The sequence below is a fragment of the Geotrypetes seraphini genome, chromosome 3 (assembly GCF_902459505.1).
Source record: "Geotrypetes seraphini chromosome 3, aGeoSer1.1, whole genome shotgun sequence".
In the NCBI taxonomy this organism is placed as follows: domain Eukaryota; kingdom Metazoa; phylum Chordata; class Amphibia; order Gymnophiona; family Dermophiidae; genus Geotrypetes; species Geotrypetes seraphini.
The window spans coordinates 250,620,513-250,764,691 of record NC_047086.1 but is presented as its reverse complement, the minus strand read 5'-3'; the positions used below and the strand labels follow the sequence as shown (position 1 = coordinate 250,764,691).

The 144,179-nt window shown below is 41.9% G+C and overlaps 1 protein-coding gene across 1 annotated transcript; it reads right to left on the bottom strand.

The window, feature by feature from the left end:
- Positions 1–24,915: 24,915 nt before the first annotated feature.
- TBXT (T-box transcription factor T) lies at positions 24,916–113,266 on the bottom strand. Its single transcript, XM_033935859.1, has 8 exons — positions 112,925–113,266; positions 110,970–111,234; positions 97,255–97,389; positions 68,207–68,268; positions 57,975–58,030; positions 49,515–49,688; positions 40,004–40,136; positions 24,916–27,951 (listed from the first exon to the last, which is right to left on the bottom strand). Exons 1-8 carry the CDS (start codon positions 113,137–113,139, stop codon positions 27,687–27,689), a joined length of 1,305 nt encoding a protein of 434 aa, XP_033791750.1. The 5' UTR covers positions 113,140–113,266; the 3' UTR covers positions 24,916–27,686.
- Between the last annotated feature and the right edge of the window lie 30,913 nt (positions 113,267–144,179).

Genomic DNA, 144,179 nt, shown 5'->3' with positions numbered 1-144,179 from the left:
CCACCTCCTTTACGTTTTTTACGATGGTTATATAGAAATGAATAATGTGGGGGGCAGCAATAAGACAAGTAGGCTTCTTCGCCATCTGTTAGCCATGTTTCTATTAAACATATAATGTGAAATCCTTCTGCAGTAATTTTTTCTTTTATTAAATGATATTTTCCTTTGATGGATCTAACATTGATTAGTCCTATTTTTAATTTTGTAGTACTGGGGTAACTGTTGGAGATTTTGGATGAAAGTTGGTTAAATGTAATTGGTGTAATTGAGTTGGGACGAGATTCGTTGGTTTTGTTACTAGGGGGACGTCTACCCCAATGTGTCGGTACCAAGACTCACCAGTCCCCCTGCCGATTTCAGCTTCCACCCCCAGCCCCCCTGCCAATTTCAGCTTCCATCCCCAGCCCCCAAGACTCACCAGCCCCCCTGCCGATTTCAGCTTCCAGCCCCCAAGACTCAGCAGCCCCCCTGCCGATTTCAGTTTCCAGCCCCCAAGACTCACCAGCCCCCTGCTGAATCTCAGCTTCCAGCCCCCCTGCCGATTTCAGCTTCCATCCCCAGTCCCTGACTCACCAGCCCCTCTGCCGATTCTCAGCCCCCCCTGCCAATTCTCAGCCCCCTTGCCTATTCTGAGCACCCCCTGCTGATTCTGAGCCCCCCCCTGCCGATTCTGAGCACCCCCTGCCGATTCAGTTACTTACTCGACTGGATGTTGAATCGCGGGGAAGAGAGGAGAAATGCGAAGACAGCCAAAAAATACCCTTTTTTTTCTGACTGGTCCGCTGCACGAGGTCTGCTCGCTTCCCCTCGACGCTCCCACGTCCTTTCGTTTCTTCTGATCTAACTTCCGGTTTTGCAAAACCGGAAGTTACATTAGATGGGAACGAGTCCGGCGGCCGGCAGTGAAAAAAGAATGAACTTTAATCTGGAGGAATTGGTAAGTCTGTTTTTTTACAAAAACGAACCGATTCGAATCGATTCACCTGATTCGAATTGGTGAACCGATTCAAATCGTGAATTGGGCAGCACTAATGCTCAGAGGCCCTCCAGACACGGCCCCGAGATAAGGCACAGCTGAGGCTTTCCTGCCACATGCAGCCAGTGCCAAACAAGCCTCCAGCAGCTCACAACAGGAGCTCCTACCCCTGTACCACTGGTACCTGCAGCAGGACTGCGATTAACGCAGCTCCCATCCTCTGGTGACATCCCACCCCCACCCCACCCCATACTACCACAAGAGAATCCCTGGGGGGAGGGGGGAGAGTGAGGGGAAGGAGGGAAGATGAGGTTTTTTGTGGGAGCAGGGCGGGGCCATGTGTTCTCTTTTTTTCTTTTTTTTTTACTTAAGAAATATGACCCTAACTATGGCTAGCAGTGAACCACAGGGATTTGGTCATATTGGAAATCTGTGATTTCAGACTGTAATATGTTTAAGCTCCTGGTGCATTTTCTGCATTATATATGTTTCCATTAATGGGATAGAAAATGAACTAAATAAATGTGCAATGTTTGAAAAGATCATTGTATTGGCTTCTGTGGGCACAGTATATTTTTTTCTAACCACTTTCCTCTACAGTTTAACAGAATGGCCAGAAGAGGGAGCAAGATAACCAAAAATGCTCTTAATATGCAAAAAAAAAAAAAAAAAGTGTTGTGTTAATCTATTCAACTTTTGTGGCGTTTTGTATAGTTTTGATGTTTTGTTTCATTTACTGTTCATTTTTCATTTGTCTGTTTTACATGGATATGATAATTGCCATGTTTGTTGTATCCTATGATATAAGTAGTAGTAGTAGAAGTATCCTACCTAGAACCAAGGCTGGGTGGGTTAGAAGTACTTTTAGCTAAATACATATATGCGTAATCGTATTTGTTAACTGTTATTTCAGACTGGAGTGGCCTAGTGGTTAGAACTGCTGCCTCAGCACCCTGAGGTTGTGATTTTGATCTCAGCCCCTCCTTGTGACTCTGCGCAACCCACTTAATCCCTCCATTACCCCATTTACCACAGTTAGATTTTGAGCTTGCTGGTTTAGATAGGGAAAATACTTAAGAGTACCTGATTAATATTCCATGTATTGTGAACCGCTTCGGGTGAATCTCTTCATGAAAAAAGCGGTTAATAGATCCCAATAAATATGCTAAATGACAAAGGGGCCTTTTTACTAAGCAGCACGGAGTGGCGTAGCGAGGGTGAGTGACGCCCCTTCACCACACTCTTCTCCGCCCCCTCCCGCTCCTTCCCAACTCCCCCTGCCACGTGCGTGCCCCCTTCCCTTCCCCTGTACCTTTTAAATTTTCCAATCAATATACACTTAGGACATTATGGGCTCCTTTTACAAATGTGCGTTAGGTAATAGCGCACGCTAAAATGCTGCGCACGCTAGCTGCTACCGCCTCCTTTTAAGCAGGCGGTAATTTTTTGGCTAGCATGCGCTATAGTATGCGATAATCTTGTGCATGCGCTAAAAACGCTAGCGCACCTTATTAAAAGGAGCCCTATATATGAAAAGCTTCCACATTACCAAAGTTGTAACTCTTACCATAAAAGCAGAAGAAGCTAACTCCTATAATTAATTAATTTATCAAGTCTATTTATTAAATCTTTCCCACTGTTACAATAAATATAGTTTTATATTTTATAAATATGCTTATTCCACACTCTTACAAAACATAAACCATTTCATTATACTACATCAAATACACCTTTACTGTTTAGAAAACCTGGACCATCCTCAATGTCCAATCTTTCCAAGTCCAGCCATTAGAAGAATCGCTGTTAATCTCATGCTACATGGACTTAATTCCTGTGATGATCATAAAATCGTGCCACTTTGAATTCATCTTTGATGACAAAATAATATTTAGCCCTCCCAACACAATCTTGCATTTCACCATATAGGCATCCTCAGGAGCTGAAGCCGCTTCAGGTTTTCATACACCATGTATCTGTCATTCTATGTAGTTATCATAAAGCAACTGCAACGCAGGCTCAGAAATCTCACCTCCCGTCGTGTTGGCTATCCCTCTGATGTCACTTCCTTAGGTGTGGGGCCCAGAACTGATATCAGAGAGAGAGGTGACACCAATGTGGGCAGAAAGTTCATAATGCTGCTCACGCAGGGAAAATTAAAGAGGTACGAGGGAAGAGAAGGGAACATAAGAACATAAGATTTGCCGCTGCTGGGTCAGACCAGTGGTCCATCGTGCCCAGCAGTCCGCATATGCGATGGTCCTTAGGTCAAAGACCAGTGCCCTAACTGAGACTAGCTTTACCTGCGTATGTTCTGGTTCAGCAGGAACTTGTCTAACTTTATCTTGAATCCCTGGAGGGTGTTTTCCCCTATAACAGCCTCCGGAAGAGCATTCCAGTTTTCCATCACTCTCTGGGTGAAGAAGAACTTCCTTACGTTTGTTCGGAATCTATCCCCTTTCAACTTCAGAGAGTGCCCTCTCGTTCTCTCTACCTTGGAGCAGGTGAACAACCTGTCTTTATCTATTAAGTCTATTCCCTTCATTATCTTGAATGTTTCAATCATGTCCTCTCTCAAGGGACATGTCCCTTTTCAAGGGAGAAGAGGCCCAGTTTCTCTAATCTCTCACTGTACGGCAACTCCTCCAGCTCCTTAACCATTTTAGTCACTCTTCTCTGGATCCTTTTGAGTAGTACTATTTCCTTCTTCATGTACGGTGACCAGTACTGGATGCAATATTCCAGGTGGGGGCGTACCATGGCCCAGTACAGCGGCATGATAACCTTCTCCGATCTGTTTGTGATCCCCTTATTAATCATTCCTAGCATTCTGTTCACCCTTTTCGCCGCTGCCACGCATTGCTCAGACGGCTTCATTGATTTGTCGACCAGTACTCCCAAGTCTTTTTCCTGGGGGAGTCTCTCCAAGTATAAGATTTTTGTTACCGACATGCACAGCATAGGAGGTCGTGAAGGAGCAGGGCAGGATGGAAAGGAAAACAGGTGCCTGTGCCCCTTACAAAGACTGTGCCCAGGGAGGACTGCCCCTCCCACCCACCCCCGCTCCCTCCTTACTATGCCACTGCCTGCACAATCTCCAGCGCGGGTTTTTCCTGTGTGCTGAAGCCACTTTTAGTGCAGTAGTAAAATGGTCCCATTTTTCAGTTTTCCTATTAATGGTCATATGCTAATTTCCCCATTAGTGCATTTATTTTGTAGGCAGCAAGGGCTCGGGTGCTAACCATATGCTAGTTGGTTAGCATGCGGCAATTAGCACAGAACACACCTACTCTCTGCCCCAGGACACCCGAGTGTTACTGCTTACTACAGCTTAGTAAAAGGATGGGTGGGCCATTGTAGTCTCACCCAAAATCAGGGCTCCATTGGTGTAGCTGACAGGGGTCTGCAAGCCCTGCAAGTAGGATCACCAGATTTCCTCTTTAAAAAACCAAAGAGAACACTTGGCCCCGCCCTGGCCCCACCCCAACACGAATCTCATGTTTCCTTCCCTGAGCTCCAGGCTGCATCTAGAGGGTCTCCACGCTTGCAAGGATGTCAATGTGATATCACATGCATGCATGCATGTGTGTGATGTCATCACATCGACATCCGTACACACGTAGAGGCCCTCCAGACGTGGTCCCAAGCTCAGCGCCATCCAAAACCCGGACAAACTGCCGACAAATATCTTCATTCTTGGGGACATGAGACCAATAACGCTTCATGACATTCATTCCTACCAGAACACCTGGGCTTGGTCACACGTGCAGAACACAGATAAGCCCTAGGCAAATACAGGACTACAAGCTAAAAGTCCTAATATACACAAACAAAACCCTAAGAAGCACAACACCAGAGAAATAGAAAGAAATATGTTTTTTCCTGAACAGTACAAAATATAGACAGCAGATGTAAATTTTGAAAACTAATACATTTCAATCACTAAATTGAAAATAAAATCACCTTTGTTGTCCATTGATTTTATTTTTCTATTCATCGGGTTGCACTTCCTTCTGCCTGCGCTCTTAACTCTGTTTCCAAGGCCTTTTTATCCATTTCCTGTTTATCTCTCCTTCTTCATTTTCTGCCCTATATCCATCTTTGGCCTTAACTTAAAACATTCAACTTTCTTCCATTTTTCTGCTTCCTCCTCAAATCTATCTATTTTTCCATGTCTTCCCTTCCCATCTATCCATGAGTACCATCTTCTCCCTCTTTCTTCTCCCCTATTCCATTTTTCTTACCTTCCTCACTCCTCCCATCCTTATGTACCATCTCCTCCCTTGCTCTCTCCTACTCCTTCCCCACCCCTCCCATCCCTGTGCACCATGTCCTCCCTCTCTCTCCCCTTCCCTTCCATCCCTGTGTACTATCTCCTCCCTTTCTTTCTCTTATGGTCTGATATCTGTCTTCCCCTATTCCCCCTCCTATGGTCTTGGATCTTTCTCCTCTCCTTCCCATAGTCTAGCATCTCTCTCCCCTCCTTCCTTTCCCTTCGCCTCCCTTTGTGGTCTGGCATATCTGTCTTTCCCTTTCCTTCCCCCTGCCTTAGTCAAGAATCCCTTCCTTTCCCTGGTCTGACATCTCTCTCTTCCTCTCCTCTCCTTCCCTAAGGTTACCAGATTTCCTCTTTTAAAAAATAGAACATGTGGCCCTGTCATCCTCCCCCTCCCCCCCCCCCAAACCTCATATCTCCTTCCCTGAGCTCCGGGCCACATCTGGAGAGCCTCCGTGCATGCATGGATGTTGACACGATGACATATACATGCGTGTATGCAGGGCAGGATTAATTCATTGAGGGCCCCTAGGCACACAAGTATACTGGGCCCCCTGTCCCGCCCCACCCCTGCCCAACCCCCATTTATTTACTTACTTCTTTGTTTCCACTTTCTTTTTTTTAATTCAAAACAAACAACAAAGATTACCATACCAGTGCCAGTGTACACTTTTTCTTCTATGCAACCTCCAAACATCTTTGAACAAATCTCCCCTTCCTTCCTAGAGGAAGAGATCTTCAGCTGGAAGGACTTTGGGAAGCCCACCAATTTATATTTTGCATATGGGTAGGAGTCGTGGGGGCATGGCGGCATGGCAGGAAGAAACTTTAGTGCCCGTCTTTTTTTTTTTTTTTTGGGGGGGGGGGGTGGGACTAATACATTTCTCACTTAGCTTTCAGAGGTTAAAACCTCTTTCTTCAAATCAGTAAACTATACTGCTGTTACAGTATCCCTGTCCTGACCTGAGGAAAGGAGTTATTGTCTCTGAATTAGTAAAAAAAAAAGTATTAAAATTAGTCCAATAAACAGGATCAACTTATTTCCATTTTCTACTAATAAACGATTATCAGAACAGCTACAATAATACTTTATCCTAAAGCAAAAAGAAATAAATAAAACAAATAGAATTATTTTTCTACCTTTGTTTTCTGGTTTCTGCTTTCCTCATCTTCTCATCATTCTCTTCCTTCCATCCACTGTCTACCATCTTTCTGCCTCTTTCATATGGCATCTGCTCTCTTTCTATGCCTCTTCCAGAAATTGTCTGCCTCTCCTTTCCATCTCTTCTTCTCCCCCCCCCTCCACCATTGGTGTGGAATCCATCATCTTCCCTTCCCTCCTCCAATGGTCTGGCATCTCTCTCCTCTCCTTCCCTCTCCCACACCCCCATGGTTGGGCATTTTACTCTTTCCTCTCCCTTCCTCCCACTTCATCAGCATCTGCCCCCTTTCTCTCCCTCCAACCCAATTCCATCCAGGATCCTTCCGCCTTATGTCTCTCTCCCCTTTCCCTGCACCCCAATTCCATCCAGGATCCTTCCGCCTTATGTCTCTCTCCTTTCCTTGCACCCCAATTCCATCAGCCCCTTTCTCTCCTTCCACACCACCCTGCCCCCTTTCTCTCCCTCCACCACCCTTCTAGGTCAGAGGGGGCCCGCTGAAGAAACAGAGGACTCAGGTATTTGTTTATTTTTTCCTTTGGCAATGCAGGCCCCCCCGGGAGATTGACAACACCGCCCTCCCCCCGGCATTGTCATCAACTAACCAGAATAAGTGACATCCCCGTTCCTAACTGCAAAAGAAAAAGGCAATCCTAGCCATCTCGGAGCCCTGGACTCTTATGGGCCCCAAGGATCAACCAGAATATGTTACATCGGAGGGGGTGGACTGGCAGATGCAAGGAGTTGCTGCAAGGTCTCGCGATGACTGTGTCTGCCGGCTCTTCTCAAGGAAGAAGTAAGTGACGTCAGAGGAGTGGGACCAGCAGACGCAGTCATCGCGAGATTGCCTTTTTCTTTTGCAGTTAGGAATGGGGATGGCTGTGACCTCTGGTCACTTTGTTTGATATTTGATGATATTTCTGTATTTGTTTGTCAGGTGAAGCTTTGCCTTTTGCCATTGTATAGCTGACTGCATTTTCTAGTTTGCTTTTTTTTCTTATCCTCAATAAAAAAAAACAACAACAACATTTACACCTAAAAACATGACCACGGTGGGCTGAATATCGGGCCAGGGCAGTCATTAGAACATAAAAGCTGCCATTCTAGGACAGACTGAAGGTCCATCAAGCCCAGTATCTTGTATCCAACAGTGGCCAACCCAGGCCACACATTCCTGTTTTCATCGATAAACATCTGATTCCATACTCTTCTGTCAGACTGCTTCGATCCAAAAATCATCACCTGTTAGTGATTCCATCAAACCGTGAATTATTCTACAATACCACTTGAAAGGCCATGTTCTCAGTTACCACACCCTCTCTTTGGAATGCCCTACCCTTACATATCAAATTAGAACCTTCACAGGAAAAAATTTGATCCAAACTCAAAACATTTTGCTTCAAAGATGCCTTCAATATGTGAGCCCTTCCTCCTCCTTCTGACATGGACAAACACTTCAGCAGAGAACTGCAAATGCTTCCCAAGAAGCGACCCCTTCCCTTTTATGTCACAGAGAGACAAAATTTAAGATTTATTAATTTTCCCAAGTCAGTTACCACTTCACCAATAGATTTGTTTAAACGATATCTCATAGATTCTGAAAGTCCCACAAAATTCTTTTCCACCTACTTCTAAAATCTATTATATTTCCTTGGGAAAGAAGAAAACTCTGGAAGAGCATCAGGAACCTGTAATAGATGTATTTGACTTGACGAATTTATTGGAAAAATCAGATTCAGAACAGCTCACATTTGCTACATTATTTGTGCAATTAGCTCTAGATTCAGATAGAGATTGGCTATTGAAGTTGTTTTTCAAATATAAAGATGTTTTGTTTCTGAATCAAAAAATAAGAATGTATCCAGATGTGTCCAGATTAACACAAAAAAAAGAGGAAACAATTTTTGCTAATGAGACCCCAGGTTTTAAAACTGGGAGCTACTTTTGTATTAAGGTTCCCCTGTAAATGTCTGATTAATTTCAAGGGTGCCAGGTATACTTTTTGGGGGGATTCTACGCAGTTGACGAGATTTATTTTGGAAAATGAGGTGAGGTCTGCAAGCACCCCTGTCAAAAGTCAGGAATGAACGCTCGAAGTTTAGATTAGGTTCACTTCAGGCTTCCGTCTGTTTCCTTAATAAGTGAGGGAGTAAAATTTACTGCCTCTTTTACAAAGCCGTGCTAGCGGCTGCTGTGTGGCAACAGCCCCGAAGCTCTTTAAATCTCTATGGGCTTCGGGGCCGTTAGCACAGGGCAGCCCTAGCGTGGCTTTATAAAAGAGGTTCATAGTCTTCGATCTTCATGAAACTCCTCCTTCATTTTATTGTGGACTAACAGACAGTTGAAACATGTCTAATTTACCTTATTATATTATTTCTTTTGAGATTTGTTATAAGTTGGATACTGTTGATTGCATATGATTGTTTTTGTCATTAAAAAAACTGAAATTCAATAAAGAATAAGTAATAAAAAAGAGAAGTCATCCCATCCCTTTATAATTTTTGTCATCCTTCTCTATACCTTTTTCAATTCTGCAATATCTTTTTTGAGATGCGGTGACCAGAATTGCACACAGTATTCCAGGTTTGGCTGCATTTTTAGAGTGAAGGCATTATAACATTTTCATATTTGTTTTCCATTCCTTTCCTGATAATTCCTGACATTCTATTTGCTTTTTTAGCTGCCGCCACCGCACTTGAGCGGATGATTTCAACATATCCTCAACAATGACACCTTGACTTTTAAAATACTAAAAGGATTTGACAAAATAGAGCAAGAAACATCGTTATTCACATTGTCAAATGTGACTCGGACAAGAGGTCATGGACTGAAACTGAGAACCCAGGACAAATATTAGGAAATTCTGTTTCGCACAATGAGTGGTGGACGCTTGGAACGCTCTCCCTGAGGAGGTTGTGATGGAGACCAGCATTCTGGGATTCAAGAGCAAGTTGGATGCACACCTTCTTGCAAATCACATTGGGGGATACGAGTAAGGTTTCTCAGCAGGGAACACCTGGCTTGGCCTCCGCGGGTGTGGGTCGCCGGACTGGATGGACCTAGAGTCTGATCCGGCGAAGCCATTTCTTATGATCTTTTTCCTGGGCAGTGACTCCTAACATAGAACCCAGCGTCACGTAGCTATAGTTCGGGTTCCTCTTTTCCACATGCATCACTTTGCACTTGCTCACATTAAACGTCATCTGCCATTCTGACACCAAGTCTTCCAGTCTCGCAAGGTCCTCTTGCAATTTTCCACAGTCCTCTTGCAGTTCAACAACTTTGAACAATTTTGTGTCATCAGCAAATTTAATATCTCACTAGTTATTCCCATCTCTAGATCATTGATAAATTTGTTAAAAAGCAGCAGTCCCAGCACAGACCCCTGGGGAGCCCCACTATTTACCCTTCTCCATTGAGAATATTGACTATTTAAACCTACTCTGTTTTCTGTTTTTCAATCTGTTCTTAATTCACAATAGGACATTACCAACTATCCCTTGACTCTAGTTTCCTCAGGAGTCTTTCATGAGGTACTTTGTCAAATATCTTTTAAAAATCCAGATACACAATATTGACCAGCTGTTCCTAAACTCTAATATCACACCCCTTCTCATTATAGAAAACTCCAGGAGCAAGTCATCCTCCTTGAGAACTTGTGTTTATCATCTCGGATGCTTATTTTTCCCAGGAACAACTGATATTTGGTACTACTCTTGAGATGGCTAACCTCTATTCAGATGACAGGGTGGTTCATAGGCTAAATCTTCATTTCTACCACTTGAAATACATCTCAGACAGAATAGAAGCAGAGAGTTACTGGAAACAGCAGGATGGGCTACTCCCAAATTGACAGAACTATTGACACAGATAGTTTAGATTTTTCATGTATACGTGTCACCCGCAAAGTAATGAAAGTCCAAGGGAATCTCTTTTGATGGAGCTGTCAACATGACCTACCATCAGCTATTTTTGTCTGCAATGAGTCAGGCATTCAATCAAATCTCCTCTTGCACAGCAATTACAAGTCAAATTCTCATAAATCATTGATTTCTACAGCTCTAACTGATGCCCACTTTAAAATTGTCTTCAGCTAGGTCTGGGCACATGCACAGAACTCTTGGCACAGTGTCAGAAAGCACCAGGACATAGTGGTTCTAAATTACCGGGTGATGTCCAATACTAACAGAATACAAATTATATGCATGTTGTTAGTGTTGAGTATAACATAACCTAAAATGTTATTACTATCATGCAATACCTTGCAGTTCAATGTGGGTAACAAACAATGAAAGAAACTTAATGTGGACAAATGCAAAGTGATGCACATTGGGAAGAATAATCCAAATCATAGTTACCGGATGCTAGGGTCCACCTTGGGTTCAGCGTTCAAGAAAAAGATCTGGGTGTCATCGTGGACAATATGCTGAAACCTTCTGCCCAATGTGTGGCGGCGGCCAAGAAAACAAATAAGATGCTAGGAAGAGCCCATTGCCTTCCAATTGTACTTACCCTTTCTGTAACCTTATCCTGTTATTGTATTTCACCGGCCTTACCACATGTATAGGAATATTTTGTCTTTGGGTTAACTAGATGCACTAAAGTCGGCGATCATTACTAAACTTATTTTCACAGTTTTAGCGACGATTGCTGTTACCGACCCGATGCACAAAACAGCCCACCGTGTGTTTTTCCCCCCAATCGCCCATTTTCTGATCCAGCCATGCAAATTAGCTAAAACCCTTTGCAAAATAGCCAAGAGATTGATGACCCCATGCCAATCATCCCTCCACCAATCATACCCTCCACTCTTCCCCCCCCTGAAAATAAGACAGGAGGAAGGCCCCCCTCAACCCCTCCTCTCATACCTTTTAAGTTGGGAGCAGGAGGGGCACACATTCCCTTCTTATCCGAAGCCACCAAGTCTACAATGCCGGGCCTCCCCCTCCCTGGGGATGCATGGGGCCTTAGGCCCTTCTCCGGGGAAGGCCCAGCATTTAGACTTGGAGGCCTTGGAGAAGAAGGGAATGAGCGTCCCTCCTGCTCCCAACTTAAAAGGTACGAGGGAGGAGTTTGAGGGGAGCCTCCAGTGGCAGGAAGGAGTGGGCATCCCTCCTGCCTTTTTTTATGGGGTGGGGAAGGAGTAGGGGGTGGTTGGGGGAGGATTGGTGCGGGAAGTGGAGGGAGTAGGCATCCCTCCTGCTATTTTGATGCGGGGGAGCGGGGTTAGTTGGGATGGCAGGAGAGAGTGGGAATCCCAGGAGTGGGCAGGAGGGAGTGGGGGGGGGTTCATGGGGAGACGGTGGATCAGGGGTGCCTGGTGCAGGTGGGAGCCATGGTGCAGGGGGGGGTCTTTTTTTTAATTGGATAGATTGTGCGTGTGTAACACACACACAGCATCTGTGCCATTAAAAAAAAAAAGCCCTAACACTAACAGCAGTGACAAGAGGCTGCTTCCCATCATTGCTGTTAGGGCTCAATCGCTGACTCACTGAGCGATTGATCGGTCGCATTTGCATGCAAACTTGATAGCACATCGATCGCTGCTGGAGAAACGGCCAGAGAATCAGCTAACAACGATCGAGTCGGTATCATTAGTGCATCTAGTCCTTTGCTGCGAACTAGTATGCATCATCCCTGATTTTTAAATTTTTATATTTCTTTGTACACCGCTGAGACACTTATTAAATGGTATATAAAATTTTAAATAAACTTGGAAACTTGGTATTAGAAAAGGGATGGTAAACAAAACTAAGAATGTTTTACTTCCATTTGTTCTCACTGGGAAAAAAATGCCCTGATACTCCAGTTCGACTTGAGCAGTGCCTTCGACCTAGTTGACCATGACATTTTGCTCAGATGCCTCGACTCCATTGGCATCACTGGACAGGTATTAAACTGGTTCACATGCTTCTTAAAAAACCAGGTACTTACCAGGTTCACTGTAACAGGTCCTTCTCCCAATCCTGGTGCAATCCCTGTGGAGTTCCACAGGGTTCCCCCCATCCCCCTCTCTATTCAACGTCTACATGGCTTCGTTGGGACACATGTTATCTGACCTAAAACTGAACTCATATATATACCCAGATGACATCACTATTATCATTCCCATAACCTCGCTGACACAAGAGACGGAACAATTCACCTCTTCCGTTCTCACCAAGATAGAACAATGGACCACACTATTCAAATTAAAACTGAACCCAGAAAAAACCAAAATTTTCCTGGCAAGTCCTACCTACAAACTAACAAATACATCTTTGAAATTAAATGGCTTAGACTACCCAATTAACCCTACCATCAAAATCCTTGGAGTCATACTGGACCGTTGCCTTACCTTCGAAGATCATATTAGCGCTCAGGTTAAAAAATGCTTTTGTACCCTCTGAAAACTTTGCATCATTAAACGCTACTTTGACTTCCTCTCCTTTTGACTGCTGGTCCAATCACTAATCTTAAGCATCTTAGACTACTGCAACATTATATACCTGGAATCTTTCAAGAAAACCATCAAATGCCTGAGAATTGTACAGAATGCTGCCGTTCGCCTCATCTACGATCTCAAAAAATCAGATCATGTAAGCCCTTATTACAAGAAACTGCACTGGCTGCCGATGGAGGCAAGGATCATCTTCAAATTTGCTTGCCTCTGCTTCAAAACCTTAACAGGATCTTCCCCAATCTACCTGTCAGAACACTTTGAATTTTCAGGCCCTACTCGCACACGTAATGTCTACCTGTTTTCCTTCCCTTCCTGTATCTGTAAGAGATTCCTTGATAGATCCCTGGCATTCCATGCAGGCAAATGGAATAAATGCTTAACCACCCTCATTTCACATTCACCCTCCTACCAAACTTTCAGGAAATCAATCAAAACCTATCTCTTTGACAAATTTCTCTGACTCCCTCCCCACCTTATATCCTTACCTTGTATCTCTGATATGCCTCCAGTTATACCTAACTACTCCTTTCATGTTAAGTTAATTGGAATGTCTTGTATGTAACTTCACTGTCTATGTACAGTCTCTTCCTCTGTTAACTGCTCTGAACTGTTATGGTACTGCGGTATACAAAAATAAAGTTATTATTATTATTATTACTGCCTCTGTATCACTCAATGGTGCGACCTCACCTTGAATATTGTATTCAGTTCTGGTCTCCTTATCTCAAAAGAGATATAGCAGCACTACAAAAGGTACAAAGAAGAGTGACCAAGATGATAAAGGGGATGCAACTCCTCTCATATGAGGGAAGACTAAAGAGGTTAGGTCTCTTCAGCTTAGAAAAGAGACAGCTGAGGAGAGATATGATTGAAGTCTAAAAAATCCTGAGTGGTGTAGAATGGGTTCAAGTGGATCGATTTTTTTTTTTTTTTAACAGCATCAAGATTTACAAAGACTAGGGGACACTCGGTGAAGTTACAGAGTACTACTTATAAAACCAATTGGAGGAAATATTTTTTCACTTAGAGAATAGTTAAGCTGTGGAATGCTTTGCCAAAGGATGTGGTAAGAGCGGTTAATGTAGCTGGTTTAAAACAACATGTTTGGACAAGTTCCTGGAGGAAAAATCCATAAACTGCTGTTAAGACAGACATGGAGAAAGCCACTTCTTGCCCTGGATCGTTGGCATGGAATGCTGCGACTATTTGGGTTTTTGTCAGGTACTTGTGACTTGGATTGACCTCCGCGAAGATGGAATACTGGACTAGATGGACCATTGGCCTGATCCAGTAAGGCTATTCATATGTTCTTAAGCTGTTCATAAACAGCGAATTACAAGTTTAACTCACACAATTAATAAATCAATGGTAAAAGGGGGAGGAATGTGCCTAGTGCCTGTGCACAACAGCTGAGCACTTGTGCACAGACCCAGAACAGTGTATGACTGTGGTCTTCAGAACTCCAAATCAGGCAGAAGCAGTATACAGGGCAAACCCCCCCCCAAAAAAAAAAAAAAAATTTTTTTAAAAACAACAACAAAAAAACCCCAACTCAAAACTTTATATGGTTGCAGCTGAAATCTCTAGTATGGCAGTAATTCAGAAGTCTTTTTGTTGTTGCATGCCAAATTTGGATGCAGCCGTTATATACAGGACACACACACACACAAAACATGCACATGGCCACATACCTGACACACTTGCAGCCTTAAAATTTCAGGTAGCGAAAATGGACATTTTCGAAACAGCAAAACCTTTTTTCTTTTTTTAAAGATAATTTCTAAATGTGTTCACCCTTAGTGCATCTATGTTTTTTGACCATTTTCAAAAAAATAAAAATGTCCAAAAGAAAAAAGCTACCATGTATGTGGTGCTAATGGCTTATTATTGGCCTTGATTAAGCTTTTCAAATAAGTTAGGCACCTAGATCAGTTAGGTGTGCCGATCTGGAAGCTTAACTTTAGGCATCTTTTATAGAATCTGGGCCTAACTGGGGATATTTAGTTGCCGTAACCGGTTAAGTGCCATTAAATATCTGTGATTAACCCTGGACAAGAGATTTAAATGGCTATGATCTTCTCGTTTGCCTCGTTTTGTTTGTTTGCATTATGATCTTCTGGCCATTAAATCACTTAGAATATTGAGCCCAGAGTTGCGATTGCTGGGTTAGTCCACTTGGATACATTAACGGCCTCTTATACAAAGCCGCGCGGCAACAGCCCCAAAGCCCTTTAAATCTCTATGGGCTTTGGGGCTGTTAGCGTGACTTTGTAAAAGAGGCTTTAAATAAGGTAACATTTTTTTACTTGGCTAAAGTAGCTTATCTTTGACAATCTTTCAAAGAGTTATTTTCTCTTCATCGGGTCTGTAAACAAAAAGCGCAGTTATACTGTTGTAAACAAATGCCTTGCAAGTTAACGGATGAACATTATGATATCGATTGATAAGAACATAAGAAGTTGCCTCCACTGGGTCAGACCAGAGGTCCATCCCGCCCAGTGGTCCGCTCCCGCGGTGGCCCACCAGGTCCTTTGACCTGTGAAGTGATTTGACCATTTTTATATCCTACCTCTGTTTCTATCTGTACCCCTCAATCCCTTTATCCTTTAGGAACCTATCCAAACCTTCCTTGAACCCCTGTACTGATTTTGAGTAAAAGTGCAGGAGAGTGTAGTGGTTAGAGCTAAGGCCTCAGCACCCTGAGGTTGTGGGTTCAAGTCCCACTCTGCTCCATGTGACACCCTCCCCAATGCCCCAGGTACATTGGATAGATTGTGAGCCTGCTGGGACAGACAGGGGAAAATGCTTGAGAACCTGAATAAATTCATGTAAAATGTTCTGAGCTCCTCTGGGAGAATGGTATAGAAAATGAAATAAATAAAATAGAGAAGACACCCCTGATGGTGTCACTTAATCCGCCACTGCCCAAGGTGGGACAGTAAGGGAATTCCAAGTACCTATTCTTTATTTATTCTTATTTTTATTGTATCCTTTAATGTATATTTCTCTGTAAACCGCTTCGAACCTAACGGATTTAGCAGTATATAAGAAATAAATTACATTATATTACATTACATAGATTGTGAGCCCACCGGGACAGATAGAGAAAGTGCTAGAAGCACTTGATTGTAAACTACCTAATATAACTTGTCCATGCACTATATCCACTCCCTTTCCCTAAAGGTTCCGAGATAAGAAATAAGGATGCAAATAATTCCTTTTTTGGTGTATGACTATTTTTGGCAGGTTTCCTTATATTATGGAGTTTAGTGCAGTTTTGCATGAAATCTCTGATGCCTGTTTCTCTCTTTTAAAATTGTATGCTAGGCAGAAAGTTTGAGTTTCTAAGTCCAACTCAATTTGCAATAAGCTGTGCTGAATATTCATATTCGATTCTGCCATGAATAGAGGCCCAAATACATTATTCGTAGTCAGCCAAAAAGTGATTGAAATTCAAATAAGAATAGTTTGAAACTCTACTGTGCTAAATCCTACTGAAATAAACATAGAACTCTTGATTTCACATTGCTTCTTTTATTATTTGTTATGTTAAAGCTCAGTGCCCATTATCCATATTCAGTCGAATAGTAAAATACGCTATTCGGTACAGCTGTAATTTGTAATTTAATAGATTGAACCTGTGAAGTCTCTTGCTACAGAACCAGAAGTACAGCCCAAAGTAACAGACAGACTCCTTACAGATAAAGCATATCAACAAAATTGTCTGGCTTCAGCCTCTGAACTATTGAAGGGCTTACACTATCACTAGAAAATGACACGGAGACCACTTTTTCCCCGTCGAGTTCTTTTCCTGTCCCTGCCCCATTCCTGCAAGCTCCATCCTCATCTGCACAAGCATCAAACACTTTAAAAATCATAAGTGTTCGAGCCTTGTGCGGTTAAGGCAGAGCTTACAGGAATGGGGCAGGGACAGGGACAGCAACAAAACTCACAGGGACGGGACAGGGAAATTGAGTTCCTGCAAGGACGGGGAAAAATTTGTCCCCGTGTCATTCTCTAACTGCCACTTAACTTGCAAAATATGAAGAGTTCATTGGTGTCTGCATTCTGTATTTGTGAGCGTCTCCTTGACCCTCTGCCATGGGGGACAAACATATCTACTCAGTGACGTAGTATGAAGGGAGCGATCTCCATTGATCACTACCCTCTGTCGCCTTCCACTCAACCAGTTCTTGACCCAGCCCATCACTTTGGGTCCCATCCTGAGGGCACTCAGTTTATTTATTAGATGTCTGTGTGGAATACTGTCAATGGCTTTGCTAAAATCTAAATACACCACATCTAGAACTCATCTACTATCCAATTCTCTGGTCACTCAGTCAAAGAAATTGATCAGATTTGTCTGACAAGATCTACCTCTAGTGAATTCTGTTGCCTCTGGTCCTGCAATCCACTGGATTCCAGAACCTTTACCATTCTCTGTTTTAGAAGTGTTTCCATTAATTTGCTTACCACAGAAGTCAGACTTACTGGCCTGTAATTCCCTACATCTTCCTTACTTCCACTTTTGTGTAGAGGGACCACATCTGCCCTTTTCCAGTCCTCCGGAACCACACCCGACTTTAGAGAAACATTGAAAAGGTCAGTCAGCGGAGCTACCAGAACTTCCCTAAGTTCCTTCAGCACCCTTGGATGTACACCATCTGGACCTATCATTTTGTCTACCTTTAATTTAGCTAGCTCCTCACGAACAGAACTCTCTGAAAATTGATCACAGTTTACCATTCCTCCATCCCTATTCCCATTTGTTTTCTCAGTCCTGCTCCCGACACAGCCATGAACACAGAACAGAAATATTTGTTAAGCAATTCAGCCTTTTTCTTTATCAGCTTCTGCATATTCCTCCCCATCACCTTTGAGTCTCACAATGCCACTTTTGCACTTCTTCCTATCACTGAGATATCTAAAAAAAATGTCTTGTCTCCCCATTTTACTATGTCTACTGTTTTTTCTTTCATATGCATCTTTGCTTTCCTGACTTCTTGACTAGCCTCTCTTAACTTTTCCAGACATTTTTGTCTGTTTTCCTCTTTCTGCGATCTTTGCTAGTTTATGAAAGCTAACCTCTTATTCCTTACCTTCTCAGCTACTACTTTTGAGAACCAAAGCGGCCTTCTTTTCCTCTTACTTTTATTTACTTGCTTCACAAAAAGGTTTGTTGCCCTTACAATAACGCCTTTCAGTTTTGCCCACTGCTTTTCCACTCCTTCCAGATGTTCCCATCCAGACAATTCCTTGACATAATCCCCCATCTGAACAAAGTCAGTTTTTTTAAAGTCTAGAACCTTTACTTTTGAATGAGCCCTCTCTATACCCATCTTAATATTAACCTGTACCATACAGTGATCCCAAGATGCCAGATGATCACCCACTGTAACATCAGAAACACTTTCCCCTTTTGTAAACACTATATCCAGTACGAACCCATCCAGCGTGGGTTCCACTGCTGAAACAGTTCTCCTTGTAGAGAATCCAGGATCTCCCTACTTCTAGAAGACCCCCCTCAATAGGGATACCCCAATCAATATCTGGCATGTTAAAATCACCTATTAATAAAAACTTCCCCTTGTTTAGATATATTCTGAATGTCTACTATTAAATCTCTGTCCACTTCTTCTGTTTGTGAAGGAGGCCTGTATATCAAACCAATGTAAATATATTTACCATATATTGTTCCACAGTGCCTCTTTGCCCTGCAGATCCTGCAATGGTGTAACTTTAATATGATCTTTAACATATAATGCTACTTCCCCTCCTTCTTACCCTGTCTTTCCAGAACATATTATAGCCAGGCGTAACTACTGTACATCTCAGTCATCCCATGTTCAGGAAAGACAGGGTAGGAAGGAGGGGGAGTAGCGTTATATGTTAAAGATCATATTAAAGCTACACAATTGGTCTCTGTAAGCGCCACTATATCCAACTCATCTTCTTCCCTATTTGTAACCCTAATTATATTTGTACTTAAAAAAATGAACTCCCAAACTCCATAGTATCATATTTTGCAGGCCTAGGGTGTTACTGCAGTAGAGATGTAGCATTAACCTTATTGCAGCTCTAACTGTGAGAATATTCCCTCCAACTAAGTCAAACAAATGTGTATTTGCAAAGTTAACCAGCTCTGACCTCACAGATTGCTTGGCAAATAGTTACTTCACCAAAGCAAATGTACAAAGTGGCTGTCTTTCTTGACAAATGATCTTGAGTAGCAATGAAGAGAACACATATCTTCTGTGCACAATAGGTCACAATTTGTTTTAACATACTTTCACTTTAAAAGATGTGTGTAATGCATTCTACTACCTCATTAATTTGTAGCCGGTCTATCTTTCCAATGCATGTATGGCTTACTTTAATGTACAGAAAAGTTCATTTAAGAACTTTAGTTTGCATTATGTTTTGCCTGCTTGTGCACTAAAATGCTATAATTTCAGAAGTTGAAAAGAGGATTATTTGGCCTAATGATGCAGAAAGGGGCATTACTTACATGTAAACCTTAATGCACAGTTATATACAAGTTTAGGTAGCTCTGGTCAAACTGTATGTTTCAATTAGTCCCTAAGAGGCTAGAAGGTGACAACTCTTACGTAGTGCAAACTAAATCTATAATTTTTCTGCAATATTTTATATATGATTAACATCTAGAGGTTTCTACTGTGGCCCAGAGCGCTGACGCTGCTCCAAGCTGCGATAGACACCTTTACTGCGGCTTAGTATAAGGGGGTTTAATTTACAGTCTAGTTGATTGTCAGCTGATGATGGCTAGTGTTCTTTTCAATGCTGATTCATTCTGGTTAGATTAGCCCTGGATATTTATTTAATTAAAAAAATTTTATATACTGTAAATCTACCATTCTAAGCGGTTGTTGCTTTGTGTTATCCACTACAGTAGATTCCAATTTAGTGTTTTCCAAAATTGGTTGTTTCAAAATGTTTCAAAATATTGACACTTGGAGCAATTTCAGTTGCTAATCTCTTCATCACTGATGTCAAACAAACATTTAAACTATTTGTTGAATTATTCAAGGACCTTATGACCTCTGTTTGAGTTACAGATACAAGTTCAAAATGAGTCCGAGGCTCATAGTATTACTAACTTGGTCAACAGTAGGAAAATGAATTGAAGCCCATTCTTCAACAATATGGGCTGTCTTTAATTGAAACCCATCAGCAAACTGCTGAGAAATTGGTCATATATCATAAGTTATCATCTTTGATTCTGTCAACTCTTCAACTACAGAAAACAATTCATGAACAATTAATTTACTACTGATTTTATTTATTAAAGTTATCTCTCTTTGCATCTAATGTTGCTTTATAATTTGATTTCAACTCTGTCCGATAAGCTTCCATATTAAAACTATTCAGATATTTTCTCCATTTTAATTCTAAAGCTCGAACTTGGATTTTCTGTTTTTGCAATATTTCAGTAGACCAGGGTACCTTCCATAGTCTCTTCTCTGTAGCTTTCTTTAGTGCAATCAGATGAGTATTATTTAGGGAAGAATTTGATAACTCTACTGCATCATTAGCATCATAACTATCATCCTGATCTAAAAAAGGAAGACAACGAGGCCTGGATTCTGTATAGGACGCCTGGTCTCAGAAGCCGACGGACATCCTATACAGAATTGTGCCTAAACCCACCTACAAAGAACCCGATTTTCTAACCGACGTCCATGTTACAGATGCAGGTTAGAGAATTGGGTTGCCGCTTAACTTAGCCGCGATAAGTTTAGCGGAAACCCATCCCTCCTGCCCGGCACCCCCCCACCATAAATCACCGGCAGGAGAGATAGTCAATCCCTCCTGCCAGAACCCCCCCAAGCCCTCCCCCCACTAGAACCCCTAACACCACCCAGACCCCCCTCTTATGTTTTTGATGGCCAGCTGAATGAGTCCTCTCTCCATCCATCCAGTAGGCCCGCTTTCCTCTGAATAGGATGCACTGGGGAGGGGCCTAAGGCACCTGGGCCAATCAGGTCTTAGGCCCCACCCCAATGCATCCCAAAATGCACTGGGAAAGGGCAGGCCCACCAGAGGGAGGCGGGCCTGCTGGTCGGCCAAAGGATCTGTCCATCCAGCCATCAAGATAGATTAGAGGGGGGTCCAGGGGGTGGGGGTTCTAACAGGAGGGATTGGGCATCTCTCCTGCTGGCAATCTATGGGGGGGGGGGTTCTGGCAGGAAGGAGTTGGCATCCCTTCTGCCGGCGATCTACAGGTGCTGGGCAGGAAGGATTGGGCATCGATCTTGCCAGCGAAGATCACATGGCTTTGGAAGGGGTGCCGGCAGGAAGAACAGGGCATCCCTCCTGCCAGCATAAGAAGAAATTTGCCTCAAAATACAACAAAGAGGCAAATTGAGATGTTGTGAATCAACCCAACAGTTACTTTGTATGAAAGGTCTTCTAATGTGTCCCAGAAGACCTTTCATACAAAGATAGGGCCTCAATTAAGACTTGTGACTTTCATAGAAAGACTTGTCAACCATAAACTTTTATGTCTTTTTATTATTTGCATTAATAAAGTAACTGTTGGGTTGATTCACGACATCTCATTTGCCTTTGCGAAACTGTACTTCCACCATAAACAGAAGCTTTTTATGGGTCAAAAGATTTGATTTCCTGATTTAACAAAAATTACAGTGCACAACCTAGGAAAAATTTCTTCAAATGAGACAAGAAGTTTTTGCTTGATGCCTAATTTTTATGACATTTTCCCTGTAAGTTTTGTAATATATTTCTCAAAAATCCCCCCTCCCTTCACTTTTACAAAGCTGCATGGCAAAAACCCCGAAGCCCTTAAAACATAAGAATTGCCGCTGCTGGGTCAGACCAGTGGTCCCTTGTGTCCAGCAGTCCGCTCACATGGCGGCCCTTAGGTAAAGGACCAGAGTCCTAACTGAGGCCAGCCTTACCTGCGTACGTTCTGGTCTAGCAGGAACTTGTCTAACTTTGTCTTGAATCCCTGGAGGGTGTTTTCTCCTATGACAGCTTCCAGAAGAGAGTTCTAGTTTTCCACCACTCTGGGTGAAAAAGAACTTCCTTACATTTATACGGAATCTATCCCCTTTCAACTTTAGAGAGTGCCCTCTCGTTCTCCCTACCTTGGAGAGGGTGAACAACCTGTCTTTATCTACTAAGTCTATTCCCTTCATTATCTTGAACGTTTCAATCATGTCCCCTCTCAGTCTCTTTTCATGGGAGAAAAGGCTCAGTTCCTCTAATCTCTTGCTGTACAACTCCTCTACCCCTTAACCATTTTAGTCGCTCTCCTCTGGACCCTTTCAAGTAGTTCCATGTCCCAGTGGCGTACCAAGGGGTGGGCGGGGGGGGGGGGGGGGGGGGGGCGGTCCTCTCCAACGGCAGAATTGACGTTGGGGAGAGGAATGCTGGTCGGCCCAATACAGGGAAGACGCAGGGAAGGAGAGCTTGGGACGGCAGTGGTTTTGGGGCATGTTACCCGATGGCGGTGACTTGGGGGGCTGTTCCCCAATGGCAGTGGCAATAGCTTGGGGGAGGGCAGGGAGAAAGAATGAAAGGGGACAGGCAGGGACCAGAAGGAAAGAAGGGAAACAGAGAAAAAAAGAAAGGGAGACAGGGAGAAAGAAAGGGCAGGGAGAGAGGAAGAAAAAATTGGGGGAAGGAATGGGGTCTGGAGGAGAGGAAGCATACAGGCTGAAAGAAGGGAAGAAAGTGCAACCAGAGACTCATGAAATCACCAGACAACAAGGTAGAAAAAATGATTTTATTTTAAATTTAGTGATCAAAATGTGTCTGAATTTATATCTGCTGTCTATATTTTGCACTATGGCCCCCCTTTTATTAAACCACAATAGCGGTTTTTAGCGCAGGGAGCCTATGAGTGTTGAGAGCAGCCCTGGGCATTCAGCGCAGCTCCCTGCACTATAAACTGCTATTGTGCTTTAGTAAAAAGGGAGGGGTATATTTGTCTATTTTTGTATGGCTGTTACTGAGGTGACAGTGCTTTGAGTCATCTGCCTTGACCTCTTTGAAAACCCCCCAGAATAGGAATGATAATTAACATTTTCTCAGCGTACAATGTGCTTTGTGTATTTTAAAAAATTTTATTGTTGAGATCATTTTGACTTGGTCATTTTAAAAGTAGCTCACAAGCCCAAAAAGTGTGGGCATCCCTGAGCTAGAGCGTTAAAGCTGCGTGTTTCTGCTGTAAAGGTCATCTCTGACAAAACCGGAAGTCAATTTCTTCCGACTGCCCTGGGGGACAATAGTAGATGCCGATCTTCATTTCCGTTCCATTTGTTCACGGAACTATAACCCATAGAGATTCTAACTTATTCTTTGTTTCCGGTGTGTTCTCTCCAGCAGACTCTATTCCCTTTTCAGTACTTCCCTGCTGTAGTTCCGGTTGCTCACATTGTTTGTCCCCACATGGATCACCACCGCCGTATCATCCTCTTCCATACTGTCGATACGGCTCACTATGTCTTCTACCTTGGCTCCCGGTAGGCAGGTCACCAGCCGATCCTGTCTTCCTCCCGCTATGTGGCTGTCAACTTCTCTAATGATGAAGTCCCCCACGATGATTGCTGGTCTCTCTCTCTTCTCTTGTCTTTCTAACCACAGGCCCATGTCCCTACACTGGAAGGGGCCCAAGCACCTAAGGCATCTCCCATAGGAGGGGTCTAAGGCACCTGGGCCAGAGCCTTAAGCCCCTCATCAGTGCATCCCAGGATGCACAGGGATGGTGAAGGTGGGACTGCCATTGGGAGGGAGTAGGCATCCCTTCTGCCAGTTTATCATTGAAGGTATGGCATTGATGTCAGGGTTGGGTGCCAGGAGGGTTGCCTGGAGTTCGGGAAGTGCTGCGTTTTGGAGTAGGGTGACGAGGTTCAATAGGGCCGGTGGCAGGAAGGCGTGAGCATCACTCCTGCCAATTATGCTGAGGAAATGTCCAGGGGTATTTGTGAGGGGGAGGCATATAGGGTGGGGAGCTGTGTAGGGGGTTTGTGGGATCAGTGAGTGTGAGAGAGGGATAGAAGAATCAGCTCGCCCTGCTGGTTCAGCTGGTCCTGGCAGAGGAATCTCCCATCAACCGAGTCAGTTAGACACCCCAAAACCAGCTTAGCGATAAGGATTCTCCATTGTGATCAGACAAGGAGTTGGGTACATCTGCAAAACTTGCTTTTGCGCATTTTTGTTGTGGAAGTTTTTATTTTTGAAAATGGGCAAAAAAAAAAAAAAAGAGACATCCTAAGGACCAATACATCGACCTAGGTCATTTTCATAAATAAAAGATAGACATCTGGCTGTTTTGAAAATGGACATTTTCTGTACATTTTTTCCAAAACATCCAAATTTGACTTAAGACATCCTATAGAAGATGCCCCACTATGGTTATTCAAGCTTTACAAATCCTTAAGATGTGATATTTTTCCTTAGTTTGAGATTTGTTTTGGGGGGAGGGTGGGGGGGTGGAGTTAGAAGAAAGCTTATCCCATTTCTTTCTTACAAACTCAAAAGGAATTCACATACAGTACCCCCCCCCCCCCCAAATAGGTAAAAGTTGCAAATGGAACCTCATTGAAAATTTACCCATTCCTGCTTGAGGCTAACTATTGGTGAATTCCACTACTCAAATTGTAACCTATAAGCATTTATTTCTCAAGAGATTTCTAGTAGTTTCAGTGCTACCATGGTATATTTCAACTTGCCAGAAATTTTTTTTTTTTAATAACAATGGAAAATTACCACATAGAGATGAGCTCAGCAGAGAAAAAACATCTTCAATAACTTAGGTACAACACAGAAGCAGAATGACTACAAAAAAATAGGTCAAGGTGACATGCTGTGATCTTTATTTATTTATTTTTTTGAAAAGGGGTAGTTTGAACTTATAGAAACAAAGTTGGAATGTAAAAAAAAAAATAGCTTGACCTTGGCAACTTGTGCTTAGTTTTCAGCAGACTACTCCAGATTTAAGGAAAACATGTTGTCACTGAAATTACATATCTAAGCCAATAAAGCGAATGGATTTTTTAAAATAAATACTCCGTCATTCAATAAACAGAAAATACTGATTAAAACACATACATGAAAGACTAAAAAAAGGCACCACTTAAATTTAATATTTTTATATTAAGGACAGTTATTTCTGCTAAATTCTTGATATTTGAGCGTTGAAACCTCTGCATGACACTGCAATGACACTTTAGCTATAACCTTTAAAATCTGTATAGCACAATAAGCCAATTCTATTTTCTCTAGCAGACCACTGCTGTAAATTCATTTTACCAACCTATTTCCCTTTAAATGATTTCCTTTTCTTTAAGGAAAAGATTAGCATCTACATTACAAAAGATTGGTAATATTACAGCTTAACTCACTTTGTTCATTTTAAACAATAGTGTAGTTATGTATTGCCAGTTTATGTTCCCTATGCACACTACTTGTCAGTTCATCACTGTCAGATTTAGTATTTCAGTAAAACAAGTGTCAAAAGTTGTTGCAGAACTTACTGTATATACTCTGTATATATTCTGAGTTTAGACGAAGCACCCTTTTCCAAAAAGGTGGAAAAACGGTTAATTCAAATATAAGACACAGGGGGGGAGTAATTAATGTGCTCTGCAGGCCTCCACCAAGCCTGCCCTATAACTTAGAAAGCCAGAACAGGAGCGATCCCTCCTGTCTCCTGCCCCAGCCGACTGCCATTTTTATTTTTTTTTTTACCTCCCTCCCGCCTCCCCCCATATATCTTTTTGAATTCCTGGTAGTCCAGCAGTATACCAGGCATGAGTGAGCTTTCTGCAGTCCTTCCCCCGCTGAGCCCCTCCCTGAATGGCTGCCTCGAGTTCTTGCAGGACTCATGAGAACTCGGGGCAGCCATTCAGCGAGTGGCTCTGCACCAGGCGAGAGCACAAAAGCTCGCTCATACCCGGTATACTGGGCCACAAGAACTAGAGGCAGCCATTCAGGGAGGAGCTCAGTGTGGAGCAGGAGTGTAGAAAGCTCGCTCCTGCCCAGTACACCACTGGACCATCAGGGATTCAAAGAGATATGCAAGGGAAGGCGGGAGGGAGGTAAAAAAAAAAAAAAAAAATTTGTCTCTGCCCACCAGACCATACGGCAGACCCGGCAGAGGCCTGCAACAAATCCGGGAGGGGGTTGGGGGGCGATGACCTGAATATAAGAGACCCCCATTTTTGGGTCATTTTTTTTAGCTCATAAATCTCATCTTATATTCAAGTATATATGGTACACTGAATAGTATCTCCCCCTTGGGGTCCTTGTCACAAACTCTTCACAGTGTGCAGAAATCAAATAAAAGAATTTGAGCAGTCCGATATGAATCCTGCTAAAGACATCAGCCTGATGCCAACATGTCCCAAAGGCTACTTTTTTAAGTTACTTACCAGGCTGATCTGGGGTTGAAGCTGTGACCTAGTGGTGCGATGGACGGTTTTATAATACTAACAATTCTGTTGAGTTAAGCAGTATTCTTAATAGTGGCAAACTAACTTTTGGGTTAATCAGCATTTAAAAGGACACCACAGATAGTATCTTAATAGAAAAGTTTTGCAAAACTAGGTAATAAAAATCCTACATTCTTACTGAAAAAAATTTAACAGGGAAAAAAAGGTTTACCGGTATAATAGGTCTAAGACTGTATTCAACATCTGTATGGGTGCACTGCACTTAACTTTACACAGCCCATTTGCTTCTACAGTATTTGGGATTCTGCTAAGTATTTGTGACCTGGCTCATCCACTGTTGGAAAAAGGATACTGGCCAGATGGACCATCAGTCTGAAACCAATATGGCTATTCTTATGGTTTTTATGACTTCTACTTCCTATTAATTTCATTGCAAAGGAAGCATTACAACACATTACCCCGTCTAAAATTTAAAGTACATTGAGAACATGGGCATTACTTCCTTTTAAAAGACATATTCCGTACAGGTGACCCAAGTTCTCCAGATAAAATAGCCATATTTTACTTTTCCTGAATGCTTGTCCATGTCTATTTGGTACGTCATCCTTCTCCTGTTACATTTTAATCCATTATATACAAGTACATATAGAAGAGAGACTTAACAGACCATTGAAATAAATACTAAAAACATTTGCATGGTTCTTTCATGCTCCTTTAGTAGCTGATTGCATCAAACTATTTCTTAACTGAACAGATGTAACAACTGATGAACTGAAGCACCATCAACCAGTAGGCAACAGACATCGCCGTTTCAAATATGGGCAGTAGAGTTGCTAGACTTCAGTTGAAGGGAATAAAAATTGTTAATATTTAAGAAAGCTGCAATTTTAGGACACAATTGGAACACACAATTTCCTATTTTATACATCTTGTATTAAGACAAAGCAGGTCTAGTATGAAAGCAATGCAAGACCTGGATAATGTAAACATTTTACAAATGTTCTTGCTTTACTTTTGCAAATCAAAATGACACCAGTAATGTTGCTTGCTCTTATCACAATTTAGCTTTTATCCATCAGTTTGAAAGGTCACTACATGATCTGATACTTCAGTTCATAGCAAGATCTACTTCTTATGGAGGTTACTATTCCACAAAACTACTGTATGCCACTGCAATAGTCAAACAGTTTCAGAATTCAAATAAATGAATTCTTAGTGGCAGGAAGGAGGGGATAAACCGAGTTAGTCCCCCTACTATGCAAACAGGTCTAAGAGTCATTAAATATTTTTGCTTGAGAAATCTACTCGCTTAAACTATTATAGTTCCTTTTCTGGGTATTCCAGATGTATAAAGTGGGACAACAGAGTTAGGTGTGCACCAGTCCGGGGAAAGTGATCACATGGAAGGTGGTGTGACTGGAGTCCACGCGGATACCAGCTTGTTATGTATCGAGGCATCATATTGGCTGTCTGAAAGATCAGGTGTTCCATTGTCATAAAGTGGAGATCCCGAGGAAGGTGTGGATACAGAGTGTTGAAGAGATGGATAATGTGCTGGAGATCCTCGTAGGAATTGAGAGCCTAGTCCATTTGTCATCCCTCCTGCCTGAGAAACAGGCGTGACCGTGCTGTTGCTTACAGACCATAAACTGGGATACTGGCTGCAACAGAAGGAAAAGAAATACTGTTAGCAAACCCATCAGTTTATTATAGTATTTAACCATGCAAACATTAGAAAAGAACAGCTATGGGAAGACATCCTGTGCATGGATCAGACTAAAACTTCACATGAATTTATGTAGTACAAACCTGGTACTTAAATCAAAACCAAACTACTTCGGCCTTGGACCAGAAAACCTCCCAAAAGTAGTGGCATGAGATGCACCCTACAACATTTGAAAATAAGCCCATCTTATCTCTAGTGATGGTTTCAATCTTGCTAGAGAATGGCACGGGGACCGTTTACCGCGGGTCACCTCAGTAAATCCACAGTAATTGAGACATTTGCAACTGGTTTACCGCAGGAATGGGGACAAGACCTTTCACCGCTGCGCAGGAATGGGGACAAGACCTTTTACCGCCCCATGGGAGCGGTGAAAAGTCTTATTCCTGTGGTAAAAAAAAAAATTGCGCCCATGTCAGACTCAGCATCTTCTCCCCAGTTCCTCTTGCGCCTATTTTACCTTCAGGAGTTAGCCATTCCATGATGAAGACAGAAAGAACCTAAAACCAAAGCCTGAGACCAATGTGATTTGAAGAATAAATTTATTTTATATTTTGTGATTAGAATATTTCAGATTTAAATATGTATCCTTCTAGAGCTGATATTAGACATAACTGGGGACCACAAAGTCCAGGCTGTGCTTCTTTAGCTTCCAGCTGGATTAGGGCTCGCTCTCTCTGACCAGGGGGCAGTTGCCCTAGTTGCACTCCCCTAACATTATTTTTGCCATGTGTGACTACAGTATTCTGTTAGCTTGATTTTTCTATGTAGCATTCTGTAGTAATTTGGTTTGTTCAGTTTTCACAATAGTGAAGGGGATATTTGTGAAAGGGAGGGGAGATGGATTTTGTTGAACCTTGCTCTGTTTTATTTGTGTTTATAAAATTACAATTGTCAGAGAAGCTTCCGCCCACACACACATGACTGCAGGGCGGCACAGGCAGGTTTCGCTGGCATCAGTTTCTTTTCTAAAGCACCGCAAAGATAAGAGGGAGGGAGGGAGGGAGATATATTTGGCCAGAGGTAGGGAGGGAGGGAAGGGGCCGTGTACATGATCGGTAACCGTGCGCCTTCCCTCCATTAAGTTTCTTTACATCGCGAAGGTAAGGAGGAGGGAGGGAGATTCTTTAGCTGCTGAAGGGCGGTGAGGTGGCGAGAGGGAAGGGTGGATGCTGCGGGTACGGAGCGGTGAAGGGGACGGCGGGTTTGGCAACGGGGCGGTGAAGGGGACAGATTTTTTCCCCGTGTCATTCTCTAAATTTTGCTAGTCTCCCACCTAAGCCAGGTTTGTGGAGTTTTCTTAAACTGTTGAACAATCACCTTCCTCAGCCATTTCCTTAACCCAACACTACATTTGGAGATGCAAAACATTTTGCAATAATGGACCTGACAGTTCCCCAAGAGATGAATTCAACACATTGCATTTTTCTACAGAATATGACAAAACTCTTTGGATATGGTAATTTTACAGGAGTAATTGTCAGACTCCAAGACACTCTCTTCCTATGTCAATAACTGAGACAATTTTGGGGTTGCAAGACCAGGCAACTTCCCAGACTAAATACCTTAGATGAACAACTTCATTAGCCCTGGTTAATAGTCAAAGATTTTAAGGACTTGTGTTAATTAGCTCTTGGAACCCAAATTCCTCATATTTATATTGGCACCACTGTAATGGGATATTAATTTCATTTGATATAATTTGATAAAGCTACAATAAATGGTTCTCATGTTAATTCAGACTACAGGTTGAGTTTTTCCCATCATGCTGTGCATTTTCCCTTTCTGGGTGGGATTTGAGATTTTTTGGATCCTTGATTGCAAATAAGAAGTTCCTCCATACATCTGTGGTGAGCATGCCCTCATTCATTAAGTTATCACTACATCTAAGATTCTTGTTGGCTGATAACTGAAGTCCTCCTGCTTATTACATAGTATTTATCGGCTAGTAAGAGAAAATGGTCTTTTCCAATCTCATGCAACCAACTGTATGGAAGATAATTAGTATGAAAGATCTCCAAATTGAAAGATCAGCTAAATTTGATCTCTAGGACCCCAACCTCCTTTTTTTGGCACATAAGGGCAGCTGAGTCTCCCAGTGTTCCCCCTTCATCCACAACTGATACTTGGTCTTTCCCTCCTATCAGAAAAATAATGGAAGCATTGCTGAAGGAAAGCATTGCTGAAGGAAAGGATAGTGAATTTTTGAGAATCTAGTCAGTTACAAGATCAGAGACACGATTTTACTAAAAGATAAATCATGCCAAATGCATCTGATTAAATTCTTTGACTGGCCAACCAGAGAATTGGATCAAGGATATATGGTAGATGTAATTTACTTAGATTTCAGCAAAGCCTTTGACATAGTTCCTGATCTTCGGGCACCACCGGCATGTCCTGTGCATTGGTGCTGGTGCCGGTGTCAGAACAGGGTAAGCGATTGTGTTTGGGTAGGTGGGTGGGTGAGTGGGGGATGCTGGATCGAGGGGGATATGGAGCAGCGCAGGTGGCCTCGGGGATGGGGGGTAAAGTGGAGCAGTGCCGGTGGCCTCGGGAGGGGGGAGTGGAGGTGGAACGAATCAAGCGAGTTTCTCTTACTTCCTATGGGGAAACTCGCTTTGATATACAAGTAAATTGGTTTACGAGCATGCTTCTGGAATGAATTATGCTCATAAACCAAGGTTCCACTGTATATGGAAGGAGGAAAACATGCAGGCCTTTGGGGGGTGGGGGAAGGGTGGTGGTGGCCGGGCCCTGGTGTAGAAGTACATGGAGGGAGGGAAGAAGGGGTCCAAACAGATGTGCATATGCTGGACTGATGGGGGGGGGGTGATAGAGATGGTGGACAATGGGATGGAGGGAGGGAAGGAACAGAAAGGGAGAGAAGTTGGACACAAGGGATGGTGTGGAGGAGGGGAAATAGATACTGGATAGGAGGGTAGTTGGGAAGAGAAAGGGAGAGATGGTGGACCCTGGGGTGGTGGGGAAGGAGGGACAGATGCTGGATGAAAGTAGAGATGGTGGATCTGGGGATGATGGGATCCATCGCTGCAGCTGTGGGGATGGAGACAAAGAAAGGAAAGATGCCAGACCTCCGGGAGAGGGAAGGGAAATGGAAGGGGAGGACTGAGATGGAAAATGGATGGTTAGCACGGAGAAAGAAGAAAACAATAAAAGGGCAGGAGACCCTGGCAAGCGAGTTATCAGAAGACAACCAGAGTCTGATTTGAATAATGACCAGACAATAAAAGGTAGAAAAAAATTTTATTTTCTGTTTTGTGATTACAATATGTCAGATTTGAAATCTGTATCCTGCCAGAGCTGGTGTTAGACAGCAAGCGTGAACTAAAAGAGAGGAAATGTCTTTTATTAAAGTGCGCATTTTAGCGAGTGCTAAATCAGTTAGCGTACCTTAATAAAAGGACCCCTAAGTATCTTAATAAAAAATTCTGTCTGCAACTTAGCCTATGTTTTAGATAACAGCCCCTTATGTGCTTTAGGATATAAATATTGAAGTCTTCAAGTCTCTTCTCATACATCTTTTGACACTATCCCCATATCACTTTCCTATGAACCACCTCAATATCCTTAGTGATATACAGCCTCCAAAATTAACACGGTACTCACCACAGACTTGCACCTCCTTTCTTCTACACAGCCTAGAATTAGCCTCTATGCAGCTTAGGATCCTTCTAGCTATGGCCACCACCTTGTCTTATTGGCCTAGATTCACTAACCTTCCAATCCTTGTGCGATTGGAGGCAAGCCAACCGATTCGCCAACCATGTTCATTCAAATGGGGGTGATCGGAGGCACGCCCCCAACCAACTGTGTAGATCATTGATTGAGTCGGAGAGAGCCCCGATAGTGACAGGAGAAGCAGCCTCCTGGGCTTTTGATAGCTTTTTTAAAAAAAATTTTAATCTCTGATCCTTACCCCCTCCCCCCCCCCAGCAGTCTCAAGCCTCCAGTTTCCTCTAGCATTAACTCCAGTTCCTACCTGCCCCAACAGCAATGGTAACACTATTCCTCCCTCCTATAGTTCCTTGACCACCCAGATTTGTAAAGAGAACAGAGGTTGCATTGGCTTGCATTTAAAATCTGTAAGGAGTTAAGAGCAGAACAGCTGTGGAAGAACATACAGAAAGTCAGTCCCACACTTACAAGACTATAACAGGAGTGTGTGGTGCAGTGGTTAGAACTACCCAAATCCCACACTGCTCCTTGTGACCCTGGGAAGTCACTTAATCCCCCAGTGCCCCAGGTACATTAGACAGAGTGTGAGCCTGCCGGGACAGAAAAGGAAAAATGCTTGCGTACCTGAATAATTTATAATCCACATAGAATTATAGGATGTGCGGAATATAATCAATTAAATAAATAAATAAATAAATAAATCCAGAAAGGGCTAGATTGAAAACAGGTGAATGAAAATATTAACATCTTATGAATAGAAGGAGACCTCAAACCATTTGACAAAATAGTTTTAAATGCAATTATATTTCTGCTATAGCTCTTCAAAAACTCCATAGTGCTTTTATGTGATGGAAGATGAGGCAGATTTTGTAGGCCATACCATTGTGGATTTTTTTTAAATTAAAAAAAAGACTGGCAGTTCTCCAAGTGAATGCCTTATCCTCCAACTCCTGTTACTGTTATGTATCTCTCCATATGTTCCAATTTTGTTTATACCCTATGCTGGATGTCTTGTTTATCCAAGTTTATCCAAGTTTATTATGAAATTTGATTTATCGCCTATTCCAAATTCTAAGCGATGTACAATTAATAAAAGATTACAGAGTTGGGGGAAACAGACATAACTAACAAAAGCTAATTCTACTAAACATATTAAAATTCAGCATATGCATACAAAGTCAAACATAAGGAGAGTTAGGGAAGAAATACAATTTGGTTGTAAAAGAAACAGTTAAGGTAAAAAAAAATCATTGGGGAAGGGAAGAGACAAATAATCAGAAAATTATGGATAAATTAAAAGTCATAAGCAATTCATTTAATCCTTGAATGCATCTTTAAAAAGAAAACCCTTGAGTTTGCTCTTAAATTTTTCCAAATTCCTTTCTTCTCTTAAATTGGAAGGGCATTCCAAGCTTGAGGAGCCTTAACTGAAAAGATAGATTCCCGTCGTGTGTTAATAAATTTTAAAGAGGGAATGACCAATAAATGTTGGTCATTTGACCTTAGTAATCTGGATGAAGTATAAGGAATTAAAACTTTATAAATAAAAGCTGGGGTTTTAAATGTCAAAGACTTAAAAGTGAGCAAGCATAATTTGCACATTATACGATGAGCAACTGGAAGCCAGTGTGCCTTCTCAGGTAAGGGGGTCACATGATCAAATTTTTTAGCTTTCTCAATAAGTTTGATTGAAGCTTTCTGAATAATTTGTAAGCGTCTAATTTATTTTTGAGCTAGTCCTTTAAACAAGGCATTACAATAGTCGGTTTTAGAAATAACCAGAGAGTGAACCAGTATATTCAAGGATTTTGTACATAAGAATTTAGACACTGAACGAATTTGGTGGAGTCTATAAAAAGTAGATTTAACAACATAACTAACATGATTGTGATAGGTTAATTTATCATCAAAGATAATCCCGAGAATCCTAATCTTGTGAATCAACTTCAAAGAAATGCCTTTAGTAGTGATTGGAGAGGAGAGTGTATGACTGTCTTTCCAAGAAAAAAGCATGATATTTGTTTTATTAATATTAAGTGCCAATCTATTGGAATCGAGCCATTGGTGAATCTGTTCGAGTTTTCCATTTATAGCTGATATTTCAAGGGAACTATTGGGGTCAAGAGGGTGTAAAAGCTGAATGTCGTCCGCATAAAAAATACGGAAAAACCAATAGACTGCCACAGGGTCATGAGAGGTGCGAGGAAGATATTAAATAGAAGAGGAGAGAGAATCGATCCCTGCAGAATACCATAAGGTGCTGAGAAACTTTCAGAAGTTGTATTATTAAAGAAAACAGTAGAAGAGCGATCATCAAAATAGGATTTAAACCAAAGCAAAACCTGATCTGTAATACCGATAGATTGAAGTCTATCTAATAAAAGAATGTGGTCGATAGTATCAAAAGCTGATGAAAGGTCAATTGAAATCAAAAGAACAGATGTATGATGGTCTAGGTGATAAAGTATGGAAGTTGTCATGCCTATTAGAGAATGTTCCGGAGAATGATATTGTCTAAAACCCTATTGATTTGGGTATAAGACATTTGTTTTTTCTACATATTCTGAAATTTGATTAAATACAATCTTTTCTGTTAACTTTGCCAAGTAGGGGATGTTTGCAATGGGCCTATAATTTGATTTTTCTTCAGAGCTAATTTTTGGATCTTTCATAATGGGACGAATGATTGCTTTTTTTCCATGCTAAAGGCATAATGCTTTGCTGCAGACTTTATTTAATTAAGGTAAGTATTAAGGGACCAAAAATTGCAAAGTATCTCTTAAGAATAAAGGGAGGAATTACTTCAACTTGCGTTCCTTTGGTGTTGATAGTTTTAATAAGAGATTCGAGCTCTCTAAGATTAGGAAGGTTAAAGTGTGAACATTTTGAAGACAGAAATAGTCCAGACTCCTGATCCAGAGCAGAAATCGAATATTTAATCGTTGTTAAATTTTTCCTTATATTGTTAACCTTCTCTGTAAAATAGGTAGCAAGTTCTTGCGCTGTGAGTACGGAATTTGAAATGTAAGTTTGTTTTTTAAATGTGGGAGTAACCGCTTTTAGAATGGCATAAAGCGTAGAAACATTTTTGGCTTTAAGAATTTGATTTGAATAGTATTTCATTTTTGCTTGGTTTATTTTTCCTTTGTACATGTTAGAGTGATCTTTAAATTTATCAAGATTTGATTGGCTCTTATCTTTTCTCCAACTTCGTTCAAGTGATCGAAGTTGCTTTTTGATTAGACTTAGTTCTGCTGTAAACCAGGGATTGGACCTCTTTTGTGCCGAAATAAATTTGGTTTGAATCGGAACCAATTTGTCTAATAGACGCTTAGTGGAGGCGTTCCATTGAGATAGAAGATCTTCTAAAGAATGAATCTTTGAGTCCAAAAAGTTTAAATTGAAATTTGCTGCAATTGAATCTGATGATAAATTATTGAAGTCTCTATACTTACTTTGTTGGTGAGTTGCAGCTATTTTAGAAAAAGAAGCTGAATAAATTATTGATATCAAAAAATGATCTGACCAAGGGACTGGAAGGCAAGAGTCTCATTGATAGTTAACCTCAGTAAGAAGAGAAGTTATGATCATATCAATTGTATGGCCTGCTTGATGATCTGGAACGGTTAAAAGTGGACACAAATCTAGGTGATCAAACTGGGAAAGAATATCTTTGGTGTAATGATTATTAAGATCTTCAAAATGAATATTAAAAACTCCTAAGATCAGGAGATTAATGGAGGAGGATCCAAAATCATAAAGAAGTGATTGCAGATGGAAGAGATTTGCACAGTTAACAGGTAGTGGAAGGTAAATAAGAAGTGCATCTAATTTGGGTTTGGTCCGTAAAGTAAATTGTAGGAATTCAATTGGGGAGTTTATTGAGGAGTATTCTATGCCTGCTGTATTGTGTTTGTTTGACACCGGATACAAGCTCCCTCAATTGATCCCCTCGACCCTGAAGAAAGTTTCTTTTGAAATATACATGGCGGGAGAGGTGGTATAGATGAAATTTGAGAACCCACTGTTGAGCTAAGTGGTTTATCTCCAAATATCATGACAATTCTCATATAATCCGCCTTATGTATCTATATTATCATGACAATTCATATGTAATCCATGGTATGTATTCTGTATTATGACAATTCGTATGTAATCCACCTTGAACCACAAGGTAATGGCGGAATAGAAATCACTAATGTAATGTAAGTAATGTAATGTATACTCAATTTTATGGAAAAAGTTGCACACATAACACCCAGCTGCACTCTGAAGGTCCATTCAACAATTTTTTACACATGTAGCCACTATACACTAAACGGAGTCTGTGAAGCTCTATAAAAAGAATGATAAGATTTCAGTATTTAAATTAGTACAGTTTATTTGAAGGTGTAGGGTTGTGTATTGTGTTAACATTGCAAGTAGCATGCTACGTATTGTTTTTTGAATATTTTCTCCATTGGCTGAATTTTTTTACAAAAAACAACCCCCCCCCCAGTGAATATGTCCTAATAAATGCAAACAAGTGCCAGGTAGGTATTTATCAACTTAATAGCATATAAGACTTTCAGATGGCTGTTTAAATATCAATTTAATAGAAATAGGAACTTCTTCCTTATTCCACTTAGCAATCTGATACTATGAGTTGTTATTAGGCCCTCAGCGTCACCACTCAGAACTCAAATATATCACCGTTCTGAGCTTTACGTGACCAATCCTCACTGGGTCTAAGTTTTACTTATTTCACGTTTTCAAGAGCTTTATATATTTAATTACTTATAAATTTTTTAAATTTTTACTTCATTTTACTTCGTTTTAATTAGCTTATTTTACTTAGCTTTAGTGTAGTTGTCTCTGGTAGAGATATTTTTAAATCAAGCAGGGTGCCATAGCCGACATGTTTCACGGGAAACCGCTTTATCAAGGCTCCACCCCTTTAACACTATCGACTTCCTCAAATGCATTTGAGGAAGTCGATAGTGTTAAAGGGGTGGAGCCTTGATAAAGCGGTTTCCCGCGAAACATGTCGGCTATGGCACCCTGCTTGATTTAAAAATATCTCTACCAGAGACAACTACACTAAAGCTAAGTAAAATAAGCTAATTAAAACGAAGTAAAATGAAGTAAAAATTTAAAAAATTTATAAGTAATTAAATATATAAAGCTCTTGAAAACGTGAAATAAGTAAAACTTAGACCCAGTGAGGATTGGTCACGTAAAGCTCAGAACGGTGATATATTTGAGTTCTGAGTGGTGACGCTGAGGGCCTAATAACAACTCATAGTATCAGATTGCTAAGTGGAATAAGGAAGAAGTTCCTATTTCTATTAAATTGATAGGTAGGTATTTATAACATTTCCACCAAAATTCTTGATTTGTAAGAAATCACTAAAAAAAAAAAAAAAAAAAAAAAAAAAAAAAAAGAGCTGTATGCTGATTGAGCACCCTCTAAATTTCAGATCCACGGAAAACTGGAAACGACACTAAAATCTGCAGAAAGATTTATAACCAATAGTGACCACCTCTAAACAATACAACTTAGCTACCCTTAAACCAAACCCATTTGTAGGTCGGGAAATGGCGTTTAGAACCCTTAGCAGGTACATTAAAGATATCTGCAGAACTTTTAGGCAGCTACTACTGAATATATTTGTGACCCATAAAGATTCTACATTTTAGTGCCATGCATCCAGAATTCTGCTTTCCTGTAATGCTTTGTGGAACTGACCTAAAGTTTCAGATTTCCATTCAATTTAATAAGTTACACCAGAAGTTACTATAAATCTAACCATGTATTTTGTTTAGTTAAGATATGATCAGTTAAGTCTTCCCACCACCCAGGTGCTTAAGTTCTAGCAAGATAATTCCCTTATACTTCTAGAAGCTGAATTCACTAGCAACAGATGGGCAGAAAAGTGGCAGATGAAGTTTAACATAGAAAAATGCAAAGTGATGCACCTGGGTAAGAAAAACAAGGAACATGAATATAAAATGTTAGGTGTGACACTGGGCAAGACCGAACAAGAAAGGGACCTGGGGGTACTGATAGACAGGACCCTGAAGCCGTCGGCTCAATGCGCAGCGGCAGCAAAGAAAGCAAATAGGATGTTGGGCATGATAAAGAAGGGAATCACAAGTAGATCGGCGGACATCATAATGCCGCTTTACAGAGCAATGGTCAGACCACACTTGGAGTACTGTGTTCAACACTGGTCTCCCTACCTAAAGAAGGATATAACCCTACTGGAGAGGGTGCAAAGGCGAGCCACGAAGCTAGTTAAAGGTATCGAGAATTTGAGCTACAAAGAATGCCTCGGAAAACTGGGATTGTTCACCCTCGAGAAGAGAAGACTGCGAGGAGACATGATAGAGACTTTTAAAATACTAAAAGGATTTGACAAAATAGAGCAAGAAACATTGTTATTCACATTGTCAAATGTGACTCGGATAAGAGGTCATGGACTGAAACTGAGGGGCAACAGGCCCAGGGCAAATATCAGGAAATTCTGTTTCACACAACGAGTGGTGGACGCTTGGAATGCTCTCCCGGAGGAGGTTGCGACGGAAACCACCATTCTGGGATTCAAGGGCAAGTTGGATGCACACCTTCTTGCAAATCACATTGGGGGATACGAGTAAACAAGGTTTCTCAGCAAGGAACACCTGGCTTGGCCTCCGCGGGTGCGGGTCGCCGGACTGGATGGACCTAGAGTCTGATCCGGCGAAGCCATTTCTTATGTTCTTATGTACTACTTCTCCACAATGTGCATTGTTTTCAGATTTTACTTGCCAATAGTTGGATGGCTAGAAACCTAGAAAGTCAACTTCTCAAACATACAGTGGAACCTCGGTTTGCGAGTAACGCAATTGCAAGTGTTTTGCAAGACGAGCAAAACACTCAGCAAACTTTTGTCTCGCAAACTGAGCACTGCCCTGATAAAAGAGCACTTACACTGCAGGAAGCACCGCTTCAGAGGGATTCCTTTTCCATCCGCCAGCCAGCCTTCCACACCAGGTGCCTTCTGCATGTTGGAGAGCCTCTATCTAAGCCTACGCAGCTGAGTGCCGTCCCACTTGACCCTTACGTATGATCACGCACAACGTCAATCATCGATGTTGTGCATGATCATACACAACATGCTGGTGGGTCGGCACTCGGCTGCGTAGGCTCAGATAGAGGCTCTCCAACATGCGGAAGGCACCCGGCATGGAAAGCTGGCCGGCAGACGGCAGAGGAATCCCCCCGAAGCGGCACTGCGGGGTTCTCCAGCGGCTGGCAGACGGAGGAGGTAGACGGATGAGACGGCGCTGCAGCACCCAGCAATTGACAGGTAGACACCCCTGGGCCACCCCTTGCCACTTCCTTGGCAAATTTTGGGTTCTGGAACTAATTGTCAGCGTTGCCATTATGGCCTATGGGAAAAGTTGCTTTGATATACCAGTACTTTGGATTACAAGCATGCTTCGGGAACTAATTATGTGAAACACCTAGATTTTTCTGTTGCTTAATCACATATTTGCTTTCTTCCACTACTTGTCATATAAGCTTATTTACAGGACATGTTGTGGCTCAAAGCATATCCTCAACCAGGACACTTGTTGTAAACTGCTATCAAGTTCAGGAATTTATAACAGTTAAATACTAGGTTGTAATGTTTCCCAATTCTAGCCCTAGCCCTGAAGTGCTTATCCGTAAGTCAAAAAATATCATGATGCTGGCCAGAAATACTAGCTGCCATCTTCCTGCAGAAACTGGCTAAAATTTAAAAGCTATGTGGAAAATTTCACTGTATGGCCTCTATCCAAGAGAGCAGTCATGGCAGGTGACCCTACCCTAGAGGTAGGTGTACTTTTGCTCTTTCTCGCAGCCTGCCACACAGAAAGTCATGGCACCATCTAGGAAAAAAAAAAAAAAAATCAGTGTCCCCTGACTCCAGCCCCTAAACCTAACTCTGAACAGCTGAAAGATTAAGTTATCTGTACAAGAAGCAGAAAAATAAAGACAAAAAGGGGCATATGTGCCAACCATTCACTGCGTCAAGTTAAGGACCTGTCAGGAATCAGGTCAAATCATGCAGGATTTAAAAAAAAAAAAAAAAAAAACCCCAACAAAAACCAACAACAAACATTTTGTTGTGTGCAGTCACCCACCTTAATGTTTGTCCTCATCTGCTGATCAGAAAGTCAATAGTCAAATAAGACATTTTAAAAGCCTTTTACCCCATTTGTTAAAAACAAACAAACCCAAAACCCACTGTTCTAGGAACGTGTATGTTCTTTATACTAATACATACCTGGAGTTGACAGGTGTACCAGAGTTGTGACTCATGGGTAGCATGCTACTATGGGAGGGCACCTGGAGACCGGACCAATTGTCATGAGACTGAAGCATGGACAGGCAGGCAGAGGAATTATCTGCATAGCTTGCTGTAAAATATGCACATTGAGGAGTGCAGTAAAAAGACAATCAACTCAGCAGTAAACTGGGAAAACGTTAACACTGATAAAGAATTATAATCTGTAACTGTAGCAATCTAAGGTACATTTTAAAATGTATCAAGTTTAAAATTGCTAAGTGTATGTGGCTCAGTGTTCAAAATTTTAAATAATCCCTTAAAACTGAAGTTAAAGGAGAGATAATATTTTTTTTATTCTGACTAGATTATAGATTATGGCAACATAACATACCAAATTTATAATCTAGTCAGAATAAAAAAAAAAAGATTAATATCTTTCCTTTAACTTCAATTAAGGGATTATTTAAATTTTTGAAGACAGAGTCACATGCACATACCACACTATTGTAAAAGAAAAAAAAAAGTAATGCCCACATTTTCAAGGAGGTAGCACATTTAGCCACAAATATTAAAAAGGTATAGTAGCTTCAGTTACTTTTTCCAGAAGAAAAGCCAAAATATGGAGGCATTCATCTTATCAAAAATCTTAAAAAAAAAAAGACATACTGTAAGAAATGAAGACCAAACCTGAAAATAATTTAAAGATTTCAATTTAGTATAATTGCTTTAACTGCAATCTATTTTACCAGATCTACTCAGGAACTGAAGCAGAGGGAAAGTTTCTGGGCCCACCAGAGGTAGCGTGTTGAGTTCATTAATGCTGCTGGTGGCCTGATGCTTACAAATGACAGAGAAAGGTACAAGAAATGTTCCACCCGATTGGAGAAAGGAAGGAAGGAAGGGAGGGATAAAGGAGAAAGCTGCCAAATTGGAAGGAAGGAAGGAAGGAAGAAAGAAAAGACCATTAAGGGAAGGGAGAGGAAAAAGATGCCAGACCATGGGGAAGGGAGGGAAGGGAAGCAGAGAAGAGGAGAGAGATGGAAGGAAAGAGACAGAGATGCAAGGGGGAGATGGTGGCTGGAGCTGGACCTAGTCTAGGGGCCTTTTCTATTTTGAAATTTCTAGAGTATAATTGGAATTTGTAATTCTCTTATATTTTACATAGTACAGAGTAAATGCATTTTGTTTACTATTTTCCCAGTGATCTGCTGCATAGACAGTTTGTCATCCTGGGGTTCAGGTCTTGTTTGCATATTTGTATTTTTAATTTTTAGTTACATATTCTGAATTTGTTGATAGTTACATATAGTATTCTGTATTTGTTGAGAATCTGTTTAGGTAGCAGTGAAGCTTATGCTGTTTTACCCATAGGTGATGGTGTCACTGGTATTCTAAATCTCAGTGTGATAATTATTGAAGTGCTACTCAAAAGGGTCCAGAAAAGAGTGACAAAAATGGTTAAGGGACTGGAGGAGTTGCCACACAATGAGAGGCTAGAGAAACTGGGCCTCTTCGCCCTTGAAAAGAGGAGACTGAGAGGGGACATGATCGAAACATTCAAGATATTGAAGGGAATAGACTTAGTAGAGAAAGAGAGATTGTTCACCCTCTCCAAGGTGGAGAGAACAAGAGGGCATTCTAAAATTAAAAGGGGATAGATTCCGTACAAACGTAAGGAAGTTCTTCACCAAGAGTGGTAGAAATCTGGAACGCTCTTCCAGAGGCTGTTATAGGGGAAAGCACCCTCCAGGGATTCAAGAAAATGTTAGATAAATTCCTGCTGAACCACAACGTACGCAGGTAAGGCTAGATTCAAATAGGGCACTTGCCTTTGACCTAAGGGCCGCCGCGTGAGCAGACTGCAGGGCACAATGGACCACTGGTCTGACCCAGCAGCGGCAATTCTTATGTTCTTCTGTCTATTCATAGACAGGGTTGCTGTTTGAGCTCTTTCAGTTCTGTAATAGCATGGCAAGCTTGATTTATACTGTAGGTTTTACATGTGTTTTTGTAAGGTACTGTGGCTGTTGGCATTAAGAGTTTGCTGCTTCTCAATGCACTGGATTTTTGTGCTGGTTGAGGTTCAACAAAATGTAAGTATTTCTGTTTTGGTGGTGGCTGGGGAGAGGGATACTGGGCACCCCCAATAATTTTGAAAAGTTGGCTCCTATGGAAAAAATACCTAGAAGACTGGAAAAACTCAATATGGAAACAGTTTTTGAAACATCTATTCGTTACAGAAAAAAACAACTTGTTCTAAAAATCAATTGTTCCCGAATAGTGTGTTGAGACTCCAAATGGGGTCATGAAGAGGCTCCTCCCCTTCCCTCAACTGTGTGATCTGTGCCCTCGAATGAGTCCTATGAATCAAGAAACATTCATAGGTTCTTCATTCTCCTGTGTGGGATTTCTGTTTAGTAATGATATCTGACCACACAGTGAACTATGTACTGACTGCTGCTATTCCCCAGGTTCTTAACCCACTGCGCTAACTACCTGTATGTAACATAAAATGACAGCAGATAAATATCTTATGATACATATGCCCAATCGGGTGGCTAGAGTTGTACCTGCCACTTCTCTATACTCTGTTTAAAGCGTGAACGTCTAGGTTTTGATTCCATCTTCCTGTAGAGATCCTCCATTTAAACTATGTTTTCTGATCGCTGATTTTTGTCCCTACCACCTCCACTGGAAAAAGTAACTAAAGGTATCTACCACCCTTAGAGAATGAATCGGGGAAATCCCCATCCACAGAAGCTCCATCCCCTGCCCCAGCCCATTCCCCTGAAACCATCTGATCCCATCTGCATAAGCCTCGGCCCGAATAGTTATTTTATATTGAACTTATTTTATTAAAGCATTAAAAACATTCTGTACAATTGTCATTTTATAAGTCACATATAATACAGAACAAGGATCAAAAACCCATCGCCCCTCCCTCTAACAAATATTCCCCCCAATATCAAGGAAACTGAGCAAGCCAAATTACTAAAGAATGTTACATAGAAAAATCATGCTAACAGAATACCGCAGTCACACATGGCAGGAATAGTGTTAGGGTAATGGAACTAGGGCAACTGCCCCTGGAAGCTGAAGGCACAGCCTATTAGTGGGCTTTGTGGTCCCCAGCTATATCTAATACCAGCTCTGATATATATTCTATTCACAAATTTTTTTTTAAAAAAAATTTCTACCTTTTGTCATATTGCCACTTTATTTTTCAAATCATGTTGATCTCAGGTTCTGGTTTCTGTCTCCTGTCTTTTCTTAACACACTCGCCAGGGTCTCCCTTTTTTCATATACAGTCAAACCTCGGTTTGCGAGTAACGCGGTTTACAAGTGTTTTGCAAGACGAGCAAAACATTTTTGCACATCGTGACTCGCAAACCGAGCATTGACTCGATTTGTAAATCCCCCTGCTGGCGAACCGGCATCGCCCCCCTTTGAAAATGCCTGCCCCCACACCCCCATGCAAACCAGCATCCTCTGCCCACCCAAACTGAAGGCTTACCCCCAATCTGGCACTGGCATGCAGCACCAACCTTCTAGCTCCCGCCTCTCTCCGAGATTCTCGGAGAGAACGAGAGCCAGAAGGCCTTGAGCATGCGCAGATGCTCAAGGCCCAGTCCAGGAAGTGGCAGGATCTTCGGGCACTGGCACCTCCAGCGGGTTGGTGCTGTGTGCCGGTGCCAGATTGGGGGTAAAGCCTTCAGTTTGGGAGGGCGGGGGGGGGGGAGAGGGGGCAATGCCGGTTCACAGGGGGAATGTGGAAGCGCACCAGTGGCCTTGGGGGTGGGGGGGGGGGGTCTTTTGGGGATGTGGTGGGTTGGAGCAGCGCCGGTGGCTGGGGGGGTAGGGAAGGTAGAACCAATTAAGCAAGTTTCCCTTACTTCCTATGGGGAAACTCGCTTTGATATGAGTAATTTGGTTTACGAGCATGCTTCTAGAATGAATTATGCTCGTAAACCAAGGTTCCACTGTATTTCCCTGTGTCCAGCTTCTCCCCTCTCTTGCTCCCTTATACCAATATGTCTTTCGTTTTCTTTCTTTCCTCCCTCCCTTTCCAGTGTTCAGTATTTCACTTCCTTCATTCCCTTGGTTTGGCATCTTTCCCTTCTCTCTCCTCCTCCCTGCAGGCCCAATATCTCTCTCCTTTTCCTCCAGCTGGAGTCACCCCCCCCCTTAACATGGGTCCAGCACCTCTCTCCCATCCCTCCAGCTCCCCCCCAATATGGGTCAAATACTCAGTCCTTCTGTTCTTTCCAGCCCCACCCACATGGGTCCAGTACCTCTTTCCATTCCTTTTAGCTCCAGCCCCCATCTCACTTCCACTCAGCCCCCCCAAACCAGGTCCAGCTACAGCCCCCTCATTACCCTTCCACTCAAGCTCCTAGACCAGGTTCCGCTACATTTCCCATCCCCCCTTCCACTTAGCCCCCTCCATACAAGTCGGCATCTAAATGTTCCTCCTCAAATCCCCTCTCGGCCCGTGCCTATTTTACCATTAGTCTCAGCTACCGTGAAGAACAATCTCAAAGGCCTGCACCAAAGTCTTCCCCTTACCGAGTCCCTAACTGATATAACTTCTGGTTTTGCAAAACAAAATTACATCAGCGAGAGACTCGGCAGAGGGAAGGCCTTGGTGCCGGCCTTTGAGATTGTTCTCCATGGTAGCTGAGGCTAATGGTAAAACAGGCGTGGACCACGAGGTTCATTTAGGTATGCCAGCTCATATTGGGGGGGATGGGGGGCTGCTGGACTTACGGAGATGCCGACCTAGATGCAATTTTTTTTTTTTTTACCCAGTGGAGCAAGACCTTTTACCGCTCTCACAGGGCAGTAAAAGGCCTTATTCCCATTCCGGCAGCAGACTGCCCAATTTTTTTTCCATCCCCGCGGTTAAACCATGATCCACTGTGGTGTTCAGTTACTGTGTTGATCTCTAACCACCCCCTCTTCATGAAAAAGAATTTCCTGATGTTACTCCTAAGTATCATCCTGCAACCTTGTTTTCATGTCCTTTGGTTCTACTGCATCTTTGAAAAGCTTTATTAATACCATTCACATATTTAAAATGTATCATTTCCCCCTTCCCTTGTTTCTTCTAGGGCAGTGTTTCTGAACTCGATCCTGCAGTACCCCCTAGCCGGTTAGGTTTTCAGGATATCCACATTGAATTTGCATAAACTTGATTTGCATACACTGCCTCCGTTATATGCAAATGTCTTTCATGCATATTCATTGTGGATATCTTGAAAACCTGACCAGCAAGGAAGGTACTCCAGGACCGAGTTGAGAAACACTGCAGCCACCAGCTAGTCAAATTTTCAGTTTATCCCTAATATGTACGAGAGATTTGTATATAATGGAGTTGACAGGCATGCAAATCATATTTAGGGATATCCTGAAAACCTGACTGGATGGTTGTACACCAAGACAGGTTTGACTACTGCTCTAGAGTATATATATTCAGGTCTTCAAGTCTGTTCTCGCAGATCTTTTGATGCAAACCGAATGCCATTTTGCCATCTTCCTCTGAACCACTTCAAGTCTGAGATACAGCCTAAAATTGAAAAATACTCCAAATTGGCTCTGCTAATAACCTTTACAAGGGCAATACATCTTTTTCTGCTGGTTATGCCTTTCTATACAAGCTAATATCATTCTGGCTTTGGCCACTGAGATTCTCAGACACTGTCACCAAAGGCCCTTCTCTTGGTCCATACATAGCAACCTTCCCCCCTCCCCCCTCCTATTCACATGCAGGGATTAGATTTCTACACACCAAGTACATATATATATATGCATCAAATTAAACTGCCAAATATTAGACCATTCAAGTTTTTTGTAGGTCACTTGTCTACTCCTTCCAGGATGTATAGATTGTTCCGGATCTCGTCATCCACAAAAGGTCAAACTTTTCCTTCTAATCCTTGAGCAATGTCATTCAAATATATTGAAAAGAAATGGCCCTAATACCAATTCCCAGAGGCATTCCACTACTTAACTTTCTTCCTAGTAAATTCCATTTACTACCACTCTCTGCCATCTGTCAACTAGTGTCTAATCCACTTCACCACTTTGGCTCTTGACTCCAGTCTGCTGAGTTTATTCATGAGCATCTTACAAGGAGCTTTGTTGAAATCCAATAGACTAATCTAGTGAGTGTCCTCAATCCAGTTCTCTGATCACCCAGACCAGTCCCTTGAATCTAGAGGAAAAGCAAGGAATGTTGTGTTCCAGATGGCCATCTGGGAGCTGATCCAACAGAGAGCACATGAATTGGGACTGTTAATCTTAGTAACAAGATCCTGCCTTCCCCCAGAAAGCTATCAGTACCCTCAAGACTAGCCTTCCCCCAGCAAACACAGACCCCGGAAGAGGAAGTTCTAACATGAGAAAGTAGAGCAGTGTCTCACAAACTTTACAAGCCACAGCACACTAAACTGGCAGCCGCAGCTCGAGGGCACCCAGAAGTGCACAGATGTCACCGCAATGACATCATGCATGGAGGCTCTCCAGATGGGCCCTGAGCTGCCAGTGTGGGGGGTGCAGAAAAAGAGGAGGCGCAGAGAGGAGAGACACTGGCAGTGGCTGACTGCCTACAGGATGTGCCTCTCACCGCGAAAGGCATGTCCTGTAGGCAGTCAGCCAGCGCTGGCACCTCTCCTCCCCGGCATCTGGTGGCATACCTGAAATCTCGTGTGGCACACTAGTAAGTCACGGCACACAGTTTGCGATACACTGAAGTAGAGGGTTAAGAAGCATCAGGATCAGCTGTCCAGTCAAGGGCTTCACCTCTCCCTAGGTCTGAGGCTTACCAACCACTGCACATGAAGCTCTGTACTCACTGTGCAGCTGTGTATTGCTGCAATGGAAGCTGAAACAGCTAACAGGGAGGTCCTCTGCAAGCATGAACACTGGACTTCTGGTCTTCTGACTGAACACAAGCCTGATAACAATGGCAGGAGACCTCTGCCATCACTGAACACCTGCATGGACGCAACTTGTCGGAGGGATGCAGTTGGCTCTGATCCCGGGCACACCATACAGTCTACACTCAGACCCACTAGCGCAGGGGTGTCCAATGTCAGTCCTCGAGGGCCGCAGTCCAGTCGGATTTTCAGGATTTCCCCAATGAATATACATGAGGTCTATTTGCATGCACTGCTTTCATTGTATGCTAATAGATCTCATGCATATTCATTGGGGAAATCCTGAAAACCTGACTGGATTGCGGCCCTCGAGGACCGACATTGGACACCCCTGCACTAGCGGATGAACCTGGGGGTGAGCCAGATCCCAAGGGAATGATCCCTGAGCCCAGAACTGACGGGCAGGCTGTCCAGAGGGTGCACTGACTGGCAGCCAACACCGTGGAACAAACTTTACGCTAGGTCTGCAATCTCCAGCAGACAAAGCTGTCCCCACAGAGAACCTCTCAGCACAAAGGTGGAATTTGCAAAGAAAACTACTGAAGTTAAAGAAAAATAAACATGAGCAGAAAAGACAAGCTCCTCCTGGCTTGTAGGAAGAAACTGGATTCCTAGAGGGCAGTCCTAAGGTAAGAGGGGAGGGGCTCAAAACTGTATAATGAGCTCCCTACAAGCTGTCTGGCGACCATAGGAAAATAACCCACTAGTCTAGAAATAGAGAGGGATTGTACAAAGAAATCCTGCTTGTCCTCCGAGAAAGACTTACAACAGCTCTTCTCTGGAGGAGGGGTCTACAGTTCAGCTGTAAAGTGTCCTATGTATTGCACAAACTGGTTATGGGTATCTCTGCTTGTGCCTGGGAAACTAGATTTTCCATCTATATATACTTCAAAATTTCCTAAACTATTTCATTAACAGAATGCCTTTTTAAGAAGCACGGGGAATACTTGGAGATTTAAAATCTTATGGAACACCATTAATTTTATAGCAATTTCCTAGTTAATCTTGTTCCATTAAGGTTGATTTTTATATTGACAGAAGTATCACAAGTAATCATCACAATGTGGTGATATGAAATCTTGCCACTAATTCCAACAAAAGTAGCATGGAATCATTCCAAACATGGATATACTGACAATTCTAGTGCCAATACACTTAACTATACAAATCAGCTCAGCTTTACTTAGAATGTATAAATAGGTGGTAAAGTGTATCTTATGCATTAATGTACCCCGAGCTTACTGAATGTGTGACCAATTTTTAACACACTGATCAGTAAATCAGAAGTTTGGCTATTAAATACTCCCTCACTATAATTTTAGTATTTTTATAGCCCACACTTTCAGCCCAAATTATGACAAACAAATCACCCACCCCAATCAAAAAGCCAAGAAGCCCATAATATTCCACAATAAGTTTTTCATTGTCTATGAAAAATCATAAACAGACTATATATGAAGTTTATAGGAATTTTCCTTTATTTCCTTAATATATAGCATCTGAAACAGTATGTGACCACCAAAAGGCCTTGGATAACAGAGGTTGCAAATCAATGCAGCAAAAGCACAGAAAAAAAAATTCCACCGCAAATCAAACAGCAAGCAAAAACAGCAGAGGAGACGAAGCAAAGTACAACCTTTGATGATCTAATAGGTGATTTTATTGATACAAGACTCAACATGAAACATGTTTCGGACGTGAGGCCTCCTTCAGGAGTCTAAGTGTATCAAATTGAACTGTTTACATAGGATTGTAAATAAACTATAAGGAAAAAAACTGAAATTTGTATACCAGTCTGATGGCACAAATTTGCAGCTTGTCAATAAGAGATACAGGTTCACTAATTTCTGGAGGGGGGGGGGGCCGGTACAGAGTTCATTTATAATTCTATACAAATGGTTCCAGACTCCTAAGGCAGGCCCCACAGCTGAAATACGTTTCATGTTGTGTAGTCCTTCTGTATCAATAAAATCAGGTTGGACTTTGCTTAGTCTCCTTAGAGGTTGCAAATCAAACATCTTGGATGAGAAAAAGACCATCATCTTAACCCATGCCCTACTTGCTATACCATCTGGGTCTCTAATGTCAAAGAAAGACAGAAGATTAACCCCCCCCATGTACCTCCATCACAACTTTCATAGAAGTATTCAAATAATAATGCCTAAATTTGTGGAGCAGCATATACTACATTATTAAGTCTAAGGATTAATGCATTTTTTATAGTGTCAAGTGTACTTTCAACACTACTACATAAATATAGTAAACTATAGTCCCCATTCCCTATAGTCTTTATACAGGCACACAGACCATTACATTTTGTTGGAGCAAAGGATATTCTAATAATTAGAACAGCAGGCTGAAAAATGGGGAAGCTATGGTTCAATCTGACACCTTGACAATTCACCTTCCATTGTCTCAGGTACAGCTTTATTTGTGAATCTTTTTAATAATGGTAAACGCTTACTACTGCTCAAGGCAAATTGCATTTTTTTCTTTATCACTGAAAAAAAATTTGTGGACTAAATCTAAAACCCAAAGATAACAGCAGAAATCATTTATGAATACTTACTAGGAGAATGTCTGTTAGAATATGGGTTAGGGTAAGGGGCAGAGCGGTGGTTTCTCAGTGATGAATATCGGTCATAGTTGTGGGGAGAAGAAAGTGAAAGGCTGCCTCCAAACTGAGAGTGGGAAGTGGCAGGAGGGCAGAGCGATCCAGTTCCAGGAATAAGCCAGCTACCTACTGAGAGAACAAAGTTTAATAAGGATATTTATTTATTTAAAAGATTTCTTAACCGCCTATAACTAGGCAGTTTTACAAAAGACAATCATATCAAATAAAAAACATTGAACACATATTATACAAATAACAGGTCCTTCATATCAGCCACATTTTACAGCACATCAATATAGAAACATTCATAATCCTGGAAAAAGCATTTATTGAAATGCTTCTACAAATAATGTAGTTTTCAGAAGTTTCTTAAACTTCTGAAAATCTACAGGAGCTCTTAGTGGTCCACTCAACTTATTCCACAGTGTTACTCTAATAAAAGAGATAGCGGAGGACCTGTATTCTCAGAGATATACAAAGCTATTGAGTTTTTCTGGTATCTGAAAGTCCATTCTGTATAGCACTCCTACCTTTTAATCTAAAATGTCAAACCAGTAATGACAAATTATCAAAACTGACTTCCTCTGATTTCCAGTGGATTTATGAACCTTGCCTAGGAGCTAGCATGCCCTATTTTACATTTCAGCTACAGTGAAAACTTGAGATATTAAGGTCCTATAATCAAGCTCCATAATAAGAATAAAACACCAAAGAGGCATTATGCATGTTTTATAGAATAAATACTTTAACTTAAAGGATCTTGTAGACTAAAGTTCATACCATCTTTGGACTGTTTGTACAATAAAGTGAACTCCCAACAGGTATTCTCTGGAGACTTGACATTTGTTCTAGAGCTCTGAGAAGATCTAAAAGGCCTTTACTGTGCATGCAAAGAAGTTTCACCATTGCCATGACCACTATTTTTCAGTTCTAATACAGCTTTAACTAGGTAAGAACTCCTAAAGGGAGAATTGAACTGCTGTCAACACCTAATAGCTGAATAGGCTAATGTAAAGACTTCATTAAATTAATACTTACAAGGGGCCATTAAGAAAGTTCTCAGCCAATCCATAAAGCCATGAATCTTACAAGTTATTCCACACTTTTCTTGACACTTTCCATTTCATTTCATTTTAATGATAAAAGCGTCAAGAAAAGTGTGGAATAACTTGTATGATTCATGGCTCCACATCATTCTTTTTGCAAATGGGGTGAAAAAAAGAGAAATTAAGTTTTACTTCCCAGGCCTGCTCCGGTATTTTTAGAGCAGCCCCAATGTTTTTTTCCATGTGGCCCTGGTGTCCAGAATATGTTGGAACTTGTCCTGAGGTCTGTCCTAGCTCTGGGGTCTAGGGGGGCAGTCACATTAGGTGCAACCTGCTGCATCAGTGTCAGGTCGTGAAATGAAGGCTGGCCGGCTCTGGAATAGGTAGGAAAGGCTGGGGATGTGGTTTGGCCACATGCTCAGTTCGCGCCTGGAAGTCTGGTAGGCCCAAATTGAATGCTGGGCCTCTATTTTTGGCCTTGCCGGGCTAGATTTCCATGGCGATAGCAATTTTTAATTTTTGCCCCGAGACCACGAAGAATGGTGTGAGTGGCCAGGTAGGGAGGTTAGGTAAGAAGATCTATGGGCCTGGGTTTTTATTATTTTAAATGGTGTTTTATTACTGTTTTGTCTCAAACTCGGTGGGCTGTTTTTAAAATTTTTAATTCAATTGTCAGGGTCTTTGGGGGGATCCCTAGGACCTGAACTAAAGTGGTTTAGGTCTATAAAAAGTTTTAATTGAGGAGTTATATGTCTTTTTGTGTTTTGGGGTAAAATAGACCTTTCAGGTTATTTTTCTGAACTTTAGTAAACGTTAGATTAGCGAGGATTTTATTTTGTTCTTTAAGCCTGTTTTGGGTTTTTGAATAATTTTTTAAATATTTTTTACAGAAGTTACGCTATGTCCTTTAATTTTGTTTTAATTTTTCTTGAAAACCTGGATTGGATAAACTGGAATGGGTTCTGGATTGTGACTCATTTTATTTAGTTCAAGTGTGCTTTGTATATTTTATTTCACTACAGTGCTCCCCCACGAATTCACAGTCCCGGTCATTCGCGGTATTTTCCGACCACGAAGGGGAGGCAGGAGAGGGCAGCCGGAGCACCGGCGAGGGAAGGAAATCACTCTCAGTATGCTCCGACCGCCTCTTCCTGTACTAAAGTCGGGCCTCACCAATCAGGAGCTCACAATTTTTATTACATTTTAATCATATTTTAACCAATCTTTTAAACTATAAAAAAACATTTTAAATAAAACAAATTATCTATTAATTTTAATTTTTCTAAATCTTATCTGATATAATCAGTATATTATTTATTAAAAACATTAACATCAGGAGTGTTGGTTGATTTGAACAGTTATCTTTTACAGGTTTGCTGTTTAGGTCAATCTTCTCCTTTTCTTTTGTACGTGGTCTCCAATACTTAAGCTTTAGGGGAAACCTTTCATTATACAACATCAACGGACAGGATACAAAAATGGCTTAGTCTAGGGGTGACCACACTTACATTTTCTTGGTTGGGCTAAGAACTTTTCAGCAGCCCTTCATATACTTCAATATTTTTCCACATTTCACTTAGAATCAAATTACCAATGACAACGAACAAGTAAAATCTACCTAAATAAGTTGACTTCCATTTTACATTTTCTGAATTAGGGATAAAAGTTAAGCTCAACACCTAAATGAGCTAAAAGTGCTCGTCTGGTCTAAGGGCTCCTTTTATCAAGGTGCGGTAGGCGGTTAACCGCCTGCCGTGCTAGTCGCTAACGCCTCCATTGACGAGGCGTTAGTTTTTTAGGCTTGCCGAGGGGTTAGCGTGTGATGAAATGTCCGACGCGCTAACCCCCATAGCGTGCCTTGATAAAAGGAGCCCTAAATGTACCAAGTGCAAAGGCAGAGATATCCAGCACTTGGGACCGAAAGTCCAAACCATCTGCCCCCTCTACCTCACCCCCACTCCTTTAAAAAAAAAAAAAAAAAGGGCAAGTTTCATTCTTAAATTGACTTATAGATGGTGATCAAGTGAAGGGTACCAACTTCAACTAAACTGATTCCATTTTAAAAATCATAGCCTATATATCTAATATAATAAAACCCTAAGCCGCGCATGCGCATTCCCACCTGCGTGCTCCCGTTTTCCGTGCGCTGTAGGGCACTGCAGGTAGGAATACGCATGCGCGCAAATCTCTATCTCTTTCTCTCTTCCCCTGAGGCGGATGTCGGCCGCGGCGGCTGTCGGAGGCTGCAGGCTGCGGCAGCTGTAGGCCGTGGTGGCAGTCGGCGGCTGCCGGCCGTGGTGGCTGTCGGCTGCCGGCGACTGCAGGCCGCGGCGGGTGAGCACGGAGCACGGAGCCACCAGCAGTGGGTGGCGGTCAGCCCGAGAAACCCCTGACCTACAGGCCGGGCCGAAGTTTCTGTTTTAACTTAAAAGACGCTGCAATGGCTCCTCTCACGAGTCGCTCCTGCGTCGGAGAAGGCGGCGATCGTGAGAGGAGCCGCCGGAAAGTTACACTGGTCGGGCTCGGGCTGTTGGGTCCGTTCAGACTCCTCTCGCGGTAAATGGAGGGAGAGGGAATGCTGCAGCTGCTGCACAGGGAAGTAGGGAAGGAGATAGGAAGAAAGACACAGGGACAGGGGCAGGGAGAGAGACAGAAAGGCAGACAGACAAAGGGGGCCAGGGAGGGAGAGAGACAGAAAGAGGAAGAGAGACAGAAAGAAAAAGACAGGGGTAGGGAGAGAAACAGAAAGAAAGACAGACATATATTCTACCACCAGCGGGAGGAAGGGAGACAAAAAGAAAAGAAGAAAGGGACAGGGAGAGACACAGAAAGATAGACAGACAAAGGGGGCCAGGGAGAGAGACAGACAGAAAGAAAGACAGCGGGACAGAGAGAGAGAGAGACAGAAATAAAGACAGACAAATATTCTAGCACCCGTTAATGTAACGGGCTAAAATACTAGTTTTATTTATATATCATTTATAGCATAAGTGGTTTACAATTGGGTACTCAAGCATTTTCCCCTATCTGTCCCAGTGGGCTCACACTATCTAATGTACCTGGGTGATTAAGTGACTTGACTAGGGTCACAAGGAACATCATGGGATTTGGACCCACAATCTCAGGGTACTGAGACTGTAGCTCTAACCACTGCGACACACACTCTCCACTAGCCATAGAAACCAATTCAGTTGAACCACTGCAATTTTTCATACAGTGGCCACATGATTTGGAAATGATAATAGCTTTTAAGGTACAAATGAAACATCAATTGAGAGGACACCGATTGAAGGGGTAGGTAGTGGATGGAGGGCATGTGCAAGAGGTTCTGGAGAAGGATTCTCAAGATGTGGAGTTTTAGATCAAAGATCATGGGCCTATGGCTCCCTAAATTGGGCAATCCATTAACATCCTCAACCTGAGGATATGTCTAGTGGTTTTGCTTATTTTAAATATAAACCTTGGACTCCAAATGACAAGACTTTGGGAATAAAATACTGCATTAACAGCTTTAATAGTTAGCTGTACATGTCATACAGCTTATTAACACAATTAGTATGTCTTACTACCTCATCTTTCAGCAGTTGTTCTACCATGTACCCTAGTTCTCTTCGTTCCTTAGATTCCCATCACTTAGTATTGCCTATACCCAAAGGCCCCGCTAAAATTCAACAAGAAGTTCAGCAGCTTTCTTTCTGGCTGCAAACCTATGGAACTCACTGCCATCCTATATGTGGTCAGTCATCCTTTTTAAAATTTAAGACTCACCTAAAAACTTACTATGAGCTTTGGTCCTTCTATATCATTAATGCTACCTGGCACTGGTCATCTAGGGCAGGGTTTCTCAACCTGGGGTACGCAGACCGCCTGTTGGGGATACGTGGGCTGACCACCGCCTCTTGCTGCCACAACTTCATGAAGGGAAGGGCCAGGGGCGTGCAACAATTGCACACTGCCAGCCCACAAGCCTTCCTGCAATAGCAATTCTGAAGTCGGAGAGAAGGTCCGGGCCAGCCAAAAACTGCTTGGCAAGCTCGGACCTTCTCTCCAACATCAGAATTGACGTCGGGAGAAGGCTTGTGGGCCAGCAACATGCAATCGCTGCACGCGCCTTGTCCTTCCCTTCCTGGAGTTGTGGTGAGCGGTAGCGGTGGACTGGGAAGGGGAGAAGGAATCAGCGGCAGATAGGCAGGCTTCAGCACAGCAAGGAGGAAGGACAAAGGCTGGAAGGCAGTGGGGGAGAGGGGGCACGAACACGGGACATAGGAAGGAGGGAGGTAAGGAATAGAAAGGGACAATTGGGCCTGAGTGTGTGAGTGAGAGGGAAAGGTGGTGCACATGGGGAAAAAGGAAGAGGGAAATTGGGCATAGAGAGGAGTGAGGTAGAGATGCATGGGAATAGAAGGATGAGAGGGAGAGATGTGGCATGGTGTTGGAGAGGGGTGATAGAAGGAGAAAGGGGCATGGGGCTGGTGGGCCGTGGTGAAAAATGATCTGGAGGATGAGAGAGGAAGAAAAGTTGGACTCAAGGAGGGACCGAGAGATGTTGGTTGGGGAATGGAATGAGGTCTGGAGGAGAGGAAGCATGCAGGAGGCAGAAAGAGAAAGATTGGATGCACAGTCAGAAGGAAGTGCAACCAGAGACTCATGAAATCACCTGGAAAAATGATTTTATTTTCAATTTAGTGATAAAAATGTGTCAGTTTTGAGATTTTATATCTGTGTCTATATTTTGCATTATATTTGTTTATTTTTCTATAGTTGTTACTGAGTTGACATTGCATATTTTAAAGTCATCTGCCTTGACATCTTTGAAAACCCCCAAATATAAATGATAATTAACATTTTTTCTGCATATAGTATGCTTTGTGTTTTTTAAATTTTGTGGTTACCATTATGTATCAATAAGATTATATTGTGTGTATATGAAAAATGGATGGAAGAAATTAGTATTATTATTATGGGGGTGGAGTCAGGGGCGGAGTTTGGATGGGGATACTCTGTTGGTATTTGTTAGGCTTAGGGGGTACTTTGCTGTCACCCTAGACTAGGGGTAGGCAATTCCAGTCCTCGAGAGCCGGAGACAGATCAGTTTTCAGGATATCCATATTGAATATATATGAGATGGATTTGCATGCACTGCCTCCTTGAGATGCAAATCTATCTCATGCATATTTATTGTGGATATCCTGAAAACATGACCTGACTCTGGCTCTCGAGGACCGGAATTGCCTACCCCTGCCCTAGACCAGTGTTTCTCAACCTTTTCAAGCCGTCTCTAGCCCCTACATTTGCTTCCCCATCTCCTCCTATCCCTTTCTCTACACCAGGGGTCTCAAAGGCCCTCCTTGAGGGCCGTAATCCAGTCGGGTTTTCAGGATTTCCCCAATGAATATGCATGAGATCTATGTGCATGCATTGCTTTCAATGCATATTCATTGGGGAAATCCTGAAAACCCAACTGGATTGTGGCTCTCAAGGAGGGACTTTGAGATCCCTGCTCTACACAGAGATAAAGACCTACGTGGTCAATTCAGTCTTCCCAACAGTCACATTATCAAGGCAATGTTGAACAATCCAGTATATTAACATTTTACTTGCTAATTTTTGTTATGTCTCCTCTTTTCCCTCCCTCCCCCCAAAAAAGCAAGCCCTGCACTCAAGAGGATACTTGCTCTGATCCAAGTCTGCCCTGCAATGGTCCTATTATTCCAGTTACTGAGGTGCTGTCAAAAACTACTCCAGAATCTCATAATTTGTCTTCCTACATATCATAGAGCATATGTTCTCAAAACACGGTACTGGGTACACAAACTATTGTCAGGAGGTACACGGCGCCAGTGCTATATGATGCCTTCTTCTGCCATCACATATCTTATCTTCTCTCTCCAGCCCCCTCCCATGAACTAGCAGCAGCAGCCCACTGTGTGCTTTTAACTTCTTCACACAACTGCTGCTAGTGTTAGTTTAGCTCGCGATCCCATCATGCAACCTTGGGGCCTTTGTTAGGCCAACCCACCTCTGATGAAAGAGGACGTTGCTTCATTGGAGGCAGGCTGGCCTACCAAAGGCCCTGAAGTTACCTGATGGAATCGCCAGTTAAACTAATGCTAGTGGCAGCTGTGTGAAATTAAAAGCACACAGAGAATTGCTGCTAGGGGGAAGAGAGGTACTGCTAAACATGGGGAAATGAGAGGGAGAAGTATTGCTAGACAGAGGAGATGGGAAAGGGAAAGGAGAAGAAGTATTGCTGGATATGGGGAAGGGCAGTCCCTGGCAGTGTTCTTGGCCCAGTTAAAAGCCCACCTCTTTGAGTGTGTTTTTGACTCAACTACTCTCACCTTGGGTTCTGCATCCCCAACCCTATATATAATGTTTGTCTGTCCAAGTTAGATTATAAGCTCTTCCAAGCAGGGACAGTCTATAAATGTTAAAATGTAGTGTTGCGTATGCCTTTCAGCACTCTATAAGTGATAAGTAGTAGTAGGAGAGGTACTGCTGGATATGAGGAAGGGAGAGGGATAGGTGCTGTATGTTGGAGGGAGGGGGCGAGGTGTTGGAGCACCAGGAGGGAAGGAAGGAAGAAGAGAGATGTCGGACCACCGGGAGGGAAGGAAGGAAGGGAGGAAGGAGAAAGATGGACCACCGGGAAGGAAGGAAAGAGATGTTGAACCACTGGGAGGGAGGGAAAGAAGAAGAAAGGAGAAATGCTAGACCATGGGAGATAGGAAGGGAAGGGAAGGGAAGACATGGAAAAGTTTGAGAAAAAAAAAGCAGAAAAATGGAAAAAAAAGTTAAATGTTAAAAGTTAATGACAAAGATGGATGCAGGGCAGAAAGTGAAGGAGAGAAAATCAGTCAATGACTAGGAAGGCCCTAGAAACACAGTTAAGAACACAGTCAGAAGGAAGTGCAACAAGAGCCTGGGAAAAGATGTTACATAAGCACGCTAGCCTTTGGCAAATCATGCAGTGTCAGTGATGGGCATCTCTTGTTTGTACTTGGGGCAGAACTTAAGTCATTGATCTGCTTCGGACATGGTGAGAATTTAACAAAGCAAAAAAATTCCAAGTTACAGAAGTTTGGGGGGGAGGGGGGAAACCTTCGACATGTCCTCAAACCTTGTATTAGGGGATTAAAGTGCCAAAAAATGAAGCAATACAAAGAAGCATGGTTATTAAGTTCAAATATCAGATCTCTAACAAATGAACACAAAGCCCTTATATACATATATTGTAAAGACCTTTATCTCCTTAAAACTCTGGAACAGATGTCAGTTGTTGCACTGTACATTCACATGGCCCCGATAATGAACTCCCCTTTATCTTCAGAAAAATGGTCAACTCCAATATAGAATAGGAAACACTTACGCTGTGAATAAGCAGATTGTTGATCTACTTCATCCATCATATCTTTGTGATCACTTCTGCCAAAATAAACCATGTTTATAAATAGCAAACACTTCCACCAAGCAGCATTCTATCAAAGCCTTTGGAAATTTCACAAGGCGCAGAAAGCAAGTTATGTAGATTCCTGCTGCTTTGTGAGAAATAGCTTATTCCATAAAAACCCGGTATGTGAATGGTGTCAAATCTTTACAGAACAAAGCTTTTAACTATAACAGGTACCGACTTGAGTACTATGGAAGTAGTCATGTTCTACGCAAAGGCAGGATCTATACTGCACCATGTTCATGCAGAGTTCCCTCAGTTCAATTTGCAGCTATCATTTTGGAAATCACCCCTCCTCGTTTTGTAAAGATAGATAATATAGTCAAACACATGTTACAGGTAAGCAACTTTGCTTTAAGGACAAGCAGGATATGCAACTCTCAGACAGGAATCTCTAGCTATATGTTACCTAAGCAATAAAGGAGTACCTACAACCTAATAAAGGGAACACACACATTAACAACTCATCTGTATTTTTCCTTTAAGGTACATTGTTGAACCAAAAATGGGTTCAAAGATAGATGTTAAGTGGATTCTAAACAGACCTTGCAAAACAGATTGATCAAACCTACTGCTGGGTCCATTTTGCTAGCGGTGCCTAAAGACGTCGAAGCCTGGAAGTGGGTATGTTTAGGGGTGGCGCCAGACTTTGGCGTCACTAGGAGGCATTGGCCACAATTCTACAAGGACTCTAGGCACCGGAAGCATAGGCCTGTAAAACCTTGGCCTACATTTCTGATGCCTAGGGTCCTTGCTAGCCACAATTCTGTAAGCAGCCCCTGTCCTTGACTGACATGTGGCAGTTGCCCATTTACTAGGTGTGTCAAGATGGAGTTTGACCACTAGCCAATTTTTATGCTTGAGAAAAATTTGTTTTTCGACAGAGGAATATAGAAAGCAAGCTAAGATATTAAAAATAAGTTCCTTCAGCTTGGTTATCAAACAGGGAGTGTTCAAGCAGCATACCTGTGATCAAAATACGCTCAAAGGAAATTACTACTGAAACATGAAACAAGAAAAACCGATCCTGGATTAACATTCATACAGAGATATTCTCCACTCACCCCAAATTAATAAATTTATGAAATATTGGCATGTGACAAGATTATCCAGTAATAGATGACCTGAAAAACCTGTGTTTTCCCATCAAAGATATAGGAACATCAGAGCAATAATTAATACACGTGTTTCATTTGTACAAAGGGACCGCACATTTGGTTATCATACAAGTTGCGGTCACTGTCAATGGTGTCTCTTAACAATGGGAGGAGACAATTGGGTACGCAAACTGGTAAAATATATGACTCAATCATAGAACAGATTGTAACACACCGAATGTGGTTTATTTAATACAATGTCCTCGTGATAAATTATATATTGGTTGGACAATATGTCCGATTAAAATGAGATTAACTGAACATAAATCTCAAGTACACACAGCTCCATTGGTGCACCATTGGCAGTTTATGAAACACTCTATATAAGACATCAGATGGAGAATTATGGATAGAGTTGTAGCTGGGTAGGTGGCTGGAAATATAGAGCAAAGGTTAAATAGAAAAGAATAACATTGGATATTTGATTTAAACACGCTGACCCCGGAGGGATTGAATGAAGAACTTGAACAGATGACAGTGTGAACTGATTGGCTAATAAGCCATATTCTGATTGGATGAGGATTGAAGCAGGAAACAGCTGAGCAAGCTTAAAATAAATGGAAGAAATGGCTGCAATACATTTCCACAATGGCTGTCTCATGCTGGGAACAGTGAATCTCTAGTAAGAAGGAGTTTTGGGGCTAGATTCACTAAGCTCACCGATCGTGTTTGCAATCATGTACTGACCCGATTTTCCTCTGACCCGATTCACTAACCTCGTGGCTTATCAACCTCCGATCTGATCCGCACATGCAAATGAGGGGGGAACAGCATGCAAAGTAGGAAGGCAGAGATTCACTAAACAAAATCAGGAACACCGACTGGGCTGGCTGATCAAAAAAGAAGCAACTGCTGGGGACCAGTCTCTCACGTCCTCTCCTACTCTCTGCTGCCCTGCCTCTCTGCTCTCATGATGTATGTAGCCATCTTACTCGCGAGCTCATGGTTTTAACCCGCTGCAGTGCAGCCCCGCTTTAAACCCACAGGATAAAACCACAGGCTTGTGAGTAAAAGTCAAAAGTAAAGCCTCCAAAAAATTACTTGCAAAAACAGATGTGAATTAAAAAAAAAAAAAAGAGAGAAGACCTATGCAACCAGCATTGGTGCCGATCTTATAACTCCCGCTGCATTATTTAACATAAGAGCGGTTTCCAGCCACTATACAGCAACTGCTCGTGCCAATTCAACACAGCCGCACTTTTGCTCTCTGCTGGGGCTTACACTAGAAGGCTCACACTACAGTTCTTGTTCAGGGCCAGCGCATGCTCAGACCAGCTACAGGCAAAGAAGATGGTCTGCACATGCGCCGGGATCGCTCTGCAGTGATCCGTGTGGTCGGTGTGCGGCATGCCTCCGATCACCCCCATTTGCATGAGGACACGTTGTGGATCAGTTGGCCTGCCACGGATTGGTGAGGTGAGGTAGGTAGGTGAATCTAGCCCTTATCAGGTGTTGGAGTTTCCTCACTGCAAGTGCAGGGTGATTCACAGCATGAAGCTAATTATGGGAGAGTGAATGTTTGCTTCTTTTGTGTTTGTAGAGAAAATCACCTCGACCCTGAAGGAGAATTGAAACGTGGATTCATGTCAGGATGGGGTGAAGCACTGCTTTAAAGATAAATTGCTTCAATAAGTAAACTAATCAATGTTTAAAAAGAAAGTAAATGTTAGAGAAGAAAATAAGATAAATGGATCAATGAGGATAAAGGCTGGATGCTCTAAGATGTGTGTCTGAACTGATCTGATTTTTGGCCTTTTCAGAAAGCTATTTATTTGCGCTAAAAAGTTTGCATGCAAAAGATTCACGCGGATGTTTACTGTAATCCCTGACTCTCTGATCTGATGGATCGCTGAGAGCGCGACTCTCACATGCACAGAGCCAGCAGGTAGGGGAAGCCTGAACAGAAGACATGACTCAGGGGTGATATGATAGAGGCCTATAAAATACTGAGTGGAGTGAATCGCTTATTTATTATTTCCAAAAATACTAGGACTAGGGGAAATGTGATGATGCTACTAAGTAGTATAACTCTGGCAAATTGTAACCTGTTAACTGTATATTAATTGTATATTATGTATGTTAACCTGTAACCTGTTCTGAGCTCTTTGGGAAGGGCAGGATAGAAAACAAAAATTTAAAAACTGGAGAAAATATTTATTCACACAACATGTAATTAAACTCTGGAATTCATTGCTGGAGAATGTGGTGAAATCAGTTAGCTTAGCAGGGTTAAAAAAAAGATTTGGATAATTTCCTAAAAGAGAAGTCCGTAGGCCATTAATGAGATGGCTTGGGGAAATACACTGCTTATTCCTAGGATAAACAGCACAAAATCTGTTTTACTATTTGGGATTTAGCTAGGTACTTAGGACCTGGGTTGGCCACTGTTGGAAATAGGATACTAGGCTTGATGGACCTTTGGTCTGTTCAGGATAGCAATTCTTATGTTCTTAACCAGTATTTACAATTTCTTTGTATGTACAATCAAACAAGACAACCATATCTTAATACCTGAATCCTTCTGAAGTCAGAAAATAACGTGAAACAAAAAGGATCTTGAAGACTGGAAGGAAATAAGAATTAACAGATAACTAAATTTAATTCCTGCTCCCTTCTCCCTGGCTGGTCTAGACCAGGGGTGCCCAACACGTCGATCGCGATCGACCGGTAGCTCAGGAAGGCAACGTGAGTCGATCGCAGAGCCCATCCCGGGCTCCGTGATAGACTCGTGTTGCCGTCCCGATCTACCGGGCCTATCAGCCTTCCTCTCCCCGACGTCAAAGATGCCGAAGCGGGCATTAGGCTGTTTTTGTCATTTCGGGAGGGGGGTGGCAGCGGCAGCAGCAGCAGCCTGAAAAAGGAATCGCCCTGGCCGGGGTCGGCGTCATGCTCCGGAGCTTCTACAGCCTTCCTATCTCCCTCTCCCTTCTACCTGCTTCCGGCCACACCCCCTGCTCCGCGGCTCTCTTCGGCAACTCAGCAGCAGCGATCGACACAAGCTTCTGATGTCGGGGCCTACCCTTTGCGAGTCCCGCTTGCTTCAACTTCCTTTTTCCACAAAGGCGGGACTCGTAGAGGGAAGGCCTCGATGTCGGCAGCTTGTCTTGATCACCGCTGCTGACGAGTTGCTGAAGAGAGCCGCGGAGCAGGGGGGTGTTGCCAGGTGCAGGTAGAAGGGAGAGGGCCAGATGCAGGACTCGTGGGTGAGGTAGGAGAAGAGAGAGAGAAAGAGAGAGGGGAGGGAAACAAAAGGAAATATTTCATACTGGGCTGGGCCGGAGTGGAGGGAGGGTGGAAAGATTCTGGCTACCGGGTGCAGTAACAAAGGAAAAGGGGGGAAAGCTGAAAATGGAGATAGTGACACAAAGAAGAGAAAGGGTAAGCAGGACCTACTGAATAAGGATAGAGATACAGAGGAGACATGAAGAGGAGGTGAAAGAGACATAGAAGTAATGCTGAAAAAGTGTGAGGGGGGGAGATAGACATTGAAAGGGCAAATGGTGAACATGGGGTAAGGACAGAGACAAATGAAGATTCTGAAAAAGTGGTGAGATAGGGATATAGGTGAGATGGACACAAAGAAGGGTGATGCTGGAAAATAGGTGGAATGGTAATTCTGACAAACACAGAAGGGAAATGCTGGATCAAGGAGAGATGGGGCTCAGGCTGGATGGAATGAGGAGAAATGCCTTGTTGGCCCGGAACTTCCTCTCCTATGTCAGAATTGACGTCAGGGAGCGGAATGCTGGTCAGCGCGACGCTTCTGCAGGGAAAGCTTGGGACGGCGGTGGCTTGGGGGCTATTCCCCGATGGCGGTGGCAGCAAACCGAGTGGCTTGGGGGAGGGCACAGAGAAAGAAAGATAGGGGGCAGACAGGGAGACAAAAAGAAGGGGGAACAGGGAGACAGAAAGAAAAAGTTGGGGGAGAGAATGAGGTTTGGAGGAGAGGAAACATACAGGAGGCTGAAAGAAAAGAAGAAAGATTGGATGCACAGTCAGAAGAAGAAAGTGCAACCAGAGACTCATGAAATCACCAAACAGCAAAGGTAGGAAAAATGATTTAATTTTCAATTTAGTGATCAAAATGTGTCTGTTTTGAGAATTTATATCTGCTGTCTATATTTTGCACTATGGCTCCCTTTTACTAAACCGCAATATCGTTTTTTAGCGCAGGGAGCCTATGAGCATTGAGAGCAGCGCGAGGCATTCAGCGTAACTCCCTGTGCTAAAACCTACTATTGTGGTTTAGTAAAAAGGGAGGGGGTGTATTTGTCTATTTTTGTATTTTGTTACCGAGGTGACATTGCATAGAGTCATCTGCCGTGACCTCTTTGAAAAAACCCGGAATATGAATAATTAACATTTTCTCTGCCTTTCATTGTGCTTTGTGTTTTTTAAAAATTTTATTGTTGGTAGATCATTTTGACTTAGTCATTATAAAAGTAGCTCGCAAGCCCATAAAGTGTGGGCACCCCAGGTCTAGACACTTGGGACATATCAAAGCAGGTGGGACAATACAAGTTTTTTGCCAAAACCCTGGCTCCAAAGGCTGCATCATCTTGAGCTAGGATATCCAACTACCTGCCTTGCAAATATCTACAGGAGGAATTAAGGAGTGTTTTGACCAAGAAGAAGTTTGACTTTTAGTCAAATAAGCTTTCAAAACATCCAGAACTGTATATCCATTGAGGATATATGCTAATCCAGCAAGCTATTAAGGTTTTAGAGACTGCTTCACTTCTATGTTCTACTAAGAAGCACCTATCTGACCTTCTGAAGTCTGTCCTTAAGGTACTCCCTTCAAAGTGTATCCTCATAACACTCGCTTGTCTTGTCTAAACTTGCCTACTGTAATTCTATTCTTCTTAATCTTTCGAAATAAAAATACACCAGTTTCAATTAGTTCAGAACACAGCAGTTAGATTACTCCACCACTGTTCTAAGTTTACCAACATTACGCCACTTAAGATCAGAATGTATACTTCTAGTGTCTTATCACATCCCTTTTAAATACAATATTCTCACCCATTATATACTGTTAACCTTTTTTATTTAGTTTCCTGGTTCCATATTCACTACAAGTAACTTTACGCTCATCTCAGCAACAGCTATTAGTTGTCCCTTCATTTCGACAATTTTTCATGATTTTCACGGGAATTCCTCTTTTTCTGTCATGGCTCCCACCCTCTGGAATTCCTTACCTTATTATCTCTGCTCTGAAAAATCTTTCGTTACATTCAAGGCACAATTAAAATCATACTACTTTCTTTGGCTTTCTGCTCCTAACTTCCTGAGTCACAAGTGTAAATCATCTTTTTTTCTCTCTATCCTTTATTTATCTTTATCAGTTAGGGCTGAAATTTATATTTGTTTCCCTTACCATATATTGTTTCATTCCTCTCCATTCCCTACCATTTGTTATTATTGTAAGCTATCCAATCTTGCTCTTCCCTCATGCATTCTTTTTTGTCTTATGGCTTGAGTTTTTTGCTACCTTCCTCATGTCATGTTTAAATTACATTTTTATTGTAAACCGCTTAGATTAACTTTGGTTTTATTACACAGGTCAACACATCATTTTCAGGAGTTAATGTTGGGTGGGTTTTGTAGCATTTTTCATGCTGATTTCAAATCTGTGTTTACTTTTTCATTAGCACATCACATTTTTGTAATGAGGCTTATTACATTTAATTATAAATGTTAGTTGGGCGATATATCATGCACTTATAGGATAAACATATAAGGAGGGTTAACAATACTTGTAAGTTTTTTTTATGCTACAGATGGTGATTAATATCAGTCTTTGTCATGCCAAGACACTGTACTAATCATTCAGATAGTTTCTGTTACGTCTGTGGTTCATTCATGATGAAAGCATGTCGCCCAATTACCGAAGATCTGAAGACAGTATACAAATTGTACTTTGGCTGTCGACTGGGTGACCAGGATAAGGCTTGGGCTCCACATATCATCTGTACCAGTTGTTCCAACGGACTTCGTAACTGGCTCAATCGACGACAGGTAGCAATGTCATTTACAATCCCAATGATATGGAGGGAACCGTGAGACCATATTAAAGATTGCTACTTTTGCATTGTGAACACAAATGGATTCTCAGCTAAAACTAAGCACAAAATTATATATCCTATTCTGGGTTCTGCCATTAGGCCTGTTCCTCAGGATGACTCACTGCCTGTCCCTATATCTCCACAAGATGGACTTGCTTCTATGGAACATGATGAGGAATGTGATGATGCAGCAGCTGGTCACAATCCAGAATTATCTGATCCTGGTTATGTGAATGATGAAGATTAAGAACCAGAGACCTTTACAGAAGCTAAGCTCAATGATCTTATTCATGATATAAATCTTTCAAAAGAAAAAGCAGAACTTCTTGTTTCAAGGCTTAAGCAAAAGCACTTGCTTGCAAAAGATGCCAATATAACTAATTATAGAAAAAGGAATCATAACTTAAAAATATTCTTCACTGTAAATGGCTCATTGTGCTTTTGTCATGACATCAACAGGCTCTTCAACAGTTTGTCACAAGTGCATTGTCCAGATGAATGGTGGCTCTTCATTGATTCTTCACAGAGAAGCTTGAAGGCAGTGTTACTGCACAATGGAAATTCCAAACCAAGTATACCAATTGCCCACTAGAAGCAATCAATTATAAAACACACCAGTGGAATATCTGTGGTGATCTGAAGGTCACTGGCATGCTAATGGGAATGCAAGGAGGATTCACTAAATACTGCTAGTTCCCGTGGTTGTGGGATAGCAGATCTACAGCTGAACATTATGTCAAGCATGTCTGGTAGCTGAGGGATACCTATTACACAGGGACAAGCAGTGTGGGGACAAGCTGGGGTTGATGAAGAACCTGGGGTAAAGCAAACTCACCAGGTTTTGAATATCTTAAGATATTTCCAAAAATCAGCACTGCAAAACTGAAGGAAGAGATATTTATAGGCCCACAGATCAAGTCCGTTATGCAGGATGAAGATTTTAAGCAATCACTCTCAGCAGCTGAGTTTGAAGCATGGGAGGCATTCAAGTGGTTAGTGGAAAACATTCTGGGCAACCATAAGTCTCCTTTATACAAGAAAGGTGTTCAGAATCTCCTTGACTCATATCAGAAACTTGGCTGTCACATGTCATTAAAAATACACTTTTTGCACTCACATCTTGACTTTTTTCCAGAAAATCTTGGTATGGTGAATTACGAGCAAGGAGAACGTTTTCACCAAGACATTCAGTTAATGGAGTGTCACTACCAAGGTTTCTGTAATGAGAGTATGATGGCCAATTACTACTGGATGTTGTGCAGTGACAATCCAGACAACTTACAAAAAGATATACTCTAAGCTATGCTGTGTGCTTATTTACCTTTGGACCGAAGATACTGCAACATTTCTTTAAGTTGATGCTGCAATTCTTAAAACCCTATATACTAAAATGATTCTGGAAAAAATGTTTTTGTTCCCTTGTGTTATTAGTGATATATCAAATAAATTGAAACATGAATCTTGTGAGGAAAGAAATGTCTGTTTTGGGGGTTGTTCTGGATTCAGGCCTGACCATGAAGCTGCAAATAGTTAAGACTATTAAGGCATATTTTAACCAACTTCATATGCACTTGAAATCATTTTTGCCTTTTGATTTTTGGACAGCTGTGCAGGGGATGGTTCTGTCTAGATTAGACTACTGTAATGCTCTCTATCTTGAAATTTCTAAATAAAGAGGAAGAGCATTACAAGTGGTACAAAACACTGCAGCTAGGTTAACAATGGGAGTTGAGAGGATGGCACATATTACGCCCAATTCTGAAGCAATTACACTGGTTACCAGTTGTATTTCAGCTACAACATAAAGTTGCTTCTGTGGTCTATCAGACTATTTACCATCAAGCACCATGGTACTTTCGACAAGTTGTGGCACACTATAAGCCTAATAGATCTTTATGATCTATTATTGGTGTTAAAAAGTGGAATGCTTTGGTGGGCCAACTGACAATATGTATCGGACTATATCAAAAATAGTCCACAAGTCCTTGGAAACTCACATCCAAGTTGGGACCCTTTCTGGACACATTTGGACATGTGTCCAAGGATCTGTGGACTATTTTTGATATAGTCCGATACATATTGTCAATGACTTTTGGTTGATATGTTAGTTCAATAGATGTAACTGTTGGTTTGTTTTACACATCTCACTTGCATCTCATTTGAACTTCCATTTCCTGAGTCAAGATTTCTTCTTTTTTCCCCTGGCTATTGCTATGGCATTTTTAAAGCTCTTGGTCTCTCTTGGCAGATGCTGATAAACATGGTACAGGCAAAAAATTACCAATTTGAAAACCAAAATGTGTTTTTGCTGAACCGTCTAGGTACATGGGATGGCGATAGACATGGGAAAACATCGAGCTTAATGGGCAAAAAGACCAACGTAAGCCATATGTGACTTCTACAGACATACTTGGAGTAATAATTAGAGGGAAACATGGGTTCTGTACAAAATATGAACTGAAATGACTAACAAAACATAGATGAAATGATATGCATGTATGTTACAGCTAAAAGTACCAAGTTTGTGAAAGCCTTCTCTTGATGGTTTTAAATTGATAGATGGAGTATTCCTATAGATATAGAAATCAGAAGATTTTATGACATGATCTTATTGTTGATCTTTGATCAATTTGTAGAGTGTTGTTTTTATGTATGTATCCTTTGTTACCCGCTTAGGATTTAAGTGGAACAGAAATTAAAAAAATAAATAAATAAGCCAAGATATTTTCCTCTGTCTGGCACCAGATTTCCCCAAACTAAGAGCTTACATCCAGCTTGTCCTCAAAACTGTAGTAAGACTGAAAAATGTTTAATATACAAAGCACTGGTATATATATATATATATATATATATAAAAAAACCCAACCCACACAGATTAGAGAATACTTTTCAGCATACTCAATGATACATCCATTTCATATCTTACCTTTCTTTTGCATCAAGGAAAGCCTTTGCAAATGGGTTGAATTTAATTTTAAGAGCTGTGATCTGAAAAAGAAGTTGTAAAGTTTTATACACATGCCATCTCTAAACCATGAGTTTAAACTAACACACTAGTTTGTACTAAAATACATGTTTAATGCCATCTACAATTTGTTATACTACATAGATCAAATAAATGGCTATTAGAAACAATCTAACCAGTCTGCCCATTAACTCTGAACAGCTCTCCCCACCTATCCCCTTAGAAACAGGTCTTTACTTTTTTCATATCCCCTTCCATTCTAAATCTCCGGGTAATTTCCTCTAGGTATATGCCATTACTAAAAATAACCTATTTCATGTTTTGAAAACAGTATCCTCAATAGTTACTCTGAACATGATCGTCAATGCCTACTTGGGGGGGGGGGGGGGCGATACACGTTAATATCTATATCAAGTATAGGTATATCCAGTGGTGCAGGGAGGGTAATAGGCACCCTTCCCCACATCCCCCCCCAACACATGTGCCCCCCTTCCCAAACTCCGTGTACCACTGAGAACCCTATGCAAATACATTGCTAGGAGCTCATTAGTATTTAACTGAGCTCTCCTAGCAATGCACAAAAAGGGAACTCCCCTCGTTTCCAGTTGCTAATTACTGGCAGCTCTGGAGCTGCCGGAAACTGTTGTGAGTATTGTGCATACAGCACAGATATAACAGCATTTTAAAAAAAAATGTAGTCCTGCTGGCAGGGGGGGGGGGTGTGTGCAAAATTGTGACCTCCTAACATCCCCCCCCCCCCAGAACTCTTGGAGCTCTCCCAGCATTCCAAAACAAAATAATGGTGGTCTAGTGGGCTGGAAGAGGATGGTCAGATGCCCCAAACTCAAGGATCCTCCACCCCCACACTGCCCCCCTATATCTTTTGTCAGAAATCAGGCAGAAGAGCCACCTCTTCAAAATGGCAGCCCTTCCCGCTCCCAGTGAACTGGAGGAAGCTGGCAGCCCTTCCCTCCCAATGCGCTGGGAGGGGCTTAATGCTCCGATTCTTAAAACTAAGCCATCTTGATTAATGCAACATCGCCCATCTGGCAATCTCCCAGAAGAACATGCAGAGACTGCAACTGGTGCAGAATGCAATGGTCAGGTTGATCCTTGGGTTGAAGAAGTCAGATTACATAACCCCTTCCTACCGACTCCTTCACTGGCTGCCGATGGAGGCACGTGCGAAGTTCAAGCTGGGATGCTTTTGCTTTAAGGTGCTATCTGGTTTAGCCCCTAAATATATAATTGACCTCTTCCACTTCTCAATTAATAGACACAAGAGAGGTACACACCCGAAGTTCATCTCCCCACCGGTTAGAGGATGTAAATTTAAAAGACACTACCAACATCTTCTCTCTTACCAGGCGGCATTATGGGGCAAAGACTTGGAAAAACTAATTATAAACACAAATAACTATGGCGAATTTAGGAAACACCTAAAGACATATCTGTTCTTGAAATACGGAGGTAGTGAATCTGCACAATCTCTCCCATCACAATCTCCCACCTCAGTCCCCCCCATCACAACCGTTCCCTTAAACTGCTGGCCACTATTCATCAACTATGTAAGTTCTACTCTATTTGTAGCATCTTTCTAATCACTGTAAACCGCATAGAACTTCACGGTACTGCGGTATATAAACTGTTATTATTATTATTAGGTTCCTCCCCTGGGACAGGGCCTTATATGTCTGAACCAATCAGGGCCTTAGGCCCCTCCAGTGCATGCCAGTGATGCACTGGGAGGGGTCTATGGTCCTGATTGGCTCAGGTGCCTAAGGCCCCTCCTACGCTACAGCCATGCAGTTTCAATAACAACCCACCAACCTAGATGGCAGTTGACCATTCCCCTGTATCCATGGCATGTCTTGTATGTTTAGATTGTAAGCTCATTCAAGCAGGGACTGTCTTTTTCAGGACTCTGTACAGTGCTGCGTACATCTGGTAGCCCTACAGAAATAATCAGTAGTAATAGTAGTAGTATTACCCATTGTGACCAGTCAGGCTTGGAGTCTGCTCTGGTCCCTGTTAAATCTGGCAGGAAGGGTGGTTCACAGAATCCCCAAACCACAAGATCAGATAGATTAGCTTGATGAAATTACTGACTCTGAATGGGAGGACAGGGAAAACCTATCTAATCACTACACTTTTCATAGCAGTGCTAGAAATAACAGTTTTAAATCTAATCCTGGTTGGAGCAAGGCAGGTAGTTTTCCTGGTGTACACCAGGGGAGCCCAAGAGTGCCATAAGCCAGAACAAGCTCAAGCAGGTTAGGGTGTGGCTCTCCCCCTGAAAAGCCTGTAGATCCCTCTAGGCATTTAGAGAGGTTAGGGAGGAGGAACAAGCCTCTCTCCTCGAAGAGGTTTCCAGCTCTAAGCAGTCCCTATGGAGGTAGATGAGACTGTCTCCTTTATGGACTTGGCAGCAACTTCCCCAGAGGAACAAATGGAAGTGGAGGAGGAACTGATTTCTGCAAGTCTGTGCCAAGAGCCAGAAAGTATGGACATGAATGTGATTACTAGACAATGCTGAATATTGGGACACTTGTTAAAGTAATTGTGTTTTTGCTGAACTTGTTTTTCTTTTGGGGACATTTTTCTTTTCTCACTGTGCTGGAGTTTGGTGAGGACAGAATCCAGTTCCCTGTTTCAAAACCCCAATTTTTTGGGACTTTGTATGGGGTGGGGCACCAATCTGTGTCCTGAAGAAAAGGATTGTGTGGGGTTTTTCCTTATGATTTGTGCACTGCTGTTTGCTGGTTGCAAGGATTGCTGTTTTACCTTGCAGTAAGGATTGGTTAAGAAGCTGAGTCTTGCCTTAATGAGAGAGGTTTGCCACTATCTGGGTAGACATTTTGGAGCTGTTTATTGAACTACATGGTAAAGCAAACCTAATGCAATTCTTCCGGCCCCAGCACTGATTTTTTTCTTTAGCTGGAGGCTTCTGTGTTTAAGTTGATGTTGGGTACTTGTACTACTAAAACGTATAAAGACTTACCTGGACTCTGCATTAGGAAGGCTGGGTGGAAAGAACTTTGAAAAAAAAAAAACCTGTTTGTTAAAAAAAAGCACAGGTTTTCTGTCTGCTGGGGAAATCCTGAAAGCTACCCAGGATTTTGCCTGATGTTTGTTTTGCGGCACTGGAGTGCATGAAGGTGCTCTGGCACATTTTGAATATTAAAATTGGCAAATTGCTGGAAGTGAACATTTTGCTGGGTTTTGTCTTTTATTTTTCCTTAAACCCTGTAGAGCTATCTCTTTACTGGGAAGTGTGCCTAGGTCAGTTTTTGCTGTGGCCACCAGGGGTGCTGTTGACCTGTTCCTTGGAACCTCGGTGGCTACACAATGCAGTTTTATTAACAAAAGGAACCAAAAACCAGTTGCAGCATAATATTGATTTTTGGTTGGTTTGGCCCATTCAACCTCTCTAGCCTTGGCCTCCAAGCTTTATTGCCAATGCTATACTGAAAAATACTGGTAGGGCAATAATCCATCCCATCTCATTCTGTTACCTATGAAATAAAAGCTACATCTACAGTTGGGCACGAGCAATATTCACTGCACCATCATAGAACCATGCCTCAAAAAACTCGATATGCTCAGACACCACAAGCGTCAGAGACTCACATATTGATGGGTACAGCTTTGGAGCATGGCTAACTTCACTACGCTCCAAAGCTTTCCCTCTAACAGGAGAGAAGCAGTTTCAAATGGAGTGTTATCAAACATTCCATTGTTTTTGGAAGAATAAAATGAAACCAAGTGTGCTAATATTTTTAGCCATTAGCTGTTACTGTGTTTGAATGATTTTAATAACAATGTTAACCATTCCTTTTTAAATAATTCTTTGCATACAGTTTGCTTTCTTGGCCACCACTGAACATTGGGTGGAAGGTTTCATCGTATTGTCTACAATGACACCCAGATCCTTTTCTTGGGCGTTAACTCCCAAGGTGGACCCTAGCATCCGGTAACTGATTTGTTTTGGGTCATTCTTCCCAATGTGCATCACTTTGTGTTTGTCCACATTAAATTTAATCTGCCACTTGGATGCCCAGTCTTCCAATTTCCTAAGGTCTGCCTGCAATTTTTCACAATCCGCATGCATTTTAACAACTTTGAACAGTTTAGTGTCATCTGCAAATTTAATCACCTCACTCATCATTCCGATTTCCAGATCATTTATAATTAAGTTAAATAGAACCGGTCCTAGAACAGCCCCCTGCGGTATTCCACCGTTTACTCTCCTCCATTGAGAAAAATGACCATTTAACCCTACCCTTTGTTTTCTATCCGACAGCCAAATCCTAATCCATAACTGAACTGTGTCACTTATTCCATGACTCAGATTTTCTCAGAAGCCTCTCATGAGGAATTTATGAAAAGTTTTCTGAAAATCTAGATACACATCAATCTAGATACACATCCATATGTTTATTCACACCTTCAAAGAAGTCAAGCAAATTGGTGAGGCAAGATCTCCCTCGGCTGAACCCATGCTGACTGTCTCAAATCATGATTGTCTATGTGTTGCACAATTTTTTTTTTTTATAATTGTTTACACCATTTTGTCCAGCACCGAAGTCAGGCTTACCTGTCTATAATTTCCCGGATCTCCCCTGGAACACTTTAAAAATCAGTATAACATTAGTACCTGAAGATTGGAGGGTGGCTACAGACGATTTTAGCGACAGGTTACAGATAATCAACAGCAGGTCAACGATTTCATGTTCGAGTTTTTAGTACCCTGGGATGTATATCATCTGTTCCAGTCCAGGCAATTTATCACTTTTTAACTTGTTGATTTGGCTTAGTACATCTTCCAGATTCACCGATATTTGTCATCACGTCTTTTTTGTGCAAAATTCACAAAATTTGATAGCGGCATGAGTGGTCTTCTTGTCATGATACAGGAACCATGACAACTTCCTCCAAAGTTCAGGCTGCTTCCTCCTGATTACTGTCATGGAGTCATTTCAACACTTTCAGATATCAATTTTGGTTGACAGTTTGTCCTTGTTCACAAATTCATAGTGAACGATGCGGCCATAAAAAAAAAACCTAATATCTTTGATGATAAACTGAACTTGCTGAGTTGGGGGGGGGTGTTGTCTTGGCAGTTCTCCATTGAAACGATTGAGATTTGGTTTCCATGTCAACCGTAGACCCATGTCTCATCACCGGTTATCACTATTAAAAAATAATAATAATAATAATAATAACTTTATTCTTGTATACCGCATTACCATGGAAGTTCTATGCGGTTAACAGATGAAGAGACTACATTTACAGCGAAGTTACAATTTCAGTAGTGTTACATTTACATTTTAGATGATAAATTTACGGTGAAGAAATGTTTCGTCTTCATTTGCCTGCTCTAAAAGATTCTGACAGGTTATGATGCGATTGTTCTTCTGGTTGTCAGTCATCAACCGTGGAACAAACTTTGCCACAATGTGAGACATCCCCAACTTCTCTGTTAGGACATTGTGGCATGAACCAATGGACATGTTGTATTCCTCTGCCAATTCTCTAACAGTTAATCACCATGAACTCACACAAGAACCCTCACTTGATCAACATGATCATCATATCTCCCCTCAGCCGCCTTATCCAAACTAAAAAGCCCTAACCTCTTTAGTGTTTCCTCATACAAGAGGCGTTCCCATCCCCTTTATCATCCTGGTTGCTCTTTGAACCTTTTCTAATTCTCCTATATCTCTTGAGAGACAGTAACCAGAACTGAACACAATACTCAAGGTGAGGTTGCACCATGGAGTGATACAGATGGATTATAATATTCTTATTTACCATCCCTTTTCTAATCCCTAGCATCTTGTTTGCTTTTTGGCCGCCACCATACATTGGGTGGAAGGTTTCAGCGCATTGTCTACAATGACACCTAGATCTTTTTCTTGGGTGCTGACCCCTAAGATGGACCCTAGCATCTGATTTGGAAACCACTATCTGAAAATGTAGGCCGCCTCTATGGTCACTTTATATACTTATTGAAGAAATCACACACCTTACCATCAAATAATACTGAACCATTATCTGAACCTGTACCAACTATATATTCCCTTTCTAATGCTTCCACCCTTCCTCTTTCATTCAGTTTACTCTCACAGTCTGAGCCACAAATAAATCTAAGTTATGACCAATTATATATTTTACCATGCATATAAACAAGCTTGTCTTTGGAGCACCTCCAGCTCAACCACCATTTTGTCACAAAGATTTTGACCACATTGCTTTGAAGTCTTCCCTCTATTATTAGCAATGAAACAGATTAGAAGAGTTGGTTTATTACAGCTTAAGTCATTTCATCCTCCCTTCCCTACCAAAACCAGGGTTCCTCCCAATTCAATTATCCCCCCTTCACCTTAGGATTTTGTACCATTTAATAGCTACAGCCTTATTGTATAAGCATTCAGCTTCTCAACTCTTCTACAGTTCTAGTCATGGTACCTCAAAAAAGATAACAGAATTAGAAAAAGTTCAAAGAGCAACAAAACAATAAAGGGAATGAACTCTCATATGAGGAAGGGCTAAAGAGTTTAGGATTCCAACATGGAAAAGAGACAGCTGAGGGAGAATATGATTGATGTCAACAAAATCCTAATTGGCACAGAATGGGTAAAGGTGAATTTTTTTCACCCTCTCAAAAAAAGTGCAAAGAAAAGGGGGCACAATGAAATTACATGGAAATACATTTAAAATAGGAGGGATTATTTCACTCATAAGAAGTGCCTCTGCTGGGTCAGACCAGAGGTCCATCATGCCCAGCAGTCCGCTCGCGCGGCAGTCCAACAGGTCCAGGACCTGTGTAGTAGTCCTCTATCTATACCCCTCTATCCCCTTTTCCTTCATAAAATTATCCAATTCCTTCTTAAACTCTAATACCGTATTCTGTCCTATCACGCCCTCTGGAAGCTCATTCCAGGTGTCCACCACCCACTGGGTGAAGAAAAACTTCCTAGCATTGGTTTTGAATCTATCCCCTTTCAGCTTTTCCGAATGCCCTCTCTTTCTTGTAGTTTTCAAAAGTTTGAAGAATCTGTTCCTCTCTGGAACTCATTACCAGAAATGTGATAAAGAAGAAAACCAGATTCATCTGGTGTGATATAACATTAGCTGAGCTGATGTCACCGGCTGGTAATATTTATTGAATGATGGGGGGAGGGGGGACAGAGGGTAAGGGGAATATATGAGGTGTTATCAAGGGTCTGTAGAATAAGGATTGACAATTTTATAAGATGAAATAAGAAAGGGTTAATAGACAGAGCTTGTAAGAAAGAAAAATGATTAGGGAGGTTTCTAAAGTGATGGGGTAGAGCAGTCACGTGATTGGTTGGATGTTGTGGCAGGCTGGAGTGAACTCTGTGAGGAAAGGGGAACAGTAGAGTAGTCTCTTCAGGAAAAGATTATTCTCTTCAGAGTATATTAATTCTTACTAAAAATATTCTTCTTCATTGTGATTTTAATGTTAGGAAGTTTGGTTTATTTTGAGTAAGGGAATTTTTATCTTGTTAACTTTCTCTGTGTCTGTGTTTTAGTCAGGGCAGGCTATTATGTCTGCCAGGTGCTGGATTTGTTGCCTGATTAAGCAGAGACTGCAATGGAGAGGGGCAGTTTGGGCTCTTCTGTTGAGGTTTAACAGCCTGGCAGTACAACAGTCCCCTGTGTGGAGCAGCAGTTAGCGTTGGGCTGCTATTTGGTGAGTTGTCTGCACGACCGTGGGCAGAGTGGGTTGGCTGTGAGGGAGATGGGATGTATAAGGTGTTTGCTCGCTAATGTACAGTGTGTGAGAGAGGGACTTACCTGTTGGGGTTATTTCGTGTGACACAGAGAGGTCTTTCTGTTGAGGTGTAATTTTGCCAGGTTGTTTCTTAGTAGGCTAATTTGGGGGCGCTGGCAGGTGGTTGGTCTTTAGTTCACGAGGGTAGTGACTGGCTGGTCTGTGTGCCACATGGTAGGGCACTTCTAGATAGGTTTGAGGCTTTGACTCTATATTCTGGTGTTAGAGGTAAGGAGGGAGTTGGGAGGTGCTGATGCTGCATTCAGGTGTTTGTTTTTTACAGCTAGGCAGAGCTATGGATTTGCGGCCTTTCTAGATTTGGTGTTCCCGTGTCTGGGAGCTGAGGAGCACTGGCAGCTGCCATTGCAATAGTTATGTGCTCAGCGGCTGCATGACTGTACGGCATCACTATTTTCGCAGCATTGTGATTTAAAATTTTGTTTGGAGTGTCAATAGGGGCCATTTTCCTAATTTTCCTTTTGTGCTGTGGCCTTTCTGGATCTCTTGTATCTTCCTGTGACTGGCATTCTTTCTATGGTGATTCAGCTTGGTGTCAGCTGTCCTGATTTGTTAGCTTAGCTGGAGATGACCTGTTCTTGGTGTTTCAGGTACATTCATATTATGTACTTGTGGGTTGTTGTTTTTTTCTGGGTTTGTTAGGGGGAAATAGATTTCTTGGTGTCTGTCTCTGTGGAAAGGGGGGCATTGTAATAAAAATGAGGGTTTGGTTTATTTGTGCTGGAGAAATTAAAGGGAAAAGTTTTTATGGTGTTAGTGGGGAATCATCTAGGTAAGTAGTGAGCAAACTTGAACAAAGTTATTGTGTATGTCATGTATAGGAACTACTGAGTGGAGTGCAGAGAAAAGGGTGGATGTGAATTGCTTGTTCACTCTTTCCAAAAATATTAGGACTAGGGGGTGTGCAATGAAGCTATTAAGTACTAGATTTACAACAAACCAGAGAAATATGTATTCACACAACATGTGATTAATCTATGGAATTCATTGCTGGAGAATGAGATGAAATCAGTTAGCTTAGCGGGGTTTAAAAAAGGTTTGGATACTTTCCTAAAAGAGAAGTACATAGGGCCTTATTGAGATGGCTTGGGGAAATCCTCTACTTATTCCTATGATAGGCAGCATAATTTCTGTTTTATTACTAGGGCATGGAATTTGGATTATAGGATCTCACTAGGTTCTTGGGTCCTGGGTTAGCTACTGTTGGAAACAGGATACTGTTCTTGCTGGACTTTTTGGTCTGTCCCAGTATCACAATTCTTATGTTCTTATGAGGTGCAAGGCATCAGAGGCACTATTGGATAGAGTTAAGGGGGGGTTAGTCGAGTAGTCTGGAAACTGAAGTTGGAGATGGAAGGATAAATAGCTGCCACGGTAATGATGGGGTACAAGACATTTTTAGATTTATTAGGGATAGGAAGACATGCAAAAGTGATATTGTGGAACCCAAGGGGGCAATAAGTAGCAGCTGATAAAAAGATAGCTGACTTCTTCACTAATATTTTCTGTTCTGGGTTCACAGCTGAAGTGTTTGGGGAGGAGGGTGTACAAACACCTCATGTGACTGGGGCAGGAGGTGTAATAAACCCTGATTGATTTTCAGTGGTTTGGGTTTGTGAGGGTTCGTTAGAACTATGGGTGGATACTGCAAGGTACATCCAAGGGTAATGCAGGAATTTGGGGGTAGTTCTGGTGACTCTGCTGACTACCTTCTCACTGCTTCTTTAGAGTCGGGAGTGGGTAATGCAGGAATAGAGCAGGGAGGATGTGGTTTCTCTCCACAACAAATGGAAAAAAGGCAGCACTAGGGATATACAGGCAGGTAAGTAACTCAATAGAAACACTTTTACAACAGAGCTTGGGGATTCACTAGAGATGGGTTTGGATAAGGGGAGTGTGGTGAATATGGTGTATTTTGATTTTAGTAATTTTACCATTTTCATAGGCATATCGTACTCAGTGTTCTCGGTATGGGGGCTCCACTGATGGTCTGGGGCAGGAACTAGTTGATCAGTAAGGTGTCAGTGGGTTGTAGTCCCAGGAGATGGCTATGCCAAGGGGGGGATTTTATCAGTAGTGTGTTTGAAGATTTATTGGGCTTGTTCTTTTCACAATTTTGTAAGTGGGATTGTTGTAGGGTTGTAAGTAAGATTTGCCTTTTTGTGGAGGAGGCCAGACAGTCCTGATGGTGTGCCTAACAAGGATGGGCTTAAGTTTGTAGAATGGCTTCCTATTGTGCAGCTCAGATTTCATGCTCGCATGGTGTGATTATGGGGTGAAGACCTTGGTGTACGAATGAGAAGTGGGGTAAACTTTCAAGATCCTGAAAGGCATAGATAGGGTAGACAGGGACAGATTCTTCAGACTGTGGGGAACAACAAGTACAAGGGGGCACTCGGAGAAACTGAAAGGGGATAGGTTTAGAACCAATGCCAGGAAGTTCTTCTTCACCCAGAGAGTGGTGGACACATGGAACGCACTCCCGGAGGTAGTGGTGGGGCAGAAGACACTACAGGGATTCAAAGAAGGTTTGGATAAATTCTTGAAGGAAAAGGGGATTGAGGGATACAGATAGAAGTAAGGATAGGTTTTTTTAGGGCAGGGAACACTTGACAGGTCATGGACCTGATGGGCCGCCGCGGGTGCGGACCGCTGGGTGCGATGGACCTCTGGTCTGATCCCGGTGGAGGCAACTTCTTATGTTCTTATGGTTTAGTGTGATTATATGTGATGAGCTTCAGGAGGCAACCAGGTTATAATAGTGCTAGCAAAAGCTAGACAGATGTTTGGGTGCATGGGGATCAGTATGGCCAGCAGGACAATGGAAGTTTGCTGCCCCTCTAAAAATTTTGGTAAGACCTCCTTGTGAATTTTGTGTACATTTAAGTTCAGTTCAAAGGAAAGCTACTACAAGGGTTGATGGTCTATGTCCTATAGGCATATGGGAACTGAGTTCATGATCTCCATCTGTATATTTTGAGGAAGGGCATGAGACGGGAGATAATAGTGATATTTAAATACCTATGTGGCCCAACTATACATGAGATGACTCCCCTTTTATTAGACAGCAAATCCAGAGTAAGAGGGCAAGGGATGCAGTGCAGCAGTGCTGGGCTCTGCAGTACTGTATGGCACGATGTTGTTACAGAAGGTGAGGTAGATGCATGAAATAGTTTCTGAATTGGGGAAGGCATTGGATAGGCACATGGACTCTCTGGGAGAGAGGAGAAGTTAATTGTTGCTGTGGAGGGGTATACTGGCTGGACATTTTGGTCTTTATCTGTCCTTATGTTTTTTCTAGGTGGCTTTGCTTATGTCCTCAGACTGGGTTACGAGGAACTGCAAGGCGCTAGCTAGGTGCTGGGAGCCAAACTGCTTTGTTTGACTCATTTTCTGCAATTTTTGGGTGCCAGAGGTGCGTTGCTCTTTTCTCATATGGAGCAGCCGAATGTTCTATTAGTTCTGTATGGTTTGTTTGTAGGATGATTTTGGAAGATGGTTCACTGGACATTTGCTGGTGTGGGAATTTTATGGAAGTTATGTAATTGGTACTGAAATTGGTTGTGGGTGTGTGTGATCCAGTGTCCATGTGCAGGGTTTACTTGTTTGTTTGTTTTTTGTATGAGGGTTTGGTGACATTTGTTTGCAGTATTGCCTGATGTGTGCACTTCATGATTTGTAGTGGTGCTCTGGCGATTAGCCTTTTTGTGGCACTTATCAGCTTTTCGAGTGGATGAGCTGGCACCTTCTCAACTTGCTATTGTGTTCAAGGGGTAGCTGTTTGAAGATGTTGGGTTGACTGCAGGTTAAATGCAATTGCCTATTCCCTGGTCACCTGCTTAGAAGGATCAGGAATTTGGATTCTTTTGTATGTGTGTGTGGAGTAACGGGAATGTGCAGTATCTTGTGTACCATTCTAGTGGGCTGGGGAGGATTGTCTTAGCTGTTTCTGAGTCCAGTGGGGCATGGACTATAGATTTTATGGTTAGGTGTATGGAGCATTTGTTGGGAATGACTCTTGCTAATCCTTTTCCAGCAAATACAATTTCCTAATCTTCTATTCTGTTTCCCTTCTGATTCTTTTGATGGTTTGTGACATTTGTTCAGCAAAAGGAGAGGATTTCATACTGCCCCTGAGGCGGGATCTGTTGTCTCCTGTCTGTTTTCCCTAATGCCCCCACCCCTTTTGTTTTGTTTGGTCCTCTATTGAGTGTGTAAGGAGGACTGAGACATGGTTGCTATTGAGTGGTTGCATAAATGGGTTTAATACTAAGCTTTTGGAGTTACGGATAGCTTTTGGGGGTTTAGAGTGGTTTCTCATGAGTTTGTTGCAGCTGTTTTCCCTAAACATTATTGTCCTGATGCTGTCTACTTTTCAGGCATAGGTTTGGCCAATTTTATTGGGGTACTCTTTAGGATTTGTTGGAGACTTGTTTTAAAGATGTTGGCCGCAGCTTATGAGGTGGGGGAGCGGTGACAAGCTCGAGGCTGTCACCGTTTGTGGCGGAAAATGGGGTTTGGCCCAGTTGGAACTGGGAGATGAGCAGTTAATAAATAAATAAATGTAACATTCGTATGCGATACCGCTGCGAGGGGAAGCATGGCCTTGCGTCACCGTGGATCATGTTTGGGGGGAGGGGAAGCATGACCTTGCGTCACCGTGGGTCATGTTTGGGGGGAGGGGAAGCATGACCTTGCGTCACCATGGGTCATGTTTGGGGGGAGGGGAGGGGAAGCATGGCCTTGCGTCACCGTGGGCAATATTTGGGGGAATGTTATAAATTTAAAGACTTAACGGGAGCTAGTTTTGACACCGAATAGCTCCCTGGGGATGTGTGAAATATGCATTGGGGGTTTGTTGGTTTTTGGACACAGATTGTATTGTAAGTGAAGATAATATTCAGATAGATAATAAAGCTGCGGCCAAATATTTATTCCAATAAAACTGAGTTGTGTGATTGATTGATGGTGATTAGCTTTCAGTTGCAGGTGACGGGAATGCGAATGCTAATGTTATGGTAATTAGCATAGCTGGGTTTTTAAAAGTTTGGATAATGCCTGGAAGAAAAGTCCACTGTCAGCTATTGAGACATGGGGGAAGCCCTGCTTGCCCTGGGATCAGTAGCATGGGTTGCTGCTTCTACATAGGTTTCTGCCAAGTACTTATGACCCATATTGGCCACTGTGGAAATATACTGGACTAGAAGGATCATGGTGTGACATAGTGTGGCTATTCTTACATTAGTTGCAATGTGTTCAGAACCATACTACAGGCAGGAGAAGCCAATGTTTGTACACAATCCTTCAATATGATCTTTGTGGTTAGATGTGAAATTCGCTCCTTGTAGCTATAATATTATGGGAAAATTATGCCAATGCCAAATGTGAGTAGATTTTCTTGTACCCAATATTGGACAAACATTTTTCTTCACCATTCCTGTTTTTCCTCATGAGCAGTCATGTTTCTTTACCTCTAACCCCCTAATAATCTACCTTATCTAACACATGGGGTAAAGTGAATTCTCAGTCCTATAATTTGACAACTTCTCTGCCCCAGGTACATTAGACAGATTGTGAGCCCACCTGGACAGATAAGGAACATGCTTGAAGTACCCATATGTAAACTGCTTTGAGCGATTGTAAAACTAGAAAAAGGCAGTATACAAGTCTCAATCCCTTCTCTTCCAGAACTGTATTTGGCTGCATGACCATAAAGCATGAAGGAAATTACCACCATGTCTGTTATATTTCAAGATAGCATCCCTACCCCTGCTTTGCAGGTAGGACTACTTCTACAGCCCCTACCTGGAAAAGACACGCCAAGGCCTCTTTCATTGTTTCTTTTCAGGAGGAGCTGCAGGGAGACACCATAAGGCATCTGAAATGTGTCAAACTCCAATACATAGCTTTCCACTGGTTGGAGGCAATGATGGTCCACCCTGCAGAAGAACTGAGCCAACCTCCTACCTGGAACCAGTCCAGGAGGTACCCCTTGAACTTCACTGTAGTCTTTCCTGGACTTCAGGTAGTTTTTCCACTGTCTGGCCTCATTTTGCACCACAAGGTTAACTCTTCTAGCCTTTAGCATTTGAACCCCGTAAAAAATAATAATAATAACAGTTTATATACCACAGGACCGTGAAATTCTATGCGGTTTACAATGATTAATAGGTATTATAGATTGAATGGAATAAACATAGTTCAGAGTTAGTGATTAACAGTTCTAAAGATCATTTGTTGAGGACTAAGATTGTACAGGTCAGTTACCTAAGTACTTCAGGAACAGATGTGATTTTAGGCGTTTCCTGAATTCCTTATAAGTAGTAGGCACGAGCAGTTGTTCCAGGTCTTTACTCCATAATGCTACTTGATGTGAGAAAAAATGTTGGTGATGACTTTTAAATTTACAACCTTTAACCGGCGGAGAGACAAAGTTAGGGTGTGAGCTTCTCCTATGTCGGTTGGTTGCAAAAGAGAAAAGGTCTGTTATATATTTAGGGGCTAAGCCATAAAGTACCTTGAAGCAAAAACAACCAAACTTGAATTTCACACGTGCCTCCATCGGCAGCCAGTGTAGAAGTCGATAGGAAGGTGTTACATGATCAAACTTCTGCAGTCCACAATAGTCTTCCTTGAGCAGTTAACAGCCTGCCTCCAAACCTTCTCCTCCCCACCAAGGACCTAGCGTCTCCCCGGGACTGATCCTCAAGCAGTTGCAGTAGCCGAGGATACCTCATATTCTTCACAAGTTTCTCTAGCTCTTCAAACAAATAGGGAAGGGGATGGGACTTGGTAAACTGCCTTTCTGTGGTTACAATCAAGGCAGTTTATATATCATATACAGGTACTCATTTTGTATCTGGGGCAATTGAGGGTTAAGTGACTTGCCAAGGTCACAAAATCAGTTCTCTAGGTTCTCAGGTCACTGCACTAACCACTAGGCTACTCCTCCACATGGACACTATCTGCTACCTAATGCTGCAGCCAAGCCATCTACGAGTGCCCACTGCTGAGTCCACTAATCAAGTACACACAAACCCAATCAAAACCCATAAGATTGTTAGCGCCCAGTTCCAAACCAACCATTTCTGGAGAGACTGGAAGGTAATGTAACAAATGAAGTAATCCTCAGATAGCCAGTAGGTCCTCCAGGGCTAACTGAAGAGCTACTTTAAGAGCATCTCAACCTTCTAATCATGGGAATCCTTGACCAGAATCATGATCTTGGGTCACTGCAACCAAAACATCCATCTTAGGGAATGGGGGGGAAGTTTATCCACATCCTCTTTGAGAAAGAGACTTCCCATCAGCTTTGGCCAGCACAATATCATCTGGCATTACTATAGTTGCTCTTATCAGGTTCATCTTGGTCTACATTCCAGGTACAAACTCTCGGGAATGCAAATTATATCATGCTTGCTTAATCCTTTCCCTTTTGCAGGGTAAAAAAATCCCAGAGCTGCAAATTCTACCTATTGCAAGACACTGTCCCTAATCAACAATAGTCTTACCTCTGGTAAAGTCCCATCCCTCTTGAAAATAAGACAAAGTACACCCTATTCTAAAAAGTCCTTCTGTGGATCCCCATATCACCCAGTGTCAAAATATTTCATCTCAAAGATACTAGAGAAAATAATCTTACAATTCTCATCCACCATTGGAAAAAAAAAAAACTTGACTCCCCCAAACAATCTGGTTTTAGAACCTTCTTTACGACAGAAACAGTCCTCCTTTACTCCCATTTTGATAAGCATAATAGTGTTCTTGCCGTCTCTTAATCTCTCAGCAGCATTTGATCTAGCAAACCATTCTTTCATACTATCTCACTTGGGCTGAGATACTGCTTTTGCTTCGTTCTTTTTCCTTATCTGTCATTCCAGGTCAAACTTTTCTACAGCCCCCTTTTGTCCTCTTATCCCAGCCCTTCTCCCCTTTTTAATTTAACAGTCCATGTGCTACAGTAGTGCTTTTGCATGTCCTTTCACTTTTATACATTCTCTTTTTCCTACAGATTCACACTCGACATCTAGTTCAACATCAAGTTCAATTTATTTAATATACTGCAAATATAAAGGACCCCTTTATCAAGCCGCGCTAGCGGGGTTAGCGCGTCGGACATTTCATCATGCGCTAACCCCCACGGTCGGCTAAAAAACTAACGCCTGCTCAATGCAGGCGTTAGCGGCTAGCACGGCAGGCGGTTTAACATGCAGTATCATGCACGTTAAACCCCTACCGCAGCTTGATAAAAGGACCCCCAAGTTAAAAACAAACCATAGAAACCTGAGGAGAGGAAGGAATAAAAGCAAAAGGTTGGGGAGAGGGAGAGAATAGGGAGGGAATGAACGATGTGGTGGGGGATGGAAAAATTAAGTTCTTTCTGCCCACACTAAACAAAATGAGAGAAAGTCAGGAATGCCAGAATCAGTGGCGTACCTAGGGTATGTGGCATCCGGGGCCCAACATTTTTTGACACCCCCTCCCCAATCTATATGAAAAATATGACTTTTTGTAACAATCCACATATCGCACAACAAGAGTGTACCTAGGAAATGGCAGCATCTTAAACACTGAGTGAGCACTAGAACACCAGCACATACATTGAAAAACTAAACAAGCCAGATCCCGCACAGTCAATTGATCCTGTAGTCAATGCCAACTGAAAACTATGTTCTTTTCATACACACAGACCAGAGATACACCCTCGCCCAATATGGAATAATCAAACTACAAAATAGAAATATGTAGACAAAAGTTAAACTGAACTGCCAAGAAACCAGACCCTGGATACAATGCAACACCACAAAAACAGTAACACATGTCCTCTAATACAGTGCAAAATATAAAGACAGTAGATGTAAATTTGAAAAAACTGATACATAACAATCACCACTTTACAAATTAACAAATAAAAATAAAACAAATAATGAGAAATAAAAAATACCATTTTATTGGAATAATCCCCATAAGCTCGGTCCCCATCTCCGCAAAATACCTGATTCCATCCACACAAGCCTTGAATTGTTTATATTAAAGTATAAAAAGAAACAATATTCTGTACAATTGTCAATTTATAAATCAGCGTCTTCTCCCCACTCTCTTTTCCCCATTTCCCTTCAGCGTCCTCAGCCCACTCTGTCTCCACTTTCCTTCAGCGCACGCACATAAAAACAAGCAAGTAATTTATATCATTTTCATTCTATTCATTCATAGAAATTAAAGTCTAAATAATGCCAGTCACATAACAAAACATGATTTTACAAAAATAATTCCCTGCACAGTCAAGCCTGCAAGGATTACTAGATGTCTTTCAGCAGCTCCCCCTCCCTCCCTCCTCCTTACCTTTGTGGCCAAGTTAAAATGATCTACCAACAATAAAATTTTAAAAACACAAAGAACGCTGTACGCAGAGATAATGTTAATTATCATTTATATTGTGCGGTTTTTCAAAGAGGTCAAGGCAGTTGACTTTATGCAATGTCACCTCAGTAACAACTATTCAAAAATAGACAAATATTCCCCCTCCCTTTTTACTAAAATGCAATAGCGGTTTTTAGCGCAGGGAGCTGCGCTGAATGCCCCACACTGCTCTCAACGCTCATAGGCTCCCTGCGCTAAAAAACGCTATTGCGGTTTAGTAAAAGGGGACCATAGTGCAAAATATAGACAGCATATATAAATTCTCAAAGCAGACATTTTGATCACTAAATTGAAAATAAAATCATTTTTCCTACCTTTGGTAATTTCATCAGTCTCTGGTTGCACTTTATTCTTCTGACTGTGCATCCAATATTTCTTCCCTTCTTTCAGCCTCCTGTATGCTTCCTCTCCTCCAGACCTCATTCCCTCCCCAAACTTTTTCTTTGTTTCACCCTGCCCCTTCTTTCTTTTTCTCTCTCTCCATACCCCCTTTCTTTCTGTATGTCTGTTTTTCTCTCTCTCTCCGTGCCCCATTTCTTTCTTTGTTTCACCCTGCCCCCTTCTTTCTTTCTCTCTCCATACCCTTTTTCGTTCTGTATGTCTGTCTTTCTCTCTCTCTCCATGCCCCATTTTTCTTTGTTTCACCCTGCCCCCTTTCTTTCTTTCTGGCTCCCTGTCCCCCCTTTCTTACTTTCTCCCTGCCCTCCCCTATGCCACCACCATTGGGAAAATGCTTCCACCACCACTGGGGAATAGGCTGCCACTGCCGCCATCAGGAACAGGCCGGCACCGAGTTCGTCCTGCTTCTCTTCCCCGCGGGGCCGACCGACTCTCGCCACCCGACGTCAATTCTAACATCGGAGAGGACGTTCTAAGCCAGCCAGGCAGCGATTGGCTGGCCCAGAACGTCCTCTCCGACGTCAGAATTAACGCAGGTGGCGAGAGTTGGTCGGCCCCACAGGGAAAAGCAGGGAGAACTCGGCGCAGGCCTGTTCCCGATGGCGGCGGTGGCACTCAAGTGGCTAAAGAGCCGCAGTTTGCCGGCCTAGGGAGAACACTGGAGGGTGGCCAGCTGTGCACCCCCTTGGGATGTAAACCCGGGGCAGACCGCCCCCCCCCCACACCTTGGTATGCCACTATCTGTACCTCACTCCCTCCCTATGACCAAAAATTCTCCTTTCTTCTATTCCCTGTGTACACAACCATCTCTTTCCCTCCCTTCCTCTCTCCCAAGTCCATGCCTTCTGTGCCCAAAAACCCATTCCCTTCCCCACCTCAGCATCTCTTTCCCTCCCTTCCTCTCTCCCAAGTCCATGCCTTCTGTGTCCAAAAACCCATTCCCTTCCCCACCTCAGCATCTCTTTCGCTCCCTTCCTCTCTCCCAAGTCCATGCCTTCTGTGTCCAAAAACCCATTCCCTCCCCACCTCAGCATCTCTTTCCCTCCCTTCCTCTCTCCCAAGTCCATGCCTTCTGTGTCCAAAAATCCATTCCCTCCCCCACCTCAGCATCTCTTTCCCTCCCTTCCTCTCTCCCAAGTCCATGCCTTCTGTGTCCAAAAACCCATTCCCTCCCCCACCTCAGCATCTCTTTCCCTCCCTTCCTCTCTCCCAAGTCCATGCCTTCTGTGTCCAAAAACCCATTCCCTTCCCCACCTCAGCATCTCTTTCCCTCCCTTCCTCTCTCCCAAGTCCATGCCTTCTGTGTCCAAAAACCCATTCCCTCCCCCACCTCAGCATCTCTTTCCCTCCCTCCCAAGTCCATGTCTTCTGTGTCCAAAAACCCATTCCCTCCCCCACCTCAGCATCTCTTTCCCTCCCTTCCTCTCTCCCAAGTCCATGCCTTCTGTGTCCAAAAACCCATTCCCTCCCCCACCTCAGCATCTCTTTCCCTCCCTTCCTCTCTCCCAAGTCCATGCCTTCTGTGTCCAAAAACCCATTCCCTCCCCCACCTCAGCATCTCTTTCCCTCCCTTCCTCTCTCCCAAGTCCATGCCTTCTGTGTCCAAAAACCCATTCCCTCCCCCACCTCAGCATCTCTTTCCCTCCCTTCCTCTCTCCCAAGTCCATGCCTTCTGTGTCCAAAAACCCATTCCCTCCCCCACCTCAGCATCTCTTTCCCTCCCTTCTTCTCTCCCCAAGTCTATGCCTTCTGTGTCCAAAAACCCATTCCCTCCCCCACCTCAGCATCTCTTTCCCTCCCTTCTTCTCTCCCAAGTCCATGCCTTGTGTCCAAAACGCACTCCTTCCCACCTTTTGTGTTCCACGTTTGCCTCCCAGCCCATCTTTGCAACTTTCTCAGCAAAAAGGAGCTCGTGCCGCGAGGCTTGTCTTCAGTTTCCTGCCTGCCCTGCCGCGCACAAATAGTATTCTTCGACGTCAGCGCTGACGTCGGAGGGCAGGCTTTGCTTAAGCCCTCCCTCCGACGTCAGCGCTGACATCGGGGAAGACTTCCCATCTGCTATATGTAAGCGGCAGGGCAGGAAGGAACAGAAGACGAGCCTCGCGGCTCGAGATGTATTTAACTCCGCGGGTCCCCCGTCCAGCTCTCTCCTGTGCACTCCCTTGGGGCGTGCACCTGGGGCGGACCGCCCCCCCGCCCCCCCTAGGTACGCCACTTGCCAGAATAGAAAAGGTTGCCTGCTGCATTTTGCAGAGAAAGATTAAAAACAGAAAACCCAGAAGAAATATGCCTTTAATTGAATCTTAAAAGGCACAATTGATTTTTCTAAACGGAAATAAAGAGGCAGAGAGTTCCAGAGCCATGACAGAGAATGAGGAATTCCTATGAAAATCGAGGAAGAACTGTCGAAATCAGGGAACGACTAATAACTGTTGTTGTGAAGAACGTAGGGTTCTTTGTGGAGAGTATGGTACCAAGAGACTATATAGAAAGGAGGGAAGACCACTTGAAACAATCAGATGAGAGAGAATATTGTATTTAAAAGGAATGTGATATGATACTGGGAGGATACGTTCTGATTTTAGAAGCGGTGTGACATGACCACACTTGAAAGGTGGTGAAGTAATCTTACAATAGTATTTTGTTTGTTTTTTTAATTTATTTATCATTATATATATATATATATATATATATATATATATATATATATATATATACACACACACATACATATACACACACACACATAAACAAACATAACATATATAAGAAATAAGAGAACTTGCACAATTCTACAGGAAATAATAATACCTGGATCAAATGTTCATTACGTAATTTAAAAATTCACTCTAAATAAGTCCACATTCTAGAGGAGAAAATTCACATATTAGAGATTGATTATAAGGAGTAAAAGCAAAAATCATAGTAATTGTAGTGTTACATCTTCTTACTTTTTACTTTTAGTGGTGTCTTAAATTCCTTCAGAGGTATTGGAAATTGTTATTCCCTTCCCCTCAAGGAAGAATTGTAATTGAGAGGGCTCAAAAAAAAAAAAAAATTCTGATCCAAAAGGATCTTACATTTACAAGGATATCTCAATTGGTATTTGGCCCCCCAATTGTATTACGAACTGTTTCAATTCAAGAAACCTTTTCCGTCTGGTTTGAGTTGCTTTTGAGACATCAGGGAACATTGTTGATCTTACTGTCCAGACTGGTCACATCTTTCAGCCTAAAAATACAGCCTAACAAGTGCCTCTTTGTCTTGTTGAAAGACACAAACGTCACCACAAGAGTAGAACGACAGATTACGTCTTCCACTGAAGTTTCAAGAACTTCTGTTAAGTTCAGGGGATTAGGAAATTCAGAAGAAACAACTGGAGCTGAAGCTTTCTGTTTTGGTACTGGCAAGTAATATATCCTATGCAAAAAAGGTAGTCCAGTCTCAGCATATTTAAATATTTCTTTTAGAAACTTACAGAATGGATCTTTAGGAGATATTGTTAGCACTTTAGGAAAATTAAGAATTCTAAGATTCAGCATTTTCATATAATTTTCAAAGTTTTCTGATTTCCTGGCAAACAATAATCTGTCCTATAATATAACAGACTGAGAGGCTTGTAAACTTTGAGTTCTCTGATCCAAATTATCATCTTTTTCTTCCTGATCCTTCAATTCTTCCTGAAGTTTATCCAATCTCTGTTCTTGAGTATTCACCAGTGGTAAGGTTCCTGCACATAGTTTATACAAAGAGTAACGCTGTCCAAATAGACTCTAAAGTGATTTCAGCAAGTCTTACCAGGGGAAGGACTGAAGAAATACGTCCTTCACTTGCTGAAATCTCAGTCACCTCCTCTGAGGAAGTTGTTCCCGCTGAAGAAACCTGAGGATTAGACAAGCCCTCCAGCTCCATTGGTAACGCTGTCCGTCCCTGTGCAGCCGCCGCTATTCCCCAGTCTCGCGGCTGCAGAGGGGGTGGAGGTCCCACGGGGCTAAGCGAAACTTCACTCCCGAGAGCCGAAATTTCTCTCCGATTTGGCTCAGCCGGTAAGCTCTGAGGGGAAGATGTCAGGAAACGGGTTATTTCCTCCTGTCTCATTGAGGCTGATCCTGGCTGCCGGGCTGAAGCATCCGCTCTGCCTTGTCTTTTTGAAATGTCGCGAGCAGAATCTAACCCGAAATAGGGCAGGAAACTTAAACGCAGCAGGAGAACATAACTCAGCGTCCTCACTACAGCGCGGCCATCTTGTTTCTCCCCCCCAAAAAAAAAACAGTGTTCTGAACTAACTGTAATCAATGTAATTGATATTTTGAGAGTCCAATGAGAATGGAATTGCAATAGTGAAGTTTGGTCAAGACGAGAGAACGTATAGGATTGCCGATTGAGCTTTGTTGAAGAAATGAATGAATGACGACTCTACAAATTTGGCTTTTGAAGCAGACTTGTTCTCAAAGGACTCCCAACCCCAAATATCCCACTGACTCTTTGGCAATCAGATCACCAGTTGATACCTTCCATTATTTAGGAATTATCCTGGATTCACAACTTACTATATCTAAACCAGTGGTTCTTAACATTTCTTCCATTGTTACACATCTAACAAAGCAAGAGAGGGTCATATTTGTGACTATCTAAAGCAGGGGTGTCCAACCTTTTGGCTTCCCTGGACCGCATTGGCCGAAAAAAAATGTTTCTGGGGCCACGCAAACGCTACAGCAAGACAGAGGAGGGAGCCGGCAAGACAGTAAACACCCGGGGGCAGCAGAGGAAAACACTGCATCACCCTTGACCGGGGCCGCACAAAATACTTCACTGAGCCGCATGCGGCCCTCGTGCCGCAGGTTGGACACCCCTGATCTAAAGTAATCACAAGAGAAAAACTTTGTAAAGAACCTTTTGCAAGAGTCTTCCTTTCAGACATCAGAATAAGCATTTGTGTTCAGTTATCTGTCAAAGCACAGTGAATGATTTTAAAAAAGGTTCAAAATGAGAGGAAAGGAGGCATTTAAGGGGTGAACAAAAGGAAAGTGAAGAAAAAAAAAAAGAGAGAAAATGAGTGCATGGACAAGTCTGCTCTTCGTTTGGAGTGTTATTTCCTTGCCTTTGAATACTTTGTCAAGAGCCTTCGTTGAAAAGTGAACAGTCATTGTATATGGGCTTGTTGTGCCACTGGGGCTTGCACACATTTGAGAAGCTGAAAGCTGTGCCATTGGTAGTTTCACTACCAGCAAGGCCTCTCAAGGTGAACAGGTTTCAGTGGAGATGTCATACTAATGATCCACCCATCTGGGCAGCGTTGGAGATGGAGGATTGCATTTGATGCAATGGTGACAACATCAAATTTATACTCCGCAGAAGAAAGGCCCAGTGATCTACTTCTGTATTCTGCCAAGAAAACTTGATGACGAATTGAATATTCAGCATGCTCTCTCAAATGTAGTATCTCTCATTCAATGCAGGAAAAGGATGCTGTGTTGGGAGGAGGTCCAAATGCTAAAGATGAGAATCAACTTACACAGGCACCACATCAGATACCACACAGCAAACCAAGGAGATACCTGTAATATTTAGTTTTTGTCATTTTGTAACGTTGGTAGGTTCCCCTTTAAGGGTCTAGTAGCCTATATTTCTAAGAGCTAATTACTTGCTAAAAGAGACCCTAACAAAAGATTAGGTTTTTTTTACCTCTGCTAATCTTTTTTGTAAATCAAGGTTTCAAGGTTCAAGGTTTATTAACATTTGATTTATCGCTAAATCTGTTTACAAAGCGATGTACAAAAATAAAACATAAAATATTAAGAGTAAAATTAAAACTCAATAACATAAGTTTGAGACAGGACAAACTTGAGGTGGAGGGAGAGAGAGGGAAAAGATTACATCTGTCTTAGTTAAGAAAACATATAGGGGGAAAAACATAAGGAAAGGGTTAGATTAAAATTTAAAATGCTAAGAAAAGATTAAATAATATTAAAATTAAAAGCATCTTTAAAAAGGTATGTTTTCAAAATTTTTTTAAAAGAATGTAAATCTCTTTCGGTGGTAATGTATTGAGGGAGAGAATTCCACCATTGTGGGCCCATGACAGAGAACATGTCTGATCTTCTTGTTCCTATTGTTTTCAGAGAGGGTATGACTAACAAATTTTGGGAGGATGATCTTAAAGAGCGAGTGGGATTGTAAGGGATTAACATTCTTGATACAAACTGGGGCTCATGGTTGGTTAAATCTCCTCTGGAGGCTGAATGGTAGGGTAATATAACTCCTCTAGCTTTGAGCTGCAGGTAACTTCAAATCAAGTTCTAACCTCTCCCTATGGACATATTCTGTTACATACCCTGGAACTTCAGTCTGTACACAAGCCAGGTAGACCTAATAAAACAGGAAACATAAGAAGAGAGAGAGGTGTGGGGACTCCCCACTACATATCAATTCTGCTCATGAGAAAAATTCAAAACAAGCAATGCAAGGCGACCAAATTTTGCAGAACAAGAAATTTGAACAGGAACAAATCAAAAACAGCATAACCTTTGATAAAGGAGACACAGCCTTAAGGTCACCCCGGAAACTCGGAGATCCAGTCCCAAAGGACAACCTCCTCGGGATCCCGGCACAGTAAAGTATAACACGCCCAGCAACAAAGGAGGTGGCTGCGATATATCTCAGTCCCGCCGCCACAGAACTGAAAAGGCACTTGAGGATGAAATCCAATTGCCTGTCCTGAACATCCTTCAGGACAACCTCTCCATCCGAGGGAAAGGAAGTGCACTTAGTGACCTGCGTCACAGCAGAAACTACTGTTGGCGGAGCCAGGGAGGTGAATTCTGGGCCCATGGAAAAACATACGCCATGTCCCTAGCACCTGTAAGAGGACCCAGACCTCTGAGAAAATCCTAGCCAAATCCGGATTGTCCAGAAAGGAAATGGATAGCAAACAGGTCAGGAACCGTAGGACTCAGAAATAAGGTCAGGCAAATGGCCAGTCTGAAATAGCCTGCACACAGCCGGGGCAGCCCCCAAGGACTGGGTACCCACTAGCAGGGGGATGCCGAAGATCTGCTAGAATAGCCATAGCCGCGGATGCTGATGAGGAACCTGCAACAGCAAAGGTACAGAGACTGAAGCAGAAGCGATGGCGGGAACCGCCCCCCTGCTTCCCAATGTCCAAGCAAGCAAACATAGAGACATGCTGGAAGCCAGAAGTGGGGCAGACCCCTTCTGCTGCTTACTAGATTCTGAGTAAAAGAAAAACGGGCATAGCCATTTTACCCAGAAAATCCAGATACATCATTTTTACCAAAAATCAGGGGGGGAAATATACACCCTTGGTAAGTGGGGCAATATGCACCCTTAGTAAGTGCCATCCTGCGTGCCTCAGATTCAAAAGGCACTTAGCAGAATTCTGACTTTTCTCCCGGTGCTATGCTAGCAATTCGCCAAAACACTCTTTGCACCCTTTTTAGTCATGCCAGACGTATCTCCGATCAAACTGGAGGGAAGCGGGGCCTCTCCTGAGGGGGATAGTGTGGGATTTGTGCACGTTACGTCCCCCTCATGGCCTGCGATGCATAAGAAATACAGATGCAAAACCGCTAGCCATCCGCCACAAACAAGGCATGAATTCATGCCAATATGTCCTGAGAAGTTTGGACCAAAATTAAGCTCCTAAAGGGCAAAAAATATACTTTAAAAAAGTTTAAATAAAATCCAAGATGGCCGCCGCGGGTGCTGATTTTGCTTTAAAATATACTGGGAAAAACGGCGATTTTGCATTTTTAGAGGTGTGTTGGGGCATGCAGGGAGAACACCCAAAAACCACTTTTGGAGACCCCCCCCAAAAAAATAAAATAAAATAAAATAGTCAATACACATGCATTCAGTGGCTGTGCTGGAAATAACAGAACTGGCAGGCTAGCTAACAAGCAAGCATGGAGATTTATTACCTCAGGAAGCTGGGAAAACTGGATTTTTCACTTCTGATTGCCTCACCTGTCCGTTCACCTCACTCAGTGACTATTCGGATTTCCAGAACAATTAGGGAAGGTAAGCAGTCTGGTCCTGATACCGGTCATGCCTCCACAGAACCACGCAGCCTGCACTCTACCTCATAGCGGACGAACCCGGGGAAAATTAACGATCTGTTCTGCAAGCTGTCTGAGGGGCTTACTGCAGTTTTACTAACAGGGCACCTCCCAGAAGCAGACAATTTAAATATAAAAGTCTGCAATCTCCCGCCAAAGGATGTCCCCGCAGGGTGAATCCACAGCACAAGGGAAAGACCTGCGCCAAAAACAAAATAAAGTAACTAGAAATTTTAAAAATGAATCATGAGCAGAAGAGATAAGAACCAGCAGTCAAAGCTGCAGGAAACAGACTGAAGTTCTAGGGTATGTAACAGAATATGTCCATAGGGAGGGGCTAGAACTTGATTTGAAGTTGCCTGCAGCTCAAAGCTTGAGGAGTTACATTACCCTATCGTTAAGCCTCCAGAGGAATTGTACAAGAATTACTTTTGTAGCCTTCTAGTTGGTTGTACTCTATACTGATACTATAGAAATTTTTAAATAACCCCTTTAAATACTAGCCTACGAACAGTATCTGTGCTAAGAAAAAACTATCCCTTAAACTCCCTTGCCAAGTGAGTAGATTACTTAATATTGTCCCTGAACTTACCTGTAACTTTTTAACTCTACATTTCCCCAAGTTTGCAAGCAATTTCCCAGCAAACTCTTACCAGTAAAGATCTGTCTCTGTAAGTCCTCTTACAGCACCTCTGCCCTGCTTATGTGCTCGTGGTTCCTCGATTCACCCTACAGATAGTGTCAGGAGGACACTGCTGTTTTGGGAACAGAGGGAGACAGGAGGTTGTCAGGACCGGCTCTACTGCTTTGGGAACGTAGGGAGGGAGGAAGAGAAAGTGGGAGAGAAGAGGGGGAGAGAAAGTGAGAAAACGAAGGGAAGAACAGATGGTGGACCTACAAGTGGGGGTGGGGGGATGATAGAGTGAGGTGGGAAGAGAGACCAAACTTACTTTTTCAGTAACTCTCAAGCAACCAGAAACTACAATTATTCAGCATCCACCAATCCCCATGGGTGCCGGATAACAGATTCTACTGTATATTCATATGTTTGGGTGTATAGGCCCTTATTTTAGAATCCTTGTCCATAATTTACACTACAAATACCAACATTTACATGTGTATATCGAATAAATGTTGAAAGCTCTCTTTTCAATGCACAAAAGGTTTCTCCTGAGAAAATGAAAGAGTCATGAGATAAGAGGCAATGTAATTGTGGATTAAGAATTGGTTATTAGACAGAAAACAAAGAGTAGGGTTAAATGGCCATTTTTCTCAATGGAGGAGGGTAAATAGTGGTGTGCCGCAAGTATCTATACTGGGACCGGTGCTATTTAACTTATTTAAGTTTAAACATTTTATTAAAAAGTAACAATGATCAACACATCATAGGAAAAGTAAAATTTAAAATATGAACCAAAATTATCCTCCCCCTCCAGAACCCACTATACAAAGGGACACCTACAGTCCAAAAGCAGATATACAGAGAAGACAAATCCGTAAAGTAGTGTCAATACACCAATGTACGTCCCAATCAACCAGCCCACCCACCCGTATCAAATCCCGAGTCTGGAAATGCAATCAAAGCTACAAAAAATATAAAATAGAAAACCTAAGGGGATTAACCCAGCATCACAGCACCAATTTGGAGGATTACAACCTCCAAAAAATGATCAAAAAACTACAGACCATTCAGAACACGGCTCTCAGACTAATCTATTCCCTCGGAAAATATGACCACATAACTAACGCCTACCTAGACTCACATTGGCTACCGATTAGAGCCAGAATCCAATTCAAACTATACTGTCTAATCTTCAAAGTACTCAACGGTACAGCACCTGCCTATCTAATCGATCGCCTACACCGTAACCTTCCATCCAGAATAAGAAGAACACTGACACCATTCTCATACCCACCACTCAACGGCACTCATCGTAAAAAGCTTTACGATAACCTCATAGCAACGCATGCAGCAAAACTCGAACCCTCCATAACCAGATTGTTAACCTCAACATCTGACTTCAAAGCATTCCGCAAAGAAATCAAAACGCTACTTTTCAAAAAGCATATTCAAAACACCTAATCTCCTCTTCCACATACACCGACCAGGTTACCCACTCCCTGACACCATATCCTCAACCGACCAAAAAAAACAAAACAAAAAAAAACCTAATTCATCCTACCGATTCATATTACCTACCAACGCCTGGAAAAAGATTTGATATGTAATGTAATATAACTGCTTTCATCCAATGTTACCAAGTCTATACTCATTCTGTTACTATGTCTTACCCTAAATGTCACATACCCTCCTGGAAATGTCCAGCTTCTTCTTATGTAATCCGCTTTGAACCGCAAGGTACAAGCGGAATAGAAATCACTAATGTAATGTAATGTAATGTAATGGAGGAACAAGAGATCCAAAGATAAAAAAAAGTCCAAGACATCCCTAAAGGGACGCGTTCCCTAAGTTATTCCAGATTTGGCTACAGGCTCTATGAGGCAAGGACTGTAAATATAGGTTCCATATAATCCCTGTTTTTATATTTTTTTATTTTATGCAGCCCTTTAGATTAGGCATGTACTTGGATAAGCTGATTAAAGTTCTTCTCTTCAGTGCTTGAAAAGCTTCTGTTATTAAAAAAGTGGTACAGTTTGAGAGAATTCTGCCTTTTTTTGGGGGGGGTTCTCTTAGGGTTCCTTTTATTAAGCCGCGCTAGCGGGGTTAGCGCGTCGGACATTTAATCACACGCTAACCCCCGCAGCAAGCAAAAAACCTAACACCTCATCAATGGAGGCGTTAGGGACTAGTGCGGCAGGCGGTTTTAACGCGCGGTATTCCGCGCGTTAAACCCCTACCGCACCTTGATAAAAGGACCCCTTAGTTTTTGCTGTTTTAACTATTTTGCTTTTTTTTCATTATGTTTAATTATTTTGTTTTAAATTAAGCAGTTTTAATGATGCTGTTCATTAGTATTTTCAATCATGGTTTTATTTATGTTGTTGGTTTTCTAAGTATGTTGATTTTAAGTATAAATTCAATTATGTTTTTAATTATGCTTGTTTTATAGGTGGATGTATATATGTTGTTACCTACATGTGTATCAGACTCAAGATTTAATTTGCAGGCGCTAGGGTGCTGAAACATGTTACCACTTTTTCTTGCGATTATTTAAAGACTGTTTTTGAACCTATATTTTCTACTTTTTTTGTTTTATTATGCTGTTTTCTGCAGTTTCTTCATTGCCTCTATTTATTTGCTATTCAAAATCTACTCAAGACAGGTTACATACCTCTTCATTCTGATAAGCAGTAACAGCAATAAACTGTGTCTCTGGGAAGGAATGGCTCGTGATCATACGCTGAGGTCCTCCAACCCTCACTATATGGATTCTAGGCTCATATTTATGCAGGGAGTTCAACATTATCTGCAACAGAAATACCACAAGATTTTTATTTGCACATTTAATATATCTGTGGCCAGATTTATTAAACTTTCTATCATGAACATGAAATAAGCAACTTAACATTACTAGAAATTTTAAAATCTCATTTAGAATATTTGAATTTTCAGCACCTTATAAGTATCTTCATTTCCTTTGTCACAATAAAGAGTTTCATTTTCAAAAATAGTCATAAGGTTCAAACCTCTTTTTATAAATCCGCACAGCAAGTGCTCCAACACCCATTCAATCCTATGGGCATCGAAGCATTTACTGCATTGGCCAGCGCTAGTGGGCTTTGTAAAAGAGGGGAGAAGTCTACCAGTGTCCAAATGTAATTTAACCAACACAGTAAGGCTGTATGTTGATTAGAATTTTAATCAAAATGCAGCCCTCAAAATTAAATAAAAAGTAATAAAAAGATAATACAAGATCCAAATTAAAAAAATTAACCATTTAAGAATCTACACCAGCATGTAGAAAAGCCTTGCAGTTTTCAAAGTCTACTTCAGAAATGCAGCCCTAATTTGAATAATCGTGAATGAAGAACCAAGTCCTCATGTGAAATGAATTTGAAACAAGTCTAAAAATGGTCAACATGGAACTGCCAACGGAACTCTTAAGAAAAAAGATACAGACTACTACTAATTTCTATCGTGCTGCTAGACGTGCTGCTGTAAATTAAACATGTAAGAGACAATCCCTGCTCAGTAGAGCTTACAATCTAAAACAAACAGGACAAATAGAGGAATTTCTCTGAGAGAACGATAAAACCAACATGGGTACTTTACAGCTGAGTGGGGCTAGGAGTTAAAAACAACCTTGAAAAGACTGAGAAAGTTAGAAGAATTGTAGTATTTGAACCACTACTCGAGGTGCTTTCAAGTCTATCCTTGCAACATGAAACAGTTTGGCACCCCAGTCACTGCTATGAGGCAGCCATCCTCAAGTCAGGAATAGATGGTTAAGAATTAGATATCTCTGGCCAAACACTGGGGGAAATAGCAACCCATCAAGTTTGAAATAATTAAAAAAAATGACTTGTATGAGGGACCCCTTTAAGTCACTGTTTGGGTGAGAAATTTACAAACTAGTGTCCCAAAATGGTGAAACATTCATCAAAAACAACAAATGGGAGCACTATAAACTTAAAACCACTTTATAAACTGCCTGAAGGAGCTCAGAACTATGAGATGGTGTAATGAACACTACCAGGGTAAAACCCTGATTCTTGTTTCAAATGTCTATCATTGCTCCCTTTTGGAATTGTTTATAAAGTTGTTTCATATTGTGTAAAAAAATTTTTAATAGAAGCAGTGGCGTACCTAGGGTATGTGGCACCCGGGGCCCATCATTTTTTGACACCCCCCCCCCCCCTCATGTAAAATTTTTTTTTTTTTTTTTTTTGCAATAACCATGAAATGGAATAAATGGTCAGAATAGAAACAGGCAGTGAAAATTTTCTTTTTTTTTTTTTTTTTTTTCCCAAAGTATTTTTATTGAGAATGGCAAAAGGTCCAGACAAGCAACCATGGTCTGTACAGAAACTTATACATTATCAAAAAGAACACAGAATGAGAGTAACAGCAACAACAAGCATGAACAAGCCTCTCCCAAGAGAAAATTGCCAATGAGAGGCATAGCAATACACAACAAAAGGCCAAAACTTGGGGCAAGCAAACAAATCCCACCCCAGAACCCACAAGAATAATAAGCCGGACTAGACCCTCAGCCATATTTTATAATGAAAAAAACCCCCACAAGCAACAACACCCAGACCGCTCACCAGACACACCAATCCGCACAACAAGCACCCAAGAAACACCCAGCCACCACCCAGACAAAACTACCAGACACACCTACCCCACCAAGCCCAGACCCAACCCCCCCTCCCCAGAGAGTGCAAGCGCAAAGTGGACCGTGAAAAGGGCAGCTGCAGAAGTGGAAAGCCCCAGATAAGTAGGTTAGCTAAAGAAAGCCCACAGATAGAAGAAATCAGGATAACAGAAGTTCCAACAAATGCTCCCACAGAAAATTTTCTTTTATTGAACCTCATTTATGTAACCATTATTCCAAACATAACATAACATAAATTATGTCTGAATTGTCATGACATCAGAAGTACATATGGAGTAGTTGCAGGTGATGCTTGGGACAGTTCTGATTATGTTAGTTTGGTTTTATGTGTTTTTTTAATAGAAGGGTTTTTATTTCTTTTTTTAAGGTTTTGTAGTTTGTGGTCGAGGTCAATAGGTTGTAGAGTTGGGGGTCAAGTGTTGCAGCTCGAATGGCTAGGAGGTTGTCGAACAGTTTTTTTCTTTTGACGTTTTTGGTTGGAGGGTGTGTGAATGGTGCGTGAGTTCTCCTATGTCTGTTTGAAGTGGATTGAATTATTTAGCTGAAGAAATTAGTTACCCCCCCCCATTCCACACACATTAATTCTCTTCCATTTTTGTTCCCATTATAAAAAAAACACTGATAAGTTCCCAGGAAAAAAATACATTAAAATAAGAAGTGAAAACAAAGGCCCCTACAGATGAGAACATAACATAAGAATAGCCTAACTGGGTCACACCAATGGTCCATCATGCCCAGTAGCCCATTCTCATGGTAGCCAATAGTGCTGCCTGATTCAGAGAAAAATATTTCATTCGATCCGATTCACCCTGTTGAATCGATTTTTCGATTAGATTCACTGTTAATGACACCGCTTTTTAAGTTTAAACAAAGTATAACAATAAATTTCACAACAACAATAAATTTCACAAAGTACTTAAAAAAAAAAAAATCAAATTTTTCCATTAAAGCAGTTCTGGAGACATTTGCTTGAACAGTCTTTTTTCCCAGTCCATAAGCAAGCAATATGAAAAAGATTTCCTTAATTATCTACTCAAACATTTTTGCTATTTACTTTCATTGTACCTATACTATTATTCAGTAGAAAAAATGGACTTAACTGTGCAGGAAATGAATCTCCTCATACACCCACCATATAGTGCAAAAATGTGCAAAGGTCTGTTTTTTTCTTTCGATCACTACATAGCCTAATGCCACACAAGCAGCGCTGTTACAAACATATTCTGAAGGTCAATGCTAAGGTTGACAAAGTTTCCTTCCTTGGACCAGAAGGAGATACTGACAAACCACTGGAAGAGATTCTAAAACAACTACCCAGAAATAACACCCAAAGACCCACTCAGTGTGTGAACCAGTTGAGTGGAGTGGACTAACTGGGGGTGGAAATGGGCCCAGAGTTTGCTCAGCAGAATTTCCCAGACTACCTCTTCCTCTCAACACACTGACATGCTACCACCACCACCAACACTAGGAACACCTCACCGAGTATGCCAGCAATGCTTATAAACTTTATAAAACACATTATTATATTTTCTTATAAAGCATATATTTTAACTGAACTCAGCCTTGCCATTCACAAAAATAGAAAAGTTCCCATTTCAAGCTGTCTCATGTACACTTTTCAAATCTAACATATTGTAATCACAAAACAGAAAATAAAATTATTTTTTCTACCTTTTGTTCTCTGATCAATATTCAAATCTTGTTGGTCCCAGGCTCTTGTTGTCTTGCTTGCCAGGGTCTCCTTTCTCCGTGCTAACCATCCGTCTGCCATCTCTGTTCTCCCCTTCCGTTTCCCTTCCCTCTCCCGGAGATCTGGCATCTTTCCTTTTTTTTGTCTCCATCCACAGATTCACCTTTTCTCAACTCCCCACCACCCCAGGATCCACCATCTCTCCCTTTCTGTTCCCAACTATCCTCCTATCCAGTATCTCTATCCCCCCTCCACACCATCCCCTGTTTCCAAGTTCTCTCCCTTTCTGTTCCTTCCCTCCCTAAATCCCATTATGCACCATCTCTCTCCCACTCCTCTGTTTTTAGACCCATTATTTCTAACCCCCAAAGTCTGGCATATGCATGTATCTTTGAACCCCCCCTTCCCTCTCTCCCTCTGTGTACTTTTACACCAGGACCCCCCTCCCCCGAAGGTCTGTCCCCCCTCCGAAGGGCTACACCCCACCCCTGAAGACCTGCACCCCCCGAAGGACTTTACCTCCCACCCGAAGGTCTGTCCCCCTCTGAAGGCCTAAACCCCACCCCTGAAGGACTGCACCCCCCCCCCGAAGGCCTGCACTCCCTTGAAGGTCTGCACCCCCCCGAAGGCCTGTCCCCCCCTTGAAGGCCTGTCCCACCCCCTTGTAGGCCTGTCCCCCCTTTAAGGCCTGCCTGCCTGCCTTTCCCCCCCTTGAAGGCCTGTCTCCCCCTTGAAGGCCTGCACCCCCCTTGAAGGCCTGCACCCCCCCTTGAAGGCCTGCACCCCCCCTTGAAGGCCTGTCCCCCCCCTTGTAGGCCTGTCCCCCCCCTTGTAGGCCTGTCCCCCCCCTTGTAGGCCTGTCCCCCCCTTGAAGGCCTGCCTGCCTTTCCCCCCTTGAAGGCCTGCACCCCCTTGAAGGTCTGCACCCCCCCAAAGGCCTACACCCCCCCCCCGAAGGTCTGCACCCCCCTGAAGGCCTGCCTGCCCCCCTTGAAGGCCTGCACCCCTTGAATGTCTGCACCCCCCCCCCCGAAGGCCTGTCCCCCCTTGAAGGCCTGCCTGCCTGCCTGTCACCCCCTCCCCCTTGAAAGCCTGCTTGCCTGCCCGCCCGCCCCACCCTGAAGGCCTGATGCCCCGACCCACCCCGAAGGACCGCTCGCCCCCCTGGCCTCCCCGCACCACCTATGAACAGCCGCAGCAGGATCGCGAAGTCAGCGTCGGGTACCAGCCCTAAGGGGGTGTTCCCGGCCTTGCCGTTCAGTCCCCCGCCCCCCCCGAAGGACCGCTCGCCCCCCTGGCCTCCCCGCACCACCTATGAACAGCCGCAGCAGGATCGCGAAGTCAGCGTCAGCGATCCCTGCTGCTTCCTGCGCCACGGTCCCGCCCCTCCTCTGACGTCAGAGGAGGGGCGGGATCGCGTCGTAGGAAGCAGCGCAGGGATGCTGACGCTGACTTCGCGATCCTGCTGCGGCTGTTCATAGGTGGTGCGGGGAGGCCAGGGGGGCGAGCGGTCCTTCGGGGGTGGCGGGGGACTGAACGGCAAGGCCGGGAACACCCCCTTAGGGCTGGTACCCGGGGCGGCCCGCCCCCCCCGCCCCCCCCTAGGTACGCCACTGAATAGAAGTGCAAAAGTGTTTCTCTAATTCACAACAGCTTTCTAATATTTTTAACTTTGAACTTAGTCTTTTTGAAAAAAAACTCAAGGTAAGTAAAAGTTATCTTTCTGAAGCAGAATCTTATCTTGCTAAAGCCGGGTCTGATGTGTTTGTATGAGGGACAGCAATGAAGACACTGCTGAAGAAGCCATATGCATCAGTGTTCAAAGAACACACTTAAGAGGGCACTGCATGCACATAGAAAATTTTACAGAGACTGAAGTAATCTGTCTCAATCCTAAATTATTTGTGGCATTAAACAGTAGGTCCCCTAATTTCCCTAGCATTCAGCATTGTGTGGTGGCAACATTGGTGTAGGGATGCTTTATATTAACAGGAATAAAATAGCTTGTAAAGTCATATAAAGATGGATTATGCAAATGCAAGCAAATCCAAGAGATAGCATGGCTGCCACAGACCTGGACAGAGGAGAAAATCCACCTTTCAGCAGCCAATTTTAAGCTGAAGCAAAAAACAACAACAACAACAACAAAAAAAACCACTAGAAGCACAGTCAAAGCCCAGAGCTGAACTCAACAGAAGCTCTGTGGCAAAATTTGAAACACACTTAATTTATTCCTCAGGAGTACAAAATTTTTTAAATATAATCCTCAATCCTATATCACTAAATTCTTCACCACAAAAAATTAAACATTGCACACTCTTATATACCATACAAAAACTCCATAGGTCTTAATATAAGGTGCTCAGTGAAAGCTTAAAATGTGAGCAACAGATTCCAATAGCTTAGGCTGAAAACATCAGTGCATCCTCCCTACTACCAACAACAGTGGAGAACAGTTTTATTGAACACAGACAACTGGGAAGCACTGTGAGCACTTGGAATATTTGGGGGAACGGATTGAGAGGATTTTGAGCTTTTGAAGATAAGTAACCCTTTTCCTCATTTTTACTTAGAAGTCACCTTTTTTTTGATAAAACACCAAGCTGGTGGTAGGTAGGAAGGATGCAATGATGTTTTCAGCCTAAGCTATTAGAATCTGTTGCTCACATTTTAAGCTATTGGACTTTCACTGAGCACCTTACATTAAGGCCTATGGAGTTTTTGTATGGTATATAAGAGTGTGCAATGTTTAATTAATCCTCTGTGGTGAAAAACTGGAAAGACTACAAAACCCAACTACTGCAGGTCAATGAACTATTTTGTAAAAACTTTCATCCTGTCACGTAAGTTGATAGATACTTAGGGCTCCTTTTACAAAGGTGCGCTCGCGCTAGCCGAAAAACTACCGCCTGCTCAAGAGGAGGCAGTAGCGGCTAGCGCGCGGGGCATTTTAGCGCGCGCTATTCCGCGCGTTTAAGGCCTTAACACGCCTTCGTAAAAAGGAGCCCTTAGTCTGAACAGTTCATGGCTTTTATTACTAGAAGAGGGGAGCAAAATATGCAGCTTGTCTGCTTCATGTCCCAAAATGGGATCATGTAATATCAGTATTGGCCTCATTACAATTGTTAACAGTTGTTTTGAGTCCAGTTTAAAACTTGTTTTAAAAAAACGTTTTAATTCAAAGTACCAGGATTATTTAGGGCTCCTTTTACGAAGCCACGTTAGCGGTTTAACGCACGGGCTAGCTGCTACTCCCTCCTCTTGAACAGGCGGTAGTTTTATGGCTAGCGCAGGGGTTAGCGCGGGATAAAATGTCGCGTGCAATAAAGCCGCTAACGCGGCTTCGTAAAAGGAGCCCTTAATGAATCATTTGGCAAAACATACCAGCCCGTAATGTTTTTACATACCCCCTTCAAGGGATATCAGTAACAAAACTGGGAATTCCATATACAACGCCTAGCAATGCCTAAGTTAGGCGAGGATCATAAACTTACCCCCTTCTTTTACAAAACCGTAGCACGATTTTTGGCACCGGTCACGGCAGTAACAGCTCCAACACTCATAGAATTCTTATGAGCATCGGAGCTGTTGCCACCGCTAAAAGCCATGCTACGGTTTTGTAAAGAGGGGGGTTATTTTTTTAATTAGCATAATCAGTGTAGTAATTGACCGCTGGTTTTCAGCCAATCAAAACATAAAAAACACATTAAACAATTTAAGAGTTTGGCACTGAATTCTTAAGACACCTAGGAAGTTTTTCTTTACCCAGCGTGTGGTGGACACCTGGAATGCGCTTCCAGAGGGCGTAATAGGACAGAGTACGGTACTGGAGTTCAAGAAAGGATTGGACAATTTCCTGCTGGAAAAAGGGATAGAGGGGTATAGATAGAGGGCTACTGCACAGGTCCTGGACCTGTTGGGCCGCCGCGTGAGCGGACTGCTGGGCACGATGGACCTCAAGTCTGACCCAGTGGAGGCATTGCTTATGTTCTTATGTTCTTAATAAGCATGGTTGACTGGGGTACTACCAAATTAGGTGAGTGAAAAGCTGGCCTAATGGAATGGCGCCTATGTCTAGGATGCCTAGTGATGTCATTCTGTTTAGGCACCACGGTGTGGGGTGTGATTCTAAAAATCACGTGATGACGTCATGACGCCCGGCTCCTTCGTCTTTTTGAATGAGCCGGGCGCGTCTCGCAGTCCTTCGTCCATTTTGTGAGGAGCCAGCTGTAATTTTGTCTTGCTAAGAAGCGTGGAGTATTCCGAATTATGTGGATCCCATGAAGTAGCCGTTTTCGGGCGAAACAGGAAGTCTTTTCTGTCGAGACTAGGAAGTTTCACATTTCCAGATGAGTGATATTTGATATTTCGGTTTTTCAAAAGTCACGCAGCTTCACGAAGTTTACATGCTTATAGCTGAGCTGATTGCCACATTGTAGGTGTTTGGGAATGAATTCTCCTTTGTGTTTTGGACAGATCTAATAAATGATATTTTGAACTATATCAAAAATACTGAAGAAAAAGATAAAAGATTGAAAAAAATTTTGAAAAAAATCTAATACTTTGATGTATGAAAGTTATCTATAATTGTACGGAGTTTTTTTTATAAACCTGTGATGATGAGAGCGGCTTAGGGCACTTGTGTAGTCCTGGCTGCTCTCAATTGAGGTTTATTTTTCTCCGTTGCGTTTTATGATTTTGTCTACAGTCTTTTTCTGTCCGTTTTGGTATGAATGAATCCCTTCTACCTAACATCATTTACAATACGTGTTGAATTGAAGTTTTTTGTGATTAAATACGATTGTACCTTTTGATATATTTAATTCTATAAAAGGTGCCATATTTCTGATTGGCAATTGTGCCAAGCGACACCTACAATGTTGGCGCTGATCGGTGCTGTTTATAGAATCTGGCCTAAATTGCCTTTTGTCGGTCCAAATTTGTGGAATTCATTTTCAAAAAGGTACATTTCATGTAATTAATGTTACCTTTTTTGACCTGAATTTGTCAAATGTTTACAATGTCAAAACGATTGAAAATCAGAGAAACAAACACATGGCCCCTTTTATCAAGCTATGCTAGAGGTTTTTAACACGGGCTGGCACGGTAAATGCTCCGATGTTCATAGAATTCCTATGAACGGCAGAGCACTTAGCTTGCCGGCCCGTGCTACAAACTTCTAGTGCAGCTTGATAAAAGGGGAGGATAGTAATTCAAATCGGCCTAATGACTACATTGTGTTCCTATGTTGAATACCAAGGGATATAAAGACTTTACACAAGCCTGATTTATTTTTACTTTATTTTCCAAGGTGAAAGAATTTAAAGTACTCAATCTGTAGTTCAGTAAAACCAATGCGTTTTCAATTATTCCACAGAAAAATTCTTCAAGAGTGTGAAGACTTCCACAGGGCCCAATTTGAAGCTTATTCTATTTTGCATTGTTTTGCTTTAAAAAGAGTTTATTATAAATCAAGCTATAAAATGTGATGCATGAATGTTGTGCTCTTTATCACTGTTATTTTTCTGTATTGTAATTTACCTTGCTTATTCTTGGATCAGATGTGGAACATACTGAATTAATCACATTCCATTTATCTTCATTTTCATAAGTGAACAGCTTTGTTTATCCCAAAAATATAAGTTTTGTTCTATTGCTTTTTATACAAGGATAACTTAAGCAAGTTTTAAGTTTATGCACAAAAATAGAACATGGTATGTTATTTATATTTCTGAATAAAGAAAAATCTATAGTGTTTTACGAAGAGCATTAATGCCAACAAATTCTTGCCTTAATTTTGTACTCAAATGCAATATGCTAACCCAGGGGTTGCAAGCTCCAGTCCTCGAGGACTGGAATCCAGTCGTGTTCTCAGGATTTCTCCAATGAATATGCATTGAAAGCAGTGCATGCAAATAGATCTCATGGATATTCATTGGGGAAATCCTGAAAACCCGACTGGATTCCGACCCTCGAGGACCGGAGTTACCCACCCCTGTGCTAACCCACGGACTAACACAGATCTTTAGTTATAGAGGGGAGGTGGGTTTAGTATCCCTCTTTGTATAGTATGATGCTACTCAACATGGGCCAATAACCCCTTCCAGAGGTGTCAAAGTTGGTCCTCAAGGGCCTTAATCCAGTCAGGTTTTCAAGATTTTCCCAATGAATAAGCATGAGATCTATTTGCATGCACTGCTTTCAATGCATATTCATTGAGGAAATCCTGAAAATCCGACTGGATTGCGGCCCTCAAGGACCGACTTTGACACCTGTGTAGTTAGTCACATCAGATAGCAGTCTAAGCCCAGACCTCATTCCCTTTTGGCCAACCTTCAAACCCTTTGGATCAAGTAATGGGAGCCCGAGACCCCTGTGTCGATGGGCGGAATGTAACACGGGGATGGTAGAGCTCGTGTCGCCCATCGGCTGGGAGGTGGGCTAATTATAAGCAGGGAAGGATTGGGCGAGGGACCTGTTGGATAAGAAAATTTTAAAACGATTGGTGGAGGGGTGCAGGGGCGAGGTCTTAAAGTCAGGACCTTGAAAGACTCAGCTCCTTCTGAGGTCCTCCAGGGCGGCTTTTCCCACCCGCCCGTTGTCTGGGGGCAGAGGTTGGTAGCTCGAGGCAGGGGGCAGCTGGTCTCCCGAGCTACTGGATCATGGGGCTCATCGGGTGATGAGCGTTGGGACGGCGGGGAGCTGTGCCCGGTGGGTCAGGTGACCCGAAAAATGGGGCATGAGGGACATGCCACCCCTCTGACCCTTGCTGTGGTGGCTGGGTCGAGGGAATAAATCTAATTCATTTGGTAGCTCGGGAAGAGATCTTCATACGATGTTAAGAATGTTAATGAAGTTGATATGTTTATGTTTAATAAACTTAGCTGCGGCTAATTTTACCAACCAGAAGACTGTAGCGTGGTTTTTTTGGTAAAGCTAAGGGGGTGGGTTATGATGAAAAAGACTGGGGGTTAAATATTTAGGCGGACAGCAGGACCTATCCATATCCCGCTGTTACTACTCCCTGCAAGGCCCAGATTTCCCTCATTTCACTAGAGAAGTATACTGCCTTGTACCTTTATTTGGCAACAGCGCTCAGCTTAAAACACCTCTGGTGGGGTAAATTTCATGATGTCTCTCTGTACTAGCAGGTCAGTGCTCCTGTTCCTGACCCCACTCAGCAAAATATGAAAAGGTATTGGGCCACTTTTAAGGTGGCAGAGCAGCACTGACTCTAGTATCTTGCATCTCTGGCAGTAACTTGCACGTCAACTACAATTCTAAGTATCACAAGTCAGGTGTTATCACCGCACTAAGAACATGTTTTCCGCACTGAGCAGCCACAGTATAGTGCAGTGGTCTCAAACTCAAACCCTTTGCAGGGCCACATTTTGGATTTGTAGGTACTTGGAGGGCCTCAGAAAAAAATAGTTAATGTGTTATTACAGAATTGACAATTTTGCAAGAGGTAAAACTCTTTATAGTTTATAAATCTTTCCTTTTGGCTAAGTCTTAATAATAATATTGTACTTTATAGCTAAAGAGACATATGATCAAGAAACTGTTTTATTTTACTTTTGTGATTATAATAAACATACCGAGGGCCTCAAAATAGTACCTGGCGGGCCGCGTGTTTGAGACCACTGGTATAGTGCATCTTTTGTCACACCGTCATTATCATTTGTATACAGTAAAACCTTGGATTGCGAGTAATTTGGCGTGTGAGTGTCTTTTTGCAAGATGAGCAAAACATTAAAAAAAAAAAAATTAACTTTATCAACGAGCGTTGTCTTGCAATACGAGCACGTCAATGCGCGCCACACAGGTATGCACAACATACGCACATGGCATCGCTGAGCAGAGCACAACCATCACAACTGAGCACAATAAGCGTGACACAAGCACACACAACAGTACAGTATTTTGTATTATAGTTTTTGGGTTGTGGAACAATCGTCTGTGTTTCCATTATTTCCTATGGGGAAATTTGCTTTGATGTACGAGTGCTTTGGATTAAAAGCATGCTTCTGGAACAAGGTTTTATTGTACATATTAGTGATACAATGATTGCTTTTTAAAAAAGATCTTAAGGTGTTTAGCCCTTAATGCTAAAAGGAAGAGTATATTGAAAATGCAACATATTTGTGCAGTAATAGGCAAAAAGATTAAAACTGACAATATTTCATCCCCATATCATTTTTGTTTTGATTCAATACGGTATAAATTAGACAGTAACATAGTAAATGACAGCAGATAAAGACCTGAATGGTCCAGTCTTCATGCTCCATAAAAATCAATCATTTAATTAAAATTTTCTTAGATATTTCTGGGCTTAGGTTCTATCTACTGGAGTCTCCATCAAATCTCATCCCCAGCCCATCTTAACCATTTCAGCCATCAAAGCCCTCCCTCCCCAGCCCGTCCTCAACTGAATGTCCACATATGGGACACATAACATGCTAGACTGCCGATTAAAGATTAATGGAAACACTCTGTAATGGAGTTGTTCTGAAAGACTGAGATTGCTTCCTCTTTTCTTAAGAGTCAAGGTACCTAATTTATTAATTTAGGGAGCTCAGAATGGTTTACATTAATTTATTCAGGTACTCAAGTATTTTTCCTTGTCTGTCCTGGTGGGTTCACAATCTTATCTAATGTACTTGGGGCAATGGGGGGATTAAGTGACTTGCCCAGAGTCACAAGGAGCAGTGTGGGTTTGAACCCACAACCTCAGGGTGCTGATTCTGTAGCTTTAACCACTGCACCACACTCTCCCCTAGTAATATAATAACTTTCTTTAAAAGAAAGGCTTTTCACTTTGATTATGGACTGGGTAAACTGTGCGGGTATGTTTTTAGACTTCATAGATTATTAGTACAGATGATACATATATGAAGTTATCCTATGTCAATTTTTATGGAGAATAGATTTAATGCGAATTTTGAAGTTTACAGTTTGTTTTAGCTTCCATACCCAATGTAGGCTTGTCGTGGTCATTCAGTTTACTTTAAGTAGTCTGCAATATTGTTATATCCCTTACGTATTAAGCAGTGTAATATCTATTGCTCTGTAAACTAACACCAGACATTAAAATTACAGCTAACATAGGATTCTAAATGAAATTAGTAGGGCCTTTTGATTTTAAGCTTAAAATATACTCATAATAGCAATACAAGTTTTATATAATAGCTTGTACAGGAGTGATACAGCACTGTGTTATGTCTAGTAGCACTACAGAAATACATTATGGTACATATAAGAAATTGCACTGACATAAGATCATGCTTCTCTGAATATTCAAATATGTAGTTTAAAGCAGCAATATTAAAGATATATTCAGACAAATCCTTCTTGGAGCATACATAAAAACTACAGCTAGTTTAGGTTTTTTCTGCTTCTGTGCCAATGCGGCTACAAAATCATGTTTTTTTCTAGTTACACAAGGATTTCATGTTTTATTTACTAGATTTTCTGTTTGTAGGGTGGTTGATTGTAAGCATACCAGTATTAAACCACCGGTAAACTGCATAGTCATGTTGCATAGATTATGCTGGCTCATTCCTTTAAATAACAGAAAGCTTTATTATTTTGCTAAGACAGAGTGCTCTAATTGCCCCTATATATGTTGTCTTTGCATGTTATCTTTGGAGGGGAAAGAAAGGAAAGGGCTCAAGTCAAGACCCAAAATGCCATTTTCATTTTTTTCAATATTAATCTGAAAAACAGTAAAAGTGAAAAAGGTACAAATCTATGTGGAAGGAAATTGTTTGGGGATGTTTTTTCTAATTTATGATGGGGTGCCGTTATATATATGGCAAGTTGTATATATCAACTCATTGACAGCACAAACCTTTTCCTCCCTGGAAGAGAGAGATTTCACTGTTATTGGACTTACCATTGTTTGTTTTGTGGTGGGGTGTGTGTGGGTTTTTTTTTTCCTCAATAGAAATGTTTAGGAGAATGAAGGCAAAAACAAAACGAAAATAGGTCCTTTGTATTACATGCCTTATCTCACCTGACCTCCTCCATTCAGTTTGTTGGTGAGTTTGACTTTGCTGAAGGACACAGGTGCTTTCATCCAGTGGGCTCCGAAATTAGGAGAATCCGGGTGGATGTAGACACAACTGGGAGCCTGTGGCTCGGGTTTGCCCCCTGGTACCCATTCCCCATTCACATACTTCCAACGGTGGTTATCAGCAGTCACAAAATCCAGTAAGAACGAGTACATGGCGCTGGGGTCCAGACCAGCAACATTTACTTTCAGGACTGGGAACATCCGTCTAAAAAGAAAAGTGTAGTTTTTAGCAGTTAGCAAATCCTACCACACTGCCTGCTCCTTCAGTTGTTCAGTATGTTTACGACCCACGTTTTGCTATAAAATTATTACCCATACCTCTAGTAAATCTGTCTACTTAGGGGAAAAATTCCAGGGATATTTTTTTTTTGGGGGGGGGTTGCTAAAAATTAGGGGAGCAATAAAAATCAGCTACAACTTCCCTGATTAAACGTACTTGATAAAGCTGAAGCGAACAGTTGCACATTTAACACCACCACAAAAACCCACTAGAAAACTCCTCACCCTAAACCAGGGGTAGGGAACTCCAGTCCTCGAGAGCCGTATTCCAGTCGGGTTTTCAAGATTCCCCCAATGAATATGCATGAGATCTATTTGCATGCACTGCTTTCAATGCATATTTATTGGGGAAATCCTGAAAACCCGACCGGAGTTCCCTACCCCTGCCCTAAACAGCAACTTTTCAAAACGATTGCCCATACTAAACACAATATAAGTTACCCCTGCCTGGAAAAAAATGAAAAATTGTGTTATGAAAGGGGGGCAGCTCCTTAAGGTAATCAGGGCTAGAACCCTTTTCCACCAAAGGCTGAAGTCTCTTACCTTGCTAAAACACTGACAGTAATTAAAAAGAAAAAAAAATCCCTCCCGCCTCCCACACCTGCGGCTTTTCCTTTTGGGATGGTATCTTTAAAAGCTGCTTTCTGCAGCACGCTTCCCGGCTCCGCACTCGGCTCTTATATTGGCATCATACTCTGACGCCCCGCCACACCAACTTTTGGCACCCAAAACGAACGCGGATAGCACTACAGCACAGGTGTCGAAGTCGGTCCTCGAGGGCCGCAATCCAGTCGGGTTTTCAGAATTTCCCCAATGAATATGCATTGAAAGCAGTGCATGCACATAGATCTCATGCATATTCATTGGGGAAATCTTGAAAACCCGACTGGATTGCGGCCCTCGAGGACCGACTTCGACACCCCTGCACTACAGGTCCGCACACACATTTGCACTATTAAGAAACTTGCAACTAGGGATCTCAAAGTCCCTCCTTGAGGACCGCAATCCAGTCGGGTTTTCAGGATTTCCCCAATGAATATGCATTGAAAGCAGTGCATGCACATAGATCTCATGCATATTCATTGGGGAAATCTTGAAAACCCGACTGGATTGCGGCCCTCGAGGACCGACTTCGACACCCCTGCACTACAGGTCCGCACACACATTTGCACTATTTAGAAACTTGCAACTAGGGATCTCAAAGTCCCTCCTTGAGGACCGCAATCCAGTCGGGTTTTCAGGATTTCCCCAATGAATATGCATTGAAAGCAGTGCATGCACATAGATCTCATGCATATTCATTGGGGAAATCTTGAAAACCCGACTGGATTGCGGCCCTCGAGGACCGACTTCGACACCCCTGCACTACAGGTCCGCACACACATTTGCACTATTTAGAAACTTGCAACTAGGGATCTCAAAGTCCCTCCTTGAGGACCGCAATCCAGTCGGGTTTTCAGGATTTCCCCAATGAATATGCATTGAAAGCAGTGCATGCACATAGATCTCATGCATATTCATTGGGGAAATCCTGAAAAGCCAATTGGATTACGGCCCTCAAGGAGGGACTTTGAGACTCATGCACGCTAGCAAGAGGGGGCCACCGAGCAGCGTACCTGCCGTTCTTGGTAACGATCATCTCATTGGTGAGCTCCTTGAACCGTAGCCAGAGCTCAGCCTCCTGCAGGGTGACGCTCAGCTGCCTCTCCGTAGGGTCTCCCTTTTCGCTGCCCGCCTGCAGCTCGCTCTCGACGGCGCTAAGCAGGTGATCGACCCGGCACTGAGGCAGACTCTTGCCGCCGCCGCCGCTCTCCACGGGTCCGGCGCTCATCCTCAAGCCCCGCCCCCGCGAGACCACCCACAACCGCGCGCACGCGCGAGCTCAATCTCACCCTCCCGCTGACTACCAGGCAGCCGACATCACTCAGACCTTGGAAGGCTAGTCAAGCTCGCGAGCCCTTTATAGCTCACTAAACCTTAACGCCTTCTTCCGCAGTCCCTTAAGTAGCCTTGGAAGCTCCCTTTCGATGACGTAACTGAGCCTGCGGGTGCGCCCTGATTGGCGGGGCTCTTCTTTGATGTGGCCCACGCGGCGCTGTGATTGGCGGCACGCGGGCATATCTGAAAGACGAAGGAGGAAGGGAACCGTGTGAAGCTAATTGCTTCGTAGGGATTAAGGCTGTTTCATGCAGATCTGCTAATGTTTAGACCTATTTGTTGCTACTGGTGGTGCGTCAGTCTGCAACGAGCAAACGATGTGGATGTGCCTCTTGCCCCTCCTCCAGTAACCAGTTTACTACTTAGGGACATTCATTAGGGACTAATAAGATTTCAGCAACATTATAATTTCAAATCTTGTTTCTAGGAAGAGCTGTAGAACGATGTTGTGTATATGGATCTCACACACACCTGAAGGTTTTCCTTAGAAAGCAGTGTGCAATCCTAGCCTTTGCGGCTACAGTACCAAATAACGCGCAGAATTTAGGAAGCTGATTGGTCGGGCTGAGAACTTTTTCAGCACCCCCTCAGAGAGTTAAGCAATCAACCAGGAAAATATATTTTATATTCACAAAACAGGCAAGCCAAATTAAAAAAATTCATTAATCGGCTCTCCCTAAATGGACTCTAAAATAAGAAATGTCTATTCAAAATAAAGAAAATATATTTTCCTATAGTCTTGAAACCATCCTTGTTGTGTAGACTTCAGTGTTCTTCCGTATTTCCATTCATACATCTATCATTTTAGATTAAATGCATTACATATATAGTAATTACATTTAAAACAGCATTACAGTATCGACTGTTAAAAAAAATATTTTGTGATTATGGGACAATAAATGATCCATGACTCTCTATAACCAAATTAATATTATTTGTTTTGAAGAATGCATACTGTAGTTTATTTTGTTTTCAATAGTTGAGAAACAGCAAACAGTTGAAACGGCCAATTTATTTAGCTCCTTAAAATCCGGGAATGGTGCTTGCTTCAGCAACACACATACTAAAAACTGGGAATAAATGGAATTTTTGCGATTTACAGGTTTTTTTTTTCTTTCTTCTTTCTAAACCTGACAGCGATTTTAATTCTAAGGATCTCTTGTCTGTGGCGCAGGGAGACTTTATTACTCTTCTGTGAGAGTCTCTAGAAAACAGAGGTGACAATGAGCAGGAAATCGTTCGGAGATTTGTTAGCAATAACCATCTCATTAAACAGACATAAATAAAGGAAGAAAGACCAAAAAAAATTATTGCTGTTTAAATATCAAACCCATCCGAATTGTGCAAAATATGAATTACTATTTCGATCGAAATTTCGTAGAAATTATTTTATATTCAGCAAATGTTTTCTTTTATATTTATCCATCAGTGCATGTCTGATTGGTATTAACAATAGTTTTTTCAGAATAGTATTATATTTTTGTAAGTTTGCTCACATCAAAGACTTAAGTCGAATTCCACTTTCTAAATCTGCTTTGAATTGACATCTAGAATCATTGACTAAATCTTGGTAGAAATTCTTTTGAAATTCAAACTGATGTGTATTGAAGGGAAAGGGAGGATGGTCCATGTTCGTATTAGAGATTCTCACCCGATCTAGTCAAAGAGCAAAGCCAAACCAAGAAACGTTCAAATATAACTTTTGCTAACTTTTCAAAATAGCGGTAGGTTTATAGTGCATTATTGGGTTTTTTAAAAAAAAATTTGTATGAGAAGTATGTATGTAATAGTTGTTTGCTATATTTTAATGTACGTAAACTGTCTAGTGAGGACTAGGGAAAGGCAGTCAATCAAGACCAAACAGTCGAAGAGAGGACAAATAATGAGAAAACACATAGGGCTCCTTTTACGAAACCACGTTAGCGGCATTAGCGCACGTGACTTTTTATCACGCGCTAACCCCTGCGCGAACTGAAAAACTACTGCCCGCTGCTCAAGAGGATGCGGTAGCGGCTAACGTGACCGGCAGTTTAGCGTGTGCTGTTACGCACTTTAAACCGCTAACGCGCCTTTGTAAAAGGAGCCCATAAGGTGCTGAGAAAGAAGATTGAACTCCAGCTGGGCATTACAAGCAACATGAATTAAAAGTTTTTTTTGTGACTATTAGAAGAAAAAAAAACAACAACCATACAAACATATATGTAAAGCCTCTTCTTTTATTGTAGCATAGAAATTCTGATCAAATAAAGACACCACTAATGATAAACGTTATGTTGATGACTGCAAAATTCGCTTCATCAGCAGTAGAACTAGAATGTGTTAAAGTATGAACTTTGAGTGATTTTTTTTTTTTTTTTTTACATCGCATTTTATTTAAGTATTGGGTGAGGAAAGATCTATATACTTTTGAACAGATGGTACCTACAAAAGGCACTATGGGTTTCTCTGACTTGTGAATCTACCCAGGAACTGGCAAGATTGTCTGTTCTCCGATAATCCATTCCTATTTTGGAAATTTAAAAAAGGTGACTTGTACACAGAAATGTCTTTGGTTTGGCCAGAGATAAGAATATAAATAGACCGAGAAACATGAACACAGAAGTGGATTCGTCATAAGGTAGGATGGGACACTACGCGGTGCGAGAGTCCAGCTTTAAGTATGATCAACTAGATAGGGCCTTGTATTTTTGCCATTATTTTCTTCCTTTTCTCCTTTTTCCACCTTAATTGCTCTTTGGTTCTCAGGCCCGAGAGCTCCTTGCATTCACAGTCCTTTCACTGGAAGCTGCAGTGCATGACAGTTTACAGCCAAAAGCTTCCTCCACCGTAACAGCTATAAAGACTGTCGATTTTATAGCAATACTTTGCTCCATGCCTCGCTTTAGTAGCCTCCAGCTGTTTCTCTCCCATGGGGTTGGTATGACCTGCTTTATTTATTTATTATTTCAATTTTCTATACCGTTCTCCCAGGAGAGCTCAGAACGGTTTACCTGAATTTATTCAGGTACTCAAGCATGTTTCCCTGTCTGTCCCGGCGGGCTCACAATCTATCTATTGTACCTGGGGCAACGGGGGGATTAAGTGACTTGCCCAGGGTCACAAGGAGCAGCGTGGGTTTCAACCCACAAACCCAGGGTGCTGAGGCTGTAGTTTTAACCACTGCACCGCACTCTGTCTTACCTATCTCCTTTTATCTGTGAACTTATACAAATTGCATCGCCAAATAAGAGTTATTAAAACACAAGATGATACAGGCAGAAAGGAGGAAGCCATGCCATATTATTTTTTTATGACAAACATGCCCTGTGATAAGGTTTCCAATTTTTAATCTCTCATATTATCCGATGAAAGATATCGCCAACTCTTAATACAGATGATAGTCTCATTATCGAGGAAACCTTAAACTAGTCCCCTTCAGGGAAACTTTAAATTAGGGATTAAATTTATAATATGCACCAGTCATACTAACAATTTTTAGACTCGCATTTTAGAACGTTCATTTTGTACTATTGTTGTTTAATTCAAACGCTAGATTAATTGTACAACAGGAAAGTAGGAGATATTTGTTTCCTAACTGGCTGGTCCATGTAAGTCCTTTTAGGTAAGTTGAAGCCCAAAATTGCAATAATAATAAAATAAACAAGAGAAACATGACAAATAAGCATTAAAGAAAGTGCCAATGAGCACACCAGGCAAACAAATCACACCTTTTCTAGGTTAAAAAATGTAAATAGTTTTTTTTGTGGTTTTTTTTTTTTTGTGACTTTAAGAACAGACTGGGATAAAGGCCGTCTTTTCCTTATAATGACTGGGATAGCCATCCAGATGATCACCCGCAACTGGAAAAACTTTTTCGTTCTGGTGGGCAAGTCTGTGCTCCAGTTATAGACTTGAAAGGATGAATACTGATAATTTGGGACATGGAAATGTATTTAATTTGATATGGGGCCCATTGACATCTTATGTTACATCTTTGTAATTGATTATTGATGGGAATTAGTTTTTGTTTATTTAGGTACATATCCAGAGTATGGTTGGAAGGGGGGATTATTTCTGTCTTAGGTTGGTTCTAGGGTACTTACATTTGGGGATGGGTGACTGGATGGTAATCTATGTTATTGTGTTTTATTGAATAATCATTGGGTGGGTGGAAGGGTGGGGGGAAATGGTTGATTAAAAACATGTGTAAGTTGAAAGTGCTTTTATTGTATTTTTACATGTTACATTTGTTGTATTGCACTATTGAAGTTTTAAAAATTAATAAAGAATTAAAAAAAAAAAACAAAAAAAAAACAGACTGGGAAACAAATTTCAAATATCCCTAAAAAGTGATTTTCTCCTGTCCAGGGTGTTAAAGGAGTTTCAGTTCTTTTGACATACCTGAGAAAACAGAACACCAGCAAGTCATTTATAATCTCCTAGACAACAAGTGTGATAAAATATGAAAAAAATAAAAAGTTCCTATATCATGGACATGATATTGTAATTATGCAAACACTAAACAGGACATTTCTACTGAAGGAAAAAAAAAAAAAGAAAGCTCAAGGCTGGTAGAATGATTTTATAATAAAAAAAATAATGTTATGCCCAAAATGGATTACAGTGCTACATAAAAAGGCAGTGCCTAAAAGTCACCTACTTATTGTGAACAAAAGCTTTGTCATTTAAAGTTTTTAAACTATACTTTTGTATAAGAAGAACATATTTGCAACAATTTAGTTTTCAGCGTCTGAACACCTCTGATCTGTACCTAATATTTTCTGTAAAACCAAACAAAAATAAATATGCAAAGGTAGGATGCTTTATTTCATCTTCCCTACTTGGGGAAAACAGAGGGCACAACAATTTAGACATTTTCGCTTGATTTAGTTTTTACTTTGTAAATATATAGCACAAAAGTTTATTTCATCAATTGCTACATTTCAAAACCTAACATAAACTATCATAAGTTTTATATATATATATATATACAGTTTATGTTCAATCAAGGAATCGCAGGTCTCGACTTTTTCGTTGCACAACTTAAAGTAGAGGTGACGACTATTTTCTGCTTAATAGAAAATTGTTGTTTTTTAATTTTTTCTCAGTCGCTTCTTTTGGAATATAAAAAACTTACAAGATCAAACAAAATGAAAAATACAGGGAGTGACAATGAACGTGCCATTTATCAGAGCAAACTAGACAAATGATATACTGAACTGTGACATGAATTGCCAGTGCGCTAGAGAAAAGCATTAGGATGACAAAAATTGAAAACTGGAACTTCATCAACGACAATTCAAGACAGAAGGAGGTGAAAATCAATGCCTTTGGGCATTTGCGGTTTTTGTATTGGCGTCAGCGTTGAATTCAAAGCTCTGCGCTCGTGGCTTTTTCTGTCCAAATGTTGGGTGTCCATGAATCTCTACAGATAATGGATAATGGTCTTAGATTCAGCGAACATATAAAACTTATATTTCTTATGAGAGGGATATATAGGGCTCCTTTTATCAAGGTGCGCTAGCGGGGTTAGCGCGTCGGACATTTAATCACACGCTAACCCCTGCGGCAAGCCAAAAAACTAATGCCTCGTCAATGGAGGCATTAGCGACTAGCGCAGCAGGCGGTTTAACACGCGGTATTCCACGCGTTAAACCCCTACCGTGCCTTGACAAAAGGACCCCATAGTTTACTGTTTTGTTTAGGATAAAATGAGATCTTTCCAGTTGACAATTCAGATTAGACAGTTTGGGGGAAGAGAACTGGTTTCTTTTCTCTAATATTATATTAGCTACCAAAATATACCTTCTATTTTGACCCCCATGCATTTATGCTTAGTTCTGAGGGACCTATTCTACTTCTATCCTTCTCTAATATTTCGCCTATACCCCGAAGTTCAAGAGGATTACCTAACATTTATCAAGGAAGAACAGTAAGTCGAATACTTGGGAAAAGTTAAACTAGTAGAGTTATGTATTAACTTTATAAGACCTAGGGCTCCTTTTGCTAAGCTGCGGTAGCGTTTTTAGCGCGTACAGAAAACTAGCACGCGCTAACCCCGTGCTACGTGGCTAGAACTAATGCCAGCTCTTTGGTGGCGTTAGCGTCTAGTGTGCACGGCAATTCTTCACGCGCTAAGCGCATACTAAAACCACTACCGCAGCTTAGTAAAAGGAGCACCTAGTGGTGATAAATCCCTTGAACTAATTCATTACATTCTCAGACAATCCAATATGCCCCCAAATCTGTAATAATCATAATCAACCAGATCGAAAGCGCTTGAAACGTCAAATTGCATAATAAGAGCTTGCTTCCCAGAATTCATTAACGGTTGAAAATCAGCTATTAATGCTCCCTCCCCATTACTGTCTCGGTGCTAAAATTAGCATGGAAACCAGACTGTGAGTAAAATATTAAATTATTACAGATATTTCACAAGTTGTGCTGTCACCAAACCTATAAACTTAGGAAAAAAAAAAAAAAGGAATGGATGCAATTAGTCTAATTCAAATATCTTGTCAAGAGCCATTTGGATTTTTTAAAAAACTTTATTTAGTTTTTAATGCCAACAAAAAGTGCAATACAATGTACATTCAAATAATAATAATCAAATAAGCACTTATAAACAATCAGAATTTATACAAAAGATAAAAATTCCCATTCCCCATCCATCATTACCATCAGGAATAATACCAAAACAAAAGATATACCCCCACCCCTGGATGTGTGGGTGCAATACAGTGGATAATAAAGTTTCACCCAGGAAATAGGAGAAATTTCCCTAATAAGGACCAACTTAACCCAAGTTAAAATAACTGCTTTAATACTATTTGACGCATCATTCATCAAGTGTAACGGGCAGGTATTCAAAATACAATGGTATCCTGAAATTATTTCCAAAATACCTATTCATTTCTACCCAAGAAACATTATGGAAAGAGGACCAAATCCCATCTGCTGATATAGAATCATTATCTAGAATTAAAATGTTACCATCTATTTTATCATTCATCTTTGGTAATATAGCACAGATGTTTTCTATTTTAGTTCTAAAATAGGAAGTGAATTGAGATGATGCTTCCCTTTATTATATACATAGGGCTCCTTTTACAAAGGTGCGCTAGCATTTTTAGCGTGAGCTACATTGCTGCGCGCGCTAACCCCGCAATAAGTGCCAAAACCTAATGCCAGCTCAATGGTGGCGTTAGCATCTAGCACGCGTGGCAATGCAGCACATGCTAAAACCGCTAGCACAGTTTAGTAAAAGGAGCTCATAATTTCTTGATATCTAAATGGCTACCTCTAGGTCCTTCTTTATCCAAGTAATTACACTTCCCCCTCCGTATTCGCGAATTCCGTATCTATTTTTGACCAGAAATTTTTTTTTTCATTTTTCAGGCTATTGTTAGCCCTGTAAGCCCCCCCCCCCCCCTTAAACCTTACCTGGTGGGTGATCTTCCCACGCTCCTACCCTGTACAGATTTCTCACAGGAAATGGCTCGAGAGACTACGGGAGCTCAAGGCAGCCATTTCCTGTGAGCGATCTGCACGGGGCAGGAGCGTGGGAAGATCGCTCCTGCCTGAAAACCTGCTAGACTACCAGGCTTAAGGGGGGGGGGGGGCTTACAGGGCTAAAAATAGCTGGGGGAAGTGGGGAATAAGGGCAGAACTTGCCCAAATATTATTTACGGTTTTTCCATATTCACAGGCCTGCTCTGCCCCTAACCCCCACGAATACGGAGGGGGAAGTGTACTATTAGTGTGAATATATAAGAAGTAATGTTATTCATGTAGTTTATACTAAGCATATGTTCTGCTTCCTTCTCCCCTTCTACTTTTGTTATTGCATTTCTCTAGAATTATGTTTTGTTTCCTAATGGGACATTAATCACTGATTAGTTTTCCTCGTCTTATTAATATTTGCTTCTTTTATATTAATGCATGTTACTCTCAAAAATATACTGGATTTATCTTGTAAATATGCCTAAATAAATGAATAAAATCTCCTTTCCAATTTTATCTGGCCTTAAATGCCATGTATTCTAAAATGCTTAAAATAAGTGTGAGCAATGTGATATCCATGAAACACTCTACAAAATGATTTTACATAAATAAAACAGCATAAAACCTTTAGTGAGCCTTCAGTTAAATTGAAAAGCTAGAGACATTATGATGAAAAAGAAAGCAGAAAACCTATCAGTCTGATTCGCTGACATTCTTTTGCAAAGCACAGAATGAAGAAAAGTTGAACAAGGTCTGTTCAAAAAAGTTCCAGGACCGTTTGAATTGTGCACCAATGGGAAGTTCTTTTGAGACATGCTAGGTGGTGTCGAGTAGCTTAAAACCTCATGAGTAACCTCTTTTTTCCCGTTTGTTGATATCCATTTTCGTCTCCAAGCTACAGCAGTTTTTCTGAAAGTGTGTTTTTGTTATTGGCTATTTTTCATCATGTGCAATCTCAATTAGCAGTGCTACAGCGTGAAGTCCTGTTTTAAATTGGGTAAGACCACTACAGAAACTTATGAAATGTTGAAAGTGGCATATGGGAAACATGTCATGAGTTGTGGAAGGTGTTTTGAGTGGTATTCACGCTTCAAAAGTGGTTGTGAATCAGTGGAAGACTATTCACAAAGCGGGTTTTTGCGTGCGCTAATCTGTGATTAACTGTTAGAGAATTAGCAGAGGAATGCAACATCGTCATTGGTTCATGCCACAACATTCTAACAGTGAAGTTAGGGATGTCTCGCATTGCAGCAAAGTTTGTTCCACGGTTGATGACTAATGACCAGAAGAACAACCATGAATTTTGCACAAAAAAACATGACAGTTCTTCCCTAGCCACCTTACTCTCCTGACTTGGCCCCTGCTGACTTCTTCTTGTTTCCTAAACTTAAATCCAAACTGAAAGGAAAGCAATTTGACACCGTTGAAGACATAAAACAAAATTCGATGCAGCAACATTTGGCAATTCCTGAAGATGTTGTTCTAATGTTATGCACTTACTTAGCTGGTTAGCAAACTGCTCCACCCAAACTCTGCCCCTAGACCGCTTTTGACCTAACCATTAGGGAATGGCCAGTAGGCAGATATAATCAGAGGCACTGCCCAGTTAAATGCCTCTCCTGCCTGTTTAAACTCCATTTGACTATAGGGCCCTATGAGTTTTGTTTGATATATTAATTTAATAGGAGCAACATGGAGAGGCATTTTCAATATGAGGTCTAAATCTAAGTTTGGCTGTTTTACGAAACACACGCAAAAATCCATTCATGAACATGACCATTTTAAAAACAAGAAAACATCCATTTCTTTTTTTTTTTTTTTTTAATGCCCATTTCTCAGATGTGTTTCTCCTCAGTGCAACTATCTTTCTGAATCATTTTTTTAAAAAAATTGTCCACAAGAAAATTGCACAAAACAAACAAGCCATTGGGATGTATGAGGAGCCAGCATTTTTAGCAGACTGAACACACAGACATCCCAGCAAAGCAATGGGGTACCTTAAAGGGCACTGCAGTGAAGACATAAAAAAATCCTGTAACCAGTGGTGTAGTAAGGGGGGCGGGGCAGGAGGAGCGGATCGACCCAGGTACCATGTCAGTGGGGGCACCGGAACCTCTCCACCCTGTCCTGCCCCGCCACACTCACCCCATATCTCACCCCACCACCTCTGTAGATCTTCACTAGTGGGAGCAACTTCTGCCTGTTGCTCACACCAGCCTGGCTTCTCTCTGAATCTCTTCTGACTCAAGGGGCCAGGAAGTGACATCAGAGGGAAATTCAAAGCTGGAGCAAATAACATGGTGGAGAAAAGCCACTCGCACTGATGAATTTAGAGGGACAGGGGGAGAAGGGCGATTTAGAGGGGGGGAAGGGAGAGCGTGAGTGTGGAGTGGGGAGCAGGGAGGAGCGGGGAAAAGTGGGGGCATAGAAAGGAAGGCGTGGGGGGGGGGGGTGAAGCATGACCACCCTGAGCGCCTCCTATCCTTACTACACTACATGTAACCATAAATCCCTTAGATTGTATGGTGAGTCCTCCAAAACCCATCCAAATCCTACTGGACCTAACTGTACACCACACCAATAGCCCTTAAGCCTGCAGGTGTCACCTATATTGTATGTAGGTACAGTGCGATTAGGATGGGGTTTGGAAGTCTCACATATTCCGCCATAAGTGTAGTAGTTAAGAGTGGGATATGGGCCTGGGTCCCCCATCTCTATGTTCACTTCACCACCCACTAGGCTACTCCAGGAACCTGCTTGCTGCTCTAATAGGATTGGCCGTAACATCTGAAACTGTCATACAGGCAGGTATATACTGTTTCAATCACATCTTTAGGGAGTGGGAAAGCGTCAGTGGCCACTGGGGAAGTTACGCTTACATCCCACCAGTGGTCACCTGGTCAATTTGGGCAATTCATTGTTAAAACAGGTCTAGCCCCAAATGTTCAAATTGTGCCTTGGACTTATTCTAAATCGGTGTGTGCTGCGGCACAGTTGTGTGTTGCAGTAAGATCCCAGGTGTGCTGCCAGGGAATGACGTGCAGTGAGTGTCACTGCCAGTGCTTCTCCTCCTTTCTGCCCCCCACCCCCCCCACCAACGTACCTCCGTAAATGTTCTGCCAGCATAAGTGCTCAGGGCCACCCCTGCACGGGCCTCCGAGCATGCGCAGATGTCGACATGATGACATCACACACATGCACACATGCATACAATGCCATTGCATTGAAGTCCACGCACGCTTGGAGGCCTGTGCGGGCATGGGACTGGGGTGGGGCAGGGCGGGGCCACCTGTCTTCTTTGTGTGCCTCAAAAAAAAACATTTGCTCTGTTAGCGTTCCGGAACTTAACAAAATGTTTGCATGACACTGTTCTAAAATGTTTGATTACTGCAGAAGAATGTCTAATCATAAGCCCACCCTAGTCCTTGCCAGACTGCACCTTTTAACACGCCCCCCTTGAGAGTTAGATGCACTGCAGATGAACTGCAGAGAAATCCATCTAGGTCAGGACATGGCTTTGAAAAATGGTGAATTGGAAGGGTTTGGCAAGAAAAACATCCGTCTGCCCCTTTATGCCACTTTTTTGGACAATTTTCTATTTTTGAAAAGGAGCCCCATAGCTTCCTATCTGCTTTTTAGAAATTAGGTTTTCAGAACTTGCCCACCTTCTGTGGCATGAGAAAATCTGAGCAGAATTAGGGCAAGTTCTGAAAACCTAATTTCTAAAAAGCAGATAGGAAGCTATGGGGCCAAACCCTTCCAATTCACCATTTTTCAAATCCATGTCCTGACCTAGATGGATTTCTCTGCAGTTCATCTGCAGTGCATCTAACAGAAGGTGTAAACATATATGTGTGTTGGGTGCCAAAATAATTCATCCTGCACCTAACCTTTTGGTGCCAGAATTATGCCAGCTGAAACCTGATGCACACGGTTAGACAGTATTCTTTAATTCCGGGTACAGCTTTTCAGAATGCCCCCGACACACCCATGGCCACATCCCCTTTTGAGACACACACCATGGGAATTAGAGTCCATGCCTTATAGAATAGTGATCATCCAGACGCACATGTAAATTTTAATGAGTGCCAATTAATATCAATAATTGGTTTTTATCACCCAATTATTGAAGGTTCAGAGCTTATTATCCAATTTATCTGTGCCTGGGTCTCAGAAGTACGCCCAAAGTTGAGTGTGCAACTAGAATCTGGGAGATTGTGTAAAAGTACACGCCCTTGTTAGCACAGGCACAGCTCACTATAGAAAATGACCCCTTTATTATACCACAGTTTAAAGGAAGATTTATCAACAGGTGCCAACCACGTTAGTGCACGCTAAACACTACCATACCATGTTCGTCATAAGAACATAAGAATTGCCGCTGCTGGGTCATCATGCCCAGCAGTCTTCTCACGCGGCAGCACCTAGGTCAAAGACCAGTGCCCTAACTGAGTCTAGCCTTACCTGCGTACGTTCTGGTTCAGCAGGAATTTGTCTAACTTTATCTTGAATCCCTGGAGGGTGTTTTCTCCTACGACAGCCTCCGGAAGAGCGTTCCAGTTTTCCACCACTCTCTGGGTGAAGAAGAACTTCCTTATGTTTGTATGGAATCTATCCCCTTTGTTATGTATGTAAACTTGTAACCCATTCTGATCTCTCCTGGGAGGACAGGATATAAAACCAAATAAATAAGGATGCCCATTATATTCCTATGGGCATTTTTTAGCATTTAGTACATGCTAATTGTTAGTGCCCATTGATATATCCCCCCCTAAATGTGGTATGCATCAATAATGTCTTGTTCATCAGGCTGAACATTGAGTTTGTGCTGGTTTCACTAAATTCAGGATATCCCTGCATGACATGGTTGCAAGCAATGGAACACTCTTCCTGTAAATCTGCACTGGCTAGCAGTACCTTATAGGACCAAATTTACTCGAGAGGGTTCAGAGGAGAGCGACACGTCTGATGAAAGGGATGGAAAACCTTTCATACGCTGAGAGATTGGAGAAACTGGGTCTCTTTTCCCTGGAGAAGAGGAGACTTAGAGGGGATATGATAGAGACTTATATGATCATGAGGGACATAGAGAGAGTAGAGAGGGCCAGATTCTTCAAACTTTAAAAAAATAAGAAAACAAGAGGGCATTCAGAAAAGTTGAAAGGGGACAAATTCAAAACGAATGCTAGGAAGTTCTTCTTTACCCAACGTGTGGTGGACACCTGGAATGCGCTTCCAGAGGACATAAAAGGGCAGAGTACGTTACTGGGGTTTAAGAAAGGATTAGACAATTTCCTGCTGGAAAAGGGGATAGAGGGGTATAGATAAGAGGATTGCTGTACAGGTCCTGGACCTGTTGGGCCGCCGCGTGAGCGGGCTGCTGGGCACGATGGACCTCAGGTCTGACCCAGCGGAGGCATTGCTTATGTTCTTATGTTCTTAAAAATGTGAATGAAGGGCAAGTACAACCTTAAACAAATGGCTTGGAGAGAGAAGGACTTACTCTTGTGTGAGGGAGGTGAATGAATGGATTTTATATGTTCACACATTTTTTTCATTGATTTTGTTTGAGTTTAAATTTGAATTTTTGACTTCACGTTATTTAAAAGGCAGAGACATTATGATGTATCGGACGAACTCACTTGGGCTTAATAGTCCTCATTAGTGTTGTCGGCCCGGGGGATACTGTTTAGAGGCCCTACAAATGGATTACAGTTCCCTGATACTGAGGTCTCTTAACTGCGAATATTGAGTGAAATTATATAATTGAGATGCACACAAAAAATTTTCATTCCTCACCTCCTTCTCCCTTGAGTTTATGGTGAGAGGTGTCCTCCTCTCCCCTTATTGCAGCTCATTTTGTTTTGGTTTTTATTTAAGTTTTTCGGCAACTTTAGGTTTTCATTTTTTACCTTATAGAGAGAAGGTAACATGCTAGGAGCAGAGGGCAACTGAATTTTGGTTTTGATGCCTAAACTGCTTCAAAACCAAACTAGTCCAAGGCATTCCTCCTTGTTTTGGTTATGGCCTAAAACACCAGAGCATTTTTGGCAGAAGCTAAAACTTTTTATTTTATGTCCCGTAGCTATCCTCCTCCTCTTCCACTCTACCCACCTGCCCCAAACTGAAGGAGCTCCCATTTCCTCCCTCGTTCACTTTCTGAACAAAAGCCCCCCTTCCTGGACACACCCATAGGTCACTGTCTCCAGGCCTACCTTACCACCCTGGTGGTCTGTTGGCTAGTTGGGGCAGGAGTGATCCCTAGTCACTCCTACCCATCCCATGTTGACAGTCAGATTGGCTGCCAAGACTTCTACTGGCACTCATAAGATTGTTTCTTGGAAGTTGTGGCAGCCATTTTCAAATTGGGCTGGTACAGTAAGAGTGACTGTGGAAAGCTCTTGTCCAAGCTGGTTTCAGTCCCAAAATGGCTGTCCAAAATCTCCAGCGATAATCTTACAAGTCTGCCACTGGAAGTCGCCACAGCCATTTTGATTGCAGACATAAGATGGGCAGGAGAGACTGGGGATCACTCCTGCCCCAACTAGTTACTAGGCCATCATGGTGATAAGGTAGACTTTGGGAAGAGAACAGAAGAGGAAGAGGGAGGGAAGTACTGGTTGGAGACTGAGCTGATTTTGATTTTTTTCAAAACTGAGCAGTGGATTTCAGCCATAGATTTGGTTTCAACAACAAAATCTGTTTTGGTCACTCTCACAGCAAGTACAGTCCTAAACAATGGCATAGAGAGGGGGTAATCTGCACAGGTCAGCAAGTACTATGCTATAGAAATAGCACAGAGCAGCAGATACAACCTTAAAGAAATGACACTTGCCAGTGAACCGTGTCAGAAACAGCCCCCCACAGTCTACTCTAGAACTCATTCACAGAGGAGCCACACCTAACAAGACTACCTCTGTCTCAAAAAGAATGTGAGAGCCTGCTTCTCTCTCAGGACTTTAATAGCTGTGAAAATGATATAAACCACAATAAATACTCAGTATCCTAAAAAGGTTTATAAAATATCAAGAAAGTGCTAAATTGAAGGAAAAGGATAGAGAAATCCACACCAAAGATCATGCAATCTCTAAAGGCTTAATTGTGAATAGGGGTTTCATTCATAGATCCAAAAAACCTTCAATATAACTGAATTGCACATTCATTTAGCAATCTTATTTTGAATTTTTACATTCACTCTGAATTCTTAACAATCTTTATTTGTATTTCTTTTACAAATTTTGTCCCAAACAATGCATGCATATCACCAAAAGCTTATTTTTCATTTGGTTTTTAAAGCATAGTAACTTATTGTAAGTCAATAGCTGAAAGCATCATAAAGTGTATAGAATTAAACAAAACACTTATCTTGCTATGAGCACAGAGAAATTGATCCCTTGTTGCCAATAGTCAGATATATTGTGCACTACTGCAGTTTTACAGCTCTCTATGTCATGTGCCACATTGTCCGACGGGATCCGTTTCGCCCAACCACATCAGGCTTTTTCAAGATAAGTTGTCTGTTTCCATTCACAGCACATCAGCAAGCTACCATGACGAGCCCTAGCTGTTGGGTTGTTACAGTGGAGCTTTTCTGAGCTTTGCGTACCCCTATTTACTTTTCTCTCTTCAATGGTTTGTTGAAGACACAGAATTGAACAATAAATCTCAACGGCCATGAATTTGGACTTGGAGGATGAGATGTACGACGTCTGCATCTATGAGACAAACATGGTTTTTCTTGTTCCATAGAGCTTTTTGGACCCCTGTTCGTTTACAGAAATTGAATAGTTCTAAGTCTAATAGATACTAGCACTGTCATCTCGATGTTGGGACACTGGATCATTTACTGTTCTATTGTCCATTGATACTTAATTTTTTTTTATAAATTCTTTATTCATTTTAAAGTCCTACAGCAAATGTACAGGAATATGTCATTAATAACTACAATATAACACTTGAAATTCTTTCTCATATAATCCTAAAAACATAAAAATTATAACCCTTCCCACCCACCCTTCCTCAATTAGTGCAATCAAACATATCTTAAATATATTATAATCACATTATTTAGTAAAATTTCCATAACAACCCCCCATCCCCCCCTATGTGTATATCTATCTATCTAAGGAAAATGATGTTTACTCATTACAATATCTTTCCAACGGCCCCCAGATCTTTATAAAATTATTATAATTCCCTTTCTGCATAGCAAATGCTCTTTCCATCTTAAAAATATGACATAGCGAATTCCACCAAAATACTTAAATTTTGGAGATCTATTTGGGGTCAAGTGAATAAATTATTGGAAAATCCAGTGGCACTGACGTACGATACCTCATTGTTGTGCCAAATAGCACAATAATGAGGGCCAAAAGCCAAATATATTCCCATAATAATAAACTTCTCTGTATTATGAAAGGGGTTGCCATACAACTGATTTTGAGGAATTGGAAAAACTGGGATTGGTTAAATTTTACTTTCTGGTGGGAATCTCTATGCCACATTTTTAAAATGGAGCGTATGATGGCCATACAACAGGGACATTATAAGAAATTTATGGATTTTTGGGAGCCATTGTCAGAATTCTGTAAGGAGTGATTGTTGATTTTGCCCTTTGATCATACACGTCCAGGGTGGGTGGGTGGGGAGTTACTTTTAATTAGAGTGCAATTGTTGGATATGTATAAAGGGGGGATAATATATGTATTTGTCATAAATATAATTGGATAGAATTTAACTGTTGTTAAAGTGTGAAATATCTGTAAAATATGTTGCACTTATTTTTGGCTTAAAAATTAACAAAGATATTTAAAAAAAAAAAAAAAAAAAGAACAATAAGTCTAAATACTTGATCATAAATTTCTAACTGCTTTCAGTTTTTTCAGGAATATAAATGAGTTCTTAATAACATTGTTTTATCAAGTAGATAAGATTATTAAGAACTCATTTATACTGCTGAAAAAACCTAAAAGTAGTTAGAAAGTACTTTTGAACTACAAGTATATAGATTTATTGTTCAATCCTTAGTCCTTTCACAATTGAATGATTGTCATTTTCTTAAGTTGTACCAAGTCTCAGAAATCTCAAATTCAGTTGGTTCAAACTTCAACAGCCAGATTGATTAGTTCTGCATCTGAATATGATTTAATAACTCCCCAGCTGTAAGATTACTTTGGTTTCTGGTTGAAACTAGGTTATATTTTAAAGTTTGTGTTTTTGCTTATAAGTTTTTATATGGAGAATTACCTACATACATGGCAAACCATTTCCAACTGTTGTCAGGTTTATTCTCAAGGAATATGAGAGAGAAACTACTGCTGGGATTTCCATTGCCAAAATCCATAAAACCGCAATTCATTATCCTGCCAAATAGGACTATTCTGTGACGCTCTTCCTTTATTTATTAGGGGAACTACAGATTATCTTTGCTTTAGAAAACTATTGAAAACTGTTTGTTTAGAAAATATGTATTAGGCCTGTAATGATCTTAGGGTATCAGATGTTTATTTTTTATTTTTTAAATGTATTCTTTATTGATGGAGACAAATAAGAAATTCCTGAAATATAATAAAACAACCAGAATACATAGAACATGAATAATCATATTTTACCCACATTAGGGCAATTGAGATCCAAAAATTAGAAAATAAATCTCATCAATATAGAGACATTGCAGCGATTTACACTATGTTAATTTCTTCCCTACTCTTTAGAAATTCCTCAAGCTGCTTAGGGTCAAAAAATTGAAATTGTTTGCCTTCATGAACGATATAACAATTACAAGGAAATCTTAACACAAAATTAGCAGAAATAGTCTGAGCCTTAGCCCTTAGGGTCAGAAAGGCTTTTCACTGTGTCTGAATCTCTTGCCAAATCAGGAAATACTCTTATGTTAGACCCTAGAAACTGGGAGTCCAAGGGCTCCTTTTACAAAGGCGCGCTAGCGGTTTTAGCATACGTTAAAATGCCACGCATGCTAGCCGCTACCGCCTCCTCTTGAGCAGGCGGTAGTTTTTTTGGTAGTGTACGCTATAGCATGCGCTAATCCATGCGCTAAAAACGTTACCGCACCTTTGTAATAGGAGCCCCAAATGTCTAAAGGAAAGTTTCAGTATGGTATTGCATTCTAGTTCAAAGGCAAAGGAAGCCAGTAATGTAGTTCTAAGAGTAACCACTTCCAGAGAGGACTCCAAAAGGGTAGTAAGTCCTAAAGCTTCTTCTCAGCTGTACCTTCAGGGTCACAAGGAGCCCTTGGACCCTGAAGGTATTGAGCTCGTCTAATAGGAGGGAGTGCCTCCAACGGCATCCACAAAATTTCCACCAAAATTTTCTAAATCATATTCACAGCTGGGTTTAGTGAAGATTTAGGAAAGTTTATAATTATTAACCTTTTCCTATCGTAATAAATTTTACATTACGCTGGTTCCAATCGTAATTATTTTAGCAAAGTTTTGCATTATTCATCGCTATCATTTACGGCTATTGTAAACACAATGGCCCAATAAATGGGACAAATGATAGGTAGAAGGTGTATTATATGTCCCATGCCATGGGACATACGATGGCAATGACATTTTTTGGGACAAATGATAGGAAAAGATTAAATTAAGTCACCTCAATTGATTTTCGAGCTACTCTTAAGCGTTTTGCAATATAATTTCTATCTTTTACTCAGTGGCGTACCTGGCATATGTGACCCTGGGGCCCATCATTTTTTGATACCCCCCCCATCTGTACAAAAAACATGATTTTTAGTAACAAGCCACACGTCACACATGAGTACCTAGGAAAAGGCAGCATCTTACATATGCAGTGAGCAGTACATCAATACATCCATTGTAAAACTAAACAAGCCAGACTAGTACAGATCAATCCTACACTGTCAATCCTAACAGTGCCTACACTGTCAATCCTGTCAATCCATGTATTTCGAACACACAGAACACCTAGTGTGGAATATGTCATCACAAACTAACCCCTCCCTCTTTTACAAAACTGTAGTGTGGATTTTAGCCACGGTGGTAACAGAATTCTGAGCATCAGAGCTGCTACCACCACATCTGGTGCTAAAAAACGCTCCACAGTTTTATAAAAAGGGGGATAAAATAGAAATACATAGATAAAGGTTAAATTGAACCAGTAAGAAGCTGGACTCTGCATACAGTGCACCACAGAAACAGTGACACATGTCTCCTAAAGTAATAAATAGAAAATTTTTTTCTACCTTTGTCTTCTGTGGTTTCTGCTTTCCTCATCTTCTTGTAACTCTCTTCCTTCCATCCACTCTCTGCCGTCTCTCTTCCCCTAAATGGCATCTTCTCTCCTTCTATGCCCCTTCCAGAAACTGTATGCCTCCCCCTTCCTTCTCTCCTTTCACCCCCATTGGTCTGGCATCTCTCTCCTCTCCTTCCCTCTCCCACACCTTTCCTCTGCAATCCCTTTCCCTTTTTTCACTCATTTTCCTTTTCAATTTATTTTCTGCATCTGTCTAGATTACATTCTTACTACCCTCTCATCAATATCCTTTTTTACTGTCTACCTAAAGCTTGCCACCTCTATCCCTCACACCTCCAGTGTTTCCCTAACTCAATCCTTTTCTCCGTATCATGTGCCCTCCTTTTATTTATCCCCTCCTTCCATCATGTACCCTCTTTCTCCAACCCTTCCATCGAGTACCTTCTCCTCTCTCTGTCCACTTCCATCCAGCGTCTGCTCCCCTCTTTCTCTCCTCCCATTTCCTTCCTGCATTTGCTCCCTTATCTCTCCCATCTGCACTTCCATCCAGCATAGGCTCCCCACTACCATCCAATGTCTGCCCTTTCTCTCGCCATCCACCCCTCTTCAATCAGCATCTGCCCCCTTTCTTTCCCTCCAATATCCTTTCCCCTTTTGTCTCTCCCCTTTCTCTGTACATCATTTCCATCATCACTACCCTTCCATACCACCCTGCCCCCTTTCTTTCCCTCCACCACTCTTCCATTACAGCAATCCTGCTCCTTTCTCTCCCTTCATGCAGCAAGGTCCCATGATGACTGTAGCTGCCGGCTGCCAGTCCACCCCACTCCGATGTACTTACTCTGGAGTGGACTCAGCAGCCGCATGCTGGAAGGTCCCGCGATGACTCATCTGCTGGCTCTGCTCCGGAAGAAGTAAGTTACGTCGGAGGGGATGGACCCGGAAGATGCAGGAAGTTGTGGCAAAGTCTCGCAATGACTGCGTCTGCCGGGTCCACCCCCTCCGACGTAATTTATTTCTTCCGGAGCAGAGCCGACAAACGAGTCATCGCAGGACCTTCCTGCACCTCAGCGCGGCTGCCGACTGCTGCAGAGAAAGTAAGTCAGAGGTAATGTGACCATTTTTCTTCATCAAAAGGGGACATCTATTAATTGACTGTGTATCCTTTCTTTCATTTCTTTCTTTCTGCACTCAAGCCCAACAATTGTCCCTATCTATTCCCTCCCTCCTTCCTTCCCATGTCCTTAGTGCCCACAATGCCTCCTTCCCATGTCCTTAGTGCCCCCAGTGCCTCTGTCCTGTGTCCTTAGTGCCCCCAGTGCCTCCTTCTCATGTCCTTAGTGCCTCCGTCCTGTGTCCATAGTGCCCCCAGTGCCTCCGTCCTGTGTCCTTAGTGCCCCCAGTGCCTCCTTCCCATGTCCATAGTGCCCTCAGTGCCTCTTGCCCGTGTCCATGGTGCCCCCAGTGCCTCCGTCCCGTGTCCATGGTGCCCCCAGTGCCTCCTTCCTGTGTCCATAGTGCCCCCAGTGCCTCCTTCCCATGTCCTTAGTTCCCCCAGTGCCTCCTTATGTTCCCCCACTACCTTCCAGATTTTGTCCACCCCTAAAGCCAACCTGCCTGCCTGCCTACCTATATCCCTCCCTCCCTGCTGCGCTAAAGCCAGCCAGCTTGCCTTCCTACATCCTTCCGTCCATGCCGCGGAAAAAAAAAGCGCCTCTCCCCTTCCTTTCCCCTGGTCCACGCCGCTGCAATCTTACCTCTCCCTGCCAACAAGAAGTCTTTCCGACGTCAATTCTGATGTCGGAGAGGATGTTCCGGGCCAGCCAATCACTGCCTGGCTGGCCCGGAACATCCTCTCCGATGTCAGAATTGACGTCAAAAAGACTTCTTGTTGGCGGGGGGAGGTAAGATTGCAGCGATGCGGGCTGGGGGAAAGGAAGGGCAGGAGGACCCGGACCTGACCGGCTGTGCACCCCCCCAAGCTGTGCACCCTAGGCGGACTGTCCCCCCCCTTGGTATGCCACTGCTTTTACTACCGAGGATTCACAAGTCTCCACAGCCTGGACTCTAGCCCTTGAAGAGTCCACTTCTTGTCCATGTTTAGTGGCAACCTACACTTGAGCCAGCACAGCATCAGAAATATTTTTCAAATCAACAGTATTTTGTCTAACTTCTTTTAATAGAAAAGACCGTATGCCATTAATGGCATCCCCCAGTAATTCAAGAGTCACAATGGCTGGTCTTAACGTCTCATGCTTCTCTGAAATCAGAGATACCCGGGTCTTAACTTTCATTAGATTACTCACTTTTTCTTGACCCAAGGTTCTGGAAGCAGCTTGTATCAGTTCTTCTTCCTCCGAAGTAAACTCCAAACTCCCATCAGACCACCCCCTTGCTCACAGGGGCTATCATCCTGTATGGGTTCTCCTGCGTAATGCTGGTCTGCTGGTGAACTTTCCCCCGGGCTTGGAGGGGCCTTCATTCTACAGGGCTTAAAAATGCCCTGTTCAAACTGCTGCCTGAAGCTAAAATTCTGGGCACGACTGAAGGAGAAGAGGTCACTGGTCCAACTGGAGCTCAGAAGTAGTAAAGAGTAGACTGTCTCATTCCCAAAGTGGATAGTGCTCCTGGAGGAGGTTCCTGCACTTTTCCTCTCCTCTTCCCAATTGAAAAAAATGAAAGGTAAGCAAGGTATGGTGGGCTGGACTCGAAAAACACTGAGCACCCCTTGTACGCCCTTGCAATATGGCCTTTCAGCGCATCATTTCACCACTGCGCCATTTTGGATCTCAGCCCCATCTGATGTTGTTTTACGCAATGTCTTTTAGTTGTCATTGTGCTGATGTTATTATAATTTTTATTTGATGCAATTTCAAGTAACTGTCTATTTATTTATTTATTTCGTTTTATATCCCATTCTCCCCAATAAACTCAGAAAGGGTTACAGGTTTGCATACATAATATACAGTTAACAGATTACAATTTGTCATAGTTAGAGTATAGCACAGGTATTACCCGGGGACAGCAGCTTACAAGGTGTTACAGCAATCAAGGTTAGAGATAATCAGTGTGTAAGAATCAGAAGTGCTCCTTTGTCTAGAAATGGTTGTATAGATATGGTGGCTTAAGTAAAAACTACAGTTGAGATTTGAGAATCAAATGTCAATTCAGAGTCTAGTAACATAGAAACATAGAAGATGACGGCAGAAAAGGGCTATAGCCCATCAAGTCTGCCCACTCTACTGACCCATCCCCTGTCTATGCCCTAATGACCCAATTTCCTTAACTCGACCCTCGTAGGGATCCCACTTATTGTTTTAACACTTATTTTGTTTTATTTTATCATTCAAATTTCATTTAAATTTCTCCAGAATTCTATTGCTTCAACGGTTCTCCCTCTGCATCTATTCTTATCTCCCCTCTTTTTTCAACCTTTCAAAGTCCTTTAGATCATTGTAATCTTATTAGAATGTTTATTTTCTTATTTTTCTCATCTATTCTCTATTTTATTTTTTCATTACTCTACTAATTGTCATTTTTCCAGGTACTTTAGTTAGATTGTAAGCCTTCGGGACAGTAAGGGAATTTCTAAGTACCTATTTTACTTATAATTTTAATGCACCCTATTGTCTATTTTTCTGTAAACCGCTTAGAATCCTAACGGAGTTTAGCGGTATATAAGAAATAAATTACATTACATTACATACATTACATCCCACATAGGTATCCCATTTATTCTTAAAGTCTGGCACGCTGTTTGCCTCGATCACCTGCACTGGAAGCTTGTTCCAATGATCAACCACTCTCTCTGTGAAGAAATACTTTCTGGTGTCGCCATGAAATTTTCCGCCCCTGAGTTTGAGCGAGTGCCCTCTTGTGGCCGAGGGTCCTTTGAGAAGGAAAATATCATCTTCCACCTCAACACGTGAACAGAGAGGACAGTGATGAGGGAAATAGATTCATATGAAAGAGGGGGAGAAGGGACAAGACCATGTCCAATAGTCCACATTGCTGTCTAGTTGCTCTTATTGTTAACCACTTTACACCTGAACAGTAAATGCAGGTTATAATATCTTTTTAATGTAATGTAATTAGAGACATATAAATAAGAAGCTTAAAAATAAATTGCCTGATATTCATCCTGCTATGGTCAGTAGTTTTAAAGTCACTGATTGCCATGGGCTGAATTTAACCCAGATAGTCAATACTATAGCCATGTCCAGACACTGGTATTAAATATCTAGGCCAGTTGCTAACCCAAAGGTTATACATATGTCAGCTGATATTCAGGGCTAGCATTCACAGCTAAGCAGGCAAAGGTAGGACTGCCTTTTGTGCAGACTTATCTGCACACATAACTACATGGGTACCCCTTGGCCACTAATTCCTTCTTGCATCTCCTCAGAGTACCTGCCTGACAAACAAGACAGGAACAGTGTCTCTGATTAACTGTTATTCTGGATCTTCACTGCCTCAAACAAAAATCTGAGACCATTCAACGAGTCTGCTCAGTGGTTCAGCTCCAACTTTCTTCTGTGCAGGACTGGTTCTAACTAGTTCATCACTACTACAGCGAAAATGGTCTCAAGTTCCTACTAGAAGTAATCACAACAACCAACGAACTTGTGGGACTTGGCTAAACAACTTTCCAAGTCGAGTATTAAATTACTATGAACCCCTCAGATTCCTGCGCTGCTCAGTACAATTACTGTAACAGCTGATGGCAGGTGGACAGTTCTCTTTCATTGGGTGTTCATAGTTTTTCTTTTTGTATTTTTTAAATTATGCATTAAAAACTTATCTTTAGGCGTACTTAAGTCTATATTTTATCTGTGACTCAATAAATGAAAACTGGCGGCACTTATCTTTTTGTTGCCGCTTGTCTTTCAAATACGTGCTGCCGGTGCAAGTAGAGCCCGACGGGACCCGTTTCGCCAATAAGGCTTTGTCAAGGGTCTGGTGTTCTGGCTATGAAAAAAGAAATGTATAACATTAATTATTGCATACCCGAACATTAAAGGAAATAGTCAAGTACTAAAATAAGATTCTGCGAAGTTACTCACTGTGCACAGCTACGCCTGTATGTGACAGGTCTAAAGAAAATGGCGCCGGCAAACAGCCGGATGTAAATTGCTACGTTATATATCGTATGCATGATGACGTCATTTGCATTTAAAAAGAATTGTGCCATAACACACTTATAAACAACCTGAGAGACCTACAGATTAGAAAAAGGCAACCAAGGCATACCAGGCATTATTTAGCCCTGCTGGTTTTACTGTGTTAAGATTAAATATCCACCGACATTCTTTTTGATGTAACAGTCTTTGTCTGTTTCCGCCTCTGACATGACTCTCAACTTTATCAATGCAGAAGCATTTCAAGTCGGTGAACTTGTGGTTGAATTGAACGCAATGTTCAACCAGGGGGGCCGTCATTTTCCTGTTCTATAAATTTGATTTATGTTCTGTTAATCTCGTTCTGAATGGTCGTGTTGACATTCCGACGTACAATTTTGAACAGGGACAGCTGATTACATAGATGATATGATCTGAGTTGCAGGTTAAAAAATGTCTAATGTTGTAACTTTTTCCAGTAGCTGGATTGATAAAATTTTTTGTAGGTGAGGTAACCTCACAGCTACTGCATTTGCCACATTTGTAAAACCCTTTTGGAAGCAAAGAGCTGTCACTCGGTTGCTGATGTTTTATCATTGCTGGACTGAGATAATCTTTCAGGTTTCTTTCTCTGGAAAAGGCAATTCTGATGTCAGTTTTTGCAAAAAGTGGGTGTGCCTGTATGATCTTCCAATTGTCTTTGATGATCCTTGCTGGACAATTTCCCTGTGTAGTATATCTTAATACACAAGTTAAAACATCTTCATCTTTTTCATCCATTGATTTTACAGGAGAGTGCAATAAGTGATCACGATTATAATATCGAGCTCTTTTCAATGCTTGTTTCAAAATGTTATCGGGGTATCCTCTTTGTTGTAGTTTTGTCTTTAGTTTCTTAGCTTGTTTTTTAAAGGTGGTCAAAGAAGAACAATTACGTCTTAATCGGAGGAATTGTGAAAAAGGCAAATTACGTCTTAGACTCAAAGGGTGGCAACTCTTGAAATCTAAAAAGGTGTTTCTATCAGTGGTTTTGATATGTGTGTCAAATTCAAAATGGTCATTGTGTTGTGTAATAATTAAATCCAAAAAAGTCAAAGTGTTGACTGCATATTCCATGGAGAATTGAATGTTTGGATCACAACTATTAAGCCAGATTTTGAAGTTCAGGAGTTCTTTTTCGGTTCCGGTCCAAAGTAAAAGAACATCATCTATGTATCGGAACCATTTAAAGATGTTTTCTTCAAAAGGGGAATTCACTATCCACGTCTTTTCAAAATGATCCATGAATAGGTTGGCTACCGATGGGGCAAACGTTGCCCCCATGGCCACCCCTTTATTTTGTTTGTTGAAGTCTGGAATAAGATTCTCAACAAATGTTCATTGGACCTTATGTTGCTCATTATTCAACACAGCAACAAATTGGTCAATGAACAAAAAGCCAAACTAGATGAGGACCTTACACAATTAAAATCTTCTTTAACAACAGAAGATTTTGATACACAATATAGGATATTGAATGAAAATATCTCCAAACTAAAAGAGTCTATCAAAGAGAACAAAATGAGGAAATTTAAAAGAGACAAACAAGATTACATTAACCACCGGGTCTATGCTTGGATGTATAATAAAGACAACCAAAAAAATGACGACACATCCGAACATGGAAGCGGTGGAGGTTTGTCTGCTTCCACCACTTCTAGTGGAAGCTCTTCTTCTTCTTCTTTTTTGGCAATAGGCCAAAGAAGCAGAAGGGGGAGAGGGAGAGGAAGGAGCGGATCCCAAAGAAACAGACCTCACACGAGATCCCAGACTCGTCAAAGTCAGTGGTGATCAATCTTTCAGACAAAATTCTAGATGAAAATGAGTTGTCTTTATTGACACATGGTCTTTCTTTTGTGCCTTCCACCCACTTTAATTTATTTCAGTTCAACATAGACCTTGAGAAATTTCTTAGAAAATTGCAAATTAAAGTATTTTTCAATAATACTGAGACTGTTCCTGACAAAACAATAGTTAATCCGTCATCTACATGGTCTCCTCCGATTCCTTTAGATCCAATAGTGAATGCTTTCAAACAATGTATTCTAAGTGACATCAAAGAATGGACAGCCAGCGATAGGCATTATCAATCAAATTTAAATATAAAAGAAAAAGAAGCTTTAGATAATATCAAAAATGACATGTCCATTATTATTAAGAAAGCTGATAAAGGAGGAGCCATTGTAGTAATGAATAAGACGGACTATGTAGAAGAAATTCATCGTCAGTTGAACGTAGAAGAGGTCTATGAAAAATTATCTTTAAATCCCTCAAAACGTCTGCAAAGAAAAATAATGACTGCAACTAATAAAGGCAGAATGGAAGGTTTTTTGACATATAAGGACCACAAATTTCTGAATAACAAATCACCAATAGTCCCGGTGTTGTATGTGTTACCAAAAATACACAAAAGTTTGGTAGCCCCTCCGGGTAGACCCATCATGTCATCTCGAGGGTCTCTTTTGGAACCTCTGTCCATTTTTATTGACCATTTTTTGAAGGGAGAAATTAGTAAAATGGATTCTTATATCAAAGATTCAAAAGACGTCATGGTTAAACTCAGTGATATTCCAGCAAATGAATTTCCTTTTGTTCTGGTTTCTCTAGACGTATCGTCGTTGTATACCTCTATCCCCCAAGACGAAGCATTAAGTATTCTCAAAAACGTGTTCGAATCTCGGACACGTCCACACACCATTCTTACTGAATTCCTCTGTTTCTTGTCTAGACTAGCAATGAAGGAGAATTTCTTTATTTTTGACGGTAAATTCTATAAACAAAATAAAGGGGTGGCCATGGGGGCAACGTTTGCCCCGTCGGTAGCCAACCTATTCATGGATCATTTTGAAAAGACGTGGATAGTGAATTCCCCTTTTGAAGAAAACATCTTTAAATGGTTCCGATACATAGATGATGTTCTTTTACTTTGGACCGGAACCGAAAAAGAACTCCTGAACTTCAAAATCTGGCTTAATAGTTGTGATCCAAACGTTCAATTCTCCATGGAATATGCAGTCAACACTTCCATTGCTTTCAATGGAAGTAAAACCCAGATGTCTCAATCTGGCCTCCTTTTTCTGGATCCAACAAAAAATAGGGACAGTGTATCCTATAAAAGGAGTCAGTAAAGTGGTTTGGCTACAATCGAAAAACTGACTAAGATAAGCTACAACTCCAGAGAGTAAGATCCACTTTTCAATTATTTCACTCAGAGAAATGAAACTCTGAAGAGGGGGAGGTAACCCCCTCTTGAGGTAAGAGTTTACCATTCAGTCATTGTGCCACTAATATTAAACTAATGAAAGTGGAACACTATATATGGTGTATAATGTGTTTTAAACAGAGAAAAGGACATCAAAAAACCCCTAGATCACAATCAATAAAGTTATGAACAATCGGGGTTAGGTTTTCATCACTGGTCCAAAAACTCTGTGTGATTATTTTAAATATTTATTATCTTTCTTTTTTTCTTTTTCTTTTTTTTTAAATGCAATAAAAATTTTATAATATATGTTGTATTTGAATATTATAAATTCTCTAAATCAGTGTTTTTCAACCTTTTTACACCCGTGGACCGGCAGAAAAAAAAGAATTATTTTGTGGACCGGCAAACTACTAGGACTAAAATTTAAAAACCCCATTTCCGCCCCATCTCCGCGAGCTCGGTCCCCACAAATCATCTGATCCCATCCACACAAGCCTCAGTTATGATTTTATATTGAATGTATTTTATTAAAGTATAAAAAGAAACAATATTCTGTACAATTGTCATTTTATAAATACAAATAATTCAGAGCAGGATCAACAAAACCCCTGTCTCCCCTCCTCTTCACATATATCCCCTCTACTATCAAGAAAACTGAACAAGCCAAATTATTACAGAATGCTACACAGAAATATCATGCTAACAGAATACTGCAGTCACACATGACAGGAATAGTTTTAGGGGAGTGCAACTAGGGCAACTGCCCCCTGGTCAGAGAGCGCCCTAAGCCAGCTGGAAGCTAAAGAAGCACTGCCTGGGTTTTGCAGTCCCCAGTTATGTCTAACACCAGCTCTAGCAGGATATATATTTCAAATCTGATATATTCTAATCACAAAATAGAAAAAAAATTATTTTTTTCTACCTTTTGTCGTCTCTGGTTTCTGCTTTCAATCTTCTTTTCACTCTCTTCCTTCCAGCGTCTGCCCTCTCTGTCTCTTCAATCCAGCATCTGCCCCTTCCATCCACTGTCTGTCCTTTCCCCCTTCCATATGGTATCTGTCTTCTTTCTATGCCCCTCTCCCCTTTCCATCCAGCTTGTGCCCCCTCTCTCCTTTTTACATGATTCATTCCAGCTTCACTGCTCTTCATTTTTATCTCTCCTACACCAGATCTATCATCGTTGTCCCTCTCTGCTTATTTTTCTGCTGACCCCTTCCTATCATCAATCTCTCTACTTTCTCATGCCTGTGTCTCCCCTTCCCCTCCTCTAATCTCTCTGCCAGCTGTTTCCTTCCTTTTTTCATTCTCCCTTCCCTCCTCCTGTCCAGCAGTAACTTTCTTCCCTTCCTCCCCTCCCAGCAGCATCTCTCCTTCTCCCTCTCCAGTAGCAGCTGTCCCTTTTTTTCCCTTGCTCAGGAGCTTCCCAGATTCCTTTCCCTCCTCCCCTCCCAGAAGCATCTCTCCTTCTCCTTCTCCCTCTGCAGTAGCAGATGTCCCTTTTTTTCCCTTGCCCAGCAGCTTCCCAGATCCTTTTCCCTCCTCCCTTCCCAGAAGCTTCTCTCCTTTTCCTTCTCCCTCTCCAGTAGCAGCTGTCCCTTTTTTTCCTTGCCCAGCAGCTTCCTAGATTCCTTTCCCTCCTCCCCTCCCAGAAGCATCTCTCCTTCTCCCTCTCCAGTAGCAGCTGTCCCTTTTTTTCCCTGCCCAGCAGCTTCCCAGATTCCTTTCCCTCCTCCCCTCCCAGAAGCATCTCTCCTTCTCCCTCTCCAGTAGCAGCTGTCCCTTTTTTTCCTTGCCCAGCAGCTTCCCAGATCCCTTTCCCTCCTCCCTTCCCAGAAGCATCTCTCCTTCTCCTTCTCCCTCTCCAGTAGCAGCTGTCCCTTTTTTTCCTTGCCCAGCAGCTTCCTAGATTCCTTTCCCTCCTCCCCTCCCAGAAGCATCTCTCCTTCTCCCTCTCCAGTAGCAGCTGTCCCTTTTTTTCCCTGCCCAGCAGCTTTCCAGATTCCTTTCCCTCCTCCCCTTCCAGAAGCATCTCTCCTTCTCCCTCTCCAGTAGCAGCTGTCCCTTTTTTCCCCCCTGCCCAGCAGCTTCCCAGACTCTGATAGTGGTTTTCTCCCCTCCCAGCAGCTCTTCTTACTTCCTAGCGCAGCGATTCACGAAGGCAGCCTCGGGTCCTTTGTTGGGTCGCGCCGCCTCTGAGGAAAGAGGAAGTTACATCATCAGAGGCAGCCGCGACTCAGCAAAAGCCCCGAGGCTGCCTTCGTGAATCGCTGCGCTGGGAAGTAAAGGAGAGCTGCAGAGAGGGGAGAAAGCCACTCTCGGAGGCTCCCCAAGATCTCTCCGTCCCAGCGCAGACTTCGGATGTTGATCTTGCCTGGCCTGCGCGGACCGGCAGGAAGTTGAAGTCAGTCAGTCTTGCCGGCCCTGTGCGGACCAGCAAAAATTTCCTGCGGACCGACACCGGTCCGCGGACCGGCAGTTGAAGAACTGTGCTCTAAATAACTCAAAGAGCAAGTTAAAGCCGGCAAATTTGTTTTAAGGCTTTCTATAATATGGAATAAATCAGGCACTTATCTTAATTGTCCAACGGAGGCCCAACCGTTTCGCTCAATGGGCTTCTTCAGGGGTAACGATAAGAGATAACCTTGTGCCGGTACTGTCTTTGCTCAAAAGTTCTTGAAAAATGAGAAAAATAAAGAACATTATAACAATATTTTAGCGACAAATAAGGACATATTTATTTCAATGACATACTAATACAGTGACTGCTGATGCTAAATATTGAAAAAAGATATATTTATGACTCAATGAAACCATAGGCATCAAAAGTAAACATTGAAATACAAATGTTAGTGATAAAACATGTATTATTTTGTCGGTATAACTGTGTATTATTTGTTACCGACAACATTTTAAAAGATGTATATCACCCGTACTTAAACGGGGCCCAAAAGCCAATTTGACCTGTTTTACCATCTTCAAATAATCGTGCATTATTTAATAGTTTAAAATGCATAACTTGCCTGCGGTATAGCTGCGTGTTTCTTTGCTAGCAACAATTTATAAACAAAATGGCGCCCGTATTTAAACAGGACGCCGAGGCTATCTTAGCCAATCAAATTGTGGAATAACGTCATCAATAAAAAAATTTTGAGGTACTGAGAGAATCATAATAGAAAAATAAGTCCAATCAGTTCCATGAAAAAGATTAAGGAGGTCCCACGCAAAAGCAGACTGTGGAAACAGGCATGCATGCATAATTAGGATTTACTTCCATTGCTTTCAGTGGAAGTAAAACCCAGATGTCTCAATCTGGCCTCCTTTTTCTGGATCCAACACAAAATAGGGACAGTGTATCCTATAAAAGGAGTCAGTAAAGTGGTTTGGCTACAATCGAAAAACTGACTAAGATAAGCTACAACTCCAGAGAGTAAGACCACTTTTCAATTATTTCACTCAGAGAAATGAAACTCTGAAGAGGGGGAGGTAACCCCCTCTTGAGGTAAGAGTTTACCATCCAGTCATTGTGCCACTAATATTAAAGACAGGTCACTCTCTGAGGTATAAAACCTTATAACTTTGTGTATATTATAATTGAATTGATGACATTTCAAGTAGTAAAAAAATTTTTTGCATTCAGGTTGTCACTGGAATGATAGGTAAACCTCACTTAGCTTTTTTAAGGAGGGGTTCAACAGGGTCCCAACGCGGCCCCGTTTCGGCGTCTGCTTCAGGAGACCCCTCCAGCTATGGTTCAACACTTGCTAAACAGTCAAAAGGAGTTGGTATTGTAATGTCCGTGAACAATAATCAGATTAAAGAGGTAACGCTACAAAAAGATTCCAAGCAATCTTTTTG

Excerpts from the sequence above, each read along its gene's own strand:
- TBXT (XM_033935859.1), bottom strand. The coding sequence starts at position 113,139 with ATGAGCGCCGGACCCGTGGAGAGCGGCGGCGGCGGCAAGAGTCTGCCT. Across the intron at positions 49,689-57,974 it reads ACAATCTGCTTATTCACAGC|TAGGTAGCTGGCTTATTCCT; the intron begins GTAAGTGTTTCC and ends TTGTTCTCTCAG. Across the intron at positions 27,952-40,003 it reads GGTACACCTGTCAACTCCAG|CCAGTATCCCAGTTTATGGT; the intron begins GTATGTATTAGT and ends CTTCTGTTGCAG.